The sequence below is a fragment of the Diadema antillarum genome, unplaced genomic scaffold (assembly GCF_040938485.1).
Source record: "Diadema antillarum isolate AM-2024a unplaced genomic scaffold, OU_Dant_1.0 seq00000980_RagTag, whole genome shotgun sequence".
NCBI classification, from domain to species: Eukaryota; Metazoa; Echinodermata; class Echinoidea; order Diadematoida; family Diadematidae; genus Diadema; species Diadema antillarum.
In genome coordinates this window covers 566,070-710,248 of record NW_027271820.1, presented here as the reverse complement: position 1 = coordinate 710,248, position 144,179 = coordinate 566,070, and the positions used below count along the sequence as shown (strand labels likewise).

Sequence of the window (144,179 nt, the reverse complement as noted above, 5' to 3'; positions counted from 1 at the left end):
ATTCTTCTTCTACACTATTCCTACGTTTTCGGTCATAAAATGAATGGGAAAGTGTGTTTTCAGTAGTTTTTCTACAAGCTTTTTTTTTCTTCGTAAACTAGTGAGATCAGGTATGTCTTAGAGGCCCCTTTTCATTTCTTGAAAATCCTTTGCACACTCTTCACTTTCAACTCTAATAACTTTTGACAGGATAATGCTACTGCTTTGAAAGTTGACACTAATTATGGACAGAATATTTTGATAAAGCGTATTTAATTTCAGCTATTTAATAATCTGATAATCTCTTCATTGTTGTTGCTTTGGTGGTTTACATCCTATTTTTGTCCCATTCATCACACAGCTAGCACGGCTTGGTAAAGATTAAGCGCTTGAATAGACCCTGTACTTAGAGCCTCTTTTCTCAGTTCACACTTTTCTAGTGTGTGTGCTTTCTTTCTGATATTTAGATAGGTTAGCAGAGTCCATTTGACTTGAGTTATACATCATTTTAAAGCTTAGAGTCTGCTCTTTCAGAATCTGCTCTTAACTGTAAAATCCATGTCTGGTGACTTTCTGTTGGTTTTGTGATGCAGGGTCACATATATGCCACAACAATCACATGATTCAGTTATGTGTCTGTACCACAATCACTTTACCAAGTAAATTGATTCCATCAGCTGGCATACAATAGAAGTCATACAACTAAATTCAATTCAGAATTCTAGTTCATCCCAGTCCCTCAGGGATTAAAAAACACAATGGTCATCAGTGGCCAGTGACTGACAATGGAACAATGACCAATGATGGTCAAAGGAGAATGTCCATGAAGAAAACTTGATGAACATTGGAGTAGACACAATTTGGATACTTATGCTTGTACATATATTGCACATAATTGTTTGGTTGATATTCATTTTACAGGATGAGTAATGAACTTACATTTTGTATTTTTAGTGCAGAGCATCAGAAAAGTATTCGTACTCTCTAAAAAAAATTGAGTGAAAATTTTCACTCTTGAAGGAGTGAATACAAAAAAGAGTGAATTTAGAGTGAAATTGGAGTGAATTTTGAGTGAAATGTTCATTTTCACTCTTTTTAGAGTGACGTCAGGGATCACTCCAAAATCTTCGAGTGATCCCTTTATAGGTCACTCCAAAATGAGTGAAAATGAACATTTTCACTCGAAATTCACTCCAATTTCACTCTAAATTCACTCTTTTTTGTATTCACTCCTTTAAGAGTGAATATTTTCACTCGATCTTTTTTAGAGAGTACGATGTAATTTGCTCAATACACACAGACAGTGATTAGACAAAACCACACTAAGTATCAGTAAGAATGATGACACTAGAGGCACAATCACTACCACCACAGTTTGCAGTGTCCAAAACTTTTCCTCTGTGAGACAGAAATTTGAACTTTACTCATCTGAAATGTATTGGCAATTCAAGTTAGATTTAGCAACATGGAGACTATTGATAATTATTTGACCAAAATAAACAATGGTATGTGTTCAAAACAGGGTTCAAATTTTTTAAAAAAAGAAGAAATATTCAGCATGATGGAACTGTACCAATGAATAGTAAAACAATTTATAGTAAAAAGATAATCACTAAAACACAGGAATGTGGTTTTTGTAATGTGATGCATTCAAGCCAGAAACACTGGGATCCACATTTCACATGACATGATAGAATAGATGCTTCATTCCACACTAACAATCATCTGCCACACTTTCTGGATACTGATGTTAGACCTACTGGCTCTCTGGGTCTTTTCCTATTTTTTTTTTAAAACCTTAATCATAACATTGATTTTCATTGTGTTCCTACCTCAATTTTATGTGTGGCTCTGCATGGCAAATGTTTTGTATGCTGGCACATTACACATTCAGAACAAAAAAAAAAGAAAAAAAAAAGGGAAAAAAAAAGATCTTGAACCCTCCAAATTTTGTGGTTACCAACCCACTGTGGACCTGCCAACTCTTCCTGATTGTGAGAAGTCTCCCTCAATCTTTTTTTTTTCATCCTGACAAAATTTGAAAAAAAAGTTCCCTGAGTTTGGCATGACAATGTATCATTGCCCTCTAAGATGCATTACATCACCCCCATATCCCCTTGGAACCACCATCAATTCAAAAGTGCATGTTGGCTGAACAGACATGCCTTTACCAGTGGTACATGTACTTCTGAAGACAGGGTATGGACAATATAATGTAATTGGTCATGTTTTTCTTGATACCCTTGGGTTATAACAAAGCTGGACTTGACATGCCTTTCCAACCACAATCCATGACTTAGCAAGATAGGGGAAGAGAGCAGGATAGTCACAAGTCACTAACGATATTTCCCATGGCCCAGACAGTGGGTAGACATGATTAATTTAGAGGAAAGAGAAATTCAGAGATAGACAGATACACAGAGAGACAGACAGACAGACAGAAAGAAAAGAAGAGTGGAGAGAAAAGTGAAGTGACTGACGTATCATGTAGGAGTCACAGAAGTCATAGGACGTTCTCTTCTACCAAGATATGCAGGCAATGTACACGTACCCTGTTAATACTCATCTTAAAATCCATATGAACTCAACTATCATTAGCTGTTTCTCTTGTTTCAACTGTGGTTATCACTTTCCTTGATATCGCAGTACAGCCTATTGATTTCTTGTTATAGTGAAATTTGAAAAAAAAAAAAGCAACAGAGGAATTACAAATACATGCTGTAAGAGATGTATGAGAAATGTTTGCTGTTGTGAAGGCAATGTGTTTGGAAAAAGTATGGAAGACCTGTAGACTTGATCTCACACATAAGTTATGTATGTTTTAGATAGTCTTAAAAACCAGGCCTGTCAGAGTAGTGGTATCCTGTATCCCTCTACAGTGTAATAGTTTGGCCATCCTGATTTCAGTACAAGGTGTTCCCTGGGACTGAGGATGAAACTACTGACAGGCATTTCATTCAGTCAGCATTAAAGATGCCAAGTCTTTCTCAATCGAATAATTGGTACCTCTTCATTTCTTGACAAGAAAAACCTCCCTTAATTGGGAATGATATTTGAGATGCATGGAAAATTATGTAAAGATATAAGATCTGCATGATTGCTCTGTGGAACCCTGCTGATTTTGATGTGTAAATGTTTGCCTTGCATTACCCTCAATCTGACAACAAATCATTAGAATTCTTGCTCTATTTTGATGTGTGTCATCTTCCTGATGACTTGGTGATCTTCAGCCAAGGTGGGTAGATGTGACACAGTGGCGGATCCAGAGGGGGCTGCACCAGATGCGTGCCCCCTCTTTATTTGTTGTTTAAACAAAAGAAATAAAAAGAAAAAAATGAGATGAAACCCGGAAGTAGCACCAGAAATATTGTTTGCGCCCCCCCCCCCTTTACGGAATTCCTGGATCTGCCCCTGTGACATAACCACCGGCCTCAGAATCTCATCCTAATGTCTTTCAGCTGTCACGGTGCCATCAGTCATGACTCGCTGGGTCTCGACTCCAGCTGAGATGCTTTCCGCCTCCATGACATTTCCTCCTGCAAGCGATATCAGTCAGCGTAACATTCTCGACGTCCTTGGGGGAGTTTACTGTATCCCCTTCACCACTTGTCAGTGGGAACAACAAAGACTTCTTGACTGTTATGTGATCCAGATCTATCTGATATGTTGCTTACACCATCTTAAGGAAGTTCCTTATTGAAGACAGTCACATTTTGTGTCATGACCAGCTGGTCTTACAGGCTCAGACCAGGGAGGTGGCTCCTTTACAAACTGAGGCCATGTGGAGTTATTTCCGTTGTCTGAGCTGATACCCAACCATGTTTTCATCACTCATTTAAAGCTTGGGGGAACTTGTATTTTGAGCTCACAGAAGACAGTATGTGAATCTTCAATGCTGACAGACTGAAGAAATTTTGTTTCTCTAAAATGCTCTGATGATTTAGAACATTGGCTCCTCTGATTGCTTTTAGCATCACCCTGTTTCCAGGGACGAGACTTTAAGGACTCTTAACTCCACTTAGCTTTCTTTCCAACCCCTTTTCCAACTTGGCCAAATATTTGGATCTCATCAACATATCATTATCATGATATTGCATGAAATTTAGACTCATGCTCAGTGACTGATCGGTTTGCAGGAATGTACAGAGTGACAGTGTTGGGGGCACCATATGAAAACTATCCTCTTTCATGCAATGAAGAGAGGACATTGGGCAAATTGCAGAGCGCTTTACAAGTTGCCATGCCTGGCTAAAACCTCTGTTATTGTAGAAATTAGACTTTGATACTCTGAGTAATAAATATTTGTTCATTTTAAGTCATACAGAGTGGCAAAAGTGCAGCAGTAAAATGTTTGATCAAACTTGTTGTCACAGCATTTCATACACACTGTGTAGTGTAAAATGTTACATGTTGGATTTGAAAGCGAAGATTGTAGATCTCATGAAATATGCATACCTTTTGATTTGAATAACGAACATGGAACAAAACAAATAATTTGTGTGTGTGTATTTGTGTCTGTCTGTCTGTCTGTGTGTGTGTGTGTGTGTGTGTGTACAAACAATGAGATCTGTTTTAAAATGACTTTTCCTTGGGCTGCTTGCATTACTTATTTACTACTATTGTAATACCATAGTACTAATGGTTAGGAGAGTAAACTGATCTGTGTTTGTCTCTTTTTTCCTGTTGGCAGTAAGGAAATCCTACCAAATCGTGGGATTGACAATAAATACAACATTCTTGAAGATGGCACACTGATGATCCAGAATGCGAGTGGAGATGATGAGGGCCAGTATGAATGCATGGCTAGGAATGCACTGGGTGAGGCCAAGACTAGTCCAGTCACCCTCCGGTACTTTGGAGCTCCAAGTAAGTACTTGTCAGAACATACACAACATCTTGGACTATGCAGTTTTCTGAACAATGACTGGGAGTGCAAACACTTTGAATCATTGGAAATATTTGTCATAGTTTTCATATTTACACACCAAGTTGTTGAGCTATTGTCAATCATTGTCTTTCATCACAAAGCAACCAAAGTTAGAACCTGTTATGCATGTGTAGCAGGCTTTGATGGAATAATCAGGAAAAATGTGATTATGAAACTAAGACTTTTTCCATATACCATATAAGATGAAAAAAAAAAGGACATATCTTCTTGGCAGCCTTTCCACGCAAACAAGCTACATTCTAAAGGATTTGATGCAGTGAAGTGCTACTCAGTGATATATTAAATTATCACAAATGAAATTGAAGACATCGTAATGAATTTAAGCAGTAATTCATTTTGGCCTATCTACATGTATTTTGTCTGTTACCATAGCAACACCGACTCTAGACCAATGTGTCAGGACTTATTACAGCAAACTTCCTTTCCTTGCTTTCTTGATAAATACATGATCTTTTGTAGTCAGTTTATACGAGAGTAGAAGACTGACATGGATGCCTACGACTGAAAACTATATTTTATCTGACACAAGACCAAAATTTGAGTGTTTTCAGATTCCAGACTCCAGCTGAAGGGCTATCAAGAGGGAGGGCAGTATTATGAGTGACAACATGGGGGAAAAATAGCCTATGGCACGGCAGGACTGAGTTTGCAGTCTTAATGAAAAGTGAGTCCCTGTGCAGGGGCGGCCGACTTGGAATGTCAGATAAATGTCTCTAAGTGAGACGTATCTTACAGAACACTCTAGTATTACAAACCTTGTTTGGGACCAGATTGTAGCAAGATGCTGAGGAAGGGGGAAAAAAATAAAAATTTGAGAGGGATTTAAATGGATGATAGGACAAGGGGTTTTGTCAAAACATCGCCAGAAATGTGAAACAGATGTTTACTGCATGGCAGTGTAGCAAACATACTTTTTTCATCCCCTATCGTCTCACACACCATAATCCAATCTTAATAGCAGCCCAGATTCACACAATATAACATGCAAAAATGGTAGAATAGTGCTGAACTCAACCAGGAGGTGACAGTGTTGATATCTTCAGAGAAAAAAAAATAAAACCTGTCAAGCTGCAGCACCTTGAATGTCACACTTTCTCACTGGACAGTCTTTAGTGACTGGCATGGCTTCCTTTGAAGTTTTCTCAATCTGATTTTGAGCAAGACTGGCAGACAAATTATACAATCGTCTGTAAAGTTGGGTCCAGTCACCACAACTCAGACATTCCAGTCATGTTGGCATTAGTCACCATGGTGACGTATTTGACCCTCAAACTGGGTTATACAGAGGATGTACAGTAATCTAATAGATGTGAGTGAGGAAATTAACATTAATACTGTTTAGATTGTATTATTGTGGGGGGAAAAAGTGGTGTATATTGAAGAAAGTTTCCCCTCATAAAACCACTCATCAATGATAAAGGAATTGGAAAGAATAGATTTCCGGTGATAGAAATGAGATTGGCTGGCATTTTTTTCCCACCCTCTAGGTGATCAACTCCCACAGAATTTAGTAGGCATGTGAATTGTTAGCATTTTTGTTGTTATTGTTTTGTTTTTTCTGTGTAACCTTATGTTATGTCCTTGTTAATGAAAAAAAAAATGATCCAATGTCATCTGTATTGTTAAATGTCAATGTTGTACGTGTACTTTATTGCTAGGGAAGTACAATTGTATTATCATCCTGCTGTGAATGGACGATGTCGATTTCAGTGGCTGTGGTCTGTAATTGTAGACTGGTTCATTCAGATTTATTTTGTCATCATAATGCCACTGATAATGAAAGACAGTCAGAAGTAACGACAAAGTCGGAAGCCAGTGTATGCTCAGGCATTAGGTTTAAGGCCAGTAAAACAGTTTTACTGCACGGTACTTATTGGAGACTGTGCCACCAGACTGAAAGCAATGTATGAAGAGTAAAGCTGCAAGTTAAAATGATTTAGTTACAATGTCATACTCTCTTAGTCTGCAGGTATGTGAATTTCCCGTTATACTTTGTCTTGGGTAGATGCTCGATCGTAAGCCCTGCTTCTTTTTCTTTCATTACTTTCATTATTTTCATTTGGTCCTCTAACTTCTGAGAGGTGTTTATTCCCCCCCCCCCCCCCCCTTCAGTCAAAGTGTGGTTGATGTTTGTAGAATTCCTGCACACATCATTTTAGACTTCAATGATGTATTTTTTTAGATTATTTTTTTTTTCACTTAACATGATACCAGAAGAATTCTGTATGCATTTGATGCTGAATTGTATTGAGATGATCACAGGATAAGGGATCAAGGTCAAAGGTCAAACACAAGACATCTCATTCAAGGCATGGCAAACCAATTTTCATGCAGTGGTCATTTGTATACAATGGCCATTTGTGGGCAGTGCAACATTTCATCTTAGAATTTGGCCATACAAACAATCAGTCATTGTTGCAATGGTGATGAATGAATATATAGCTAGATACATGTACGATATGACCATATGACTTTGTAGAAACAGGGGCCCAAATTATTCTCCAATATTGGCCAATCCTCAAGATCTTATTATTGCACTGCATGCATTCTGGAGAATGCCACAAAGTAAAATATTGGAGTGGCTTCCTTAACACAAAGAAGATATTATATCATCCATACCGTATGACTTTTTGATTCGCGCTGAGTCATGTCATTGAGTTAAGTTAATGAAAATTATTCTTATTTCAGTGTCAACAAAGTAATAATGTAAATTTGCTACAGGCAAGAAAAAGACGTATTTGGCAACTGAAGTGGTGCTACTCACGTAATAACTTATCTGCAGTTGGCATACACAAACAAAATACTATAAATGTGGAACTTCAGTTTATTCTGTAAATTTCCAAATGTTTGTGTTCTCTTTTGTTTCGTTCTGTTGTGTCTAAATATTTTCTTTGTTGTTTTGTTCTGTGTCCTCTTGTATATTGTTTCATATTATACAGTGTGTGTTCCAATACTGATTCTGTGAAATTGCATATGAATTTTATCGGACTGATCTTTGCTTTTCAATCCTCAGTATAGGCTGTTTTGAAGTTTTTATCTGTACATACAAACCAGTGTTTAAATGTGTTACATTTCATCAGAATGGAGCAAAATAGGTAAAACAAAGTAAAAAAAGGTAAAAGTTCTCAATAATCGTATTTGACGTTTTTGGTTAATATTTGACAGGAGCACCAGTCTTCACTTTCCTACCAGAGGACGTTGAGTACCGAGAGGGTCAGTCAGCGGTCATTCACTGTGCGGCCAATGGCTACCCACTTCCTGCTATATCATGGAGCAAACAAGGAGCCGATGTCCTCAATGATGCTAGATTTAGAATCCTCTCCACTGGATCTCTCCACATCTCACAAACTCGCTTCTCTGATGCCGGGGAGTATCGCTGTGATGCCACTAACAATATCGACTCACTATCAGCTACGGCTTCCCTCACTGTTTTAGGTATAACAACTACATATATACTTCATATTATACTATGTCTGATACCTCCTTCATGTAGCAAAGGACAGAGTACCTTGCTGCTGCTATGAAATCTTGGCCCAATATGGCTCAACCTATGATATCCCCTGATGCAGTCAAGCTTGTCCTCTTATATAGTCAAACCTATCTCATGATACAGTCAGACCTGCCCTTGTACAGTCAAACCTGTCCCCTGATGCAGTCAAACCTGTCCCCTTATATAGTCGGATCTGTCCCCTGATACAGTCAGAACTTTTCCATCAGCTACCTGTATGCATGATCACATGTGGCCTGTAAGAGAGGAGAACCCTCAGGAGTTATCTACAGAGAAAAAAAAAGTGATTATTAATGATTTCATAGTTTTCCAAAATGCATTCTTTGTTTTTTGCATGTATCTTTTCAATTCATGTGAGGATCAAAATTTTCTCCCACATCCTTCAAGACAGATGCTGTCATTGTCTTTATGGGAATTTAAAAATTAAGAAAAAAAAATCATATTTGGCTGAATTATTACTTAAAAACCACTGAGTTGATTACAGTACTATTTTGTTTCATTTACTGACATTCAAGTGGTTATGACGTTTTACTCTCAATAATCACAGCTTGTATGAGTGAGAGAATGTGATTGTTTAAGAGACTCTTATCCTTTGTGTCCCAATAGTTCCTCCAACTTTTGAGATATCACCACAGCCTCACTCAGCCATAGAGGGCAGTACAGTGGAGCTTCACTGTCGCTCACAAGGTTACCCCATCCCAGTCATTCAGTGGAGAAAGGAAGGTAAGCCTACTACCACATCCCACTATGTTACACTAGATCTTTAAATAGAATACCCACACATCATCACTAAAATCAGCTCGGATGGATTTAGTCAGCACTTATCGAACAGCTAATGTGCAGCTCAATATGGCCAGCTTATCATGTAGCATAAGTCCTTTGATGGCAAAATGATGTCTTACATGTGTACATGGTATAGGTCCGTACATGATCTGTGAGCGCTAACTCTGTACATGGCATATTTTCATGAGTGTACCAGTGGTATCTAATAAACCTGAAACTACTGCATTATCCATGAAGACGCAATCTAGGTTTGTTTTATTTGTATTATGTTTTTTGTTGTTGTTTTTTGCCCCAAGAAGTTCCTTATTTCATGTTCTTTAGAAGTGCACAGACTGTTTTCACTTTCAAATTACAAAGTGGTTTTGATTTTTGATTTTTTGATTTTTTGATTTTTTTTTTGATTTTTTTGATTTTTGATTTTTTGATTTTTTGATTTTTTTTTTGATTTTTTTGATTTTTTTTTGGTGGAGGTGTTTTAGTCAAAATGCCTTGCGAATGATGATTGATCCATAGTAGATACAACTGTAAACACAAGCTTGAAGTAAGCAAGGTGCAAAAATTTAAACTTAGACTGCATGTTTTCACAACATAGATAAATCAGTCACAGTGACATATGTTAATCAGAATGAGTGAGAATCGCCTTGGAAACTTGTTAGTCCCTTAAATGTTACTGAATGTTCTGTTTGGTAAACTGAAATAAAAAGGAATAAACTTTGTACACCAAAAGCTATTGTGGGGCTGTGAAAGAGAGGGGCAAAGAGAGTAGCAAAAACATTGACCAATAGAATGATATCTGGGTTTTTTTTTATATTCTGACAATTCCAACAATTTTTAGGTGATGATGTCATCACTGTATTGAAATTGCATACATGGCTGTAACGATATCACTCTACTGTAAAAGTGGAAATTTTCGCGGTGTTGAAATTTTCGCGCATTTCGCGCCACCTGAAACTAGCGCGAAAATAAAAGCACGCAAATATTTTTGCTTCCCATATGTTCCAGTAGTTGATGCCTTGATTCCGTGGAATTAAAAACATGTGAAACTCTTCTTACCCCGCCGAGCGCGAAAAATTAGTCGCGTGAAAATATCCACTTTTACAGTATCATAAAAGCTTTCAAGATTTTGAAATTCTGTTACTCTCTTTTCACTGTATCTGATTGTAGTAAAACTTCACTGTCCTGTTCATTTAAGTTTGCTCTGTTACAGAAAATCAACTTGAACATTGAGCAGATTTGCTCCTGCAATGCACATTACACAAATTTGCTGCATTAATTTCTGATAAAAAAAAAATATGGTCTTTGCTCAAATCCCTTGAAAGTCAGTATACAAGGATTGGTCATGGACAAAACTTGTTAATCAATTGTTTCCAGGTGGAAACTATTTTCATATTAAGGACACAAGTATTAATCCACTCTAGTTATAGCTTTGTCCTTAAGCACTTTTCATCTTTTTTTCTCTCTTATTCCAGGAAATGCTCTTCCCGATGACAGGAAGTTTCTAATCCTAGCCTCAGGGACTCTAAGGATAGTACGGGTTTCTCAGGAGGATGCTGGGAACTATGAGTGTATTGCTGTCAACAAAGCAGGCCAGCGACAAGCCACAGCTCAGATTGAGATCAGACCTAGAGGTGTGGAAGTCTCTCCGTACTTACTCCTATCTCATTGTCTCTCATCTATCTATCCATCTATCTATCTATCTATCTATCTATCTATCTATCTATCTATCTATCTATCTATCTATCTATCTGTCTATCTATCTATATCTACCGTAAAGTTCCGTGTATAAGACGCACCCGTATATAAGACGCACCCCTAATTTCGGACCTAAAATTAAAAAAAAAAAAACAACACACGAAAAATGTCCACGCAAATATTGCGTGTGTCATACATATTATTTCAGCTCAATATTTCCCTAGAATGCAGCATGTATTTGCTCTATTTTTCGTTTCCTTTTATATTTTCTTTTAACGGTATTCATCGGGTATCAACAAAATATGGAAGACGCAAAATGCGAGACTTGTCTCGGTACTCACTTGCTATTGTTTCGCCTTTCAATCGTGGTACATGTGTCATGCATATCGTACTCATGAGTATACAGTACGATCTTTGCTGTCATACATACATTGTAGCAGAGGGTGTCTCGCATATTGACGCATGTCAGACTGGAAGGTTCATCACGAAAAATAAGAAAAACATCAACAAGTGTAGCAGAGGGATCATACGGCAAGACGTACGGTGCGTACGGTAATTACACTCATGCACTGTTACCAGTAACATGTGTGTCTATTGTACCATGCTTGTATGCACAGTGCTAGCCTTTTGCAAAAGGCAGCTCGCTATAATTTCAGCACACGCACACAGAGAGCAATGGACTTGCACACACAGCGCGCAACGGGTTAGCGCGCTTCGATCCGATCGCTGTGTGCACGCGAGTCCATTGCAAAAGCCTCTCTGCAGCTGCTGCCTTTGCCAAATGCTTGCTACTAGCTAGCTACAGCACAGTGTAGCTATGCTATCCTAGCTGGTCTCGCACTCGTGAAATGAAGAGCAAACGAACGACATGGATATGCATGCATGCTTCACACATCGTTCATATTTACGGTGACATAGTGTCGATCCTACTCCGTATTTTGCAGCTTTTGTCTATGGTCATATTGATACTAGTACATTGATAAGTTTTACAGTATCGGTAATTTAGTAATGATACCTGTACATCGCGTATTCCAGCTACTAGGTTGGCTGTTGGTAGCTTGGTAGACTGACATCGGTAGCATACAGCAGTGCTGTTACAGCTGTTGTCTATGGCCAGATTGATACATCGTTACTGCACAAGGCCGATGTAAGTGTATCTCGTATTTGCAGCTTTTGTGGGTGTCCAGATTGAAAGATCGCTCTTTTATCCGTAAGTAAAAGTGATTGCTTACCTTCCAAACGTCGATGGGCATACATGGCCCCAAGTTGGCCTTATAAAATTGGGTGTACATGACGGATTTTTTTCCTCGATTCGACTGTACCCGTGTATACGACGCACCCCCGATTTTCAACGTTTTCCGACGAAAAAATAGTGCGTCTTATACACGGAACTTTACGGTATCTATCTACACTCTATCTATCTATCTACACTCTATCTATCTATAGTGTTATCTATCTATCTACCTATCTATCTATCTATCTATCTATCTATCTATATATCTACACTCTATCTTTCTATCTATCTATCTATCTATCTATCTACCTATCTATCTATCTATCTATCTATCTATCTATCTACCTCTCTATCTATCTATCTACCTCTCTATCTGTCTATCTATCTATCTACCTCTCTATCTATCTATCTATCTATCTATCTATCTATCTGTCTATCTATCTATCTATCTATCTATCTATCTATCTATCTATCTACTTAGTATCTCCATCATCTCCAACTGTCCTTTCACTCTCTGCTATTTACTTGTTGTTTGTTAACATGTCCCCCTTTCTAATTAAGTTGTTTGTAGTTTGAACTTCTGTTTTACTTGAAATATCTTCCCCAGCAAAGAGACACTGATAGCAGCAAATTAGAGGATCTCAAATTGAGCTGTAAGTCACATGATGAGCTCCTCAGGAAGGACATTTTTCCATCATCAAACAAGTCAAAGAGGGTTCAAAGGTCACTGCCCATGAGACTACAACTGGTTTGAAGTCTTTCCATCTAGGACTGACCCATGGTCACTTTGCCTTAGATGGAAATTAATGTGATCACTGATGGAAATAAACTTCATAAACAATTTAGTACATCAGAAATAGAATTGTATATTTTTCTGAAAATACAGTAATATTGCACTTTTTAATCTATGTTCGGCTGTTGCACTGAAGGACAAGTTATGACATCCACTTTAATGCACCGAGAAGTACTAACACTACTGTCTGCAATGCAAATATTGACCAGGTAGCTACAAGTTGGATTTTGAGGTCAACAAACTGAATATGTCTGCCGTATTGAAATGTCATTTGTAATGCAGTATTACTAAAAACATCAATCCAACTCTACATGGCTTGATGCTGTCAATTCCACTCATGTCTCCCTCTCCAACTTACGGATGTCTCTCCATTTTATCAGTTTTCAAACTCATTCAATTGTAGATGTAACTATAATATGCCAAGGCTGCTATTGTTGTCAGGATTGTGCATCACATTTTCAATCTAGACGTGTAACAATACATCGGTAATTTTCTGTTCTTGGTTTGGTAGAAACTTTGTGTTTGATTAAATCAGATTATTATTATCCAGTTCTGTACGGGAACCTGGTGGCCTGCGTGTTAAGTCCATGGGCATTACAGAATTCAGTATGGAACAGGTTATTACTATTATTTTTTTGTGTGTACATATATATGTGCATTGTCCTAGAAGTATCATCTATGATGTCATCTCTTTTTTTCTTGTAGTCCCTCCTGTCTTCACACAGTCTCCAAGTGACTTGACGGTGGTTTCCGGGGCGATGATCCGTCTACCATGCTCCGCCTCCGGTGATCCCACCCCAGTCATCACATGGACCAAGGATGGTATTCAGATCACAGAGAGTGCTAAGTTCTCCATCAGTGAAGCAGGACACCTTGCCATCCATGACGTGGGGTTAGATGACGAGGGACGATATGAATGTGCAGCAAGGAACACCATTGGCTATGCCTCCACAGCGATGGAACTCACTGTCAATGGTCAGTCATGTCCATTCCTCTCAGCTCACCCTTTGTTTGTCTTCTCATCCATTCCGCCTCTTTTACTTTTTTTTGAAATTTTATTTGAACCCTCATTTTTCTTTGTTGATTGGCACGCACGCTGGAACCATTTTTTTTTCGTTGGCACTGATGTGAGGAAAATTAATTGTCAATGGATAGGATTACTTAATCCCCTAATCCCAGTTGTGTCCCCATGGCCTCCCTGTTCCAGCTCCTCAGTGGGCTTTAATACTAATTTTACAACTAGGTCAAGTTTGAATGGGTTACTGAATGCAAACGAAAAAAAAAGCTTGGCAAGTTAAGCCAAATGTCTGAGTGCATAAAGAGTTAAGGTATTCCCTGTAGCAGTTAGATTTAAAAGTTGTGGTGCTCTTAAAAAGATTGATATACTGTAAAGCAAGATATTTTCATGCCATAAATTTGTCATGAATTGTCACTGGCATTCAAAGAACTTTCGTGTGCATTATAGTTCAGCGAATCGTGGCTCTTGCGAAATTCTTGAAATTAAACTGCATGCAAACATTCCTCATTTGTATGATACATTTTTGTCACATTTAGTATTGGATATCAAATAATATATAATATTTACTAATCTTACAGAGTAAATGAATTGTTCTATCACTGAGTGAAAATAATAATGACATTTAGTTTCTTGATAATATATTTCACAACATGGACTTGGAACTCTTTGACCATATCTGAGTGCAGTTTAGCAAAAATATTGTATGTTTGTCTGTAGGGAAAATTGTATAAAGTGCATGAGAAGTCTTCAATGGTGTTTCTACTTTTACCACAGTACCTGTGTCTATACGTGAGGGCGATAGCTATGTGAACACAGCTATTGAGGAGGCTATACGGAACATCGATGCTGCCATCAACGAGACTAACCGTGACCTCCAGGATCGCAAGAAACCACGAACTCCCCATGACCTTCTCACCCTCTTTCGTTTCCCGTCCATGGAGGCCATGAGCATCGCGAGGGCAGCAGAGGTTTTTGAGAGGACGTTGGAGCTGATTCATCTTCACATTGAGGCAGGAATGAGGGTGAACCTGACAGGAGTGGGTGGGTTTTTCCTTCAACATACACACCCACATGGTGCTGTAGTTGTTGTAATACATGCAATAAGAGAAACTCTGAATGATTGAAACTAACACAAATAAACATCAAACTAACATCACAAACTAGCATCAAATATTAAAATCTAAACTAAGATAACTGAATGTTATTCCTAGAATTAACTTGGTTTGTAACAAAAACCTTGTATTGGTAATTACTATGGTAGTGAGTAGTTTAAGCACAAAAGACTTTGAAATTGGTTTTTAAACTAGAAATTATTTTTGAAAAGTGGAGTTCGTGAAGAAGAACAAAAGTGTCTTGTCTGATGTTTTTTGTGAAGCCCTGTCATCACACATGTAATGTGTTATATCTTCATTATAAAGACAGTCATAAATTGAAGAGGGAGCTTTGTATTTTTCAGTGATTTCTATCAAATGCACACACATTTTAAATTTAAATCAAGATATTACTACAACAAGAGAATTATACAGGAGTGACGTTGTTACCTGTCTCAGTGGATCTGAGTTTGAATTACCACGAAGTAAAGGGTGAATTCTACTATGTATGAAACATATTTGAAAGCCTGTACATGGGTTTTGATATCTACAGATTCTGAAGAAAGGGTCCAGTATGTGAAATGTTCCTTTTTAGTGTGTTGAGGAAGATACAGACTATTTCATTTCTGGCATGGTATTGCATGCACTACACATTTTCATTCTGTGAAACCGTGCTTTTGGTAAATACATGTAGTTTTTGAATGTCTTTGATGATTTATTCAGAGAGTAAATGTATTGGTGATATACTGCTGTGTCACAGAAACCACCACTCTTTTTTAACTCTGAATCTCTTGTTTGTTCTCTCATACAGAATTCACCTACAATGATCTGGTCTCTCCCCGCTTCCTGAATATAATCTCCAATCTCTCTCAGTGTACAAGTCACACCAAGATCGTCAATTGCTCAGATATATGCTTCCATAAAAAGTATCGCTCCTTTGATGGGAGTTGTAACAACCTGCAGCATCCCGAGTGGGGAGCGTCACTCACCCCCTTCAAGCGACTGCTGAAACCAATCTATGAAAATGGTTTCAATACTCCTGTTGGATGGAATACAACACTTCTTTACCATGGCTTTACAAAGCCTAGTGCCAGACGAGTGTCGTCCCAAATAATCTCCACCACTGAAATAACGTCCCATCAAGACTACACCCACATGTTAATGCAATGGGGACAGTTTTTAGATCACGATATGGACTTCACCGTGATGAGTTTGAGTAGAGCTCGATTCAGCGATGGTGTAGAGTGTAAGGACACCTGTGAGAACCAGGTGCCATGTTTTCCCATTCAGGTCCCAGAAGGTGATAACAGGATCCACCGAACACAGTGTATTGAATTCACTCGATCCAGTGCAGTGTGTGGCAGTGGTAGTACATCGGTCTTCTTCAATCGAATTATGCCCAGAGAACAAATCAATCAGATTACGTCGTACATTGATGCCTCCAATGTTTATGGCAGTACTAAAGAGCAGGCAGACAATCTCAGAGACCTGACTAATAACTTTGGCAGACTCAAAGTAGGAATCCAAGTAGAGTCAGGTCGATTCTTGCTCCCTTACAACCGAGACACACCCATTGACTGTGACCGTGATGAGGATGAAAGTCCTATCCCATGTTTCCTTGTTGGAGATTTCCGTGGCAATGAACAACTTGGACTACTGTCTATGCACACAATATGGATGAGGGAACACAATCGCATAGTACAGAGGCTGCGTGAAATCAACCCCCACTGGGACGGGGAGAAACTCTTCCAAGAGACTCGTAAAATTGTTGGAGCGGCCATGCAACTTATCTCCTACAGAGACTGGCTGCCTAAAGTCCTTGGTCCATATGGTATGGAGAAACTAGGCAAGTATGAAGGCTACAACCCCAACACAGATTCATCCATCTTCAATGCCTTTGCTACAGCTGCCTTCCGATTTGGCCACTCCCTTATCCAACCTGAAATCAAGCGGCTCAACGCTTCTTTCCAACCAATCTCCCATGGCAACCTCCCACTCCACCGAGCCTTCTTTTCACCGTACCGCATCGTTGATCAAGGTGGTATTGATCCTGTTCTACGTGGTCTCTTTGGTACTGCAATGAAGCTGAACAGGCCTGAATCAATGCTCAACACTGAACTGACGGAACGTCTCTTTCAAATGGCTCATGAAATTGCCCTGGATTTGGCTGCTATCAACGTTCAGCGTGGCAGGGACCATGCTCTTCCTGGATACAATGACTGGCGTGTCCTCTGTAATATGACAGCAGCCGAGACGTTTGATGACGTCAGTACGGAGATCAGAAATCCTTTGGTCAGACAGAAGCTACAAGAAATCTACGGTCATCCTGGGAATGTTGATCTCTTCGTGGGAGGACTTTCTGAGGATAAAATAGAAGGCGGTCTTCTTGGACCAACGTTTACCTGTCTACTGGTGAAACAATTCCACAGACTCCGAGAAGGAGATCGGTGAGTATTCAAGTAATTTTTGCCATTTTGTGTTTACAGTTCATTTTTCATTCTATGGTACTTTGCTACATTTTCAGACACAAGTAAACTTTTATTGTAATACTGTTAACTTCAGTGACAATTGGATTCAGCTGATTTGATGGTGATATCACAAGAAATTTTCTTATACACCACCTGTAGATAGATTGATGCTATATCAGTATTTCTCTATGGAAACAATATACTCTGAAATAACCATTACAATGTTTACATACGATAATGATACTGTAAGTGTGCACTTTATTTCCCATGAAGCCTATAGCATTTTGATGTAGGATTTGTCGGATATGTGAACTTTATTTTGGTTTCATTTCAAGGCGCAGGTGTGCATAATAAATGTCACTGCAGTCATATTCATTTATGATGGGCACTCCATGTGATTCTTTTTTAATTGAGAAAAAAAAAGGCAGAGTAGTGATGTTGTTATTTGCAAAGAAAATATGAAGAATGATGACCTTATTAGTGACATATGATCTGCATGTTTCAAACATTTTATGCCCTGTGCGAGTACAGTGGAGACTCAGTATAGCTCATGATATTTCCTTTCTTGTTTCAAGGTTCTGGTTTGAGAATCCCGGAGTGTTCACCCCAGAGCAGCTGACTCAAATCAAACAGATCTCCCTGGCCAGAGTCTTGTGTGACAATGGGGATTCCATAGACCGGGTTAATGCTGATGTCTTTAAGATGGCAGACTTCCCCACTGGCTACAAGAAGTGTTCCAGCATTCCTTCCATGGATCTACGGGTTTGGGCAGATTGTCCAGAAGGTTTGTAACTGTGTAGGATTTTTTGGTCTTACAGCCACTTCACTAGAAAGGATAGATTTGAAGTGAGGTCTTACAATTATGTATCATTTACCCATGTGTGAAATCGGCAGTGTCGTTTGACAATGATTTAAAGAAATTGTCAAGAAAATTCCACAAAATTTCATTTAAAAAAAAATGAAAAGTGCACATTCATCGCATTTGTTACTGACACTTGTTCAGGGTAGTATTATCCCCCTAGCCTTTGAAAGAGGTAGGCTAAGTGTTTTTTTTTAAATCAGGCTGGAAAATTAGAATATGTTGAATTATCTATCTGTATTGTTTGTTTGTTTGTTTGTTTGTTATTTGTTATTTGATATCATGGTCCATATATGACATCATAGATTGTTGTAGTCTTCTTATCCAGCACTGGCTGTTCAAAAACTGTATAAAATTCATAACATTTGAAAGGACTGTCCCATTCACCGACATGTTTTACTAATATTTCTGTATTCACTCAGTCCACATACCAAATGTGTTCGGATTTGGTTCCGATTTTGTTGAAAAGTGCTGTATTGTCAAATCATTGTCCATTTACTTCCAGTATTGAAAGTTAATGTTTTAATATTTTATGTGTTCCTCCCAGAATCAACATCAGTACCTCAGACCTCTTCCCGATCACGGCGCTCTGTAGAATACACAGCCCCATCTAAGCCCACTAAAGGAGTGAAGATTTCATCACCAGAGAGTAAGAAACCTCCTGTCGTCAAACCCTCTCAGACCACATCAGAGCCTGGAGCCTCTGGTCAGGGGATTGAGGAGAGGTTTGCTGCTCTTGAAGCCGAGATGGCTGAGACTAGAAAGATGATGGGTGAGATGAAGGCAACCATCGGAGACTTGTCCAAACAGGTAAGGTCAAAGGTCAAAACAAGCAGAATGAAATACATGGAGTCCATTCAAGGAAGAGGAAGGAGAAATATCACCATTACCTTAGAAATTCTTACAAAACCTTTTCTGATTGTAATGCTATATGATTCCCTTTCTGGGGGCTTTTTCTATATCTAGGGAACAGGGATGAATGTATTTCTTGAAACATGGAGCCATATTAGCTTTATCAGTATATTACATTGTTTTGTTTTTGAAGATGTTAGATGTCTCTCTTAAATACAGAAGCTCAAGTTATGACTGCACCTTTATCTCTGATTAGTCATGTTAGGATAGTAATTCAATTGTGTGGTAAACACTGTTGCTTTCTTATATTGCAGCGGAGGTACAATGTAAATTCAGTATTAAATGTGAACATGTAAGAAAACAAAAAAACTGTTTGTTGCAAGCTTTCATCACCATTTCCTTTCCATTAATGTCCCACAGGTTCGTCGTTTGAAGAGAGATCTGCGTGACAAGCAGCGTGGGAATTGATGACGAATCCTCACAGATGACCAGATCCAGGGGACTGGGATGTCTCTCCTAAACAAAATATGAAAGAAAAAGAAAAACATGCAGCAGGAAAAATTCCTCAGCTTCATCGTTTGCAAAGTGGCATTTATCCCATGTACTTGCTTGTAAGCCTTAGGAATGTATGGCTAGTGTATGTGAATATGCAATATCACGTGATGATGTTCAGGCTTAGGTAAAATATTCTTTCAACCTTTCAGAATGAACTTGTCTGTGTCCTAAGATTTTGGTTTTAATGTCAGGTTTTTAAGATTCTACAAAGGACAACCCTTTGAACTGTGATATTGTCTGCTGGTCAACCAAAGATAAAATCTTTATCTTGTAAAGTACATTGAAAGTATTTTCTGTGGACTGGTGTCCATGTGCACTGACCTCCCCTTGAAAAATGGGAATGGAAAATGAACCGTATGAATTCAAATACCTAGATCCCATTACTGATACTATGATACTATACAGGCTCCTATGACGCACAAGCACAGAATGAAGAAAAACAATGATGTGGTAATGACAGGTGCAGCATATTAATATTTACACACAGACATGTAACAAGCAGTCAGGTTATCATATTTGTATGGAGGCCATAATGATATCATGTCCATCTGTGTTAAGTCTTCTTCCCAAAGATATGACAAATGGTTGTGTGCAACAAGTCTAGGACAAGACCAGGATTAATTATTTGTTAATATGTAAGTTATGGGTGTAACATGCATTTGTTTCTGCTGTGACTAAAATCTGATTTGATGCTGATTGTGTACTGATATTTTTTCTTTCATCAAACTAAAGAACTCTGTGTGATTTGTACAGTTAATAAGGCCTGCAGAAGATAGCCATGTCATTAGACAGCTTAATACATACTGGCTCATTCTGGCAATGTTTTATAGGCAAAGAGGCTAGTGTTTGTGACTATCTTGAAAGGAGTAGTATTTTGTAATATAGTGAAGATATTATTTTCTCGGAACAACGGAAGATCAATTGCAACTTCATTTCTTTTCATCGTTCACTTCCCAATGACAGAAAAAAAAATTGTGCAACAGCATTGGTGCATATCATTTAGTCCTGTGTATTTTTATTTAGTTAGTTTTTTGTAAGCAGAAGTAAATGAAAAGTACTATCAAATGCTGACAAATGAAACAAGATAATGGGTAGAAAAAAAAAACCTAGACAAATTGTAGCTTCTTAGCCATATGAATCATGTATTGCCAGAATAAGTGCAGTAAATGACAGTGTCTGTCACAGGGAAGCCATCATTTATTCTTGTCTTTGACAAGTGTTTATACAATCTTCTAATATCACAATAGTTATCTTATGAAAATAATAACTGTGGATTTATTGTTTTTGTCATCATTGCTACAGTTGCCTCATTCATTTGATGATAATCTTTATTTAATGTGTGAGACGTAGCCCTGAACGGTTTACCTCAGTCAAAGCTGAGACATCTACCTTTAGAGTCTATAGCACAGTGATTTGGCCTAAGACATCTACCGTTAGAGTCTATAGCACAGTGATTTGGCCTGTGCAGTGCTATGGTTGACATCAGGTTTAAATGTTAACTCTCTTGTTTTAATTCCACGATTGATGTCTTTAGAATGAGTTTCCACTTCAAAATTTGGAGCTGCTGAGGAGGAGTTGAATTATTTTCACATCACTTTTCTTTCATACTGTAGGGAGCCCTGTGATGTGTGAAAATGTCATGCATAGTATTTAGCATACTATGCATTCTGTGTGCTGAGAGCTGATAAAGTAATAGGATGTTAAGTTTGTGTACATTGTTTGGTGTCTGTAATTCTTGTCATACAGAGACTGTATTTTTCCATGGATTTGACAACCACTACAAGATATTTAACAGCAAGTGTAAAGTACCTTGCATAGAAACCTTTTCTTTGTTGGTTATAGGAAAAAAACAAACAGTGAAACCCAGCATACAGTGGGTGGGCTCTGTGTGAAATGATTATATTTAAGACTGGAGTGTGTGGCGTATGGGTAATACCCTACATGTGTAATGAAATCCATGTCACAGACTGGATATGTTGTAAAGTATGAATGAAACCATGGTGCTAAACTTGTATAGTCATATTTTTTACCAGTTTACGTGTATGTCTTTATCTCTGGATTTGTAGGAAAACTTATTTCGACAAACGAGGGAAATGCAATTTTAATGATGTATAGTACATCGTTTCTGTCTTAACACTAATATAAAATACACATACCTCAAGTGCCTAGATATGTGAAGCTCACTTTTTTATCTCATCCATTCTTTTTACTCTAATATCTTTTTAGCAATTTCACATTTCTATGCAGATGTATGAGCATCAAAAAAAGTGAAGCAAATTTTACTGAATGTATTTATATGGAAGAAAACACATTTTGAAATGTTCCACATATTTGATAGACAGAAACACGACAATGCAAATATGATGTGTTAGTACAGGTGGGATGTTTGTAGGACTATAGGGCTCGTGTTTGATGGAGACCAGAAAATATCGCTAGTGTAGAATCATTTGATCTTAGATATTTGTATGATATTTGTCTTTTATTGGTATGTACTTAGTCAAAAAAGACATAATCATAAAACCTATTTTCAGTGTTGTGCAACATTGAATGTGTTTGTAATGCTGTTGTCACACTATCTTGTGTAGCCTGGCCATAATTAATACACTAAGAGTAAGTCCAGTGGAACCTCGTTATTACAAGGTTGGATGTAGCGAAGTACCTGATATAAAGAGGTCATTTTTGCAGGTCTCATTCCTGTTATATCTTTTGTTTTTATCCCTGATGTAACATGTAGATTACAGTGGTCCCAAACAGCCTGCAATCTAGGGCTCCCCCTGTAGGCCTATCATAAAATATTCCTATGTGGCATTGTAACCTACCATCACCTGTAGGCTTTGTAGGAGTCACATAGCAGTGTCACACATGGATTAGCCACACAGAGTGTGCATAAGTCCTTTGTATGATGAACCTAATGGCTACAGGAGGCTATATGGACCTATTCACAAGTCACACTTACATTGTACCATACACATGCCATGTGAAATTGTATGCATTATACAGAGTTACATGGCCTGCGTACTGCCATTGAATGCAATGTCTGCCTGTTGAGGGCTTTCTCCTATTTTTTGTCTCTGGATACTTGTTAACCTGACACCAAATGTGTGAATACAGTCTCAGGATGCAATAAACGTGAGTTATGAAACAATTTTCCAAGAGCATACCGTGCATCAGAGGAACTCATATTGCCATATAGTACCATAATATAGTGGCTAATTTCACACAACCTCTGCAGGGAAACACACATTGCTGTTATTGAAGTAAGAAGCTCACTTCATCATCATAAGATATGAAAGTTATTACTCCACCTTGCAGCAGGTACCAAATACATAAAAACTTCATATACATTCCCAACATGATATACATATGTAGGATACCCCAGTCATGACCCTTTGTACACACTGAAAGGCCCTACGTTGCCTCTATGGCTAAGCCTAGCTAGACGTGTGACCACAGCATTACATACCCGAGATTGAAATCCTTTTACTGTCACACAACCAAGTATCTTTCACAGTAGGCTTTGTGGAGAGGTAATCTCACATTTACTGATGACTGAAACCATGAACACGCTGCACTATATACCTTATTCTTACATCATTGTGTGAGGGGTCAGTTGCACTGTAATATATGTCCTTGTTTCCTCCAAACGCTGCCGGACAGATATTTCCTTTGAATTTGTTTTCATGTTAAGTACTACTTAACTATTTATACAGTTCATATTATATCCTGCTATGATTTTAACTTGTTTGAAGTAATATTCTGTATGTATTTTATATTCTTCGTTTTTTCAATGTGTTGATTTGAACCAGCATTCAACATGCAGGTATATGTAGAGATGTAGGTGACAGAAATAGCTGTAGTGGGTATTGGCCTATTTGCAGACTAATCATTGACTAGCGACTAATGACTAATGACTAGCCTGACAGTAGAAGACTAATGTGTATGACACTTGCCTTTGGAAAACAATCAGGGAACAGTGAGGGGTGGGAATGGTGTCCTTAGTACTCCCTTGCCATAGCACATTACTTGTTAGTATGAATACTTCATGAGAAACACACGATTGTGTAGTAATAGGAGTACCGATAAGTAGAAATATGTGTTAGAAACAAACTGCGCCTCACAAGGAAACAAATTCTTGAGCTCAGGGACAGCCATGTTATGACTTTGTTCCACAGTCTGCCATCATTGTAGATTTTATAATGATTTCATTGATCTCTGTCACCAAATGACTGCTTGATGACGATGTCCTCCGAAGGTGATTCATGTGTTACATATCGCTACGGATCTAAGTCAAAATTATAATTCATATTTTTTAAAGCATTTCTTACATCCTGAGTCTTATCAATATGGATTTCCTTTCATATACCTTTTTGAAGGTGATAACTTAACACCTTTTTCTGCCACTTCATGTCTGTTAATCATACAAGGCTCTAGTAGCCATTGATTGAACGTACAAAATAAACACAATGATTGATTCAAGTTATGGTAATGTCTGCTAGGTAGTGATGATACATCTGAACAAAATGAAAATAGTGGATATGGATCGATTGTAGGCCACTTTCAGACTTTGATAACAATCAAGTTGCTAAGAAGGTTAGGACTTTGTGGTTCATAAGAAATCAGCCCTGAAGATTGTTTCAAAATGAGTTTTGTCAAGAGATGAAAGCAGATTTTTATTGAGTTATTCTTTTTTCTTGACCTGCATAGCTCCAATTCCCCAAGCTTTGCAAAAATTGAAGATATATCAACAATAATGGATAAAGAACAGCAACATCTTCCCCCCCCCCCCCCACACACACAGGCAACTAAATTTGCATTTGTCCATTCTATCGACAAGAAATCAAGTGATACAACTTGTATATTTAGTAACATTATGTCATCACTCCTCAAGCTTCTTGCAATGAAGAGATTTCAATCATTAAGTGACAAATTTTGCCCCATTGCAGAGGCCAAGCCATTTCTGTGAATGTTTCTTGTATGTTTTCTACACCTTGTAAAATACACCTCCTTTCTCAAATTTTACTTTCAAATGTTTCATCATGATCAAAGTGTATCAGATGTGGCGTGGTCCTCTTGTCTAATTTGCAGTCTATGTCAAACTGCATCAAAGTTCAGCAACAAGACATTTGTGCTTTAATACATCCTCTTTTTGTTTGAAGCACATAAGTCAGCAAAGATTGTTCCAGCAGCATTATCATGCAAGTGATTCGTGTGAGTGTGACATCAGGACTGTAGATATAAAGGTATGGTAAGGAAGAGAGGTTTGTGGTCAACTTTCAAACAATGCATAGTAGTAAGGTACATTGAAATTACTGGAATCATGTTAAAATGAACACATTTTTGTTTGTTTTAAATGCCTGCATTTTTTATTCTCTGTCAGTGAGGGCTGCCACTTTGACAAACTCAGGCAGTGTATTTTAAAACACACCATATTCCTGTCTTTCTTTACAATTATTTATCTGGTTAAGGATCATGGCGTGTTTGTACTTAAAGGTCTCGTAACCTAATTTACAGTCGGAGGTAATTAGCCATATTTTCGATAAATGGATCTGGTTAAAGATGTATATTAAGATGACTATGTTCATAAAAGAGATACACATGAATTGTATGCATCGAGAGCATGTCTGCTACAAGACTATTTGTATAATTAGTGTTTTGAATCATGAATTAATCATGCAAGAGGCATTTTGATTTAAAGCCTTTGGTCTCCCAGTCCATCCGTCCACCTGTCTGTTATTTCTCATCATCTTTCCATCTTTTAACTTTCATAGAGGTTACTGAAGTTTTGTAACTTTCATAGAGGTTACTGAAATTTCATAACTTTCATTGAGCTTTAGTACTCAAATGTCAAGAAATTTGGTAGAAAACAGGGCATTGATTGGGCATTTCAGTCATGAAAATGTATGGAGTAAAAGTCCAAAGTACCATGGCAAAATGCTGTATCCAAGTTACAACAATTGTGTAGTGTGAAAGGGCAATGCACTGCAAAGCATGCATAGTAATAGCCAATGATCAAAGGTTAAGGTCATATTTCAAAATGTCACTGCTTAGGCAATGTCTGAGAAAAATGTAATGCAAGGTCATCAAAAGGGTGTGGATTGAGTTTTTTAAATAATGAAGGGATTAGATTTTTGTCACATTATGAATGGTAGTGTGATAAGTTCAAAACAAACGTCAGCTTCACCATAAATGTAGAAGTAAGCCAGATGGCACTGTAATAGTCATATTTTGATTTTAAAAAAAGTCTTTTTATGTGTGAGATTGATTTGGTGTTTTTGTCCTTTTTATTTGATTTCTTTCAAATGTAGTTTTTATCTGGTCAACATCAAATTATTATATCCACAGGATTTTATTAAGGCTTTCATTCAAAATATTTATTGGAGCCAATGTGGTCACAATGCACAGTGTCTTTACACACAGTATATCATTAATTATCATTTAATGAATTGTGTCCTTCCACACTTATAAGTTTGTGAGAATAGTTAAAGTCAGGATATGCCCTTATATGTGTAATGCGTTCTCACTATGTTGTTTAGCTGAGGCTGAGTTTGGCCCTAATACCTTTTGAATGTGCAAAGTATTTGCTAATGTTGCTGTCATTTAAAAAAAAAAAAGCATTTACTTTTGGAGATCTCACTGTGGTACACATTTTTATTAACTGTTGATAACTTACATTCTATTCTTTTGTGTATTTGTAGAATTTTGTGAAACATGAAAAAAAAAGAGAAAATATGTTGTACTTATCCAAGTGTGTTTATTGTGTGTGAAGAGTGTGCATACATGGTGTTATTGAATAAGGGTGATGTTCGTTAATCTGAAGGATTTTTATTCCAAAACACACAAATTCTGCATACCTTAGTGTTAAATGAAAAGGATCATTATTCACAAGGTTTGTAAATCCTAAAATTAAATAAGGTTTGTTATTTCGAAGGTTTCCTTGATCATAAAATGAAATACGGTTTGATAATCTGAAAGTGAAAGGTAACAAACTGTCAGAATTATGAATTTTATTTCATTTTTTAGTTACTGAACCTTAGGAATAATGAACCTTGTATCGTTTTCAGATCAATGGATCTTTACAATAACAAAACTTATTATGTATTTGGAATCATGAACTTTCAAAATAATGAATCTTCGGAATGACAGACCTGATTTAATTTTTGGATGAATGAACCATCAGAATAATGAACTGTAAATGTGGATAATGAGGTGATCTATTGGAATGATCAGGTATTGATGTACTGTTATGAATCAGACTCTGTTTCTGTGCGACATTGCACCAGTGTTGTGTATGAGCTATACAGTCGGGTGCACATCAAGAGACTGACACCCACGAGTCATACAGCCCATGAAACCGACATATTTCACCCCGTGTTGTCTGTGGAACTTGTGGGCTGTTTTTACTTAGTGTTGGTCTCATGGGCTTTATTTGCCTATTGTTGAACTTGTGGGCTGTAGGACTGGTGGGCTGTAGGACTCATGGGTGTCGGTCATGTGGGATGACCCCATACAGACCACCTCGCCTAAGTTGAATCCACGACTTGCATGAATTTTTACTTGCACAATAGGATTGCCACATGTGTATATCAATTGGGGTATAATTTTTTCTTGACATAACCATTTTTTTTTTTAACTTGTGTGAGGTCAATGTATAGTAAAGGTGAGGTTGACTTTGTATGGTTTTGAAGCTGTGTCGAAGAGTGGCTAAATCGGGAACATGATTGTAATAATGTAGTTTTATGTTCAAGGTAGCCTTTAACTAACATGCTATGGAGAAGTTGTGGAAAGAAACATAAAAACTGAATACAAGTATGTTTCACCAAGTGCTGTTATGCATTCAGAAATAGAAGATGTGGAAGTAGCTTCATGAAGGAATGATAAAGCAATTCATCAGACTCTGTTTAAACATTCTCAAAATTTTTTGGAAGGTTCAGTTTCTTTTCTTTTTTCTGTTTTCAGTGAGATTTGATGATTGGTTGATTGATTAATTGATTGATTGATTGATTGATGGTTGGATGGATGAATCGATTGATTGATTAGTTGACTGATTCTATTTCCACAAGATGAGATAGGGGCATGATTGGCCCCTCCCCCTTCGGCCATGGAACGTCAGCTTGTCGCCAAATTCAGCATGCACCTAGTTTATGATGTACCCTACAAGAATGCATAGTTAATTTTACAAAAATTACCATAATTTTCTAATTAAGGCTAATTAATTATGCATATATGCTCAATTTTATATGTATTTTTTTATGCCTCCGCCACGAAGTGGTGCCGGAGGCATTATGTTTTCAGGTTGTCCGTCTGTCGTCCGTCCGTCCATCCTTCCGTCCGTAATCAATTTTGTGGACAGCTAGCGTAACTAAAAAACCGTTTGAGGTATCTTAATAAAACTTGGCATGTATATGTATGATTGGGCGAAGTTGTGTCTTTTAAGTGCACATGCTCAAGGTCAAAGGTCAAAAGGTCAAGGTCAAATGTTCAAAATTTCACTACTTCCCCCATATCCATGCAATCCCTGAAGGTATTTTCTTGAAACTTAGTGTATATATGAACTACCAAATAAAGATTCTGCAGAGAGAGTTTGGGGTCACGAGGTCAAAGGTCAAGGGTCAATGGTCAAGTCAAAAGGTTGAAATTTCATGTTTTTCTCCATACAACTGTGTATCTCACAAATGGTTCAAGGTATCTTCGTGGAACTTAGATGCATGTACCGACGGGCAGTGATTATCTAGGAAAGTTGGGGGTCATGGGTCAAAGGTCATGGGTCAAAGGTCAAGGTCAACTCCTCAAAATGCCACTACTTCCCTTATATTTAAATGCAATGCCCGAAGGATTTTTTTGAAACTTGATATATATGCATGTATTACCCAATATATATTCTGCGGGAAGTTTCTTGCCAAAAGGTCAAAGGTCAAAAGTCAAGTGAAAGTGCTAAATTGCACTTCTTCCTCCATATCTCGAAAGTAACTCAAGGTATCATGAAACTTACATATTTATGAATGTTCTACCTAACAATGATTCTCTTTGGAACTTTGAGGTCAAAGGTCAAAGGCCAGGTTTAGATAATAATAGTTTACCATTTGATACTGAAATTACACTTTTCTCCATACCTCGAAAATTACACGATGCATAAACTTATAAAAGGGTCAAAAGTCAAGTAAAAATTCCAATTCCCAAAATACCTGCACTCTGACACTTTAATCATTCATCCAATTGACCCTAGTTCTAGGAAAGTGAACATTCAGCACATTTGTGGCAAACCTGTCATTTTGACATTTTGCCAATTGTGTGAAACTGTCATCACATATTGTCAAGACATTGTACTATAGACCTATTTAGGAGAACCATGCATTATGGCGGAGGCATACCAGTCGCTGTAGCAACATTTCTAGTTTATTTTATGCCAATATGGTTGTCTATGATCCCTTAATTGTGAAATCTGTGAAAGAATGTGTATTTGTAAGAAAACTGCTTGTCTTACTTATACCAAAATTTAAGTAATTAATTAAACAATTATAACTGTTATACATATCATATCAAACTCGGATATCTCGGTATTATCATTTTTTTTTTTAGTTCTCATGTTTTCCATTCTTTCATGTTTTTTATATTCAAAACAATTAATTTCAACTTCAGATCAAATTTTAATAGCTATAAAACAGACTGTGCAAGAAAAAACAAAAGTAACACATTAGAATCTTGCAAAACCTCTTTCATTTTACACATAAAAAGATAAGTACATACAAATACGCCATTTTGACTGACATGCGACCGTAAAATGTCATGTAACACCATAACTGCTGCAGTTATATATGCAAATTAGGTATGATACGTAAGACTCTTAGTCTAAAGAAAAAAGTCATGAAGTAGTGGCGTGACATCTTATAAATTCTGGAAGTACAGTACTAGCAATCGCAAAATTTCCGGAGGGGGTGGGCATGATCCCCCCCCCCCCTCCCAACTCAGCTCCGCCCTCATGGCGGCGCTGTATAGTGTCGAGGGATCCATAGCCAGGAGAAAACACACTTGGTATAAAATGTACATGTACAAGTATACAAGCTTGAAATATACATACATTACAACAATATATATATATATTCGTTATTTTACACGAAATGTTTATGATAATCACTATATTTGATGAATTATACAATCTCAGCCCCAAACGAATATAAAGAAAGACCACCTAAAAGAAATAAACAAACAGCGAAAAGAGTAGAAAATAAAGTTATAGGCGAAATCTATGAAAACAACAACAACAACAACAACAAATCAATTACTGTTACAAGTACACTATCCTTTGTAACTAAAATATTTACAGAAGTTTTGGTTTGGGTGGAACACGGGTTTCGATATAGAACGAAGATTATGACGCACACATAAGAGCCATTGTAAATTTTACGTTGGTTTTACAGGTCAGTAAAGAATGATATACGATTGAACTCACAAGATATCGCAGTTACAAGCAGCAAGAATATTTTTTAATCCCTTTCATATTTGAGAAAGATATTTATTGACCTGCGTCTCATGTATACAAATGATAAGTAATTCGTGGGAGAAAATGTGGTGAAAACATAATCTTGTGAAAATAAGAGATAGCGGAGCACTGGACAGCAGCGGTTTTTTCTTTTTTACTTGTTTGTTTGTTTGGTTTTACTTTGTTTTGTATTATTTAGTTTTTTCCCCTTCTGCCTACAGTGGATATTTACTATGGAAAAGATATCTTGATATTGGTGTTATGTCATATCATCAGTTACACTCAAATTGCGTTAGTCCAAAAATTAAACGATGGTCATTATTCCGAAGGTGCGTAAATCCGAAAATGGAAAGGCTCGCTGTTTCGAAGATTCGTTTTAATGACCCATTGGTAACTGAACCGCTCGAAACTGCCCGTCTTGTATACTCCCTAAAACGCCCGAAATCGCCCGCGCGCCCCCTTTTTTTTAAGATAGTTTTATGCTTTACCATTATTTTCATATATAATATAACTATGCTTACGCTAATTAAAAGAGATCAAAAGTCAATAAAAGTTTGTCAGAATTTTTCTGTGACACACCACTCTCTTGGTAAAGTCTTAATTGGCTTTCAAATCAACATAACTTATAATAGACAAAAATAAACATGCGGTGAGCTTTTTTTGTTGCATAATTTAGAAAGTTGTCGAAATGAGAGTAATATTGCTGTACCTTCAGGGAACAATGGACCATAATGTACGGAATCTTCAGTTGCTTGAGGGTTAATCCAAAAACGAAGTAGGGCCTTCGGTTCTTAATTCAGAAGGTTTATTAGGATTTTTCTCGTCATTTTCAGATTAGCGAACCATCAACCTTCAGAATAGCGCCACGAATGTTCAGATTGACGAATCCTATTTCGTTTTCGGATGAACGAACTTCTAGGTATTGGAATTATTTGTTTCAGAATAACGAACATTCGGAATAACACAACTTATTTCATAATGTTATTATGGTTAACGATCCTTTGGAATAACGAGCATCACCCGAGATTTGTATGCGTGTATGATATGTTTGTATATTATACCGATGTTTATTCTCTCAGTGTCATGTAGGGACGTAAACAGAACTGCAACAGAACTTCAAATGCCAGTAAACAGAGTGAACGCGATACATTGTATCGCGTACATACCAGAGAGGTGGTCAAACACCGATTTTATCAAAAGTTTGTATGCCCCAAGGATTGAAAGAGAGAGAGAGAGAGGGAGGCTGGGGGAGGGAGAGTGAGAAGGAGGGAGAGGGAGTTGACTTAGAGTTCCTGTATACGTTCTTCCATGTTTTTGAAATAGTACGTATGATGTATGCATGGCACAGCTGGGAATAGCGCACAGCACAGATGGAATATCCTTTCCCCCGTTCCGGTTTGTCGGTTCTTTCTTTCTTGTTTAGGTCTTTACTTGTTTGTTTGTTTTCTGACATGGAAGCTTTTTGCTAACCACACACACAACTAAATCTCCTCCTTTTCTTGGCTAGAGTACTAAATATTGACACTTGCCAAATTGACAGCCATCAGGGTGGATGGGAGTCGGCATAAACTTTACTTTAATCAGACATTGAAGATAATTCATTCAGCTCATCTTAAAGTGTGTGTGTGTGTGTGTGTGTGTGTGTGTGTGTGTGTGTGTATTTGACTGGTGAAAGGGGGGGGGGGTGGTGCACTATTGACCTTGACCTCCTGTCCCGCGGCCCCCACCCCCATCCCACCCTGAAAACGTTCCGCGGCCCCGCCCCGGATTATCAGGATCAGCCTATTCTAAAGATGTTGCCAGAACTTACATAAGTTTTGAAAAATCGACTGAAAACAAGAAATGTTAATTGCCTGTCAACATTAGATATGATAATTATTGATATACCTATCAATATTACTCAGATTATCACGTCTAAAAGGATCTAAGGATGATTGAAAAAAAAGCAACAACACAAGAACAAACAAATTAATCAACGAAATCAAAACACTTAATTAAACTCAGTCGATAACTTGCTGGCGAGATTATCATGTAGCAACACTAATTAGGACTCACTGATCACACTTGTCAGAAATTATCCGCCCTTGCAATTGACAGTTAGTAGATATCAAAAAGACAATATAAAGAACAGAGACAAGGGTTATGCAATAATTAAAAGGTCGGTCTTCAAGATAACCAGCTGAGCTTGACGTCATAACGTGCTCAGCCAATGCGATACGTGGCTACACTCCATTCATGGGCTACTAGTACTGAGTATCCGGCCGGCGATCCTGCGAGCGGATGTCTATGTACTACGTGTCCTCATTTCAGAATAAGCCACCACTTTGCTGCATGTAGCATGCATGCAGTAGCTACAAGATATACTAACGCTAGACTGAAGTGGATGAGCCTGCTAGGAAGCTGCAAGCTAAATTAGTAATTCCGTTGAATCTTCGGAACGTTGTCATCTTATACAATAGACGTCAACTTGAGCACAAACCCTTTCAAGCTACTGTGCATAATTCATAGGAAAAGAAGACAGCTAGCTAGAGTCTTCTCCCTTCGCCAACAGGTGAAATTTAGTCTGACAAAAAGAGCAAAATTAGTGAACATGTCGTCTTCTGCTGCGAAGTGGGAAACAGTCTCCCACAAGAAGAAAGCCACGCAGGCCGATAAAAAGGCAGCCCAGAGAGCTTTGGCCCAAAATGCTCCGAAAGTCGACCAGATGTGTAAGTTTGTGCTGTATTTTACAAGTTAATGATATTTATGTGGCAAGGTATGAGTCTAAAGCCTACCAGCTGTTTCACTGTCTCTTCCTGTGTAGACGTAAAATATGTAGCCCCATGTATTTAAATCTGTGTGTGCTACCGGTGTCGGACATGCCATGTGTGATATACTTACCGGTAAGTTTAACTAGAATTAGAAATCTACATCACATTTCGTAATTACTGACCTTGCCTTGGTCTGACTTTGGCTCATGTTTGTAGACAACTGAATGAGCGTGCCTCGTATTTATGTGAATATCTATATATATATTTCAAATTAGTGCTGTGGACATGGCGTATACCGGTACTGTGTGAGTAATTTATGTTGACATTTCACATGATCATATCTACATGAATTAACCCCCGGGCGCTCCTTGTGTACCGGTACAGAACTTATCTGTGTTCGGGCTGGTCGCAGTTAATCATGAATGTTCAGTCAGTGTTTATCATTTACACTTGTTACTGTTTACCAAGCAAGGCCAGCTCACCGGTAACCAGAGTTTGAGTGAGGTGTTGTTTAGCACTTATTTTCAGTGCATTGAAATAGGATGTAATAAAAGAGACTGTACTGTTATGTTAGTGTAAAGCCACTATCCCACAGCTAATTTTAGATATTATTAGAGTCTATTATCATATTCTCAAAGTGTAAGTTGAAATAATGTCTTCTTGTTTCCCATTTAAAATTTAATGCTTTTTAAAATATTTAATTGACTATTTATTATAAAGCGCCTCTGCAGGAGAGTTCGACAATCTTCAGTGCAGCATTTTCTTCCAACTCGGCTTCAAAGGGGTCAAAAAGTGCCAATGGAGATGCTCATGGTGGGAAGAAGCCAGGCCAACAGAAGAAGAAGGGTAATGAAGGAAAGAAGAAAATGGAACAATCGGGCAGTCTTGATGAGGCTCTGAGTAATGTCGATGTAGGAGAGCTAAAAGCTCAGCTTGAGGGTGTCAAAACGAGGTGTCCTGACTCACCAGCAGTAAGTATACTCTTCATGTAGGGATGAAGTTTGAAATTGATAGTGGATGCAGTGTGTTCTGAAAGAAAACATTTATTAAGATATCTACCTTTCCTGTTTTATTGTGGCATGACAGGCATACGGTTAAAACAGGAAGGAGAAATTCACGTATGTGACTATTTAAAAATTTTGGCAGTTTTATAGTCACATATCTGCAAATGACTATATAGTTTTGCTCTAAATTGTACACACCAGATTCCACTACATTGCACCCATTTCCATCAATACTGAGGACTTTTTCCTAGCAAATTTCCATTGGTCCATGCAGTTTGGAATACTAGTCAACTTGAATATCAAATGACAATGCTGAAGTGATGCACAATCATTATTGTTATGCAAATATTCTAATAACCACCCAAAAAGTGTAGAAGCACTTTCTCCTCTTTTGTTTCTGATTTTACTTGACAAATATGTAACAACAACAACGATAAAATAACACAGTAAACACAAGTAGAAGTCATCTTATGTAAACCCCTAATTGTGCAATCATATTTCTTGTGAAATTATTTTATACTGACATTACAAAATAAGTTTAACTTTTGCTTAACTATCAATAGATGCAGCTTTAAAACAATGCATTGATCTCTGAATCTGAAATTATTTTTATATTTCATGCATGATTTATTTGCAAACCAAGGCAAAAATGTTACACCATTGAAAAATGTCCTCAACTTTATTTTATCCTCTCTTGTGTGCACACAAAAATAATGTATTAAGTCATTTCTTAAATTCTATTTTCTTAGCCAAAAAAAGAAAGAAAAAAGAAAGAGGCACAATAGATGAGGGGAAGTTGTGGATAAGCTGTGTACTGCATATAGTCTGTTTGCCAAGAAATTCTTGGCTATATCCTCAAATTCAACAACAATAGAGTTCAACAGTTTAAGGAGATGTTTGCATTAACGTGTGGTTCCTGGGTTTTAACATTCTATGTCTGTTTGGAATATTGGCTGTACTTGAAGTTTCATGTGATTTATTTGTTGTGTAACAGTTTGCCCATCGCATGTAAAGGACAAATTTCATATTTCTACTCTAGCTCTGGCTGGGTGATTTGGCACTGTTCTTGAACCGGAAGCTACTGACCAAAGAGACTGATCCTACCTTTCCTGATAAACCTTCAGGTAATCAGTCAGATCAGATGTTGACTATTTTGAAGAAGAAGAAGAAAGCAGAAGTAAAGGAAAATAGAGGTTTATAGTGCTGAATTGATGATGTTTAAAAGGGTAGCACCTCTTTTCTAAACGTGATGGGGCTAAAATAGAAACACTAACAGGAATATTGACTCTGCATACGTCTGTAATCATGGACAATTTGACTGTTTTATGTTGAAATTGTCGTTCATTAAGCATGCTTTTTGATGCCAAGATGCTATAAGACATGCTCTTTTTTTCCCTATAGGCATGCATGTGTCAAAGCCTTGTACTGTGTACGCTGAATATCTCACGAGGTTTTTATTTTTGCGAATTTCACGAGTCAGATGCTTTTCGCGAAATTAAAGACATGCGAAAACAATGACTCTGATCCCGATTTGAATGTGACACACATGTATACATTTCTCAGTTCAGTACTGCACTCCACGATTGCAAATTGAACCACTTGCGAAACATCAGGAAGTCCCGATTCACAAAAATTTAGACTCGCTAAATATATGGTGTATACAGTACTTTGCGTGGCCCAAATCAGTTATCCTGTGAAATTGTTTGTTTGTGTGTGTGTGTGTGTGTTGTCTTTCCATGTTACCCGCATAAGTATATATTCTGTCTCTCTCACATTTTCACCAGATTATCCACTGTGTAAACTGAGTGGTGCAGTCCAGTCAGTGTTGCAGAATCTCATTGGTTCTTACCAAGAGAGAATGCTGAAAATGTTTCACCAACATTGCATTAGGGAGATTGAGAATGACTTACCCAAAGGTGAGGAGAAAGCTGGAAATGGACAAGTCGTGTCTGTTGATTTGTGAATGCTTTTCTATGCCTGGAGATTAAATTGTAAAGTTTAGAAATACTTCTGTGCTGTCATCTCTCATGGCAAGTCTTGTAGGATGGTTTATAACTTTTAGGTTGTCTGTTTGTTTGTCTTTAGACATGACATTCAGTGTTTTCAAAGTATTTGGAATTTACAGGAAGTATCTTGATAACGGGTGTATGTGTAGGTAACCACAAACAGATGGACCTCGGGCATTTTTGTCATGAAACCAATGGTCAGGAGATCAATAAGGTGACTAGTTTCATGGTTCATGAGAAATTAATTAAAACTGAACAGAAAACAAAAATCAGCTGGGCTGTACATGCCATTAATCATATTTGTGCAGTCATATACCACCAGAGGAAAATGTCAAATGATTTACTCTACAATTATTTTCTTCGTGATTATCATCTCTCCATGTTGTCTAGGTCAGTCAGTGAATGGCTACAGAGTTTTTCTCCAGCTTCTTGCCAAGGACTACCCACAGTTTGTGACAAGTCACCTCCAAGATGTAAGTCACACCTTTTGTTGTATCAGACTCATACAATGAGCTAGTGGATGAGCATCTGTCATAGACACATAAAATGCTTTGTCAATTTTCTCTAATACGTCCACAGTTGACATTGCTGCTACTTTAGCTTTCTCTTTCTTGTGTGTATTTGTTTATTTGTTTTTCAATGTTGAAAGGAGATAGATTTGACCATGCCTCACAGCCTGAGAAGAGAAACATTCATACACATTACACAGGGCTGAATTAATTGGGTAGTAGAAAGAGAAAGTCAGGGCAAACATTGTATGTGGTAACATCCTGTTATCAAATGATTATAAATTCTCTTTATCAAAGATTTGTGCATTTAATGGTTTCTTCCACATAGGAGACCATTATTATGGAGAATATGGGAAAGTTTTGTGTCTTCAAAGCTTTTTTTTTTTTCTTTTTCCTTTTTTTACATACGGCATGGTTTCGTGTGTGGCCTGTTTTCTCATCATATTTTTTTCCCCCTTCCATTTTCAAACCCAGTATTTAGAGATCTTCAAGCGAAGGCAAAGTGACAAGGCCACCAGTCTGACCATTCTATGGAGCTGTGTTCAAGCTGGTCACAGTGATCCTGTCATTGGCCTACATGGTAAATCACTCTGAGAAATTACTTTGAGGTTTTCCTTTGTCATAACAATTAATTTAGACTATAATGTATTAGTTGGCTTTTAAATGTCTTATTGAATCTTATTGTCTGAGAAATGTTCTGCAGCCCTTTCTTACACCACCCTCTTGTTTTTCTCATGCCCATGACAATTTGTTCTTTAGTATATGGACTGAACTCAACCCAAGATTGTACCTCTTTTGAATACTGACATCATGCCATAATATTGGTTTGAGTGTGCAGGTCATAATTAGACCTATATATACAATATCCAAAGCATGATGGTCAGATCTAATGGTCAATGTTTTGTTTCTATTCCAGTGTGGAGTAAAGTACTGCTACCCCTCCTTGGTCAGAAGATGGTGTCTTACTACGCTGTTGCTGTGCTGAACCGCTTTTTAAGGTGATGCATGACACTTTCTGTGGTTATATGTCTTTAACAAGAAAGGTTCGATGAAACTCACAGTAAAACTTACCTTGCCAAGTGTCTGGACATTGCTTAGCAAGTTGGTTTAGGATTTGGGGCCTTTACTTGTAGACTTGTTGGACACATGGACTCTTGTTACATTCCTAGTAGCAGTAGTGGTCTCAAAAAGCACTGAAGAGTGTATGACATTTGGGTTGAATCTTCTGGTTACTACAGTGCACTCCCATTATAACGAACACAGTTATAACGAAATTCGGGTTACAATGAAATACAAATTTAGGCTGCAACATTATCTGCTCTATGTTTTTTTATTGTTTATTTGTTCGGTTATAATGAAATTTTGATATAACAAAAGAAAATTGCCGGTCCCGAGGATTTCATTATAACGGGAGTCCACTGTACTAGTATTTTCATCTTGTCTTCAGAAGAAGCAGTATTGATTTATCAGTAGTTTGTATCATATGTTAAGATTTACCTGATATTTACATTTCAAGCCTCAACTTTTTGTGCATATTTTAAACTAATTTTTCTTATCTTTGCTTCTTGATATGTTTTGTTGGCAGTTCAAACCTAGATGAGCAGCGTGCCAGCCAGGTACTTGGACCAAATGAGTTCTTCCCAATCTTGGACTATGTCTTCACCCCAAACAACTCGCTTCCATCTAAGTATGTGATTCTTCTTCCACTTCTTCCGTTTTCTTTGATTGATATTTCAGCTGCAGGGCTCCTTGTGTGGTATTCCCTCTCTCTCTGTCTCATAAAAAGCTTTAGTTTGAATGATTGTAATCCTGCTAGGAATTTTTAAACTAAAATGAAAGATCAAGAATTGTGAGAAAACTTGATCAGAGATGTGAGTGTTGTGTATCCATAGCCAATGGAACTTTGCAAGTTGCAAACATACGGTTGTAGTTTAAGATTTTGCTCTCTTTCATGGTTCACTTCTGTGCCCTTTTAATGTAACCAGGGCAGTTTTTTAATGAATATGATATCAAGATTTGATCAAATTCAAGGGTCAAACATGTTAGCATAGGCTGAATATTTTCTCTTAAAATAGTTAACTGATATCACTAAAGTTATTACATGAGTAAGAAAGTGTTATTTGATAATGGAAATCAAGTAATGATAATTTGGGTAAGCCAAAAGGTCACAGTGGTGTACACTGGGAAGAATACGTCGCTGGGGTGACAAGATCTTGTATCTCAACTTTTGGTGAAAATGACTTTCTTTAATTAATGGACAGATAATCGATGTTCTGTCTAAATCCTAGCTGTCTTACCTCCAGAAATGAAGCCACCATGGCATGTCAAATGAGGAGCTCTCCCATTTGATATAGTGCTTTGGCTGCCATATTTTTTTGCTCTCCTGAACATTTGACATTTTGTAGATACAAGGTCTTGTCACTCCACCGACAATGTGCATCTATGCGCACAGACACAGTGAGAATATGAAGTTGACTGTGTTTTCAATTTTTTGTGCTCTAGAAGTCATTGGACAGACAATTCAACTGTGTAGGTGGGTAAACATTTTAACTTGATTCTTTTGAAGATGATTGCCATATACATTATTGTTCATGTTCATTCTATGTTCTATCCCAACAGCTTGCAGAAACAGCTAATGGCTCACTACCCAAGGCTCAAGGTAAATATGTCTCTACATAAAATTACACTATATAAACCATAAATATCTGCCATGTCTTTGATGTGTGCTTGTGTACACATGTTATAATAGCTTTAGAGTGTTCATAATTAAATTAAGTGTTTCTTCTGTGTTTCGAGTGGATTGATATTCAAAGCAATGTCTGCCGAGGAAATGAAATAAAATTACAATGTGTACTGTAGTTTATCATTAAAACTCTAATCTAGATGTACAGTGCCGTCACATCCTGTCAAACAAAGTTCCAAGATGTACACATCTTGCCCATACTTGTTTAATACTTTGGATCTTTCCTTCTTCTTTTGCCAGAGATTGTTTCAAAATCATAGGTAAAGAAAAACAGATAACAAAAGTGATGTCACTTCCCTGATTTATATGATTTTTCATGTCGACCATTTGGAATGTGTAGACTTATTCTGTAATTTTTTTTTTCTTTTTTTTTTGTGCAGGGTATTGCCTTCCAGGAGCACCGGGAGTCTAACCTAAGGAACTTCTTCCCATCCTTGTTGGCTAGGACCACTGAGAACTGCCCAGAGCCTCTCAAGACTGAGGTTTGCCTTTCTCTATACACCACTCCCAAACATTTCTTTTAGGATAGACCCATTTAGTCTTCAGGGAATATGTCAAAAGACCAGAGAACCAATCATAAAACCTTGTCTTGAAGGGAAAATAAAAGAATCTTTTTTCATCATCTTGTTGACATGCATGTCTGTCTCATGACAAGATCTTAGTCATTATTCTCCAGGAAACTAAGTTATATGATAGAAGTCTACAAGAGTACTCTCAGCTGCCCTGTTCAGGTGAGGGACATATTTTATGAAGATGTTTGTGATTATAACAAGCTGCTACAATTGCAGTGAGGTTGCCAAAGAGTGACCAGGTGGTTGCATTAGTCTTGTCGGCTAGACAAGTTGTACCAGTAGTAAAACAATGATTACACAAATTTGTATTTATCATTACAATAGCGTCATATACAATTGTATGTGTGATTCAATGTAAGGTGTTGTATAGTGAAAGAAATGTAAAAGGATGTGCTTTATTCTTGATTCTGCTAGCTGCTGGAGTGCCTGGTGTTCTGTCTGTGCAGAGATCCACATTGCTTCAGTGAATGGCGTCAAATGTATGATACTCACATGAAGCAATCCAGTGTCTTAATGAAACATATTGTCTCAATCTGGAATACTGCAAAGGTAACTTATGAACAAGATTAGTGTAGCATTAAAAAGGTGCTTAAAAAAACATCCCTTCTGTTTAATAGGGAATTGTAGAATGGTACATGTATTTTTTGATAATCCTGTTTCATTTTAGTCTACAGTGTATTTGTGTTATTTGCCAAGATCTCTTTTTATGTATGTATGTATATTAATTTCTTTTTCTCTTACTATTATTATTGTGAATTTCATCCCATCTTGGTACTCAAGGCTTTTCACAACAACATACCCTGATGACTGGAATCACTGTGTCTTCAGTGCATTTTTCTTCACTCCACTTTACCAGGAGTCACTAAAATAAGTCCGAGTGCATGAGTTTTCTCAGTGTCATGTCAATGTTTTATTAGCTTTGACCCAAATGACCAGAAATGATCTTTATTGTTAACTTTGTGTGGTTGGTTTCTACCTGACAAATTTGCTCCCAATACATACAAGGTTGTAAGTTTACAAAGTAAGAAATAGGGAGAGGGCAGAGAATATTACTTGAGATTAGACAACACCCCTTCATAGAAGAAAACTTTGCCATGTTGAATGTTTTGTAATGTAAAAATTATGATCTTTGTATTCTTAAAAAGTATGTCAATATAATAAAGTGACTTGCTTAGTATCGAAGACAAAGTAAACAGTAAAAGAAATCTTCCACCTTCTCAGCTGCCTAAGATGCTCCTACAGGAGACCGTGAGGGCCTTCAGTGTGACCAATGATGAGCTGCGGTCATCTCATCAGGGTCATAAGGACTATGAGGACTGCCAAGCTGTTTCCAAGGTAACCCATGCTTCCTTTGTCGACATAAAGGAGATGTAGGACATTGCTCTGAGAGATGGAAATCAACAGTTATATTGCTGTGTGTCCCATAGACATTACCTGTCTTCTGCGAGGTGGATGTTCCTTTTGTTCCAGTAGTAAATGACAGGTTCAACTCCAACTGGTTCTTTTTTCCGGCATGTTTGTTAAAATGTTCAATAGCAGTTGCGATCTTATAAATACATTTGTACAGAGGATGACAATTGATAAAAAATCTGTCAGAGCACTTGTTAGTTGTCATTGCCTAACTGTCTTACACTCAGAAATTTGAACAGGAGGTAGATGTCAAGCTTTGAATTTGTAGAAAAGTATAAAATTTCTTCTATTTAAAAAAAAAGCAAATCTTGTAGTTTTTCCTTTCTGTAATGTCTTCAACTTTAATAATCAGGAAACTTGGTGATGGTCACATATAAAGGATTCGTCTCTGTACATTCTCAAGTAGATATTAAAGTCCATTAACTTCATCCCACTTAAAAAAAAATAAAGCAGAAACTTACTCATTGGTATTTATTAATTATTCTGAAATTCTTTGTAAAGTTTACAGAAAAAAAAACCACACAAAACATCACTGGTAGACACAGCCAGTTTTCACAGCAAAAGAGCACCTGCAAAATCCTAAAAAATAGACATATTTTAACCAGTGAGAATGTACCGAGGCTAATGAACATAGGGGGAGTGAAATTTACCCCCTATGTTCTCTCTCTCCTTGCCTTCTTAAGGATATGAATTCCCTTCCAACAATAGATTATTTGAAAATGGAGAATTAAAAAAAAAAGAAGAAATATATAAGTTGTAATAGATGCATTCTATTCAAAGTTGCTTTCATATGTCGCATTTCCTTCAAGAAATTCTACAAGATTTGATCCGTGAAGAGAAAGTCAAGTCTGAATGGCTGAATGGCCAAGTAATGACATTGAAAAAAAAACCCAACTTTCTGTTGTAATAAGCTCAAGTTCCTACAAAAATGTTATTTTTTTAATATTATTGTCATTTTTTTGAATTTATGATTATGTATCATGATACCAAATAAAGATTATTTGGTTTGTTTGTTTGTCTTTTCTTTCTAGGAATTGCTTGAAAAGATGAGTATTTTCACGTTTCCATGGAAGAGCTTTTTGTCTGTTTTGCTCCTGGCCATCATCACAGCCCTGGCCCTGGACGTACTGAGCAGTGGAGGATTCCAAGGTAACATACTCCGATTCCAGATTTATCATGTCAAAAACTTATCAGCAGTGAGCTGTGATGCTAGTAGAGCTATGACAAAGATAGAAAGAACAAGAGGAATAGGATCAAAATAGATCGCCTGTTTGTATGTCATTTTATTTCATTGGTCAAAAGTCCTCATGGTTGATACAAATTGTACTAACAATTTGTTATCTATTGTATTTCATCTTTGGAAATTGATGAAATGTGATGGATTGTGGATGTTAATTCATCTTCTGACACGTTTGGGACAAAAAAAGAAAAGAAAAAAAGAAAGAAAGGTGAATATATTTGTAATTTCATATATTCTTCCCTTGAGTACTGGCTGTACCATTAGTTATCAGGGGATAAAGACACAAGCAGTAAAAGACAAGGAAATAGACTATGACACATTCTTGTCTCTCACTGTGAAAGTAATCGTTCTTTTGAGCTTAAATTTGATTAGATTTTACTGTCATGGTATCAGTTATGAGATAAACTGTGGTATAAGAAGGTAGTAGAAAGGGCAGTGGGCATGACACAAATGAAATGCATGTAATGAGGGTACTCGGTCATGAGGGTTCATGGGTGAGGGAGCTGTTCCCTTGAATTTATATATTTTGTGCTCAAGTTAATGAGAGTCCTAGACCCCGTTTACAGTGCGAGGCTCGGCCGCGGCTCGGCTGCGGCTCGGTCCAGCCCCGCTTCAGTGTAAACACGCAAAAGGCCAAATGCGAGGCCAAAATTGGCCTCGCATTTGGCCTCGCTCTGCAGGTGGTCTCGGCTGCGGCCGAGCGGTGGCCGAGCCCGGCCTTTTCTCAGTGTAAACGTGAACTGGGCCAAATGCGCGGCCAATTTTGGTCTGGCTTCCAAACCCTCTGCCTGTACTATTCACTGTTCAGGATATTAACCCCCTCAACGTCGAAAACTAGTATAGTTTAAGGTGGTTTTGTCCTGCAAAGGATTTTTTCCTTCGGCAAAGGCCTTTGCCTGAACGGCGACTTAGTCGCCACGGAATTCATTTGGCAAAGGGTCTGAAAACCAGACAATACCAAATTGCATTTGTTTACAAGCAGAGTGCCACTATGACAACATATTGAAAGGTTTGAATCAAAAGCGCGGCTGAGCCCGGCAGTGTAAACGGACAAAATTGCAGGGCCCGGCCTCGCAATTGAGGCTGGGCTCGGCCGCGGCTCAGCCCAGCCTCGCACTGTAAACGGGTCCTATTTCCCACACCCAGGTAATAAATGTTGTATACATTTGTATGCACCTCCCTCTTCCAGCCAGTTGCCATACCCTGTACAGTTATTTACTCTGTAACCTGTACCCTGTAGAGTTCCAAGTGATTTACAACCATTACCAAGGTGTGGAATATATGAGACTCCCTGTCCCTCATGCATAAATTAACTTTATTTGATGTTTTTTGGTAGGTTCACGATCAGAGGAATTCCTGAAGAAGTCTGGTCTCTACGTAGTCTGCAAACATGCATTCACCAAAGTGTCTCTTTTCAGTGCTAGTGCATTTAGGTAAGTTTCAGTTTGGTTTTACCATTTCTACTATGTTACATATTTTGTATGAAGATGATAGCCGTATATTCTGATGTGGGTAAGATTCACCTACTGTAGCTTTCACTGGAAGTGTACCTTGTTGATCTGTCCATGTCTTTAGTGGTGCTTTTAGCTTACTAGAATCAGGTTTTCAAATTACACGAATTGTGTTTCCATACAGTTCAAGAGCTGAATCACATGTGCAACATTTTATTTTTTTCACATTTTCTTCTTCAGCTTGGTATGAGAAAGGGAGATTAAATTTACACTTGACAAGGATCATCCTGAACTTACAGTTAAAAGGAAGGGGATATAAGTTGTCTTAAATGTACACTGATCTCCCACCCTGCACCACAAAGGGAGAAAAAGAAAAGGAAAAGTGGTAATCTAGCTAACATCCAAATATCCATGTTGATAGAAGGATAGATAGATAGGGTGGTACATTTTGTAGTATTATACTTTCTTCTGAGGCAAAGAGCTAAAATGATGTCTGGAAGTCACAGTGTTGCCCCACCCCTATAGAACCCAATGTTTTGATGTACAATGTAAAGTCTTCATTTAACCCATTGAGGATGGGCTGATTTTGCTACAACACACATTTCCCATAGACACCTGCCCGAGTATACTTGGGACTTGTCTTCAGTGGGTTAATCAGGATTCCATGAGATGGAATTAATGATTATAGTCAAATGTAGCACCAATCAGCTCAAGAGTAATACATGTACCAGGTTCTCGAATACAGCTCAAGTTGTTCCTATAGTTATCAGAGCCTGCAGTCAGCTTGGGCTCAGACCCTAATGTTAAAAATTGGCTGTTTACAAGTTATTCTTATCTACATAGGCCCACAAACATACAAGCCAGGTTTGTTTTATAAGTCTTTTGGTTCAATAATTATGTTGGCCTTTGGATCTTTACACGAGGCTAAAAGTTTGTGGGCAAGGGTACTAATTTCAAAAGCTTAGATTGTATGTTGAAAAGCTTGTCATGCTGTGATTAAGACAAGGACAAAGTATCTATTATCAAAGTGTAAAGTTAATGTCATGTAGCATCTGTCCAGAGACTATATGCTATGATCCTTTTTGTGAGGGAAATAGAGACAGACTTTATCTTTCCCAGAAAACCTCATACAAAGTTCCTCACTCTGAAGCCTAAGTCTATGTACCTCCCTAGTCTTGGTCAAGGCAACATCAGTATACCGGTACACAACTCCTTCACTTTCCCAAAACCAGATCATAACCCATTTTGCCGTTGTCAGTGTTTACCATAAACCACTCCATCACCCTCAAGTTGATGACTGTGATACTCCCAGACAATGAGTTTTGACCAATCAGAACAACAGCAGAGAATGTGGAAGTTTTAACAAATTTGACAATATATATGGAATTCTTGCTTTTCCATGTGTCTGTCTGGATATTGGTGAAAGAAAAGCCATTCACTTTGTGTGTTTATACTTTGCTTTCCAGATGGCTCCAGGAGAAAACACCAATCTACTATGGTAAAATATGTGAGCTTTGTGGACCCTACCTTGTGCTGGCCCTAGACAAACTTGGAGACCTATGGACATGGCTTGTGGTTGTGACAACTCCTCTCCAAGATTTTATTTCTAAAAATGCTCCTATTTTCCTGGAATGGGTAAGTTCAAGATGTTGACAAAGTGATACTTGAAAGGCAGTTAAATAGTTTGTTATCATTAGTAGTAATTACATTGTATTATTACCATCTTCTTTGCCATCATTAAAATTGTTTCTATGGTTACCCAGCCAGGCAAGCAGTGACTAGATGAGTACCATTTAGATTTTGTTTTATCTTGCACCACTGTCCGCAGCCACCCACGATTTCTACACACATACAAATGTACTTCAGGAATGACTGAGTTTCTGATGTAGTAGGCATTCCAGGTTATCAGAAAAAAAGAAGAAGAAAGATATACCTTGTATAGCTAACTTTCAAGACCAGTATTAGTTGAAAAACTTGCAATTGTCATGATGGGAATAACACCAAGAAAATGATATTTGTTGCAATATGATGAGGCAAATTCAGTTGGTTGTAACCTGTGTGGGGCATTGTGGTATAACAGGTAAATAGTCTTGACTTTCACACAAAGGTCTCGAGGTTGAGTCCTGTCTAGTGCTAGCTGGTACATCCTTGGAAGAGGTACTTTTGCCCATGATGTCCCTCTTGACCAAAATGTAAAGATGGGTACGTGGTAATGCTGCATCAATAATAATTGCAGTTCCCTCTGAAAGAATAGTGTTAACACTGAAGAGAATACTCTGGGTAGAAATAAGACCTTATGTTATCATATGTATAAAGTTGAAATACAATGTCGGTTGCTAGTGACCAGCCTTTGTAAAATAATGTCTTTTTCACAATTTGACTTGTTCTACACGTAGTTGTTGAAACAGATCGTGATAGTACTGCAGTTTGCTGAGGTGTGGTTGTCTCACTTGTGGGCTGTGGTAGCAGAGACTTCAGTCGCTGTTTGGACTCAGATAGCCCCTCTTGTGCAACACGTTGGGGAGATTACACTGCAGTATACATCCAGGCTGTGGGTTGCCTTATCTCCTGCTCTTTCAGATGGCTGGAACTGGTTACAAGAGCAGTTCAGGTAATTTTCTCTATGGAAACACTGTCACCAAAAATATACTGTAGTAATGGAAGAGCTCTCACTAGATTACCTTGAATGTATTCAACCTTTTCACACACATTGCTCGCAGTTTATTGTAGTAAAATTCAAAGTGTGCTCTTTCCAACAAGCTACGTGTACACATAACCAGTCATCAAAACAATACTTCCTTGTGCATGACTCTAATTCTTGCATTTGTATTAAATCCTTTAATGAAACATTGATACCCTGTGCAAAGGGATAAGTGGCTTCCAAGCCTTTATCAACTTTTAACAGTCCTCTTGCAAACTAATGTTTCTTGAGAAAGAAGTAATTTACGTTAAACTTGACCTTTTTTGTGTGTACCCATGTTTTTCTAATATATCTGTATCAAAAGACCCATTCTTGTGAATGGTTTGACCATGTAGTGTACTAACATCTTCATGAGGTATAATGTGTAATTTTTATGTGTTGTGTCATGATTTCTATTCCACAGCAAAACATAGGACTAAAAGGATCAGAGGACATCTGGACATCAAAGCATTATCAGTCCTCTTGATGAAGAGTTCCTATTCAACTTCTGAAAATCTACAATGCTTGGTGCAAGCTAACAGTATTTCTCCATTTGAGGTTCATTTTCTGTGAATAGACCAAGATGTGTAAACATTACTGCAATTCAATGTTGTTTCAATCCAAAGTGAGTGACCAAAAGTTAACTCAGTATAATGCAAGTAAAGAATTCATTGATTTTTGCCCATTTCTTTGCTGGAATTGCATGCCTATACATTTCATGAATAAGAATTAAAGTATTAATGATATGGTTGAAAGTGTGTACCGTGTATTTGCAAGAATTTATTGCAGAATGCAATGAGATCTATTTTCAAAGCCTTATTAAGTAAGAAGTGTGGATTATTTCCTTGACACTGTTCAAGCACCAATTCTGATTTTGTAATAACATCCTTACTAGTGTCACAAATTTGATTGTGCTTATTCGGAACATATTTTCATGTTTGCTATTGATAATCTAGTAGACCAAAACAACAGGATATCTATCATTAAGTAAAGCTGAAATTATAAACCTTTACTGGTATTCACACATTGTTTGAAAGGCACCAAGAAACTGTGACTCCCCCATAAAGGAAAAATATGTTCAGTTTTCAAGAGTGCTTTCATATGATAGTAATCCAACAAAACAGTGATAATTTCCTTAAATGGGACACACACAAAAAAGGAAAGATGTGAAACTGTGATTTACTTGCAGGAACAATGACATTTGTGACAATCAAAGGAAATTGTTTTTGCTTCTGGAGAGTAAAGTTTAAACCATCTTGTCAATAACATTAGCAATCATAATGCCCTCCTTTTAAAATGCCTCATTACAACTCCAGAATACTTGGATGTCAAGGATGTTTTTTCTTTAATATATATGTTTAAAAAAAGAAGAGATTATATTGAAGATTTCTATGTAATCAAGTGAAAGACTTGTAAAATGACAGCACCACCTTATCTCTAAGTTGCATATGGATTGTGACAAGTATCACCAGTCTAAGAAACTTGTGAAGCTTCAAAATTTGTATGTTCAAATCTTTGTGGCGGATTGACTTTGAAAAGCATTTTTTTTTTCTATTTATCAGATGTTTTCCAGTCAAACTTAGTTTGTCTTGAGATCCAGACACCAAATATGAGCTGTGCATATGCAGTTGCAGAAGTTCAATTTAAATATGAATTTTCTTTATTTTCTTAAAGATTATGTTCTTCAGTTCCTTGTGACTCACCATTGTATGCATTGCATAAATTAATGTCCAGCTATATATTTTTCTTCAGGAGCACTTTAACTTCACATAAAAGTTACAGTTTTGAAGTTCTTTTTTTTTTTCTTGTGAAGTACCTACAAATGGAGGATTTCATGTGAAATGGGAATTTTCTTTTTCTTTTTAGGTAAGCTGACACATGAGTAAAGAGTACATTACGATGTATACGCTTGCCATCTTGTTTACCATCAGTCAAAAGCCACGAGTTCAGTTCATGGTCATTATGTTCAAAATTTGTAAAAGATATGTATCACTCTATATGAAAGTGTTGCACTCAGATTTCTGTTAACTGTCACCCATGGCTTGCAAATTGACATGCCAACCATGTGAATCAATATATTTTACACATTTTGATGGATCAGCAAAAGAATCTTCTTGCACAGGCAATGCAAAAAGAGAGAAATCAGGGTACAAAGAAATGACTTGTTTTGAGTTGTTACATCCATGAGGTGCTGCTGCTGTTCAGACAAAATAAAATGGAGGAAGTTGGAAACATCAATATGAGCAAGGTGCGTTCCACTTCCTACTGCATCTTGCCTCACTCCAAAGCCTTGTACACATATTGCTTTCTATTTGTTGGTGTTGTGATTATTACTCATTAGCTACACAATCCTATACTGTGGTATGTAACTGTACATTGCAGCACTATGACAGAAGTAACACAAAATAGGAAAGTATCACCTAAAATCCCTATTACTGTGGTATTCATGTAAATGTACAATGGTTGATATGCTACTGCCATGAAAGTACCAGAGACACCATACCAGGTCCTGTAGTGGAACACAGATGAATGCCATAGATGATGACTGGCGGGGGAGGGAACATACCGAATGTTCCACCTGAAGGGTTTGAAATGCTATTGAGGGAGGTTATAAGTCCTGAGACGAAGTCGAGGGACTTATAGCCTCCCGAAATAGCATTTCAAACCCTGAGGGTGGAACGTTTGGGTTCCCGACAACAAAAGTCATCATCTGTTATATTATATGGGTTAGTCAAATACGTCAACGTCTGCAACCACCTGCACAACGCACTCGATCACTCGCGCAGAGCTAAATTCACTGTGCGCGCACGGTCCTGGGCCTTCTGTCATTTGTTACGTGGAAATGTTTTCCCATGGGAGAACATTACAAAAATGTTCTGCCCATGGGCGAACATAACGAATGTGCCTCCATCATGTGACTGTGTTTAGCCAATCACTAACCGGTATTTGACTAACCCATTTAATACTATTTTTTGTTTACATGTATTTTGTGTGGATGTTTGTTATTGGTAAAGATAGACATGAATTGACAAGATGCTGACAAATTTGGTACAGCATTGCACATCTTTTGAGCAGTTTCTGAGTGTAGTGTGCGTTTCCAGTTAAGGCATGCAGGGTGTGTGATAATTACTGATATGAGGTCCATCTTGGTGTTGCTGTGTAACTGATGGTTACGATTTGTATTGATATTGGTGGCCTGTTCATTTTCTCTAGATGGGGAGTATGTACCAGTCTAGGACTATAAGAAAACATGTTTCAAAGTTCGATTATGACTATGCACTCAAAATATGCTAAAAAAACTGGTCACAAAATGCAGTTAAATTTTTTTCCACGCAAAGATATTGACTTTGCTTCTTTGAAAGTGAAAAGTAAATGAAAAATAAATGTACATGTAACCTGGTACATGTACATTCAGTCACTGTGGTTCTATATTGAGAAACTATCTGCATTATGTGGATTAGGTTGTACATGCCTATCATAGTCATGTCGCATTCAAAAATGTTACACTCACAAACTGCATATCGTTGCTGGGGTGACAAGACCTTGTATCTGCAATTTTTGTGACAATGACTTTTTTGGATTAATAGTCAAATGATGGGTTTAGTGATGTCCTGTCCAAATCCCAACTGTCTTACTTCGAAAATGAAGCCACCACGGCATGTCAAAGGAAAGGCTATTCCATTCGCCACAGTGCTTTGGCCACCATGTATTTTGGCTCTCCTGAACATTTGACATTTTGTAGATACGAGGTCTTGTTGCCCCAGCGACAATATATCACATGACATACACTGTATTTCAGAGAGAAGGCAGATTCAAAGTTGTTATTAGAAATTACAATGATCTAAGGTAGAGATCAATATGTGAAGGCCTGTAATGCAGTATACAGTATATCTCAGGAATTCACCAAGTGCCAAGAATGAGAGTGATAGTGTGTGGTATGCTGATGTAGAAAATGCATTCCTAAACCCTGTATCATACACAACAGAACAAGGACTCGTGCACACAAGACTGATATGGTTGTGATGCCTAATTGTTATTAAAAGTCTGTAATTAAGAACATCAAAAGGAGACACATTGGAGGAACTCTGTATCTTGCACTTTATTTTTTTTTTCTTTTATTGGTAGAATTTTAACTATAAAATACATCATAAGTATATCCACATACGAAAATGAAATCAAAATATTTGTGGGTTGAGAGAATACAGCAATATTAACAGAAACACATCAAGAAACTTTTCTTGTTGTTTTTCAATGAATTGAAAGACAACTCATTGAAAAATGAATTTTTAAAGTTTCATTGATGCCATCTGGATGAGAAGACTACAGTTTGTACAAGATTTTGTGACATCTTGCATGGACGATGATGTAAAGAAATATTTTTAAAAGAATTAATTTGATCTACTATATGAATTTCATTCCCATAAAAGAATTTTTGTTTTTAAAATAAGGATTTATACAAGCCTTGGAGGGTGAGCGTCCAGAAGATCTGTTTACAAAATGACATCAGAAGGAATGAATACATCTCCAGTTTAGTCTTCTTTCCAGAAGTCATCTGTCGTAGTCATACAGATCACACAAATTGATTCACTTTTATTGGCAGTCACTGTGCTCAAAGTATCATATCTCTTACAATTATGTATTGCAATAACATTGAAAGATAATAATTCACCTCTTCGAAGCAGCACCTCTTTGATCTCGAGCTCAATATACATGTATTAAATAGGGTTTCAATAAACATGTAATAGGGTTTCAATAAACCCCGATTGTTAACAAAACCAGCAAGATTGGAAAAGGATTCCTGGGTACTGTGAAAATGGACTACATGCATCTAACGGTAAAGGCAAATTATCTATTGATCTTTCAGCTTGAAATAAAATGTTCCTAATGTTTACACATTACAACATGCTCCTTTTCAATGGGGGAAAGGTGCATTAGTATGGTACACAGATATAGACATTAAAGGGGATGGGGATTCATCTAAGAGTACTTGTGTGAAAATTATTTGCTTCAGAACGCTCTCATATTCAAGTAATGTGCAGTTTAATGTCCCGTCACTGTACAGGCATGCTAACCTAAACATTATACTGCACATTACTTGAATATGAGACCATTCTGAAGCAAACAATTTTCACACAACAATAGATATATATATAATGTACTCTTAAATGAATCCCACAAGGATTGGAACAATCATCCCCCAGCATTCCCACTGATTCCCACTGATCAGTTACTAGCCAGATGTGTTTACAACAAATTTTTCCATAATGTTTTAAAACCATCTGATCAGATTACAACTACATGTAGTTGCTCTATTACAATACAATATTTTTTCATAAATAAATCTCTTACTCTCACCATCTTGCATACTCACGCTGAGAAATGGTTCTTTCAAACACTGACACTGACCACATGAATCAATAGCATATCCTGATTTTATATTCTTGTGCTAATCATACAATTTTATATACATGAAGAGTTTCATCACAAAGCGCAACAAGCGCCAAATCCCTGAGTTACCAGTACTCTAACTACACCAAAGCTCTTGAGTAACAACAAAAAAAAATTTCAGTGCAAAGTCAATGGAATTGTGCTACGTATGTTCAATGAGATTTGCTATACATGCTTCGTCAATACAAAAAGTGCATATCGTATCTTTAAAAGCTAACAAACTGTAGGATATCAGTGGTTTTATCAACCAAACTGCAACTGCCTGGCCTAGCATGGCTGCCTACAACAGGCCCAGTGCAGTGGCAGGTTAGGGTTACTTCAAGGATACCCAATTTGTATAATTGGGCCCAGAGCGAGCACACACATTTTAAACACTGAAAGACAAACTGAGTGATAGCACCACCATCACACACTACGACCCAAAAGCCCCTATCAGAGGTTTGACAGATGCTAGTCCAGTTGGACTAGGAGCTATTCTTGCACAGAACAACATGAAGTTGTCGCCTACGCTTGTCGAGTGCTCAGTGATGTTGAATTGTACTATAGTCAGACTGAACGTGAAGCCCTTGCGGTTGTCTAGGCGTGCAAACATTTGAACATTTATCTGCGTGGCGCACCATCATTCGACATCATCACAGACCACAAGCCCCTGGTCACCATTTGGGCGAAGCCATGACCTCCATTGTGCTGTTCGCGCTGAATTGTTTTTGCAATTTCAGCTTCTCATACGTAGGCTAGTATCAGCGCATCAAATGTAGCGGTGATTGTGTGTTAAATGTGTGTGCGGGCGCAATATATGGTAGTGTGATTTTCGGCCTTCCATAATGGGCTAGAAAGATGGCGCACGAACCGACGGTTTGCTGGTTCGTGAGTCTAGCAAAAATGCAGAAAATGTGTAAGATTATCACACGATAATCACAGAATCCCGGATGGAAGTCTTGCATCTGATGGTTCCGCCTTGGGACAGGATCGCAATCGGAATGCGTCCAGAGGGGTTAAGCTTCTAGGCTTGGAAGATCACAAGTCTTTTTACCGTTTCACATACATGTGCACACGCACTTGGGCTTGCGCATAGACAGCAAGGAGGAGAATTGATTAAAGACAAGAGCGCAACGTTCGACTCGTCTGTCGGCGATTCTATTCTTGTTGTGCATGTGTATACGGTTAGCTGACTGGATAGGATCTAGTGCTACCGGTACCTAGAAATCCGAGGCCAGCATAGTAAAAAGACTTATTCTTCGGGCCGAGTAAAAAGACTTATTCTTCGGGCCGAGTAAAAGGACTTAATCGTCAGGCAGAGTGAAGAGAGTTCACATCGCTTACCGTACACAAGGATTCATCATGTCGACGAAAACAGAACCTCGACAACAAGGAGGGGAGTCACCGCAAATGCCGTCGCTGTCCACGCAGGGTGACAGACGTGAGACGGGGAGCATGTCTTCGAGACCGTCTAATGCAAGTAGACATTCGTCAGTGGCCTCTGAGGCTTTATTAGCTCGTGCGAAGGCAGAGGCAAGTAGAGTAAGATTAGAATTTGCTCGAAAGGAAGCAAATCTTGCAAAGCAAAGGGCTGCTCAGGAAGCAGAATGTGTAATGTTAGAGGCAGAAAGAGATGCTGCTGTAGCAGCAGCGCAAGTTTCTGTACTCGAAGCAGGCTTAAATGAAAGCGAAGAGTCTGTAAAAGGTGTTGAATTGAATATTATGCAAAAAGATGTCAATGAACGTGTGGAGGATTATTTGTCCTCACTTGATGTAGATGGTAAGATTCCAGTTGATGGAAATCACATCAACCAGGGGAGTTTAATTCCCTCCCCTAAGTTTGTAAAAGAAAATCAGGAAGGTCAAGTACAAACAAAACGTGGTGTACCTCCTGAAGATGATGTGTATTCATCCCAGTATGTTGGGATGTCAAAGTGTGACAATGAAACAAAGAGTGTTAATCGTAGGGAAGGCACTGCTTTCCCATCTAACTTAGACACTGTAAACGTAGTTTCTGACATACTGTAAACGTGGAAATTTTCGCGGTACATTAATTTTCGCGGATTTCGCGCTACGTTCGGCTAGCGCGAATTCAAAAACGCGCGAATATATCTTCGCAATTTTCCATGCACATTTTGAACGGCCTGAATTGTGTGTGCTTCGTCGATGATACTGCTACGTAGTACAGACATGTTTACACATATAGCAGTATCATCGCACGCACCGCACGCACAGAGCCCAGGCCGATTGGTGTGTTACATCCCCGCGACTACAGTACTAGTACAGTGTACTACAGTACATGTATCAAGTAAAATCAAAGAGGTTAGTTGAGCGCTTGTACTCGACTCGCACTCGCACCGCTTGCTACGTCGCTTATCGTACGCTGGCATCGCTGGATGAAAACGGCGACTGTGTATTAACCCGCTGCGGAGCGCGAATTTAAGAACCCGCGAATATGTTTTCGAGCCGCTCGGCGCGAAAAATTAATCGCGCGAAAATATTGACGTTTACAGTAAGTAATGTATTGCTTAAGAAGGAATTGGTGTCAAGTGGCTTGGTTAAATTCAATGACCGTGCATTCAGTTACAGATCCTGGAAAGCTACGCTCGGATGCGTTATCACAGAGCTCCAGCTAACACCCTCCCAAGAGATGGGTTTGATCATGAAGTGGTTGGGTAAGGAATCTTCCCAACTGGTCTCTGCCATTCATGACATTCATGTTGACCGACCGAATGTCGGGATGAGTAGAATGTGGGAACTCCTTGACAGGAAGTATGGCTCCCTAGAAGTAGTAGAACACGATCTTCAACAGAGGATTGAAGATTTCCCTAGACTTACACATAGGGAGAACGAAAAACTAGAGCAGTTTGGTCATTTGCTCCTGGAGATCGAGTATGCTAAAGAGAATGGGGATTTCCCAGGATTGCTGCATCTGGATTCTGCCAGAGGCTTGCAGCCATTGGTACAGAAGTTGCCGTACAGTCTCCAGGAGAAGTGGGTAATGGAGGGATCCCGGTACAAGGAAAGGCACTGGGTGACTTTCCCTCCTTTCAAGGTGTTCAGTGAGTTTGTTCGCTGTCACGCGAAGATTCGCAATGATCCCAGCTTCATGTTGCCTCGTGACATGAAGCATCAGGAGGTTGCGAAGAAAACGGTCAGTGTCAGGGCTACTGACGTGAAGGAGGTTCGTCCTTTGGCTTCAAAGGAGTTTTGTCCTATCCACAAGAAGCCACATTCGATTGTTGAGTGCAAGGTATTCCTTGCAAAAACGGTACCTGAGAAGAACAATCTTCTCAAACAGTACCAGCTGTGTTTCAGGTGCTGTCTCCCGGGACACGCAGCCCGGGAGTGCAAGGCAAGGGTGAAATGTGAATCATGTGGTAGTCAACGCCACTTAACGATTCTTCACTGGGAAAATAGTAACGAATCTGCGAAGAATACGCAGAAACCTGAAGACTCTCCTAAAGAAAACCCTCGAACCAACATCACAAGTGCATGCTCCAAGATGAAGGGTTCAAAATGCATAGGTTAATCCTGTGCAAAAATTGTTCCAGTACTTGTGAGATCAAGGAGGGATAAGAGCATTGTGGTCAAGACATATGCAGTCATAGATGACCAAAGTAATAAGACCATAGCCACATCTACACTCCTAGATAAGTTCAATGTTGCCTATGATGAGATTAGCTACACTCTACGCACATGCAGTGGAGAAGTGTCTGCTCACGGTAGATGTGCTGACGATTTTGTGGTGGAGGACATCCACGGCACTGTCTGTTTGGAGTTGCCAACAGTCACAGAGTGTTCATATATTCCAGATTTCAAGGATGAGATTCCTACTCCGGAAATAGTTCATGCATACGATCATTTGAGGAGTGTTGAGATCCCACCAGTTGATCGGAATTGCACAGCAAAGTGTTGATAGGCAGGGATGTAGTTGAGGCGCACCATGTCCTAGACCAAAGGATTGGACCAACTGACTCACCATTTGCACAGAAGTTATGCCTTGGCTGGGTTATCATTGGTGATGAGTGCCTTCGAGGGGTCCACCAAAGTGCTGGACAGACAGTGAGGATTTCTACCTTGCGCACTCAGATTCTTTCTACGGGCCGGCCCACATGTCTTGAACCCTGTCCGAACGAGTTCAGGTTGAAACACCTCTTTGACAACGAAGATGACAGTATCAGTCTGTCAATCGAAGAACAACGGTTCGTCCATTTGATGGTAGAGAAGGGAGGTCTGAAAAATGGCAAGTGGACAGCTCCACTACCCTTCAGAGCGAAGGGACCGCCTTCCCAACAATCGTTCACAAGCTTTGAAAACTGCTCAAATCCTCCAGACACATATGCAAAGGGATCCAATCAAGAGAGAACACATGTTGACATTCATGGAAGGGATGATTTCCCAAGGTCGTGCAGAGGTGGCACCACCTCTTAATGTACATGAAGAGTGCTGTTACCTACCACTAGTTGGGGTTTATCATCCCAAAAAGAAAGGCAAAATCAGAGGAGTCCTCGATTCCTCAATGGAGTCCATGGGATACTCTTTGAATAAGGTTCATCATGAGATGAAAGGCTCATCGTGGCTTACCGGTCCTCAGAAGATAGCTACACGGGAAGTAGTGAATCCAGTGTCAGAATTTCCACTTGTAGATCCTGACCTACATGAAGAGATAAAGCAAGAAGCGAACATCCAGGTCACCAAAACCAGTGTGGAACTGCAAGGACTTGTTCCAAGGTTTGAAATGTTGTCAACCTGGAAAAGCCTAGTCAGAGCGTTTCGTCTGCTCATACACATTGCTCACTCATTCAGCTCCAGGAGTGGCAATGGTTGCCATGACTGGCACACATGTAGCAACACAGATGTTGAATCTGTACGTCATGCAGAGATGATGATCGTGAAGGAAGTACAGAAGCAGATCTTTCATGAGGAATATGAATGTCTCAGAGATGGAGTACCTCTACCTTCTAACTCCTCAATACGGGACTTAGCACCCATCCTAAACCAAGATGGTTTGATTTGCGTTGGTGGGAGGTTGAGGAAGTCCTCACTTCCTGTGGTAGTGAAGCACCCGGTATTGATCCGTGGCAAAAGTCACATTGCCAAGCTCCTTGTGATGCACTATCACAATAACGGGCACCCTGGCAGACAGTTGACAGAAGGTTCTCTGCGTGATGCTGGGTTTTGGATTATCGGGGGCAAGAGAGTCATATCTGCCGTTATCCACCGTTATGTGATCTGCCGTAAACTCAGAGGGAAGACTGTGCCCCAATGCATGGCTGACCTCCCTCAAGAGCGTCTGAAGATCGGACCTCCTTTTTCCCAGGTCGGTGTGGATTGCTTCGGACCATGGGAAGTGGTCACCAGGAAGACCAGAGGAGGTGCTGCGAAAAGCAAGGGATGGGGAATGATATTCTCCTGCTTGACCTCCAGAGCTCTTCATATCGAAGTTCTTGAGGAACTGAGCACTTCGTCATGTATCATCTCATCTCATATCCTCTCATCTTCGGTGCTCTTGACTCAGAAACATGGGAGCATTGAAGAGGTGCTTGTCGAGGATTGCAAGCGTAACATGTACACTGCTCAGTGGAAACGTGTCCAAATCCTGGCCGACAGGTTTTGGAAACAGTGGAGACTCCGCTACTTGTAAAGCCTTCAGCAGAGGTGCAAATGGATGAGTACGGAGAGGAATGTCATGAAGGGTGACATAGTCCTGTTGAGAGACAGGGAGGTCAAAAGAAACCAGTGGCCTCTTGGAATCGTTGAGAGTGTTGGTTCTGGAGATGATGGTTTAGTCCGTCAAGTTCAAGTCCGTCTGCCTGCAACTGGAGGAACCTATTGTAGGCCAATCCAGGAGTTAATTTTGTTGGTTGAGGCGGAGTAAACGCCTGTTCATGGTCAGTTTGAAGGCCACTTGTTGACAATTGTTCAGTTTTAGAGTTTACATTTCGCATGTAATGTGTACCATAAGTTATGTGTATTTGTATTCAATCAATAGTGGATGTGTTGTGGACATCCTAGGTAACATTGTAAGTTCTGAAAATTGTAACGTCCATCGCACGTTGGGGGGGAGTGTGCTGTTTGCGCTGAATTGTTTTTGCAATTTCGGCTTCTCATACATAGGCTAGTATCAGCGCATCAAATGTAGCGGTGATTGTGTGTTAAATGTGTGCGCGCGCGCAATATATGGTAGTGTGATTTTCGGCCTTCCATAATGGGCTAGAAAGATGGCGCACGAAACGACGGTTTGCTGGTTCGTGAGTCGCAAAAAATGCAGAAAATGTGTAAGATTATCACACAATAATCACAGAATCCCGGATGGAAGTCTTGCATCTGATGGTTCCGCCTTGGGACAGGATCGCAATCGGAATGCGTCCAGAGGGGTTAAGCTTCTAGGCTTGGAAGATCACAAGTCTTTTTACCTTTTCACATACATGCGCACACGCACTTGGGCTTGCGCATAGACAGCAAGGAGGAGAATTGATTAAAGACAAGAGTGCAACGTTTGACTCGTCTGTCTGCGATTCTATTCTTGTTGTGCATGTGTATACGGTTAGCTGACTGGATAGGATCTAGTGCTACCGGTACCTAGAAATCCGAGGCCAGCATATCAATTGTGCATTGAAAGATGGGGTTTAGGCTTGCAAACCTACAAGTTCGTGATCAAGTATCGCCCAGGCCGCGAGAACCCCGCTGACTACATCTCTCGACATCCGGTCACACATCTCCGAAAGTTGCTATCACAGGATGTCTCTGAGCAGTAGGCCTTTGTCCACTCATAGCTACAACCTCCACACCAAAAGCGATGTCGCTAACTGAGATGTTGCACAAGCAAGAATCTAGCAAAGATCACACACTCATGAAAGCGATAGATCTCGTACAGATGGCCAGATGGCACAAAATCGCAACATCAACAATACAATCCCAATGTCGATACTCGCGAGCTTCAGGAGTACAAAAACAAGAAAGATAAACTGACTTTCCACACAGCTGGTGTATTGCTGCGCGGTACCCTGATCGTCATACCAGCAAATTTACATGATCGCATGGTAGCACTCGCATATGAAGGGCACCAAGGCATGTCCCATACCAAAGCCCTACTGCGGTCCAAAGTATGGTTTCCAGCCTTGGGAGAAAATTGGCATAGACTTGCTGAGTCTGGAAGGAAGAGACTACATGGTGACGGTATGTTACCACTCTAACTTCTGGGAGGGATACAAACCTCACAAAACTACTACGACAGTGGTCATGAACAAGCTCAGGAGCCATTTTGTGAGATAATTATGGTCTTCAAGAATGCCATAGTGAGTAACAATGGTCCACCATTTGCGTCCAGGGAATTTGATGCACTTGTGAAGGAACTGGAAATCAAGCGCTACACGATATTGCCCTATATCAGCAAGGTGAATGGGAAAGCAGAGGCAGCCATGAAAGCAGCTAAGAAAGTTGCTGAAGAGATATCATTCATCAGGGGGAAATGAAAGCCTCACTCTCCTGGATTTGAGAAATACATCAAGTCAAGGTGTGGACTCTAGCCCAGCTCAATGATTTCCTGGATGAAAATGTTACATCAAAACATAAAAACAGAAACAACTTTGTGTTCTGTGTAAAGTTTAAACAAATTAACAAGATAGCATCGCATTTTATATTGCTTTTCAGCGTATGTATGGTGAGTATTCAATAAACAAAATACTACATGCATAGTTTGGGTGTTTTCGACATATCAAAAATATGCTGTATTTGTTCATTTATGATAAAATTTCAATATAATGAATGAAAACTGCCTTTCCTGAGGATTTCTATGTAACAGGAGTCCACTGTCTCATAATAGCTACTTTACTAATAATTTCACCCGAGTCTATGATGTAAAATTCACGATACAAAGTTGTACTCAATGTAAGAGACGGCATCACTGCACAAACTTGGAATGCATAGAAATGACTGGTATTAAAGAAATGCAGGTTTGTCATTATAAGCTACACTCACTAGCAGAGGATAATATGAAATCTTTGAACATCTTATTTGATTGTGAAAAACATTGCCAACTATCATGCTTTGGCCTTTAGCCAGCACATATATGAAAGGCAGTTGATATCAATACTGGCAGAGGAAGATAAAGGTGATATAATCTCAACGATGTGGCATGCGTGACGATGTGGTTGTTGACTACCTTGACTCGCTTGCCTGGAGCAAGGTCCCCAATCTGCTGCACAGCCCTAGCACTGAGGTAGCCTTGTTGGATTCGTGAGCAGCTGATGCATTGTGGGTAGAATTTGTACTCTGGTTGCTTTGGACGTAAGATCTTGACCATAGCTTGTAATTTCCCTCTTCTTTTTGATAACTAAAAATTGGATGAGAAATCAACAATCAGTCTTGTCATGGATTTCATTATTAGACTACCACTAAATGCAGAACCTATCATACAAACAACAATGGTGTACGAATAAGTATATATAAAGCCTGCATTCTCCAGGGTATTTTGTGGAAAGTAGGTGCTAGGATGGGGCATGAAGAATAATGGTTAGCTTGATGGACATTCAGTTGGCCTTGAATGGACTGCTGTAATTATAAAGGGAATAGGGTTATTGGATCAATACAGGGTTACACCAACTTTGAGATGAATGCACTTTGTTAGGAGCTTAAACAGCCAGATCTTATACAAGTTACATGTAGTTTGATTCTGCAAGCCCATGAACACTTTACAAAATTACTCAGTTGGAGATTACAACATGGACAAGAGAATCTAGAAGCAACATTAAGCAGGAGTAGGAGTGTGGGGACCATTAGAAAAAACAAAACAGCAGTGCTCCAAATCTCATTGGCATCACCCCTGTGTATTAAAAATTGAAATGCAACCACATTCACAGAAGTAGACTCAGAGACGCAAGGCCTAAATTAGCATCTAGGACCTCCCTCTTTATGTTTCATTTATTCATTTATCATTTTGGTCGGGGGGGGGGGGGGGGGCAGCAATGGGTGAGAACTGAAAGAGAAGACCTCCAATTTTGTATTGATGCACCAATTGGGGAGTACGGTACTGAAACTTTGTAAACACACTCCAAAAGAGTGGGTGGGGGATTTGATAGCAATTTTTGAAATATCAGACTGTGCTCCCTACAAGATGGGACTTGTATCTTCAATACAAATAAAAGTGATGATACATTTTTATCTCTTTCTGAACTGATACCAAACTGAGCTTGCGGCAGTGTCTATGTACCTTCCTTGCAATATCAATACATTGTATATGGCAAGAACATACAGGAATGTTGTGCTAGCTTGTGTCAATACACTGTATGTCACCATTGTGCATTATTGCAATATAGACCACTTCCAATCATATCCCAAGGTTTCTTTTCAGGTCACATTGCACACCTAATTAGTAGGGCTAATATACCCCTCTCTCTCCTTTTTAGATCCTGTCAGCCAATTATTACCAAACATGGCATGTCGGTGCCCCATCATGTCTTTTACAAGAATGCATGGTCAAAATTGTCAAATTGTCAAATGGTCAAACTATTGTTATTCTCATTTCATCTAATCAATTACGCAACTGATGCAAATTGTTCTCAAAATTTTAAATTTTCACATTTTTGTACCACATCAGGGCAGAAATCACCTTTCTTTTCCTACCCTGTAAATATAAGAAAAGTGATACAGTATTCAGTGTATGTTTTGACAGTATACACGGTAGTTGAAAAGAAGGAAATGCTTATGCAAATTAGAGACAGTTGAAAATTCTTTCATCAGCAATGGCAAAGTTTAAGTTTTCATTTTCATCTTCTTACATGTTTACACACAAAAATCATTGGAAGCCACCATTTTTTTCACTTGATAATCTATATGCAACCACATCAGCGAATTTGGCAAATAAGGTCTTAAAATGTGTGCAACATTTGAAAAAAAGTTTTTAACATTTCATCCATAAGATATTTTGTTTAAAACAAAAACTATCACAAAAAATATCAAGGGGTGTTTCTAGGACAACATTTGAGGGGTAACTAAATACTAACTGCTAAAGGAGGTTGGTGGTCTGCAATGAACATCTTGGTGGTCCATCGTTTCCCACAGGTGTGGCATCCATACTGGCTACCGATGGCTGCTAGTTGAGCCTTCTTCCCAAAGCTGGCATAGTGCTTACTGGCTGGAATACCTTGACGTGCAAAAGCTCCTGCAATAATAAACAAAATTCAACAAAACATTCAAAAACTTTCGAACAACACAAAATATTCAAAATATGGACATTTTTCCCTACAACAAAATTACATCTCCCTAAGACAATTCAATAACTGGTTTCACTGCATATCCAAGCACTACCATACTACATACTACAGGTGTAACAGTGTACTGGTACTCATGTTATAACGAACATGGTTATAACGAAATTCCAGTTACCGGTACAATGAAATAAGAATTAAAGCCGCAACATTATTGGCTCTTTGTTTTTTATTGCTTTATTCTGTTTAATTTTTTTTTTGATGTAACAAAAGAAAAAATGCAAGTCCTGAGGACTTTCTTATAATGGGAGTCTGCTGTATATTGACTTGGATCCAGCTTTTCTGAAACAGTACTTACCATTACCAGTAATCACTTTTGTTCCGTGTTTGAAAACCAATTTGGGGCTTGCATGCCCTGGAAACCACTTGAACAACAGTGTAAACCCTATACATGTAAGTGTCAGTGTATCTAGTGATGATCTGATCCACTGTGCACTGTTACCAAGCTGAGAAATGGCAAATACTTTAAAGATGCGTAGACCCGGTTCTGCAAACTCGTGGAAATGGGTCTAAGAGTAAGTGCTAAAGAGGAGTCAATAGCATACGTGTAGTGTCTGTAGGAAACTTGCACCATCCTTTCACGTATGCATTTGACTAAACCAGTGGGTCTACGTGCCTTTAAATCTATTGACAAATGAATAACATCCAGATATTGCTTTTGATCAATTGTTTATAAATCTTCTTACAAAGATTGATTCAACTTAATATTTCCCTGCTATATGAAGATGTGATTTGTACCTGGTTGTAAAACTGTACTGGGAAGAACCTGGTAGAAATGACCTTTAAAAAGTTTAAACAGTGCTGCAGAACCCAGACCATAGCAGGCAATATCAGCTAAACTCACATCAAGTGTGATTTCATCTCTGTAGTCTGTAGAAAGGAAAAACAATAAATTTTATGATGGAGACGACTTGAAGATTTTATTTGAAGAAAATATTCTTGATACAGGAATGAATATATGAAACAGAACGATAAAATAAATCAAGCAAAATAAAGTTGTCCAGTATGCAAAAAAACAAAAAAAAACAAAAAAAACCCAAAAACTACATATAAATGGCCTCAAAAACAGACATGGACAAAATATAATGCCTCTAGCAATATCAGTACTGGGTGATAAAAATGAACAGGGGTCAGGATTTGGGCATAAGCCCATTTTTATGACCGTCTTGTCATTAAATTGTGATAGAATGACCTCATGTGTTCAGCCCACATTGGCAATGGATACTTTTGTACTCAGACAATGATTATGACATTAATAATCATGTTGATAACAAAATTTAAAAAATTTGATGAAAGTGCATTTACAAGTCATGTTTTACAGTAAGCTAGTGAATGAAAGTATCCAGATGGTGGGTCAACATACAATCTCAAAAAGAGATTGACGCAAACTCATTTTACCATGATGGAATTTGGAATAGCTGCCAAGGACGGTAACGGAAGCCAAGATGCCTGAAACAGCCACTGAACAGAGTCCAAGACCAGGAGCACAGACATGGGAGGCAGTTAGAGAGAGGGGCTTGAATACACCAACCTACAAGTATAAAAGACAAGAGTGATACTGTCAAAATGAATCTGACATTGGTGCGAGTGTAGATTTCAATGAAGTATTAATAGTCTGTTGCAGTGCTGTATACATAACTTTGAGGTAAAAAAAGAGCACTGGGTAAGTATGGCTCCCAACTGTAGGACACCCACATACCAGATATCACATAAAGTATGTTAGTGAATAAGTTTAGCTGTCAGATTTTTTTTTTTCTTTCTTTAAATCCTTTATGGATAACCACTAGAGAGCTGCTAACTCGGGGGAACCAACAGATGTATTTTCAACTTATCTGTGAAGGTTCAGAGAAATATTATTACACTTATATTAATTTGCAATTGTTAAGCAGGCACATTTTATATTGATGCAAAAGTGACTACCACAACACCATGCTGAAAAGATAAATGCACTAGAAAGCTGAGAATCTTCCTTGGAGTTGAAACTTATGAAACATTATTGGTCAGTTTGACTACTATACTACATTTTACTATAGTTTATTACCTGAAGAATGCCAAGGCAAAGAGGAAAGACCATACATCCCATGCCCCAGCTCAGCACTGTGCCATATATCTCTCCTCTGCTACCCTGGTAAATATTTGAACACCAATCTTGTAAGATGGCCCTGATACAGTGTCCCACTTGATCATCGTGAGACCGATGTCGGAGGCAGGATTCTCCAGCTTCTGCATGATGCCTGGTCCACGTCATTGTGCTAAAAACCAGAAAAATAAAGTTATCACATGAAGACAAATCACTCAAGTTCCAAATCCCTTCTATGATACAGTACACCACGGTGATTGAGCTCCTTACTAGAAGTCCTTATCTTCTGTCATACTACTCTCATACCATTTAAATGCTCTTTTCACAGTAAGTAAGATTCCGCAGTACATTTTACTACAAATCTCAGTTATTTCAGCTCCAAATCTATGATTAAACTAGAGATCTCACTAGTTGGGGCCTACAAAAAAAAACTTCTGGGTTCATCAGTCAAGAGGGGAAAATCATTGGTCAAGAGATGGTTTTTCTCATTTCATTAGGCTGTATCATCATGCAGAGTGTAAGTATCTACCACTACCAAATGTAATCAAGTACAGAAGGTTTCAGTTATCTTTGACTAGAAGAGCAGCGTCCTGAAAAGTAGCAACTGCAGCGGTAGTCAGAAAGTGTCAGTTCAGGGGGTGCGTGGAATGGACTTACCATCAGAACATCATCAGATAATGAAGAGAAACAGGCTGAAGCCATCAGACAACAAGGTTTTGCACAAAACTAAAGTTCATAGTATTAAAGGCATTTAATAGTATGCATCATAATCTTCATCAAGTTCATTACCACATTGAGTTGGGAGCATTCAGTAAACAATGACATAGTCCTACTACTACTCATATTTAACTGGTTCTCACACAATCTAGAATAGTGACTGATACATTGTACATGCTTAATACAGCGGTACAGTAACAAGTGCTTGAAGTGGTCTACTGTCTTTGAATTCTGAGAAAACCTGTATTATTAATGTTGACTAAGGAGCACAGAATCTACATATCATTAATATGTAATGCAGCTTGGTGGGCATACTACTGTACGAGCTGAAATTTTCGAGGTGGTTTTATTTTCGCGAATTTCGCGAATCGCCTTTGAACCACGAAAATAACAACAAGCGAAAATAACAATGCGCAAATGTCTAAGTTCAGTTAGACCCTCGCAACCGCGAAATTAACAACACGCGAAAATGTCCTCCAAGTAGCAATTCGCGAAAATTTCAGCTCGTACAGTATCTAATAATGTTTAATGTGATTACACGGCTAGATTCCACACAGGATTCCTGTTGGCGTCGGCTGAGAAGAGCCAAGGAGCTTGCTAGTAATTTCAGTATGTACCTCAAAGTCCTTGTAATCGCTAGGTTTGGTCAAGGATGTTGTTGTAACTTGTGCCTCCTTGGAACTTGCTTGCATGGTTTGGTTGGGTGGGGTCTGTCTCATCGCATCAGTCAATTGAATTGGTGAAGTCATTCACTCATTGATTGGTTGTGTACAAAAAAAAAGTGTCTTTGACATTACATTTTACTGACATTGATTTGATTGTATGGCTCATGTAAGAAATTTTGGATTTTATCGCACTCATACTAAGTCATAGTCTATGATGTTGCCGTAAATACATGTCATTATTTGGAATGTGAAATTTGACTGGTGGAGCACACATGACATGATATGGCTGCATCAAAGAGCTAGAGCTTTTAGTTAGAATCTACTAGTTTTAGTGGGCTGCGCACACTCACAGGAGTCACAGTAGCTATTTAAACACAGTCAGTAACTTGTTAAAGGACAAGTTCACCTTCATAGACATGTGGGTTGAGTGAATGCAGCAATATTAGTAGAACACATCAGTGAGAGTTTGGGCAAAATCGGACAATCCGTTAAAAAGTTATGAATTTTTGAAGTTTCTGCTCAGTCACGGCTGGATGAAAAGACTACTATAGCTTGTGATGTCACATGAGTACAAGTACAACGATATAAAGAAAGAATAAAGAAAATTCAACATATTTCCATTAATTCTCGCATAACAAAAGAACACTCGACTTCTCTCTTTCAGAAGGCAGAGGGAATAATATTACCCTTACTTACTTACTTGGGTATACTTGGGTGTAGAGACTGGAAGCAAAGCTTATTTGTCCCTCGTTACAGTTCTGTCCCGTCTCAGGTAGGGCTCATATTAACATACGTTAGTAGCAAGTCGAAGAAATGTGCACTTTATTTAAAAAGTAAAGTTTTGTGAAATTCTCTTTTTATTTTCCTTATATAGTTGTACGCATGTGACATCATACACTGTAGTAGTCTTCTCTTCCAGCAGTGACTGCGCAGATACTTAAAATATTCGTAACTTTTGAACGGATTGTCCAATTTTTCCTCAAACTTTCACTGATGTGTTCTACTAATATTGCTGCATTCTCTCAATCCTTATGTATATGAAGGTGGACTTGTCCTTTAATGTTAGTGTTCTCTCATACCACCCTGGCCCTGCACTGCATTGAATATACCACACACTACACTACGTCTATTCAAACCATGGACCTTAGGTCCATGATTCAAACCAAGGAGGCGAGCTGCGACCACAGAACTCTTGTAAGAGTTCTGTGGCTGCCACCAGCCCGAACAACGCCGAACGCGAAGCCTGTGATGTGTACAAGGAGCGCCCCGGGGTTTGTACACTACGTCTAAAACAAAGAGTTTTAACTCGGCCAGTAACTGTTACAAACTACAGTGTGGTGGCAGGGCGTAATCTTCGATATCAAAATCAAGCGGAACTTGAAAGAAGAAGACGAGGAAGTAAGGCAATAAGTACCTCCTTGGCAATACTTACCCCCTACCATCTACATCTACTGCTGGTGCAATGTTCGGAGATGATGGCGGATCAATGAGCTACATTCATAGATAATATCGGGAACATCTTTTGAAGTTGCCAGCTTCCGTGGCGTCGTCTGCACTCCACTACTGTATAGGTCGAACAGGTAGGCGTTTGTAAATATGTACCAATAGCGGCAATGTCCTCGACTTACGTACTTCTCTCGCTCGTGCACGCACAAAGGGCAACCGGCCGCGCCGGTCTCTAGCGCTGCGCTGCGTTGACGTGGCCGGTACGGCTGCTCGGTCGGCCGCGATAGTCGACGAGATATTTTGTAAACAAATTTCAAATCTGGAGCACACGCGCATGCGCGGCATATACTAGTAGTTGCTTGTTGGGATGGGGGTGATGATGAGTGATGAGATAATCCTATCTCTACGGATATAATCCCCCTGTATGTGTAATCCCTGAAGCACAACCGTAAAGTGTAATTGTATGCCATTGATTTGATTGTATTTCATGACTTCAAAAACAAACAAACAAACAAACAAACAAAAACATGTGTGTGAGTAAAAATATGTAATCATAGTAGGGCCTATATTAGCTATAAATAGGCCTGTAGGTTTACATATTATGTAAGCCTATTACTTACTTTATTTTTACTTTTCCGGAACGATGGTTTAGGTCAGGGTCTGTAAATCGATCAGGATTGTATCCTCACCTGTTCTTGTTGATCCTTTCAATATACAGTTGATTGTGCTAATTCTCGGGGTCTATAACCATTCACTTATTGTCATGTAAACATGGACGAATTATTTAATCATCACATCTAATTGTTATTCAACATCGTTTATAAGTGTTACTTATGGAATTTGTATGATTGATAGATGATTGGTTCATTTAGGACCTAAATAGGGCCTACTGAATTGCATTGGATTAAATTGATTGAATCAAATCGAATTAGATTGAATTAAATCAAATCAAATCAAATTGAATTGAATTAAGTTAAATTTATTAATCTAATTTAATTCAATTTAGTGTGATTTAACTTGATTTAGATTAAATCAATTAATTAATTTGATTTAATTTAATCTAATTGAAATGAATTGAATTTACTCAAGAAAACATCAATGTTCTTGGAGTTGAAGTATTGAGGTTGAGCTGTGTACATGTACCTCGTGGATAATCCTAGAGCTACTTAGGCCCTACCGTTTTTTTAAATTTTAAATCATTAGACCCTATATACTCAGTAATGATAGGGCCTAGGCTGCACCTTCTCCTTTCCGTAAGAACGCCAGGATTGCAATTATTGTTGGAATAGCAACTTTTTTTTGTAGCAAACAGCAAATCAGGCAGTAACTGCTCCTAGAAGGCTGAACTTGCCCAAGGTTATCTGCATGTACGAGAGCTATAGTTGCTAATACCAGGAGGTAGGCGTACTACCTCCTCCCTCAGGTCCTTTTCTCAAGCCGGGATCGGAGGGGGGCGAGGTGACAGGTGCATCGGGGTGAGCAAACGCTCCCTATTACTCCCCATGGCTGGTGTCACGTTTTGAAAAGTGGGGGCCCACTTCTCCCGAGTTTCATGAGCTAACAAAAAAAAAAAAAAAAAAAAAAAAGGTCCCCCCGCCGGCCATGCATCCTATGTATTCTTATGCATTGTGCAAACAAGTGGGGCCCCGAGCCCTCCCCCTGTGGTCCACCCGTTCAGTCCTACACAGTGAAGACACCCTCAAGGCCGATCAAAAGGTGAGACATTCACATTGTCCCTAGATATTAATTTTCATAATTCTGTAATAGTAGACATTTATAGAGCGCCTTTTCCACTGGATACAAAGCGCTATGACATGTCATCCCTGATCGCCATAGGAGATAAAATATATACAAAATACCAGGCAGCGACAGTTCAAGTCCAGTGCACATATAGGGACATTAAAATAAATAAGTCTTCAAGTTTTGTTTGAAATGAGCAAGTGTTGGTGATGATTTGAGAAGAGGAGGGAACTTATTCCACAGCCTAGGAGCAGACGAAGAGAAAGCTGCATCGCCAGCTAGTTTTTTGTTTTGTTTTGTTTTTTACTTGAGAATTGTGTAAATACTCCACCAGAAGTGGGGGCTAATTAACCTTGACACCCCTATCAAAAAAAAAAAAAAAAAAATCGGGCCACAGTGATCAAGGTCCAATTTCTTGACCTACACCTCGCCCCTCCCCCTTGCATAAAACAACAATGTGGGCCTACTTCTAAAACCAAATGAAGAAGTTCGCATATTGCACTGATCTCTGTACGAACGGTATACAATGGAATGCACTTAGTAGTTGAGTTACTGTACGTAGGCCCCCTCCCCCTCCCTCCCCCCCCCCCCCCCCCCTCCCCCACCCCTCAAAATGTGATGCGGGGATTTCCCTTCCCCTCGTCCACGAAATGGTTGATAATCGATAGCTTCGTTTCTGGATAATCGATTACTAGTATATACGCGTTGTACGCACATGTGTTACACGAGCGCAGATGTATCAGTATACTGTAGTAATGCATTGTAGCTAGCCTGCAGTACATTACGCAAGACCTCATGTTATTGCAGTGCAGTGGCATCAGTGCAGTGGGGAAGTGATAACGTAGGATTCTACACCCTATGTTTGTGTCTTGATTTCATCCGGTTGAGACTGTCAGATTTGGTAAGAAGCTCAGGTTATGAATTTTCGATAACTGTACGGAATTTCACGAAAATTGATGAATAGATTGGCCATGTAGTACCGTGTGGCTCCACGGCCTCGCACCCCTTTCTCCTCTCGCTATTAAAAAACTAAAAGGGGTTTATCAGTATCATGGCCACAGTGCATTTAAACGTGTTCTTGCCCACAGAACAAAATTTTATCTGTGTCTTTCTTGGATGAAGATCTAGGCCTACATGTTCCCATGAGTGTGCATGACATGTATGATCATTTCGTTTGAATATCCGCAGCAACTGTTTCAGCAAAAGAGTCATCCAATCATACCATGGAACAGTCTGCCCTCATCACTTGTTTATACATCCACTAGTATAGATTCTTTCAAACATGGTTTGGACACGTTCTGGTCAGACAAACGTTTTGAAATTGTCTGACATCCACGCCCACGCTCGATATAGACTGTCTGTTACACGTGCTACCAAGCGCTGACGACCGGGAGACCCGACAGGATTTACCTACATTCCCGTACAGATGATGATGATGATGTCTGATGATGATGATGATATGAGTCCAGATTTACCTTTAGTCTTTACCGGTGCAATGTAATTTCCAAGAACACCTGAAGACACTGGAGTGCCTGCTCATATCAGTGAGGTGGAATTGTTCCCACCTCCCTGCTCCAGAGACTCCAACCCCAAGCACCTTCTCATCTGGAGATTCTCCCGCCTAAAACCCCTAGCAAACGGGAGACTCCAACTTGATGTGCACGAAGCGCGAAGTTCCTTGCGGGTGGGGTCCAGGACCGGGTCTAGGGTTCTGGAATAGATGCTCTCTCATGCTATCTAAGGCTTATCTTTCAACATACAATGGCAATAAGCAAGAAATCATTTCAAGCGGGAGACACAGAGCCAGGGCAGGAGAACTTCAATTTCAAGCGGGAGAACGGGAGATTTTGCAATAATGGGCTTTCGGCGGGAGATCTCCTGTCGAAAGCGGGAGAGTTGGAGTCTCTGCTGCTCATACATGTATGTATGTCGTCATGGTCGTAAAGGTCTAACTGTTAGATCTAACTATTCTAGTCATACTACGTATATACTAATACTAGATTAGTAAAACTATACTATAGCTCTAGCCGCTAGTCGACACGCGACAGTCGCGACAGAAGAAGAAGAACTATTCCTTCTACCCATGATTAGCCTAGATTTGGAATTCATGGATCTAGTAGACCCTCTACCTACTAAATACTGCAATAACAGCTCCATCACTACTACAGTTGACCAACAAAAGATCGGTCTGTATCTAGTCGGGGATATGTTCTGGGAGACTGCTATGGATGGGAGCTGTAAAAGTTTTTTAAAAAATGATAAAAACTCCTTTGGACAGACAGATTTTTCTGTCTACTCCAACAGTCCCCATAATTTCCAGTAAATTGCCCTGCTTGCCATCAATAGGCTGCAACCTCTTACAGCGTACAAAAGGCTTATACATAGTTATAGAAGCCTAACCCTGGGGCGCTCCTTGTACAGTAGTACACAGTTTTGAGCTTCGCATTTGGGCTGGCTGCAGTTAATAGAAGCCAAACCCCGGGGCACTCCTAGTACACAGTTATACTACGCATTGGGACTGGTCGCAGTTACTAGAAGCCTAGATCTACAGTGTATATTGGGAAATTGGGCGATATTCAGCATGCATACGTATACATATGTGTGGAAATCAATGGAAAAACAAGATCATTGATGGAAATTAGCTGCTTGGTCTGCGCTCTCAGAGTGCTTCTCTTGTTCAAAATATTTTCACTTCATCATTGTGTCACTGCCACCTCTGCACACGCCATCACATTATAGCTTTCCTTGAGCAGCTGCAAGGGATTCATTGATTCAACTTTTCAAGGTTCAGTATTTAAATGCTCTTCTTTATTTCATTTTTTTTACTCCAGATAAAGACCTGAATAAGAATTTTGAAGAAAGAACCACAGGATCTACAAATGCAATGATGTCAGCTTTGTGTCGTCTGCCAGTCGTCGTTATTTTGGGTGCTACAGGGACTGGCAAGTCAAAGCTTGCTTTGGAGTTGGCAAGCAAATTCAATGGAGAAATCATTAGTGCTGATTCAATGCAGGTTAGCACTCTATCGTAACATTAGCCGTGAGGGTTCTGCTTTTCAACGCCAGGTATTTGGGGGCACAATCTGTAGGTTGGTAGTGCCCTTGAGGAGGGAAGTTAAGGCTCTGGCCATGGACATAAATAGTTATCAAATCATACAGTTATGGTGAGATGCCAACACAAATATTAAAAGGCACTCCCAATATAATACTCTTTGATGTAATGTGGCAGTTCAGTATGTGCAGTTCAGGAAGGTACATGTGTATGATATCTTGACAGATGATTCAACATGTATGCAATCCTATCTGGGTGAGGTGGGTTCCTCTTCATATACCAGGTAATTCAACCCCATATGTGCAGATGTCACATAGGGTGTTTAACTCTTTGTATTGAGGATTTCTTCCACTTAAAGGACAAGTTCACCTTCATAGACATGTGGGTTGAGTGAATGCAGCAATATTAGTAGAACACATCAATGAGAGTTTGAGGAAAATCGGACAATCCGTTCAAAAGTTATGAATTTTTGAAGTTTCTGCTCAGTCACGGCTGGATGAGAAGACTACTATAGCTTGTGATGTCATATGAGTACAACTATATAAAGAAAGTATAAAGAAAATTCAAGATATTCTCACTTTTCTCACATAATAAAAGAACACTCGACTTCTCTCTTTCAATTGTCAGGGGAAATAATATTACCCCTAACATACGTCAGTAACATGTCGAAGAAATGTGCACTTTATTCAAAAAGTCAAGTTTTGTGAAATTCTCTTTTTAATTTCCTTATATTGTTGTACGCATGTGACATCATACACTGTAGTAGTCTTCTCCTCCAGCAGTGATTGCACAGATACTTTAAAAATTCATAACTTTTGAACGGATTGTCGGATTTTCCCCAAACTTTCACTGATGTGTTCTACTAATATTGTTGCCTTCACTCAATCCACACATATATGATGGTGAACTTGTCCTTTAAATCAGCACTGTTTCCATTTGACAATTTGTAGGTCCTATTTCATCATGAGTGTATGTATGTGTGTCAAATTTTATAACATATTACATTTCGATAAATTTATGGTAAGGGAAAAAAGCTACAATTTGTAGTTGAGAAAGAAGATAAGAAATGAGCAAAATGGAAAGAAGAAAACTAATATGACTATGAGACTTAACAAAGAAAGACAATACCATCTTTTGCTTAAATCGTTATTTTTATCCATATTCAGAATCAAAATTTTATTTGAATTCAAGTTTGTTTCTTGTTTCTGTTTCCCTTTTTTCATATAAAGACCAATTAAAGACGTCAGCAAAATATTGCTTTTCATTTCATGAATCATGTAGAAACCCAAAGGACAAGACTTCAGTAAGACAATTAATTTTCTAGAAACATTTGTTGTCATTGCAGGTTTTGTATCATCACATAGGCAAGTTGACAACGCCTTAAAAATCAAATGGCCATTGATGAATTTGTCAGAAAGCTGGGATTCAGTTCTAATCACTTCAATTTATGTGACTTTTTCACACACACAGTGTAAGAGATTTGATGGACTATCTGTTCAAACTGGGCATGAACATTATTTTGTTGTCTTATTACTAAACATGGCATTGTGGCCTTAATTTTAGGGTGTACCTATGTCTGCAATTATGTCTTTCCATGACCATGATGCTGACTAAACTGCCTCAAATCTCTTGAGCTACACCAGGACACGTCAAAAAATATGCTATGCAGTTGACACCTTGTTTTCTGCAGGATTTTTTTTTTTTATTCATTGCATTGTTTTATGATAAGTGTACATAGCAAATTATGAAACCAAATCTAGTTGGTTTCAATTCACTGTAATCTTTTTCAAGCAATAGCAGGTTATTTTAAGAGTCAGAGCAGTTGTGATGTATTCTATTTTGCTACAATATCTGGCTTGTTTTTGAAATGGCATTTCTCTCAAATATGCTGACATGAGATGTACAATGTATGTATTTTGTTTCCCTCAAATAGGTGTACAAAGGACTTGACATCATTACAAATAAAGTCAAGAAAGATGAACTAGAGCAGTGCCCTCACCATCTGCTTGGAATGATTCACCCTCTGCAGCGATTTACTGTTGTAGATTTCAGGAACCAAGCTCTACCAATCATTGATGGATTACTGAGCAGGGAGCATCTGCCTATTATTGTTGGTGGAACAAATTACTACATAGAGGCTCTTTTGTGGAAAGTGCTGCTTGCTGATGAGGTAATGTATTTCCCTTCTCCCCTCCCTTAACAAGAGAGAACTTGAGCAGCCCATTGCAGTCCTTTGCTTCATTTTTTATTCCTTATTCCCTTATCTGCTGATGATGCTGATTATGAAGAAGTGATTGACCATGATATTTCTGCAATGTAAGTTTCACTGCAAAACAGGCAAAAACAACAAGATGGTATATGTCTCATCTAGTTGAATATACCTTGTGAGTGTAGGCAACTTCTATTGATTAAAATCTACATTATATCAAAGGATGTCTGACTTTTGTTTTACAGTGAAACATATACTAAAGAATACTCTATGCTGAAGGGAATTCTTACATTGTATCTTGTGAAATATAAAAAAAAAAAAATGTCCTGCATACATGTAAGTTGCCAGGCAATTAAAAGTATAAAACACATGATGTTGGAGAGTAGCCTGTTCATGTTTATATTTTCAGTGAAGATACATTTCTTCTCATGTGTTTGTGTGTGTTTTTCTTCATTATCAGGGCAATAGATCTGACCAGCTTCTCTATGAATCCAAGGGTGAAGTGGTGAATTTGAGACTCAAGCGTAGGAAACGATGTCATGACGGAGTTCATCACACTTCCAATGATGCTGGCAAGGGGCCACCTAAGGCAACATGTGTTCACGAGTGTGATCCTTCAAAAAGTCTACAACCAAAACAATGCTCTGATGATCAAAGTGACCAGTCAGATGCCTCAACCATGGAAAGACATCATAAGACACTAGAACTACCCAGTCAGTCACCACTGTATGAACATTGTCACACAGGTCATATAGCAGCCAGCCAACCAACAGGTCATACAGATCATCCAGAATTTAGTAAACCAACAGCAAACCTGAATCCGCTGGAGAGTTCTCAAAACTCCCACGTTGTATCAGGACAGTGCTCAGTGAAAGCTGGTGATGCTGGAAGTCTTGGGGAGGGAGATGAAGCTGAAAGTGAAATGACTGGTGCTGAGTTTTCTGATGGTTTAGAGAACATTTCCAGCATGGAGGTTGTAGAGGTCATGGTGAATCACATGAAAAACAGAGAGCTTCATGATCTCCTTAGCTCTGTGGATCCTCAAATGGCCTCTAAATTACATCAGAATGATAGAAGAAAAATATTAAGGTTTGTGAAATTATATCAGTGTAATATTTGATATGAAGATGATTGGTACAATTAATTCATTACTTGAAGCTTTTATATATCCTTGACTTAAACTGAGCAAGTAAAAGATTGGTTTGATTTGACATATATGATGCTGACACTCCAATGAAAACATACAACACATTCTACTTCCATTAACCCGTTGAGGACAAGTCACAAGTATATTCGGGCAAGCGTCTATGGAAAGTTTATCTTGTAGCAAAATCAAACCGTTCTCAACAGGTTAAGATGCAGGAGTACGTTATTGTGGCAAATATGGCCTTGCAGACACAGGATTCTATTTAAAACTTTCTGAGTATGGTGATGTGTTTTGGTGGGCATGCAGTCATATTTTCAACATAAATCAAAATAGGGAGAATTACATATCTGGCTTTGAATGGTCTTGTGTCAACAGTATGTTTGTTTGTTGGAAGCAGTCTTGTTGATCAGGGAGGAGTAGATGAATCCCAACTTCTCTCCTCGTTAGTGTTGAATTATTCATAACTGTATCCTTATATATTTCCTTGCTTTTCTTTGACAGGAGTTTACAAGTTTATGAGCAGCATGGTATTCCTCACAGTGAGATGATTGACAGACAGAAGTCTGTAGAGGGCAGCAGTCACCTTGGTGGGCCTGTGAGATATCCAGACACCTGTGTGCTTTGGGTCCAGTGTGAACAAGGAGGTATAGGATCCCAAGTGAATTATTGTGCTCATATTGTGTGCAGTATTATGGTTTTGGTACCTCAAACCTGGGAAGAGGAATAGAAATGTATAAACACTTAACTACAGGAGCATAATAGCAATGATAAGTCAGAGGTCAAAGTACTTTATTGTATGGGGGGGGGGGGGGGTGGGGGAGTAATTTTCCGCCAATATTAGGTACCATCCTTCTCTCCACAAGCATTACATGGAAGTTGTCCTGTATGTAGACATGTACTCAATAAGTACATAATAAATTTACACTATCCTTACAGGTGAAGAATGCTAACTGTCCATATCACCCTGGAAGAGTAAAGTACAATGTAAGGGAGAAGAGTTCAAATAGTCTTTGAGCTCTTGTATTTTTTCTGAAAAAAGAGGGTGGTACTTGTAAACAGATTGTGCAGAAATACTTCTATATCACAGGTCCTGGCACATAAATTTGTATATTATTGGTATGGGAGTAAGTGTGTATTTTTGCCTGCTGTTGGCAACCCAGTAGTAGTCTTTTCAAAATCTTTGACAAATGTAGCAGACATGCTGAATACCTTCGAGGAATTCAGGAATTACTGAAGACAAATTGCTGTGAGTGAATTAATCAAGTACAAGTAACAGTAGCTAGTTGAAGGTTACCTGAACTATGTCTTTATATGTCCCTACAGTCTTGGACACAAGATTGGACAAACGTGTTGATGAGATGCTGTCCAGTGGCTTGGTGAAAGAGTTAGAAGATTTCCACATAGACTACAATGAAAGGAGACTTTCTGGACAATTTCCTCCGTAAGTTTTATTAGTTCACAACTTTTATATTGATTAAAGATAGAATTAAGCACTTTACTACCACATTGCTGTTTTATCAACAAATTTTCTTCAGGATAGTTGGTTCCAAGTTTAAATTTGAGCTTTGACTTAAAGGGATTGTATACTTTTGGTTGAAACCTAACTTCAGGTTTCTATCATTTTTCAGTGAGATTATGAGAAACCTCTTAGAAAATATGAAAGAGCATGTTATTTTAAGAGGAATTCAATGTTTGATTTGATTTGATCTGATTTGATTCGATTTATTCATTCTCCGTATGGCAACATTTACATTTTTTTTTTCAACATAATCAAACATAATGATATACAAATATGAAACTCATTATAGCTAGTTTCAACAATTTCAACAATTTTGATTTCAAATGCATTTAAGACAACATTACAATACATGTGTTACGAATTACCATACAGAACGGTCGCCAATAATAAGCTATAAGCTTGACCCTTTGGCAACCGATAATACAGTACGTTAATGCAATAAAAGAAGGGGGTCCAACATGATGCTCGCGGGTTAGGGGGATAATAGGAGAGACAGAAAGAGCAGGAAAAAGAGGGTGATAGAAACCTTCCGATACCAGGCTTGCCAGATCAAACTCACAGTAAATACGAACAGGTGTACATATGATTATAGATTACAGTGATGTATTCACATTTCACGCACACATAGACATGATACAGTGTTGTTATTGTCAAATAAAATTTACTTTGAATTAAGAATACAAGAGCAATAAAAACAACTACGAAGTATACACAGTTCAGCGTCCTACCAGGGCGTATAGAAGAGGGTAACTTGCCCGACATAACAAGAATAATAGATATCAGAGACAAAGACGTATATAATATGGGAGGAGCGCGGTTTATTTGATGAAAAACGGTTTTGATATGGCTGAGATATCCAAAAAGAGCGATCCTAATAATAAAAGGTGGGACCTACCTTCTATTTCGATTGCTTTGGTTTACTTTGTTTTTTGAATGTTTCAGCCATTCCAAAACCAATTTCCATCAAATAAACTTTGAAGTCTTCTTAGAATGGTATGTTTTATACTATTTCATAAGTGGTTTATTGCTATCTCAAAAAAGTTGAAAGCCCAATCTTCATCTCCACCAATACTGTACCACCCCCGTACCAGCAGGGAGGTGGGAAGAGACCCTCTCTTCCCACCACCCTGGTACCAGCTCCATCCTATGGTTTGTCATTTTGTCTCTATTCTGTCTCTCATGGCAGCAAACTGATTTTCCAAAAGTCTGTTTCTTCTCCCTTCTTATACCCAACAATGTGGTTACTAGTCATTCTGTCGAAAGGACACATGTGTTTGTTCCTGTTAGAAAAGTGTTAAATTGCTATTGTGCCATTGCTAAACTTTTCCCCAAAATGAAATTTATAATGCAGTATTTTTATTTTGATATAAAATTACAATCAGTGTTATTATAATTGACCAATTGTATATACCACAAATGACTCTCCCTTGTAACAAAGTCTTAGATTTGGATTGTTTCCGAAGGACACTTTATGCCTTTCATGTGACATGTCTGTTGCAAGCTGACTTATCGTCACTTTCATACATAGGTTTTGATACCTGGTTTTCATGATATTTTAGGGAAGAGCTGTACACCCAAGGTATTTTCCAGTCCATCGGCTTTAAGGAGTTCCATCAATATCTGGTTCTTGAGGAAGAGAAGAAGAAAAGTGAGGAAGGAGAACATCTCTTGCAGGACGGTGTGGAAAAGTTGAAGACTGCCACTAGACAGTATGCCAGGAGGCAAATCAAGTGGGTCCGGAATCGCTTCTTGAAGAGTAAGGATGCTGTATTCCTTCTTTTTTACTTGATCTAAAAAAGAAAAAAAAAATGCATCCTTTGTCTTTCATTTCTTCCTTTTACTTTTCAGAATTGCAATAATCCAAATGGGGATTGCAGTGGTGGAGATTACTATTGGTAATAAAATTGATGTATATATATATATATTTTTTTTTTCTTCACAGTTTTGGATACAAGTTCAGGGTTATTCAAATTCACGAAATTCTTCCGTCGACGGAAGAATTTCATGAATTTTAATAATTACGCAGTACCCGCTGCATGCCATAAGAATTAGAACCAACACTTGCTGTCGGGCAAAAGCTCAGTGGTCTAGTGGAGAAGACGCCTGTCCGGTGATCAGGAGGTCGTAGGTTCGAATCCTGCTCGAGTATGTACACCCATGATTTTTTATCATGGCTACTACTAAAACATTGATCAATTCAGTGCTTATTTACGTCGATGTAGGGCAATTTGTCAATCAGTTGCAAAGTTCAGGGTTTATAGAGGGGACTCTTGGGTTAAACACAAAGATACTGTTTTCTGTGTTTATTGTTCTCTCTTTGTGTACATGTGTTGTTGTTGTTAGTCTTTTTTGTAGGGGGGTTAAGAAGAGCCTTAGTATGTGCAACATTTTACTGAACTCTAAATGAAAGTGCCATTCTATTGAACAGTGGCAGTTTGCAGTTTGTAATGTGGATAATGGTTCAAGTAATATAAGTCATGCTTTGCTTAATGGTGTAACCAATTCATGCATAATTAGTCTTTGTAATTTTTTCTTGAAAATGCTAATTTAGATCTACAAGTTCACATTTTCTTTTTTTTTTGTAAGGACAAAACAGATACTAATTACTATGCAGAAGAAACATTGTAGATGAAAAACGGATGTTATTCACAAAAACGAGAGAAATATAACAGGAGAAACTGGTTGTTGATTGGCAGACCAGACAAAAGTAGCAAAAAGAATGGAAAAAATTAAAAGATAAGAGAACATATTACAAAGGTAAAGATGAGATTTTAAATCAATGACTGTCACTTTTTGATCACAGGGGGTACCTCCTCATTGCCTGTGTATGGACTTGATTCAACGAATGTTGCAGAGTGGGAGGACAGAGTTCTCAAACCTGCTGTAGAAATACTCCAGTCTGTAATGGAGGTATGAAATTAACAAATCTGGCTATTTTCACCATTGTTCATTGTCATAATTGTCGTATATTGTCATGTTTAATGCATTGTAATTTCACATTTTCGCATGGAATCTTTAAGAGATGACTTTGATACATTTTGTTGGAATTCTATCTTGTGTTGTAATGCATATTTGGGAATGGGATCAGGGAGAGGGAATGGAACACGTTACATACGCACGCATGGAGTCGACTGGGCGGTTCAGTGTTGGCGCTGGCTAAGATTTTGACCTATTTCTGGGTCTAACATGTCTACCTTGCTCCTCCCCGTCAACTACTACTATGAGCAAACGTAATACAAGCCTACAACCATCGAGAGAACCATACTGTTTGAGAAACAGGTCCAGAACTCAGCTTTTAAGTTCCAACACTTCAACAGCCGGCAGGGCACATCTACAACAGGCTACTGCAGCAGACGCACCTCCCGAAACCTCCGCGCTCAGCCAACGGACTGAACCGGTTAAAGAAAACTCTGTAGCGGATACGCAGCAACCCACGCACCATTCGTCGTGCAGTACCATGGCGCCTGGGACTGAAGGTACGTTAAGCCATTCCGAATTCACAAGGGTCACTGAAAAAATTATGGATAAACTGGAAACGCTTTCAGTGAGCGTTAATGCAATTCGTACTGAAGTATCTGACATACGAAATACCTTGACTGAGTTGCAAACTGCTGTTTCAGACTCGAGTGCAAGACTTACTACCATTGAGAATGACACTTTACCCCAGATGAAAAGAGATAGAGTGAAGATGGAAGCTGAGTTGAAAGAACAGATACTTTTAATGGAATTGCATGACAGGAAACTTAATTTGTTGATTTATGGAGTAGAAAATCGGCAAAACGAAAAGGCTGTTGAAGTTGTGAGAGATGTAATTAAACAGCTTGGTTTTTCTGAGCAACAAGTGCAAGGAATGTTTGTGGTGAATGCGCACCGCCTCCCTAGACGTCCGGTGGCTGGTAGTGACGAACAGAGCAGGCGTGGCCCTGACCCGATTATTGTAAGGTTTGGCGCCATGTTTGATCGAGATGCGGTTTGGAATGCGTACCAGAGAATGCATATGCGTCCCGCCACTACGAGAGGTCAAGCCCCTGCTCGACCTAACTTCCGGCTCGCAACAGACTTACCAGCGTCACTCAAAAAGAAACGCTTTCAGTTGGAGCAAAAGGCCTATCACATGAGGAAGAATGAAAATAAATCAACCAGAATAAAAGTGGTCGGGGTGAAAGTTCTGTTGGAATGCAGAGAAAAGGGTTCGCTATCGGCATGGAGGGTAGTTGGAGATTGAGTTTCAGATTGATCAGGACCAGTTTGATTTCTGCCAAATGAAACGCGGCCATCGTTTTGCTCTCCCTTCCCTTTGTACAGCGATACACAGTAAAATGATTAAGTCAAGTTTGAATTCATAATTTTCTTCGAGTCCTATCTGTGTTGGAAAACGGAAATCGGAATTTGTCTTCAATGTCTGCGTTATTGTTGTAGCTAATGATTGTAACTTTCGTCGGCACGAATGCTAGTAGTAAACAAATTGGGCATTGTATTCTTCAGGTGAGCTGATAAGAGCAACACGACTTCATTATAAATGGCATCTTGTGCGCAGGGTGCTTACAGGCGGCGTTCCGGGAATGTGAAACACCCAAACTATAACAACAGAAGGATCAGACATTCTAAAGTTGCAAAGCAATGCAGCTGAGACATGGAGTGCATAAATTGGTTCCTATGGTTACGAGTCAACGGAACTGAATATGTATTAGTGTGTATTCATTGTAATAAGGAGAAGAGTTAAAGAGGAAAGCGATTCTTACCTCTGCTGAATACTTGGATTTTAGTATGTATGAAGCCCTTCGTTTTATTCTGTTCGAGGTTATTAGAGATTTGCCAAAACAAGCATCAACCTTACAGGTATTTCATGCACTGGTTTGTATTCATGGTTGCAAACAAGCATCGACCTCACATTTAATGTACTGGTTGTGTGCTTATGGTTGTGTATCAGCTAGTAATAAAGGACGAGACATTTTTTTTTTTCAATCAACGCTGTAAAACAATCTGATTTTTGGGGGTAATATTTGTCGTTGTTTATTTGGTTTGACCTCCACAAATATACAAAGTTTTTGTGTAATGGACATTTGTAGTGGGTTAAACTGATACACTGTATTTTGTAACACTGTGTTTTGTTAAGGTCATTTGTAGGGGGTAAATTTGGTAAAGAAATGGTGGCAACACGAATGCATATCTGTGTATATGCGGCATTATGTGCCAAGTAACGGGAATGTATATATAGTTAACAACAGAACATTGAGTTGAGAGTCGCAAAGTGATGCGGTCATGCTCTGGAATGTATAAATTGGTTTTTATGTCTCTGAGGCAACTGGATGGAACATGAATTAGGGTGTGTTTTTTTTTCTTCTCAGAAAAGGATCCGAGATTATGAGGAAGGTGACTCTCACCCGAAATGCTGGAATTTATAATATAGGACATTGTTTGTTTAAATTCTACTGCAGTTCATTAGGAACTTGACAAAACAAGAGTCAACGTTACAGTGTATTACGTTCTGGTTGTGTGTTCATGGTCGCATATCTGCTGGTTACAACACAACTTAGTTGCGTAATAATGTGGATTTTGTATTTTCGTTGTATGGCTGGCCTCCACAAATATGTTCACACTCTTTTATTGGGTAATATAGAGGCCGCAGTGTACTTTTTTTGTTGAAAAGGATCAGAACCTATTGTGAACTTCCTGTGTAAATTATTTTTAGCTTTGATTAAGTAATAGACTTTCTCAAGTGTGTATTTCTTTTTTGGGAAAACTACCTGATGTGCTAAAGCCCAATTATAGTGTTGTGTTGCTTTCGGTCTTTTTTGGAAGATTATTGTAAGAGTAATCTTTGGTTTATCATGGATAATATGCATGGTGCAGTTTTGATATGGAAGTATATTAAGTTCATTAGAATTATAATTGATGGGTGAAATATATATTATGGTGAATGGTTAAACAAAATGAATACAGGGGGCATGTTACTTGAATACAAAACGTGTCTGAACAGTTGCACATCAATATAATGAAAGGATGACACGTTTTTATGTCATACGATATGACTTTGGATGCAATGTTGTTTGTTGTTTGTTGTTTGTTTTTGTTTTTGTTTTTTTAACCGGAGTACATCCGTTTTGAAAAAGAATCCGAGTATATTATGATAACAAAAATGAATTTTGGCGTAATGCAGGATTTGTATTGCGCAACTTGCTATGGTTTAATAGATGAAAACTCATGTTTTGTGATCATGGAATTCAAATTTTCATTTTGATATAGTATGTATTCCCTGTGTGTTTGATGTGATCAGATAGACAACTTTACAGAGTGTTATGAATGTGACATTACATGGAAAATTACTGTCACGTTTGTAAAGTTTCGTTCTCGTGTGAACACACTTGAAGATCAATCAATTTGTGTAATGAAAATAATATATATGAAATTTATTGACATTAGAATGAAAATGTATGGTTTTCGATTGTGTCATTGACCGTGTTTCTGACAGCAAGTGCCGTTAGGTCTGAAGTAAGAATATCCATGATTTTGATTATTTTGCAAAACATTGCAGTGTAATCAGGATTAACAATGTTATTGGTTATAAGTTTTTTTCCCTTTTTCAAAAAAGAATGTAAGGAAACGCCAACAAGATATTGCTTTGCCTAACAGTGTTGTTCGGCAATATGATGTATAGTGTGACAAAATGATATATTGTTTACGGCTGTGTTTTTGACCGTGTTTCTGACGACAATTGCCGTCAGGTCTGAATTGAGAATACCTATAATTTGATTATTTTGCAAATCATTACAGTGTAATCAGGATGAATATTGTTACTGGTTGCAAGTTATTTCCCCTTTATTTTTTTTTTCCAAAAAAAAAATATATATATATGGAAATGTTATCAGGATGAATATTCTCACTGGTTACAAGTTATTTCCCCTTTATTTTTTTTTCCAAAAAAAAATATATATATGGAAATGTCAACAAAGTATTGCTTTGTCTAGCAATAGGATATGTCGTTTATCAATGTGATGTTATTGTCTAACAATATGATATTGTTTGCGGTTGTGTTTTCGACTGTTTTTCTGACAGCAACTGCCGTCGGGTCTGATGAGGATATCCATATAATTTTGATTATTTTGCAAAACATAACAGTGCAATCAGGATAGATAATTCTACTGGTCATAAGTTTTCTCCTCTATTTTCAAAAAAATATATATACATATATAAGGTAATGCCAACAAAATATTGTTTTGTTTAACAATATATGTTGTGGTATGCTTTAATTGAAAATCCTGTAAAATTAGAGATGAATTGGATTTACGAATTTAGATTTATGTAACTGTTCGGATTTCTTTCTTTTTATTTATTTTTTGTTGGTGTTGGGGAATTACGCAAACTTGATGTTATGATGTAATGAATGATATACATGAATATTGCAGTGATATCTTGTACACGACAATAGTGAATTTCATTTTTTCAGCGCCGAAATGCTATGCAGTTGCGAGTGTCCCCCCCCCACCATATTTACACAATGGAACAAAAGATTTCCAGGGGTTCCAACTGATTGTGTCTGTAGTGTGTATTAACTTCATTTGTCTGTATCATATTTTCAATACATGTGTATTCCTTGTTGGGTTGTACTTCGACCAGTTGAGGAATATATTGCATTTTATAAACGACCCCCCCCCCCCCATCCATTTTGTTTTTGAGATGATTATTACTACAAGTCTGATCCCCCTCTTAATTGTGACAATTTTTGGAAAAGTTACAAGTTTTTATCCGTACGTTAGATCTTTATCGCTTGTCTGCATATTCATATGCGCACAACTCCTGCGTACTCATCATTCTGCCAAACTGGTGTAATGTGAAGTACAGTACTTGCTTGTACAGCAATTGTTCACTTGTACGGTCCCAGTATCGTCTGCACTGAACCGAACCCTTTGCTTATCTGCCTACACTCGCAGCCACGCCCACATCAAACACACACACGTTAAGACACACACACACACACACACGCACACACACACCCAAATCTCACACTCTCAAGCACAATCATACTCTCGCATGTTAAAACACTGCTTACACACGCCATGCATACACACACTACCACTGTTATAATGATGCCATTGGCGGCATTGGTGTGAAAATAATTATGTTTCGTATTCAGACCTGCGGTGTGCTGACAAGTGCCCGAGAAGGTACATTATTGGCCTGGGGTTTTTGGAGCTATTCTGTACTTATCGTATATTATTGATGATCCGGAAATTGATCGAATGTAATAGCCAAGCCACGTTTGTCCTTGTCTAATGTCGGCTCAAATTTTTGTGTATGTATGTTTTTGCTGTCGTCTCGGAAGCCCACAGAGAGACTGGATTTATTCTTATTATGTTGTGTGTGTTCTATGTCTTTTTCTGTCCATGCTTCTCAGTGTTCTTACTTACCTTGTTCAGCCCTTTCTCGTTTCACGTTCTACGTCTCTTCAGCGATCTTCTGCTTATCATAATTTTGACGTCACCCATGTTCGTAGATTACTCCAGCGTCTTGCCACATCCCGGCGACTGGGTATTTTCTTGTATCGTCCACTTATTCACGACATCCTAGTTTTGTTAATAACGCAGACTTTTAAAAATTCGTCTCGTATTTTTAATTATGGCTAATTTTCTGAATGCTCCATTTCATTCCGTATCGAACGATGATTTTTTTGAATTGTTTAGGAACACAAGCTTAGATTCTGACCCAGTTAGTGGGTTAACCAGTACACGAACCACCCCTTACAATGATTTTGTTACCGATAGCCTGAATACAGCTGCAAATGAATTGCCTCATGATCTTAGTAATGATTTCACTCAAAATATGTTGTGCAATTATATTACAGTGAATCAATGCAAAGATATGATTCATAATTTTTCTGAGGACACGTTTTCTTTGTTACATTTAAATATAAGGAGTTTGAATAAACATTTTGATGATTTAAAATTTCTATTAGAATCTGATGCAAGCCAGTCGCTATCCGTTATCGGATTAAGTGAGACATGGTTAGCTTCCAATACAGAAAATTATTTCGCAATTGAGGGTTATAATTTGTTTGTTAACAATAGGCTTGATAAGAATGGAGGGGGCGTTGCATTGTACATATCACGTTCCTTTGATACTATTGTTCATGAAGATATTTCTAGAATGGACAATGTTGTTGAATCTTTGTTTATAGAAATTCTTATCCCAGGATGTAGAAATCTTATGGTAGGCATTATATACAGACCTCCTAATTCAAACGCCAATGATTTTTTAACTTATTTTTCAGATCTTGATAATTCACACGTTTTCCGAAATAAGGATTGCTTTTTACTCGGTGATTTCAATATAGATTTGCTGAAGTCTGAGCATGATAATATCTCTAGTGATTTTCTTCACACACTTCTGTCCTCGTCCTTTCTTCCTCTTATTTCTAAACCCACACGTGTTACAGATCGCTCTGCCACCCTCATTGACAACTTGTTTTGTAATATTCTACCCCTCCCTGACTCTTTTATAATCCTTTCAGATATGACTGATCATTTTCCAATAATGACTTGTTTTACTCTTAAAACACCAGCTAATATTAAACCTATTTCACCTCTTTTGTTTAGACGTAGAGTTTCACCTGAAAAGTTAGCTAGTTTTGATGTGGCCCTGGAGAATGCTGACTGGTCAGGAGTATTTGGCAGCGATGATGTTAATATATCCTTTTGTAATTTTATGGAAACTTTTAATCATCATTTAGATGATGTAATCCCAAAACAAAGAAATAGAACAGAGTATAAAAAGACACCTAGATTACCTTGGATTTCCAGATCAATTCTTCGTTCAATTAATAGGAAAAATCGTTTGTATTACAAGTACAAATTGGAAAAAACTGAGCGATCGAAGAATAGATATACATCATATAAAAATACTTTGACAATGATTTTACGTTCTGAAAAGAAAAGATATTACTTTAAGCAATTATCGAAATATAAGTTTGATATGAAAAATACTTGGAAAGTCCTAAAACAGGCCATGAATGTTCCGAGTAAACACTCTGACATTGATAAAATTAAATTGAATGATGAATCGATTAATGATCCTCTTCATATTGCAAATATTTTTAATTCTTATTTTTCAAAAATAGGCGAAAATTATGCTCAAAACATTCCTGCAACAGATTCTCATTTTACTGAATTTTTAGGTCAGCGTAATTCTGATTCCATATTTTTTATACCAACTAACAGATTTGAAATTATTGATATAATTTCTTCTTTTGAAAATAAACGAAGTTCTGGTTATGATGAGATAGATAATTTCATACTTAAGGGTGTTATTTCCTCGATTGCTGATCCACTTGCTCATATATTTAATCTGTCAATTTTTAATGGTGTATTCCCTGATAAAATGAAATTAGCTAAAGTAATCCCAATATTTAAGGCAGGCGATAAGTTCGAAGTCAGCAATTATCGCCCAATTTCATTATTATCGTCATTGTCTAAGGTTTTAGAAAAACTTATTTACAAGAGAATGATCAATTTTTTGAAGGTACACGACGTTTTTACGAATTTTCAGTTTGGTTTTCGTGAGAAACATAGTACTACGCATGCTCTTTTGCATTTTGTTGATAGAGTTGTTCACGCAATCGATAACCATTCTCATCTAGTTAGTATTTTCTTGGACTTCTCCAAGGCCTTCGACACTATCAATCACGATATTTTACTTTATAAGTTATCGCATTATGGAATACGTGGGAAGGCCTTGGAGTGGTTCAAGAGTTATTTAGTTGATAGAAAACAATTCGTTACAATTAAAAACAATGATTCCGTTGTCAGAGAAGTTAAATGTGGTGTCCCACAGGGAAGTCTCTTAGGGCCGTTATTGTTTATTATTTATATCAATGATTTTTGTCGCGTATCCGACGACCTCTCTTTTATTCATTTTGCAGATGACACTAATGTATTTTTTGCCCATAATGATATTGATTTTCTCGTTCATAAAATTAACATTGAATTAAAAAAAGTGACAAATTGGGTCAGGGCCAATAGGCTATCACTCAATGCTCAAAAAACAAAATATATGCTTTTTAGTAATATTGTTGATAGTTTAAGTACAAATATAGTATTAGATGACTCTCATCTACAAAGAGTCTCACATATCAAATTTTTGGGTGTCATTGTGGATGAAAAACTTTCCTGGAAATCACATGTTGATAATGTCTGCAATATAATTTCACGTAATATAGGCATTGTAAATAGATTGAAATTTCATATTCCACAAAAATCATTACTTATGCTATATTCGTCGTTAATATTGCCTCATCTTAATTATGGAATATTAGTTTGGGGCAACACGCATCAGAATTTATTAGAGAGAGTGTTCCTCTTACAAAAGAAAGCTCTACGTGTTATCTGTTATTCCCCTGTACGTTCTCATACAAATATGTTGTTTGCCTCCAACAAGCTCTTAAAAATTGCAGATTTGTTTTTGTTTAATTTAGGGCAATTTATGTACAAGTATTGTAATAACTTGCTTCCGTCTATTTTTGACTCTATGTTCCTAAAAAATCAATCATTTCATGAATATCCTACTAGGCGTTCCAATGAATTTCACTTACCTCTTTTAAGAACGATTTTTGCTAAAAACACACTTATTTATGTAGGCCCAAATTATTGGAATTCTTTGAATCAAGACATAAAAAACGCTCCATCCATATGTTCTTTCAAGAGGAGACTGAAGTCTTTTTTATTGCAATCGTACGACTCTACAATACCGAATTAACCATTTGGCCTTTTTTCTCAGTTACACTTACCTGCTCACTTTGTCCCCTCTTCAAAGAATTAATGGTATCTTTTTCCTGGATGCTCGCAATGTTGTCACCTATGCCATTTTGCCCATAGCGTCTTGAAGTTGACTTTCCGTATGTGACTCCTGTTCATACGTCCCTCTATTTTCTATTTTCTTGTCTTATTTCAGGCGTCAAAATATTACTTTTCCCCTACAACTATCCTCTTATTCTCTTGGCATGCTTCTGCCGAAGATCGCTGTTTCTGTTGTTCTGTTTCTGTTTCTGTTGTGCATTTTTGTCTGCTATTTTGTCTTCAGTTTGTCAGTCTTGTCCATTCCGTTTGTCTTGTACAACCTTTTTTTTTCAGTAGTTGTCTCGTTGTCTAGTCCTGTTTCATGTTTGTTCGCGTCTATGAAAGTGTATATATGGTAATCTAATTTTTAGTGGGCTTCCAGACATCTTCCACTTTATTATCTTTTGTATCCAGACTTCTTCCACTTTGTTATCTTTTGTATCTACGATGATTCGATTCCATCAATGTTCTTCTCCAGAGGGGCCCACACACTACAAGCTCTGTCTTTTTAGTGGGTCCCTCCATTTTTCGCACGGTATACATGTACTTCATTTCGATCACTTCTGTTTCTTTTTTACTATACAATGTATGATTACTAAAGGTCCTCAATTATTGTACAGTCTTTTCATTTCACTATGTTCTATTTACCTTGTTCTCTGTTATCAAAAGAAGTGAAACATATGTTATGTCGGAAAATGAAATAAACTTTGAATTTGAATTTGAATATGACTTGCCTGTCAACATAGCACTGTGACTTTCTCATTTATTATGAGTAGGCCTGCAGTCTTCATGTGCAAGCTACAGTACTTTTGGGGTAACATCCATCCTTACCTTACTGACTGTTGAAATGAAGACTTGCCTCTCTTAAAACCTGTCACATGACACTGATCAACTTGTGTTAGACTAAGTTCAGATTGTAGAATTAGATACACATGGATGGATAAATTTACCAAAATCAAATAAATTTGATGGACATGCTATACTTTAGTCCACTGTTTTTAAGAGGTGCACTCTCATCTAGCTTTTTTGCATAGTCATGGTAACAGAGTTTACATCCAGGTATGTTGGTTACGTGGAATTCTAAATATTTAGATATTCAAATACTAGTATATCACCAGCATTTGCAGTTGAAGTCAAAGAACTGATATGAGAATTTGGAAGTAATTTGATAGTGTTGTTTTTACTAAAATATCAGTAATTGCATTGTCAGAATTTGGTTTTGATGTATTGTCCAAACTCTGCATTCTTACATGTTGCATGATGTTTCTTGTGCTTGATGTTGAGAGTAGAACAGATCTGTGCATACATGTATATATTCCTTTTTAATTTTTTATTTCCATCAAACAATACTAAAAATTATTCCTCACATAGTGTATCCTACGTTGGTGACATGAAAGTGATTTTACAGTGAGATTTGTTATTGACTGAAATGACAAAGTCAATCTTGATTGAATCAAATATAAAACTTTCCAGGGCAAGGAACCAGAGTTAGCTGCCCTGCCATGTGAGGAGCCAGAAGTAGTCACTACTACTCAAACCTTTGTCTGTGATGTGTGTGATGGAAGACACTTTGTAGGTGTGCAACAATGGGAAGGTGAGTGAGTTCTCTGCAGCAACATGCTACTACAGGTGGTATTCTTCAAAGACCTTGGAAACAAATAAACCAGTTGCCTTTTCTGAATGATATCTTGACCCTAATTATCAAATTCGAGGAAGTGATGAACAATTTAAAAAGGCTGTACAGTTCTGGTTGAGGTGAGGATTTAGCTTTTAACGTTTTGCGAGATATTCAGAAATCACTCTATAAGATGTCAAAGAGCATGCACTTCTAAGGGGTATCGAAAGTTTATTTGATGAAAATTGGTTTTGAATTGGCTGAGATATCCAAAAACAACGTGAAACAAAGAGATCCTAATAAAAGGCGTGGCCTGTCTCCTTCTATTATTATCACTTTTTTGGGATATCTCAGCCATTTCAACACCAATTTTCATGAAATAAATGTTGAATCCCTCTTAAAATTACATGCTCTTTCTTATATCATAAGAGGTTTTTTCTTTATCCCACTAAGGAGTGTTATAAACCCGAATCTTCACCTCAACCAGTACTGTACAGTCCCTTTAATCTCCTTTGGTATGATCCTCATACTTATACATCAGTCATGTAAAAACTGTTTTGTTCCCTTTGTAAGCATTGCTTTGTAATTGTTGGCCAAGAGCTGTTACACTTGTTCTACTCTTCTGATGCTTTTATCTGTTCATACTCACTTTGTGTTTGTGCATTCTAGCACATTCCTTGAATCCATGTCAATATCAAATATTTTGATTATGCAGTGCACCATAGATGCTTGGATAATACAAAAGTGTGTTCTGTGTATTGTTTTGCTGTCATGTTGTTGTTGTTTTGAATGCTTCTTAATCATGATTGGCAGATCTTACCAAAAAAGGGGATATTCAATTCTATGGAAGATTTAAGTTTCATACTACTTTGTAGATGTATTGTGGGAATGCATAGAGGCCTGAGGCCCTGAAAGAAAAAAAATCAACTTATTCATCTTTTTTTTCTTCTTTCTTTTAAGTTGGAATCAATTCTTTGGAATAGGGAATTAGGGCAATTCATTAAGTAGCTTTGCTGGCAGCAGATGATTTTTGATATGGCCTAGAAGAGGTGGGTCTTTTAATGAAAAAGCCTAACATGGAGGTTGCATCAATTTCGACTTTATATTGACTTAAATGAGTATCAGGCCCCCTCCCCCACTAGAATTGCACCTTCTAGTGTCCAGTTAGGTAATAGAACATATATCACTTTGTAGTAACACTGTCCTTAGTGTATGTATGCTAGAGAATTTATAAGCCTTTGACATTCATGCAAATCAACTGGCATGAGTGAAACTTACCTGATTTTGCTTTTAAGTGATTCACAAATGATCTTCAGGCAAGTGTATTGTTTATAATACCAAGGTATATTATAAATCTGCATTTACAGTGCTTTACATGTGATGTTCCTTTTATGAAATATGTTGATGCATGATGTCTGTACATGTATATTTGTGGTTGACAGGTCATCTTAAATCAAGGAGGCACCAAAAACGAGCAAGGAAGAAAAAGCTGAGAGATCTGATGGACAGGGAACAGTCAAACAGACCAACATCAGTGACAAACACAGAAGCAATGCCATCACAGTCTCATGTCTGATACACAAATTACAATAGAAAATTATATTCATGAAGATTCTATGCAGCTTTGGCAATACAGGGTGGACTGACGGAAGCACCATGTACATGTATGTTGATGTTTCACTTATACACTGTACTTGTTTTCAAGGTATATGGCTATGTAAGGGGAGTTAATCTTACCCAAGTCATGTGCACGAAGACAGAGAAAACTGCTTTGATGCAAAATATTATGACTCCATTGTAAGTTAAATAACAGACCTTGATGGAAATCTCTCTCTCTGGGGCTGAGAATACAATTATGCTGTAATGGCACATAGTCCTACTAGGAACCTATGTACAGTACAGAGCCACAATGGGACAGTAGTGTGCTAGTCTCCACCATTTTCTTTTCCAAACCCAGCTGGACATCTCATATTGAAGCAGTTATTGGTGAAGGAATCAAGTTGTTCTTGAAAGTGACTGGAGTGGACCATAGACCCAGAGGAGAAAGATAATCTTTCATGTCACCTCCAAAAATGAACAATCAGATTTTCACCAAATGCACAAGGAATTGCCCTGTAGATGGGCAAGGGAATTTCTTCATATTGAGGCCTTGGAGCAGGACTCGTGGGCATAAAATTGTGAAGAAGTAAAAGTGAGATAATTTGCTTTAATATATATTGATATACTGGAATGCATGAAGACTCAACATCATGTTTCAATTCTCTTTGTACATTGCATACGGGTAGACTAGAGGCATATGTGTGACTGCCTCAAATATGTATACACAATAAATTACATGGCAAATTTCATATCAGAACAACAGTGTTTTCTACTGCTTCTTTACCCATCAATGTTTTATGACATACACTGCTGGCAGGTGTACATGTATTATACAGGCAACTCCCATTCTAACGAAGTCCTTGGGACTAGCAGTTTTCTTTTGTTAAATTGAAATTTTGTTGTAGCCAAACAGTAAGTATATGAAGATACATGCATGTACATCGTGTATTTAGATTATAGTTTGAGACCTGAATTTTTCCTTTGTTTGCCTCAAGAATTTTGTCATAACCAGGTTCATTATTAATGTGAGTACATCATGATTCATGGGGGCTCAGTGTGCCTTGAAAACATGGACCTAAATTAAAAACTGTGCCTGGCTGGAAGAGGAGTGATATGAGTTAGATGTCTGGAGAGAAGCAGTGGATATGGATAATGAAAAATGAGATAATTGGGGGAAAGAAAACTGGCAGTGATAGGTTGGGTTGTGAGTATAGGACCTGGTCCTCATTTCATAAAAGATGCTAGGATAGCAACTCTTGCTTGAATGGCAACTTCCTATAGCAACAGCCAATCAGTAAGCTGGATTCTAGTCGTTACCATGACAATTGTCTTCCTAGCAAGAGTTGCTATCGTATGAACTCTTTATGAAATTGAGCCCGGATGAGATGCTCCTTTCTTCTTGCCAATGAATCCATTGAATGTGACTGGCCAGCAGAAAGGTATGACGTGTGGTTACTTTATGACCTTTCCTACTATGGAGGACTCAAAGTTACTCTATGCTGGTTGTATGAGACATGTGCATTGCCAAGAGGTATTTACATCTCCTAGATCACACTACACTTTGTCATGTGTTCCACACCAGTGTGACCATATTTTTTTCTTCAACACATCCAACTTTGACCCACTGACTGGATTGTGCACGTTTTTTTGTGAGAAAATACAGAAAAGATGTGTTGACTTTCTTTGTACATGTACCCTATTGACATAAATTCAAGTGCACCATGGGCTGATGTAATAACTGAACTATATTTTGTGAAACAAAAAAAAAATTCCTCTCTGACTCTTGAATATACATCGTATATACATATATATATATATATATATATATATACATATATATATATATATAATTACACATTTTTTTCACCATTTGTGTGTGTGTGTGTGTGTGTGTGTGTGTGTGTGTGTGTGTGCTCTTGTAATTGTAGGTGAAAACCATGGACATAGCAATATACCTTCAACTCCAGGCATGCGTAATTCACAAACTTGGTTAGGATAGATGTAAACAATTCATGAGTGAGAATTATTACAGAAGAACAAGACTTGTGAGCCAAAGGGAAATAGAGACAGATTACTGTACAAACAAAAACATGGATACGGACTCCACGCTAATGTTTACACCAAGATTTGCATTGTACATTTCATCAATTCGTAATTTATTAATATTTTGCTGCATCAGAGTATGAAATAAAGTCACATCACAGTAAAATTCTCAAGAATGCATCTGTCATGTTTTAAAGAAATAGGTTTGCAAAGATATTTTATCAATTTCACTTGGGTCTTCACATAGTTACAGTAGAATCTTCAAAAGTATTGCATGACTGCTACAAACAATTTTTTCTGCTTTCATTCATTGTCACACATATGTAACAGTACCACGGCTCATTTTTTCTCTCTCTCTATACAGTGTATCCTTAAACTTGAAATTTTGGTGGCACTTTAAGAGAAAGGTAGTGGCCTGAAATAAAGAGAAATATAAAAATCAATGGTAAATTTCAGCTGCCTGGTTGGGCCACCATGTCTTAACAGGAGACTTAACAGAACTCTATGGAAGTGTGCTTGGCTAATCTCAGCAAAGGAGGCCACATCATTTGCTTTCTATGCCTTTGACTGTAATTTATAGACAAAAATCATTGTGTTACCGGAAATGTTTTATCACGGCACAATTGATGTGATTAGTTGACAAGTTCACATCAATTTATACACATACATTGCATTTAAAGAAGATGAGCACATCAATTTCAACCTTTTGGGTTCCATCCAAACTTATTTCCCTCAGAGTGTCCTATCAGGCTATCACTGCTTTGTCCTGAATAAGCTATATCATACATAGATACAAGTGTATCTCTATTACAATTGAGTATAATACTGCTTGTGTATATGGAAATGAATATCTTTGAAATTGACATAGTATTGGCTTCACCCCTGGGTTCCCATAGGAGTAATCTGAGTGAAGCACTTTGTATCATTACTCCTAAGAATGATTCCAGTCAACTACTGGCACAGCTGTCAGAGCTACCAAGTCTCACGCATTTTGCGTGAGCCTCGAGCATCTAGGGGCCATCTCACGATCTCACGCATGGCACCCATTTTTCTCACGCATCGGCTAAGTCTGCAACTTGGGCCTATAATAATGAGCATAGCTCAAAAGATTAAAGTGATAGTTGCAAATGAAGGTATATTTTCCTTTTGTCTTTCAAAATAAGTAAAAAATAGTCACTTAAGTATGCAACTGATCGCACCATTAAGAGCTAAAAATTGAAAAAGCTCCCTACCGTGGAAGGTTCAAGGGGGGAAAACACCTCCCACACCCTTGCTCGCGCGCACATTAGCATGCCGAGATGCTGAGTCATGAAAATCTCACTCATAAAATTTTTTTGAACTTGGCATCCCTGAGCTGTAGTGGAAATATGATTTCACATTTTAAAGAGTAGCTGCCTACTTTCATTTTCTAGTCCAAATAAACACATTTGTGGTTCACTTGCATCAATTGCATTTAACCAAAATTTACTCAACAGAGATTGGCGGATGGCCACAGACAGAACGAGGGGAAGGTGTGGAGGCAGTAACAGATCATTTATCAAGAACCAAACATTTTCAGTATTGGAAGTCAACATGTAAAATTTTGGTTCAGGACCCAAGAGATATGGATTAAATCACAAGAGCTGAAATGCACTACTGCATGTCATGACATTTTTATCCCAGTGGCCTGGTAAGAGTTTTGACAAGCCAAACATAAAGAGATCTTTTACCTCCACCAAGGAGGTTAAGTTTTTGCCAGAGTTTGTGTTTCTGTTTGCTTGCTTGCAAAATAACTCAAAAAGTTATACAATGTAAATGGATGTGGATGAAAGTTTCAGGAAAGTTGATAATGATACAAGAAACAGATGAAAGTATGTTTTGATGATCAAGGAATCTAATAATGCAGGTGATATGAATTTAGGACTATAACATAGGCTGACAATCACAGTATGGGTGGATATGAGCTGCTTGATGGAAGTCTGTGCTTTCTAAGTGCTTTTAATTTTAGCAATACTCAACACCCTCATCACTAACTGACTGTTACCAACCATCTGTACCTGTACTTACAAAAACAGATACCCAGTTTTAAGTAAAAGAGAGCAATGCGTCACTGCAACAAGACATTGAAGGAGGTCGTCATATTTGAACTCTGTTTTATTCTCTTCCTCCACTCTCTTTCATGCATTATACATACTGCTATAAAGAGCTACTGTGCCTCAGTGGATAAAACCATGGACTCTCAGTCTTAAAGTATCTAGATCAAATTCACTGGCAGCAGTGGTAGTTCCCAAGCACATTACCCTCATTACTTAATCCAAAAGAAGGGACATATCTGTCAGTCACATAGATTAATTCAATATACCAGTGAGCATGTAACAGTTTTGGTAATAGTCCTGTAAAATAAATCCAAACTCAATGCTACATACAATGTAGGACAAAAGAAAAAAGAGAAGGTACGCTGTAATACCGACTACTGGTAGGTGTGTGCTTACACACAATATGATGAGTTAACCAAGAAAAATATTTGCTACTAGGAGAATGGACAAAATGAAATGTATGTATACACATAATACAACTGAATATTGAAATAATATGACAAACGTTGTAGTGTACACTAACAAATATATTTGAGCAAACTTTTCAGCGAGAAAAAAAAAATGAAGACATGAACCCCCCCCAAAAAAAACAAAAACAAAAACAAAACAAAACAAAAGTAGAAGGAATAAGGAATAAGTGACAAGAGGGTAGAACTTGCTTTTGATAGTAAATGGAGCTATAGGCTGGCATGAATGTAAAAAATTCTCCACAAATTTGACAAAAAATACATATATTTGTTACACATGTATACATGTACACGTACAATGTACAAGTACCTGATGTGTTCTCATAAAGTGAAAAAAATGGAAATGGGATTTGGGTGATATTTCTGCAAAAGCTTTATAGCAAGCCCCAGTTTTACACAACCCCATTGTACATGTACCATTATCTTGACTAAAGGATAAAACTAAACGACATGATACTCATTGACATTCTATTAACAACAAGCAACAATTGAAATTATTGTTTCAGGAAAGAAAAAGCCAAACTGAGTTATACCTTGTACAAATAATAATCATGGAAGATCCATGGTGAAACACCAATTCTTCTCCTGATACATACACTGAATGTGCATTCACATTTCATTGCACTAGTTCTACCTTACGCTTACAAAATTTGTGGCAATGGGGACATACAGTCTAAATGTAAAACTTTACTGGGACTCTATGATCCGTAAAGATATCAATAATAGGTAAGTATAATCCTTCCAGATTAACAGATGTTTTCTCATATTTAACTGAGGCAATACTGGTAACTTTATGTGAGCCTACACCTGGATATCAATCCAGGAGAAGGAAGCAGTGACTTGTGTAAATGGAGTGACCATTATGATATCTTTGATGAGGCAACATCGTTGCTGCACCTGCAGTGCATTCAATCTCTGTGTAAGTGGCATATAGGATCTACCACACATCATGTTTACACTAACATGGGCATCATTCATCTTGCACATTTGCAAGGGCACTAGAATTTATTTTTGTACCATCACACAATAAACCTTTCTCCTTGTTCTTCATGTTTGAGCAGTAGTCATCATCAAAGCCAACAAAGTCTCCCTGCTTCTCATCTCTGGTCAATGAGTTTGAGTCTTTCACACTGTCATCATTGAACACAAAGTCTGCTTCCAGTTCAGTGGATGCTGGTAGCTGAGTGCTGACTGCATTCCCTGCACCAGCAGGATCAGCTGATGACAGGAAGTCTTCCTGAAAGCCACCAGACAGAGCTGGGGAAAGTCCCATGGCTGATGACTCGCCATCTGGTCTCTGCACCGCTCCCCTGGGTTCCCTGGTGTTAGGTCGGTGGGTTGGTACTGCAGACTTACCAGACTGAGTTAGTTTAAGTGCGTTGACCTGCTGCTGCTCACTCTCAGTGTGTCTCTGGCCCTTCCTCTTTCCAAGGATCTTGATGTAGTTGGCTGGAACCAGGCCGATTTTCTCTCCTTTTAAGCTGGCAAGTAACCAACCACGTACTCTTGGTTGCAGTTCTACAATACACGTGTGGTAGAGATTACAAAAAACAACTTGATTTGATAGAGGTACAGTTGTATGCACTAAATTTTGACAGTGACAAACAATTTATAAGGTAAGCACTAACATACTGTATCGAAGGCAATAATACCCTTCTCATCTGAAGCCGATATCAAAAAAAAAAACAAACAAACAAACAGCAACAAAATATACTAGAAATGTCGCTATGGCCACTGATATGCCTCCGCCATAAAGCATGATTCTCCTAATAGGTATATAATACATGTGGACAATGTGTGATTACATTTCCACTAAATTGGCAAATTATCAAAATGACACGTTTGTCACAAATGTGTTGAATGTTCACCACCTTGACCTACGTTTAATTGGATGAATGAGAGCACGTATTTGGGGATTTTAGGACTTTTACTTGACTTTGACCCCTTCATAAGTTTATGCATTGAGTAATTTTCAAGGTACAGAGAAAAAGTGCAATTTCTGTATTGAATAGTAAATGGTTACCATTTTCATCTGGTCTTTGACCCTTGACCTTTGACCCTAAAATTCATAAGAGAATCATTGTCAGTCAGGCAGAACATGCATAAATATGTACTAAGTTTAAAGATAGATTAACTTGAGCCACTTCCGAGATATGGAGGAAGAAGTAAAGTTCAGCACTTTCACTTGATCTTTGACCTTTGACCTTTTTGGCAAAAAACAACCACACTTCCCAGAGAATCTCTATTGGGTTGAACATGCATGCACCAACTTTAAAAAGAAAATAATCCTGGCACAGGCATTACATAAATATGAGGGATATTGTACAATTTTAAAGTGTTACCCTTGACCTTTAACCCTGACCTTTGACCCCATGAACCGAAAATTCCCTTCATAATCTCTGCCAGTCAGTACATGCATATGTACTATGTTCCATGAAGATACCTTGAACCATTTCCAAGATATGGAGATAAAAGCAAAATTTTAACTTTTTACTTGACCTTTTAACCTTTGACCTCATGACCCTAAACTTTCACCAGAGAATCTTAATTGGGTAATACATGCATACACTAGGTTTCAAGAAAATATCTTGAGGCATGGCATAGATATGGGGAAATAGTGAAATTTTGAGCATTTGACCTTGAGCATGTGCACCCAAAAGTTGATCTATAGGCACAACTTCACTCCCTATACACATACATGCCAAGTATCAAGAGGATACCTCAAAAGGTTTTTTAGCTACACTGTCCACAAAATTCATTATGGACGGACGGAATAACGGACAATCCGAAAACATAATGCCTCCGGCACCACTTCGTGGCGGAGGCATAAAAAAAATATACACATATACATGATATACCAAAGGGTATTCCATTTGATGAAATAATAGTATTTTAAATGGTCCTCCACACAGCACATGTGTATCCCCGTTTGGTCCGACATACACTGATAAACATATTCAAAGCACGGAATTCTCAAGTTACTGGTAACACCTTGCCACACTGCTTAACATCTTCAGCCATGATTATTAAATATCCCTGGATCCTAGACAGTGACAAAGTTTTTTTTGAAATGCATCGCTTTCCTACAATTGCTTACATTCAAACTGCCTTTCAGTTAATACAATAGTCCTTAGAAATTGACTCTAATATTTGCTCCTGATATTTTACTAGCTTCCTTCAATGCTTAAATTTCTGTCTGAATTGTATAATTTCATAATATGGTCTTGTCTGCAAACCTTCACCCCACCAAAATTAAAAGAGCATCTCAACATGGTGACTTATTCAGCCACCAAATCTGATTGAATGTTGCTACAACAACATTGTACCTTCATATCGGTATTTGCTCAAGATTCACCATGTAGCCCCAGTTGGCAAGTACAATCATACTACAGCGGGTAAACTGATTCACAATTACCTTTTGGAGCGAGGTTTAAAATGTCTCCAGAATGAAAAGAGAGTTCTTTTTCACTGTCACGGTCAAAGTCGTACTCTGCCCTGGCAACCACATGATCTTCATCACCACTTGCCCACGCAGGAACTGTCAATAAACAAAGGAAGCAACAACGAAAAAAACAAAAAAAATCAATTTCAAGAAATCAAGATGCAGAGGTGGGTCAGGGAGGGAAAAGTTTCCTGCTTAAAAAAAGAAGAAGAAGAAGAAAAGAAAAAACTGTTCAAAAGAAGAACTTGCATGGAAACATTACACTGTATTGAAACTTTGAGTGTACAGTGGAATCCTGCAGCCCCTTAATAATGTCAAAACTAATGTCATGTGTACTTGCAACTGATTGACAAACTGCCTTTCATTGACAGAAATAAATATTGATTATTCAGTGTTTGACTAATTAATGTGAAATAATGTCCAGTACCTTTTGAATTATGTATTGTAGTGCACCATGCAGAATGACATTACCCAATAAACAGCTCCTTGGAAACTCTCTGGTCTGTTTGTTCTGCAAACAAAAGGTTGCAGTCTTGCAGATAGAGTCAGTGAGCTCCAGTTAAGTTTTCAGTTACTGTGATAAAAAGGGTCAAAGTTTAATTCCAAAGTCCTACTAGATTCATTAGCATGCACACACTGTAAGTATACTAGTGCTACAATGTATGTACACCTCGTACAATACATGAAAATGTTTCTTTGGATGATTATACCAATCTCGTTCCTGTATTTCCACTGGACATTGGCATGGTATACACTATAACTGGCAAGAAATATGAATTGAACCAAACCCTAACACTACACATTATGTGCAAATGCATGTAACTGCCTGTCTGTTGGTTTTACTGTTGATTTAAATACCAAGTAATTACACACAATGCATTTTTCATTCAGAGTCGCCATTACCCCATTAACATGTCAATCATCAGGAAAAATCCTGTAAAGTCTTCTCAAGACAAGAAAATGACATCACATTTACAACATGGAAGAGAGTTTCAGTTTAAAAAAGACAACATTTCTGGCATTATAATATACATCTTAAATACAAAATAAAAGTGTCCGAAAGTAACCATTCAACAGTCTCGTTTTCAGCTTTCACACTTAAGGCATATTCTGGATAATATTTTGATTTGATATCTACAAGTTGTAAGTCATCTATAGAACTACAAGTAAATTTCAGTGTTAATTTAATAAGACTGATATTGTACTATTAAATTTCCTTTAAAATGAATTTTGTGAGGACAAGAAGGGTTTTGAGGATAGGGTAGTATATTCTACTTGAATAACTGATGAAAGTCCTATTCTCTAAAGCTAAAGAATGTCCCATTATCTCAGTAAGTTAACATGTGCACACCATAAACCTCTCATCATAACAAAACAACATTAGGGATTTGATCTTGGCTGATTGTGTTGTGCACACAGCTGACTCCATTGAAAAGGCAATCCTCAAGTAAACCAGAGATACTTGTTTGCTTGTAGATGTCTTTTTGCTGGCATCCAATAACTATCATCTTTCCTATCTCTTCAAAACATATCTGGTGCAGGAAAACAGCTTCACACAAGCTGTTCAAAACTTAGTGGAGACTGAGGGTAAATTTGTGCTTGTCTGCACGACTGAAAATACCTGAAACTGGCACAACCATCCCTTTGATGAAATGTCACCTTCTTTTAAAACACTATTTTTACCATTAAAATTGTAGACGGTGTTTCTTATAATACTATCAATTTAGGATAACTACAGGTTTTATACCCTCTGCTTCGTCTTCACTAGATGACAGCAACTTCCAGATGATGTACGGACCACCCACAACAACAGCAAAGAACATGAATATTGGCCAAGATGGTGCTTTATGTTGCTTTCCTTTGGGCAGTAGTGCTAGGGTTCCCTCTGCTGCTTGGCTCTCAGCTTCCTTCCAAACTTCTTCTGCAAATTCAGGTGTTCTCAGTCTCAACAGTACCAGCAGTCGACGATACACATATTTGAGTAATCTAAACAGAGCCAGAGCTGAGAATATCTTGGCTAGATGGATCTTCAGGCGAGAAAAATGTTCTGCAACACCGAGGACAGCCCGAAAGCTGTTGTACACTGTGTGGAAAGTGGATTCTAGCATCATGCTAACGGAGGCAAAGGCCTGCACAATGCTTTCTATGGACTGAAAGGCTGGTCTGCTACTTTCTTCTGCTTGCTGGACAAAACGACTATATGTATCATTTGTGTCTCCTAGCCCCATGGGACGGCCATATCCTCCATACATGCTTCCACCATAACCTGAGTACATCCCTCCGAGGCCTCCATACATCCCACCATACGTGCCATAACCCGTTCCTCCATACGAGCCAAGTCCCATGCCACCATACCCATAGCGATTAAGTGGGCTACTTGACATAAGGCTGCCCTGCTGGCCGGTTCTGCTGGGTAGTGGAGGTGGGGCCCTCCTGACTGCACCAGTAGGTCTACTCATCCCCCTGCTGCTGGCATTAGACCAAGCTGTTGTGGATTGCTGATTGACATGCTGACCACTAAATGGGAAGAAAAAGATGGAGAAAAGAAAAAACAAACCACAGAATCAATGTAAAATCAGAATATGGTAAGTCGGAGCTTAGAGGGTTAACAATCTTAACTTTATAGAGAGACCATATCCCTTTACAAAATATTGGCAATATAAAAGCAAGAAATTAGCTGAAATTATACACAAACAAGGTACCTGTACAATGTACAAAGTATGACGAAAATGAATATTGTGAATAGACATGTGGATTTCTAAATTCTAGACTGATTACTAAATTGTGCTGCACAGACGTACAGTTGACACAGTTGCAGACATGGGAATTATGTGTACATCATACACTTTGATGTTATTGTTACTATGAACTGGTATGACTAACTAATGCCAGAATATCTTTTAAGTGAAACTATTCAGAATCACATCATAGTCAAAATGCTTCTTTCTTTTTGTTACACCAAGTTACTTTTACTGGGCACATTTATGATTCTCTTAACTTGTCAGAGGAGTCATTTGAGTGTGTGCGTGTGTGTGGGGGTGGGGGCGGTTTAGAAACTAGATTGGGGAAGTCTATTCAAATACATTCTGAATATACGTACATGTACAGGTATGGTATTATCGGACAGCAAGGTACAATCTGTACATGTAATTCTGGACATTCACACCTCAGCAAACTAATGACATTTTAGATACAGTATGCAGGACTTTGTATACTAGCCTCACAAAGCGCTGTATTGATTAAAATTGCAAAAGAATGTAACACAAAATGTAAAAACACTAAGAAATTCACATTTTGCCTCAGACTTTGAAAAAAAAAAAAGTTGATTTATCACAAATTTTATTGTGCGAATTGTTCAAAATGTTCATGTTAGACCTTTTACCGTACGATATGAAATTTGAGCCTCATTTGTTGATTTTCTGTTTGTTGTCTGCGCGGTGTGAATGTGCGGACTGTAGTGTAGGGCCTATGATGAATTATGGGTATGAATTGTGAGTCTGGTGCAAGGACAAGATGTGAAAGATGTCGATTATTCCATTCCAAAAATCGTGTCAGAATTATAATGCGATCTTATACCACGCTAAAAGATAATTTCTTGTAGAGAGGGGTACACTTGTGAAGTCTATTTTCCAAAAATTGGAGAGAATAATTTTCATAATTTTTCAGGACTTTGAGAATAACTGGTGTTATTTTTGGCCAAAATTTAATCCTCTCGAGTATGGACTGCAGAGCCACAAAAAACAACAACAAACAAACAAACAACCCCCCCCCCCCAAACCAAAAACTGTGCGATCCATTCTCAACTTATGGATTCAGCCCCACTCATGGCATTCAATACATTGGTCCATAAGCATAGGGGTGGGCCCCATGGGACTTTCTTGCACATTTAACGGTTACTAATACTTGTGGATGCGGCCCAACTAAAACGTGTTTGACCCCCAAAGGCCCTAGCTTACTATCAATGCATGATCAATACATGCTCTACTCAGCATTGGAAATCCCTGGCATATAGCACATACTAAGATCTAGACGTCTACATGTAGCAAGTGTTTGTGGGACCGCGTACAATTGTACAAATTCCGTCTATTCTTTGTTTCTATTTTCTCTCTTTTTATTTTAACATTACTATCTTTTTCCTTATTTTCTATTCCTTCTATCCTTCTTTTTGTCTTTCCTTCTAAGTTCTTGCCAACCAGATACCATCACATGCGCAGCATGGAGGTACAAATGCTGTACCTGTAGTGTACCTCCATGACCATGTGTGCGGCATGGCTATTTTGTCCAGCGACAGGAGGAGCCAAGTTGACCTTTTCTGTCAATTTTCTTTTCTTTCTCCCTTTTAAAGCTTTATTTTGAAATCAAGTGTAACTAACTTACCTCGTAAGACTAGCGGCATAGCCCTACAGCTAGTAGAGCTAGAGGATCGACTATCATCGAGGACTTCCTAATTAATGCCCCCCCCCCCACTGCACTGGCACTGACTCTTCCTGTCTAGTCTTAGCCCATCGCATATGGCTGCCATGGGCATTACTACCCATTTAGTCTTAATCTTACCTGTACTTCAAGCATGCTACCTTTAAAATAGCAACTGATAATTTACATATGAATGTACTTCACTAGTTTAGTTCTGTTATTTACTTCACTAGTTTAGTACCTTGGTACTGTCCTACTGAGTGATGTATTAATACTAATATAGTATTAGTTCAGTAGTACACTAGCGCCCGCTCACAGATGACCGTACAATACAATACCTTTTACGAGTACAGTATAGTGAGGTGCCCGCACCTCGTCAGGGGCCCGAATAGACCGTCACCCCACTTAAAATTGTTTTAAGCGCACTAAACAAAAATTTATGACCGAGACTGTGTTCAGTACACTTGAAACTTGGCAGGGCTACCACAACCAAGCAAATTGTGGTGAAAACCGAACAGTTTTTCGCGAAAATCTGAAATTTTAATCGGAATACGTGTAAGTATCACCACTGTCCCCGCACGCATCATTTATGTGTATGTCTATAGCCCTTTTTACACTTGTGTTTCTTAACCCCGTACGGTACCGTACATTTGTACTTTCTCTGACCCAGGACTATCGTTAGTCCCGTACCAATTTTTTTCAGCTTTTTACACTCGCCAATAAGTCCCGTACGTACTACACGATGTAAGCTCTTGTCCTGGGCAAAGGAGAAAACTGACCTTTTTACACTCGTATTTAGTCGCGTACTTTCCAAACCACTAATATTCATGATTACGCTGTGCACTGTACACGTACACACACGCACCAGAAGCACTTGATTACCTCATTTCTGATTGGTCAGTGGGGGTTGGACTTCGTCTCCGTCGCTTAGCCCCGGATGATTTTTTCGTTCTGTTTACACTTCCTTGCTTGGCATAGCAAATTGCGGGGTTAGCACCGCATTTGCGGTGCTAGAGTGATATAACCCTGCTATTTTGCACGGCCAGATAGTACGAGACTATCGGTGCGGGGTGGGGCTAGCCCACTTTGGCAAAAACAAGTGTAAACAGAAAGTGGGCTAAGGAAAGTCCGTTACCAACAGTGGGGATAAGGCCCCCCCTTAGCCCCACCGTTGGTACGGGACTAAGCAAAAATTTGCAAGTGTAAAAAGCACAGCCGGGAGCATCAGGTCACCCGCACACGTCTTTTACGTGCTAAGTCCATGGGAGCGCTGGTGACACAACTATTCCGCATCGTTCGCGTTTGACGAGATAGCTGCAAATTTTCGATATCGATCAGTGAACTTGTGATTCCATTGGAATTTTCAGCATTTTTCCTGTATGTAAGTTGGATTTCAAAGTTGAATTTCAGTGGCGATATGTGATTCAAATATGCGCAAACATTAACTATGACGAGTTGTGGGTCACCCAAGTATACATATTGGAGAATTTGCTGTCGTATTGATTGTATTGTGTCACATAATCATAGTGGTTAGTGGGGATCCGTCTTGCAGTCTACTGTAAGTCAAAGAGAATCAACGTATAAACGTCTCATGCACACTTCATACTTACAAAGCATCCTGATCAAACGGTAATCCCGTGTTATTTCGAAGATGTCCTTGCCGTTCCCATGGTTTTGGTGGGGCTGCCATTTTGATCTAATTCACACTTAGTCACTTTTTTTGGCCATGCCATGAAGATTATCACGGGTGAACACAACAAGTACAGCTGTACACTACACTTACACACACACACACACACACACAGCGAAAGCCAAGCCAGTTAATGTTCATTGTACAGTGCTGTACTACGACTCCGGCCGTAAGCGTACGGATACAACTCGTACGGAGGGTATACTACAGTAGTACGCCATCGAACCATCGCTTCCTTTGTCAGTTTTATTTGATTTTTGTCATAATTTGTTTCAAATTACTAGCAAATTTCATTCAAAAAAATAATTGAAGACATTGATCATATTTTTACCAGTAATGGTTACATGAAGAATGCTCCAAAATCGTTATCATATTTTGAACTTAGAATATTGGTGCATACACATTAGCAGTAGACGGCGAGTTGTAATGTTCTTAAAATTTTCTGTAGATTTTGATTTTTTGTGCTATTTCCCCTATTTTTGGGGTGCTGAACACGAATCCACTTGTTGCCATTTTTCTAACAGACGTCTTCAGCTGTTGCCATGGTAACGCATTATTTTCCTTAAACGAACATATATTCTTCATTAAACATCATAAAAACATGTTGTAAACATACAAAATATGTCATTATAAATAAAAAAGATAAAATTTGTATAATGTCATGGTTTGCCTCATAGCAATGACAGTTACCATGGCAACAGCTATTTCCTAAGAAAAATGATATTTTCATGATAAAGCCAGAAAACATGACAAGATTGAGTGAAATATTTATCACAAATTGCTATCTTGATTATCAGCTTATTTTTCCACTATGTTCATTTCACCTCACTTTCGTTGCTATATAGCAACAACATGACAAAAAAGCTGCCTTTTAAAGAAAACTAAGCATTGCGATTGAAAGAAAAGCAAGAATAAAATTCGTCAGTAGATGATAAATTTCTGTTTAGTGAGATTTTTTTGTGTGTGTGTGTGCTGTTTCCTTCATTTTGGGTCTGCCGAACACGAATCCACTTGTTGCCATATTTGTAAATGACATCCTTGCAATGGCAACAAATTATTTTCTTTGAAAGAATATGTATTCTTCATTAAACATCATAAAAACATGCGATAAACACCAAAATAAGTCAATATAAACATATCGCTTCAATCAAATTCAAAATCGCAATTTCCGACTGTCACGGCTACCTCATAGCAATGACGGTTGCCATGGTAACAGCTCTTTTTAAAGAAAATTATTTTTTCACCAAAAAGCATGAAAACATGAAAAGATTGAGTAGCATGCTCATTACAAAGTACTATGATAATTATCAGTTTTTGTTTTCACTATGTTCATGCCACATTGTTATCGTTGCTATGGCAACAACATGATTTTTTTTCACCAGAAAGGAGAAGTATCTCATTAAAAGGAAAGAAATAAATAAACGATCAATTTTTGTCAAGTTTAATTTTTTTCGGCTCTTTTCTATTTTGGGAATGCTTAAAAGGAATCCATCTGTTGTCGCTTTTCTAAACGATGTCTTCATCAGCCATTGCCATGGCAACAAATTATTTTCTTTAAAAGAACATGTGTTCTTCATTTAACATCATAAAAACATGTTGCTAAGGCCAAAATATGTCAATATATACATTTCTCTTCAATTAATTAAAAACAATTCCCCTTTTTTATTCAATTTCATTGTTACCTCCCTCATAGCAATGACAGTTGCCGTGGTAACATTTCTGAAGAAGAAAATACCGATATTTTAATGGACAAAAATGAAAATATGACGAGATTGAGTAGCATATTCATTACAAATTATTATCAGTTTTTGTTTCCACAACGTTCATTCCACATCATTTCTGTAGCTATAGCAATAACATGAGAAAATTGTTTTTTCAAGGATAAAAGTTCTATAGCAATCTGTTTGAAATTGCTATAGGGGAGGTAAAAGGTTTACAAATGTCTTGGAGACATTAATGCTGAAACAGAGTAAATCATGGCGAGAAAATCTGAACTTTTGTGGAGGTTTTTACACATTTGTATTGCTTGTAATTTGTGTTTTATATTCCCTATAGGTATTTCTATGGTAAAAAACAAAAAAAAAATTCCTTAACATGATGTTGCGAATAGGAACAGAAATGATGTTCCATGAACAGAATTATGTATGGCTAATAGTCTTGTTCATTTGTAATACTAGTACTTCAAAACTTATGCCATAATTTCAAGATTTTTTTTCTTGAAGATTTTGTTTTTCTAAAAAATTTATGCATTTCCATGGCAACCATGTTAAATATTAACCATTATTACAGATAAGGTTTCGAAGGTGTAATATGATCAGAAATTCAGGAGGCTGTCTAAATGTTTGTGTTTTTACTTATTTTTTTAGTATATTTTTTCCTTCCTTATCTAATGATTAACATTATTTTTTTTTCTTTAAAAGGGAGTTTTTCTCATGTTATTGCTATAGCAACAAAGACGATGTGGGATGAATATAGTGAAAAAAGAACTGACAGCAATTTGTAATAGTTATACATGTATGCTATTCAATCTTGGCATTTTTCATTTTTTCATGAAAATATTATTTTCTGTGATAAATTGTTGTTACCATGGCAACTGTCATTGCAATGAGGTAACCATGAACTTGGAAATTTTTGATTTTTTAATAAATCAAAAAGACATGCTTCTCTTGACACATTTTGTTGTTAACAGCATGTTTTCATGATGTTTAAAGAAGAACATGTGCTCTTTTAAAGAAAATAATTTGTTGCCATGGCAACGACTGAAGACGTCATCTAGAAAAATGACCATCGGTGCATTCCTGTTCAGCATCCCCAAAATAGAGGAAAAAGCTCGAAAGATTTTAACTTTACAGAAATTGATCATTTGTTTATATTCTTTCTTTATGAAACAGTTGTTCTTTCTATAAAAGAAAATTGTTCTTATGTTGATGCCATAGCAACGACAATAATGTGGGATGAGCATAGTGAAAAAAAAGCTGGTAATCATAATAGGACCCTTATCTGGTAATCAATAACTACTCAATCTTTTCATGTTTTCATGTTTTTCTAATTAAAAAAATCATTGTTTTCTTTTTAAAATATCTGTACCATGGCAACCGTCATCGCGATGAGGGCAGCTATGGCATTTGGAAATTGTGATTTTCAATTTAATCAAAGAAATATGTTTATATTGACAATTGTTGGAAATTACAGTATGTTCTTCAGATATGTGTTATCTACCAATTTATTTCATTCTTGCTTTCCTTTTAATTGAAATACCTATTTTTTCTTTAAAAGGCACCTTTTGTCATGTTGTTGCTATATAGCAACGAAAAGGAAATGAAATGGACATAGTGGGGAAAAAAGCTGATTATCATGATAGTAGTTAGTGATCAATTTTCCAATCGATCTTGTCATATTTTCTCGCTTTTTCATGAAAATATCAGTTTTCTTTAAAAATAGTTGTTACCATGGCAACCATTGTTGCTATAAGGTTACCATGGCGTTATAAGAATTGTGATTTTTGATTGATTAAAGAGATATTTGTATTGACTTGTTATGGTGTTTACAGCATGTTTTTATGATGTTTAATAAAGAATTACATGTTCTTTTAAAGAAAATAATTCGTTGCCATGGCAATGGCTGAAGACGTTGGTTAGAAAAATGGCAACAGGTGGATTCGTGTTCAGCACCCCCAGTTTAAGAACACCCCAATATTGAGACAACTCGCCGTCTACTACATAGAGCATACCATACTTGTAAGATTAAAAAAAGTAACAAGCTCTTTGACACAGTCGCGGTTGTCTCAAAACTGGCATGCAAGTTCAAAAAATGTGTATGAGTGAGATTTTCATGACTCAGCATCTCGGCGCACGCGCATGTGCTTGAGCGAGGGAGGGTGTGGGAGGGGGGGGGGGGTGTCCGCCCTCCCACGGTAGGGACCTTTTTCAATTTTTAGATCTTACGGTTCCAGCTGGTGCATACTTAAGTGACTTTTTTAACTTATTTTGAAAGACAAAAGGGAAATATGTGAGAAAAATGGGTGTCATGCGTGAGATCGTGAGACAGGCCCTAAATGCTTGAGTCTCACTCACAATGCGTGAGACTTGGTGGCTCTGAACTGGCATGCGTTGTAATTGTCTCATACATGTGTACTATGTAATGACTAATGTGACCGTGAAGGTACAAAATGTGTACAGATATAGCTCCATGGTGATATAGGACTTGGTACGGTGAAACCTGCCTTAGCAGTCACATTGTATGTCTATAGCGGCTACTGAAAAATCCCCCCCCCCCCCCCCCGAGAAGAGCCCTATCTATAACGGCCACTCTTTTCGTTTCCCTTGGGTGTGGCCGCTATAGACAGATTTGACTACATGTACTTGTACGGTCAAACCTGTCTATAACGGCCACCAAGGGCAAGAGAGATGAAAAAGTGGCCTTTGTATACAGGTGGCTACTACAGACAAGGTCATGGCTTTTCTCTTGGGGGAATTGTGTTTAGTGGTCGCAATATATAGACGGTGGTCGCTATAGACAGGTTTGACTGTGGGCCCTACATCTCTCCAACCTGGAACGTACTCCCGCGAAACGATGGATCGTCTCAAGGCATGTAGGCCTATTGATGTCGCTCTCTTGCTAATTAAAGGGGATGGCTAGTAGGGCCTAGTAGTTATCTAACTGATCACTGGGAATCAGTGGGAATGTTGGGGGATGATTGTTCCAATCCTTGTGGGATTCATTTAAGAGTACATTCTATTGTGTGAAAATTATTTGCTTCAGAATGGTCTCATGTTCAAGTAATGTGCGTTTAATGTTTCCAGGTTAGCATGCCTGTACAGTGACGGGGCGATCGTTAACGGGCCGTTAATGATCACCCCGTCACTGTAGGATACAGGCATGCTAACCTGGAAACATGGCACGTGTATGAACTCAGGGAATTGTTATAATAGGCATATACATATAATTTAAACTATATGATATTATTCATACACCCTAAGTTAATATACATCTATCCGCATCTCTTTTTCTATCTAGAAAAATAGACAGTGACTTCCTTCTATTGTACTGACCATAAAATGATATCCTTTCATACAGACTGAATATTTAGGAGTATAATAGGATTTTAAAAAGAAATCATTAATTTCACAATTCATTGGAAGGCATATTTTTTACTCTTTTTATACAAAATATAAGCCCTATCATAGTAGGAAAGTGCACGTCTGTTTGCAACACATAGAAAAACATACACGTGTTTATATCTGCATTGGCATACTGCATTCCAGCCGTCAATCACAGTGTTTCAGTCCAGCATCGACACAAAACGCTCATCTTATTCCATCGCATATCCGTTTGATCGCTCTTTCAAACTTTACTCATTCACAGAATACACACCAATATTGCAAAGCTCTTCTCAGACATCTTACCAAAAATAATTGAATACAATAACTTTATAGTGAATAGGCCTATATATTTCCATTGAAGCAGTCTGTTAGTGTTACTTCCTCTCGCCATGCAGGGAGGTGAGCATCTCACCTCCCTGCTCTCGCAAACTAAATTACATCTTGCCTCGGATTGGTCGCAGATCAACTTGTTTTCTTCCTTCGTGTCAGCTCGGACTCGGAATAGTCAGACTCTGATGCTCACAGGCTACACTTAGCACAACTGCAGTATAAACCCGTGTTATCGATGACGTCAGGGAGGTACTCACCTCCCTGACGAGACCAAGGAGTGTCAAAGGGCTCACCTCCCTGACGAGGCCAAGGAGTGTCAAAGGGCTCACCTCCCTGACGAGGCCAAGGCACAGAACTCTCGGCGGGCCAAGGAGTAGCCTATCAAAGGGACTATACAGTACTGGTTTAGCTGAGGACCAGTGAGGATTCAGGTTTTAACTGTGTGTGTGTGTGTGTGTGTCTGTGTCTGTGTGTGTTTGAGATGATGAGAAACTTATTATAACATATGAAAGAGCATGTAAATTCAAGAAGGAGTTTAACGTTTATTTGATGAAAATTGGCCTTAAAATTTCTGAGATATCCAAAACAGAGCAATCCTATATGTGGGTCCCACCTTTTATCATAGGATCGCTTTGTTTTGCTTTGTTTTTTGGATGTCTCAGCCACTCCAAAACAGATTTGCATCCAATAAACTTTGAATTCCTCCAGGAATGACGCGAGCGCGTATAATCATGTTTTGCTTGATCGATTTCGTAAGTGGTTTCTTAATTGGTATTTTGCAAAAAGTTAAAATCCCAATCCTTATCTCCACCAATACTATACCACTCCTTTATAGGCGAGCTCGATGGCGGCATCGCCTAAATGGTCCTACCTCCTTTGGACTATTGATATGAGTCTAGCCCACCTACAATAAAACTGATAATTGGCACGATCTTCATGAGCGCCATTTTAATTAATGAAATCCTCAAGACGCACTTGGAGATGAAAACATGAAGATAAGATAACACCACTCATACCTATTACCCCCCAAAATAACAATTATAAAACAAAACAAAAGTCAGTTTAACTGGAAGTATAGCGGGGACTGGGGAGGGGAGTGGGAAGGAAGGGCTGGGCGTACACGAGCAAGAATATTTTTCACAGTGCTCCTAAGATATGTTCTTTCTTTATTTTGCATTGTTATCGCTTATTTACACTGTCATGTGATAGATCCATGTGCATTCATGTGATGCAATTTAACTTGCTTCCAAAAATGGAAACTCTTTATACAGTAACCTTGCACTATGCACCTTATAAAGGGCCTATTATGCTAACCAGGGAGGTGTCTGCCTCGGTAGGACAGGGAGGTGAGACGAAATCGAAAGAAAAGCTGTACTTTGCCCTCTGCGGATGTTTTACGCTTCATTACAGCTCCTGTACCTGAAGACCTTCAGTGCGGGCGTGCAATTTCCTGTGGAAGACCATCCTGTGTATTTACATGTCTTATGTAAGAATATTTGGACTTTTGTGTGCATCCGTGACAGATCAACATGGCGACTGGTACGCTTTACAAGCAAGTCATAGGAGCTGCCTTATCCCTGCATCTCCTTGCATGGTGTCTGTTTTACCTGGCGTTTTCGTTCTCCAGCATCGCATGGAAATGCATCGGCCTTGGTAAATATAAATACCTCACACATAAGATATGCATAATGTAATGTTATTTTCGGATATACGCATCTGTAACGTTGTTCTACCAGGGTGATTCACTTCCCTGGTGGGTTCTATACCCATTTGTTCCTTTGATGACTGCGAGGTTGATGCTGCCTGTATTTTTCCCTCTTTGCATGTAATGTGTCTTGTGCACCTTTTTCCTACACTGTCAATATAGGATTATGTGACTACAAATCCATCGGTGCTTCTAAAAGAGAGATAGCAAAAGTACGAACTGACTATATATTATTATAATCTAACACAATCCCCGTTCTTTACAGGACAAGTAATTTATATATGCGAATTGAGTGAATGCATGAATATTTATAGTATAAAGAACACATCAATGACAGATTAGGGAAAATGGGACAATCCGTTTAAAAGTTACGATTTTTTTTTTATGTTTCTGCGCAGTCACTGCTGCATGAGAAGACTACAGTGTAGATGTCACAGGCGTAGAATGATATAACACAAAATGAAATGAAGAGAATTTCACCATTTTTTTTTTCAAAGTGCACATTTCCTCAACTTGTCACTGATTTGTGTTATTGTTCCCCCTGCCTTCTGAGTTCTGAAAGAGGCATACAAGTCAAGCGTTCTTGTATCATGGGAGAAAAGTGAAAATATGTTTCATATTCATAACTTAATTCATAACTTTTGAAGGGATTGTTCCATTTCCTCAAACTCTCACTGATGTGTTCTACTGTATTGCTGCGTTCACTCAATCCGCATGTCTACGGAGTGGGACTTATTTGTGAAGAATGAGAATTTTTTTTTATTTATATTTTACCGTATAAACATTGCACACACACAAAAAAATGTGGGTTACTGCAATAGTCGGGCTTTCGTTCTCAACGTCGTGGGTCGTGCGTGTAATCTTTTCTATTTTCTTTTTTTTTTTTAGTTTTCTTGAAAACCCCATGACCTGATAATGGATTTTTTTTTTTTCAAACTTAGCAGGTAAAATCCCTAGGGTGCTCCCTCCCTCACATTTGCTGTTCATATAGTAATAATAAGAACGTATGGAATGTAAGACTAATTAAACCCCTGGGTCTCTTGTTAATATTTTCGATTTCCTTCCGTTCTCGTGATTTATATCTATATAAACTTTCACACAGTTATGCTTCTTTCTTTACGTGCACACAGGACCCCTTGGGAGAAAAATTGGCAAACTCAAACTACCCTAATTTGAATTCAGTGTACATCGAATGAATGAATGAATAGACAAAGTCAAAAGGCCCGAGGCCTATACACTCCTTGGGAAAGCTCGAAACATAACGCCTATGCATGATAAGTAGGAGCATGCAAGGGATCTTATATCTCACAAATCATGTATATCTAAGCGAGAAATTAACATAAGCGTGAACACGAAATCGAAGTGGGAAGGTGGGTATACTGTTCCCACCCCTACTTAAAAAAAAAAGAAGGAAAAAAAATACGGTTTCTGAGTGAAGCATTCCATATTGGGTTTTTTTTTTTAATGGGGGGGGGGGGGGGTAGTATACCTCCCCCCCCCCCCCATTGCCGTAAAATGTGTGTGTGTGTGTGTTTTTTTTTTTCATTTATATTTTCCCTACGGGACACGATACAAACCTGGCAAATGTTTCAATGAAGGGGCACATTTTTGATTTTATTTATTTAAGAGGGCACTTGGCCCCTCACTGTAGTGTGCCAAAATTTTCAGTACAAAAAAGGTGCCTCTTTTCTCAGTTAAGATTGTGCCCGCCCTTTTTACACCCCCTCATGTTCTCCTGATCCGAAGGCTCAAGACCAGTTTAGTGAGCTATTAATCGCTCTTTTTCCAGCGTTTGTCGTCCGGCTTCCGTCGTCCGTCGTCCGTCATCCGTCGCGTGTCGTGCGTCGTGCGTCGTGCGTCGTGCGTCGTGCGTCGTGCGTAAACTTTATTTTTTAACATTTCCATCTTCTTATTGAAAACCCCATGACCGACTTTCATCAATCTTGGCAGGTAGCATTTCTTGGGGGTAGGATCTCAATTTGTTCATATGGGCACCATGCCCCTCCCCCTCCAATTATGGAATCTTAAAAGATCTTCTTCTCTAGAAGAAGGGCGCCATCCTCCCCCTGGGGGGCCCCGGCGGGACCCAAGCACCCCAAAATTAAAGAATATTTAAAAACTTTCTTCTCTGGAACCAGAAGGGATTTTGGAGCTGAGCTAATACTATGAGTTAGTAGACCTACATGAATGACTGTATCCCTATAGTTTCAAGTTTGTCATGGCAGACCCAGGGTCCCCCTCTTAGCGCCGGGGGGGGGGGGGGGATGGGTCCAAATGGACCCTTTAATTGTATATTTCCATCTTCTTAACAACCCCTTGATGGATTAGTGACTGCGTGGAAGGTGATCTTGCGATACTTGGGTGAGCGCGAGACCCCAGGGTCTCTTGTTTGTTTGTTTGTTTGTTTGTTTTTTTTTTGGTTAATGCGGCACATAATAGTGAAATGACGCAATGTGTGTGTGTGTTTGTGTTTGTGTGTGTGTGTGTGTGTGTGTGTGGTTTTTTTTTTCTTTTATTCCTTCGTTTGAGAAATTTTCAGCATGTACAGTATTTCTATTCTTATTTTGCCTATGATGGACTGTGTCAAATGTTAGATAGACGCAAAGTTGGTAAATCCTCCTCCGTAAAGCACATATATTCCAAAACATATCGAGCACTTTACCCCTCATTCGTGTCCTATAAAACGGACAGTGAAGAAGAGGCCTTTTCCTATACTCATTTCCTGTCCGAAGATGTCCAAAAAATCAAATACAAATGTGTCAAAATGCCCCTCGGTGTGTTGGAATGTGTCTTTCTTGACTGAGCGGTGCAATGCCTTTTATTATCTATTTTATTACTCGGATCCCTTACGATATTCTTGTTAGAAGAGCAAATAATGATGTAACTTCGATACCGTGTATTTCTTACGCGGGCATGGTCATAACAATAAAACTCGTCAACTCGTTAGTCACAGCAATAAGCTGTATATCATTCATTATTATGTATCTTTATCTATTACTTTACTAGGTATTCTTGGAGGACTGAGCCTATTTTTGTCTCTCATCTACGTCTGGGCTCTGAGTCAGCATCCTTCACAACGCCAAACGTTCTCCGCTCTAAGTTTCCACATTCTTATAGATCTCGTTGTGAAGGTGTCATGCCATTTCACTTTTAATAAACTAAACAAGTCCTGGAAGTCGCCACGAGAGTATCAGGAGCGTCTTCTGCAAGAAATCATTAAACTCAACGGAAACACAGAATATGGCAAACGGTTCCGCCTTCAAGAGATGGCATCCCTGGCGGATTTCCAGAAGCATCATCCTCTGACAAGATACGAGCATTACCGTGGGTACGTAGATCGCATGATGGAAGGTGAAGAGCGCGTTATAACAGGAAAGACACCAACCTCGTACTTGCGCACCACGGGAACAACGGGAAAACCCAAGTATATTCCTCACACCTCGAAATCTGAGTTCCTGGGGAAAGCGGGAATAGCTATGTTCATTACATTACGTCGTAATCACCCTGGCATCGGTTCTCTAAAGAAAACAATGTACATTTACGTGGCACCCAAAGTATCTCAAGCTAAAAGTGGTGCGCTGATTGAAACCATCGGGAGGTTGCCAACGGAGAACGGCTTGTTCTTTTCATCCTATACATCTCCGATTGAAGCATTCAAAATCCACACGGGGTACGAAGCCAACTACATCCACCTGCTCTTCGGTATGCGTGATCGTGATATTCGGATGATCATGTCGGGTTTCGTCTCGGTCCTCCTCAGCGCTCTCAAACAGCTCAAGTTGTGCTGGAGGGAAATCGTCCAGGACATGGAGAATGGAACAATCAATTCCAAGCTTCATCTTCCGACAGAGATTCGTTCGGGCTTATCCGAAGCATTCGGTGATGGAGATCCGAAGCGAGCCCGGGAGCTACGTCGGGAATTTGAGAAAGGGTTCACTGGTATCGTGAACCGAATTTGGCCGAGTTTACAGGTTGTGTTTGCAATCGACTCTACAGGGGTGTGGCCGAAGATTGACGGTTCATTCAGTCAAGGTACGTATAATAGATAAGTGCTAACATGAACAACTCAGAGTGTTCAATGTTATTCCTTGCATGGAAAGAAAACGAAGCTAAAAAAACATTAAATCAGCACATTTCCGAAAACAAATTTCAATATGTCTATAGCAAGTTTATGAAATGCCACGGTGGAAGTGATTAGTGTTTGGGGCATGAAACTCTGCACTATAAAATAATGATATAAATATTTTTTTTTACTGTCTTTTCTGTGTGTTATTTCGTATAGCATTATTTAGATCTTAGTTGTTTACTTCGATGGCTGAAAACATCAATGAGGATTAATGAACTACTATTTAGAGTTTCTTTTTTTTCAAATGGCAGTCGGAGTTTAGTATGTCACACAATATTGACAGTGAATAAAATCTGATGCTGTCTTAAGAGTAATTAAGCTAGAGCTGTGTCCAGGTTGATATCAAAGATAATAATTATGTTTTATTCGCGCTGCAAATACACACGACCGGATCCAATTACCTATATAATTATGCAATTATGTTATCTTAGCTCTTTGCGCTAAAATGATATTATGGCAAGATTCTTTAATCAGAAGATGTTTGTTTTTGCCCAAGCTTCCCCGAAAGACAGAATTTCAAGAATAGGAACAGAACGAGTGATTTAAAGAGGATGGCTAGTAACCGATCAGTGGGAATCAGTTGGAATGCTGAGGGATGATTGTTCCAATCCTTGTGGGATTCATTTAAGAGTACATTATATATCTACTGTTGTGTGAAAAATATTTGCTTCAGAACGGTCTCATATTCAAGTAATGTGCAGATTAATGCCCCGTCACTGACCAGGGACGCTTACCTGGAAACATTAAACTGCACATTACTTCAATATGAGACCATCCTGAAGCAAATAATTTTCACCCAAGAATAGATATATAATGTACTCTTAAATGAATCCCACAAGGATTGGAACAATCATCATCCAGCATTCCCACTGGTTCCCACTGATCAGTTACTAGCCATCCCCTTTAAGTATAGCGTCGTCATGTATAACCAGTTCATTATGTTCTTGTTTCACAGGAGTTCCGCTGTTTACAAGCGGGTTTGGTTGTACGGAAGGATTCCTGGGGGCAAACCTTGGACCAAAGCTCAGCGATGTGGATGGTATCATACCTCTTCCATCCGTCGTGGTTTCAGAGTTTATCAGATATGAAGACGTGTGAGTGGATATCATAAAATAGCTCTGTTTATACTGTTTCTCTTCTACCTTTTCGATATGATAACGACAATTTTAGCTGGTCAATAATGATCATCATTACAAAAAGCGCGCGTATAGTCAACAAGATCATTGCAGACAATTTAAGACTTAAAATGTTATCTCATTACAAATCAAGGAATAGATTTAAACATGTCCCCTCTTCCTCTTCCCGGCCGGTATTAAGGACTCTAGGCATCTTAAAGGTCCTGTTTACCTTTTAATAATCACCGTTAAAGTGATTTAAAAATGTTCAAGATATCACTTTTGTTGCATTTTGTGTAGGTCAGTTGTATCACAAAACATCCTACCATACAACATTTTTTGCAATATAGCCTAAAATACCGTAACTGTATAGGAGACGGTTTAGTCTGGAAACATTTTGTTCACATTTTGTATATTTAGCAATGCTTAACATCGATTATATTGGTTCAAATTTTTACATTAGTTGTTTCTATCCCTATAACTCACATTTTAGAACTATTTTGAAGCACTAATGCAGGGTTTTGTTGGGTTTTTTTTTGTTTTATCTGCAAATGATAAATTATGCCATTAATCATCTTGTGACTAAGAGCAGTAGGGCGCCAAGGGGGGGGGGGGGGGGGGAGGGGCAACCTCTTCCTTACCACAGAGCTAGGCCAGCACATTTAAACCAGTCCGGTTCCCATGACCATGGTGACAGGGAAGAATGGGTGTATAGGAAGAATTGGCCTATCATAGATCAGTGCAATTAGAAGACGAGCTTTTATGGTTTCGAAAGATATCAATCGGGAGCGTATAAACATATATATAGGCCTACATGATACTGCTCTTTGATTATGAGGGACTGATATTACCCTACTAAATTTCATGAAGATAACTTTAACTGCATGTTTAATTTAATCTCCGGAATAACTAACCTTAATTCACATCGGACTAACGAACATTTAGACCAACGAACCTTCGTGATAACTTACTGTAGCCCACTAAAATTACCTGCATTGATTGTATGTTTAATCACATTATATCAGAGACAAGGAGCAGCCCAGGACCTACTTGATGGACGAGCTTACACAGGACGAATGCTACGAGGTGGTACTGACCAACGGGTACTCAGGTCTCTACCGCTACCGCCTCGGGGATGTGTTCAGAGTAGCGGGTTTCTATCATAACTCCCCGATCCTGAAATTCATGTTCCGGTAAGTAGTTGACATACGGACTGTAGGACCATCCCAAGGTCTATACTTTTAATTGCAAAAAAGTATATGATATTACTAGTAACTATGGAACACTCTTCAAGTCAAAAATAGATCACGAACCATTTCCTTTTAAAATTATGAAACGGAACTTAATCTCTTCATGACTTTAGATTATAAATCATAAAGTATTCTATTAAAATATTACAGACTGCATTTTGTTACATAGTGACATTACGATGTACCACTGGTCTTGTTTGCTTGAAATCCAAATGATTGTTTGTTAACAATAGATTCATGCCAGTTGTTCACTTGCTGTCTTATCACATACTTATCACATATTTATGATGGTCTCTTTAAATTGCATATACAAGCCAACAAGTCAATATAGGGGCCTACGCCTGCCACAATCACACATACACACACACACACACACACATTATGCATGATCACACACAAATTAAAGTTAATTTACTGCCTTCAATACACGCAAGCACATGGTGATGTGCCTACAAAAAGGTGTATTATACACATTCCCCAACAATTGAGAGACGCGTTCCTTGTTTCTGTCAAAATCCACTCACTTCACTTCCGCTGTGTTCTGTTATTATATCACTATGATTCATATAGTTTGAATGATAGTTTAACTCATATGGGTTTAACTATCTTAAATTGCTTTCTTCGTGTCTTTTTTTTTTCTTATCAGGGAGTGGAGGAGGGTTATATTTGTCCTTATGTACTCAAAGCCAATACTTTCTTCCAGAATTTACCAGCCAAAACTCATATTACTCATCCAAAACAAGCAAGCAAGCAAGCAAGCAAGCAAACAAACAAACAAACCCACAAACTATTTTTCTCCTCTATGAAGTATCGGACAAATCCTCAATCTCAAGTACGAGAAGATGGACCAGAAGGTACTCGATGCTTCCATACGAGCCGCGGTAGCCCGGTGGTCTTGGTGCGACAGTCTGACGGATTACGCAGTCGCCGAGAGCACTCTACTTACTGATGACTCCTCTGGTGAGAGAGCATCCCATCTTTTCATCTTTTTCCGTCATGTTTCGACGCCTCTTATATTCCCCTTTCACCACTCATTTGCAATGCTTTGATTTTTTTTTCTGATTTTTTAAAAAAGAAATGGTTTTGATTCTGTTACATGTGAAATGAGCGTCGAATATATATTTTCGATATCTTTTTAGATTTGGTAAACATTCCTGCATGCAAAGATTTTCAGTGGTTTATTGTCGTTCCAAGGCATTGTATGCACGATTTCAAACGTCTCTCAATAATTTCTTTGCAGCGAAAGGACTGAGCTTATCGATTCGGTGTGCATTCAAAGTTTTTTTATTGCACTTATTTATCTAATATGCATATACGTGTAGCAACGAGGAATAAGAACATACACTTGAACCGTGTATAACAGATCTCATTTTATGCCTCGTCACATTCCGTGCTTTTGCATGGTCACTGCAATGCGATATTATTATTCTTTTTCCCCACATTTTCTGATCCAGGTGAAGAAAATCCTTATTATCTCATCTTTTTGGAACTAGAGACTACATCGCAATCACCCTCTATGACACAAAGTGAGAAGGACAAGGTATGTCATCCCAATCTGTACAAATCTCGCACATGATTATGCCTGTAACTAATTTGCCCGAAAAACGTCTCTTGAAAATTAACAGCAAAAAAAACAGCAAAAAACAAAAACAAAAAACAAACAAACAATGTAAAATTCACGAAAGATGCGGTGTGCATCCTTACATAATCTCTTGACTCACTATATATCCTCAAAGAGTCGACAGCCTAATTATAATGGAGTTCCTTGGAGGCACACGATTTTCCCTCTTTTAGAGGTACAGTAATGACGCACAACCCAACATTACTCAGCGAGACTTACATGGGACTCAGACCCGAGCCATCTTGATTGAAGGCAGAACGCCACCGATTGCTGCGTCTCTATCAATCACAGATTATTCGTTCTGATGGAGCTGATGTTTCGTTGTTACAAAATTTCGGTAAATTACTGTAATGTAGTTCGTACGGCGATATTTTGTACAAGCTGAAAATTAATTCAATATACTTGAAGGGTCACAGTGACGCCTATTCTTCCCAAACGATATCCGTGGATGTCAATCTCGTTATCTCGTCGCCAAGTGGGATGTTCAGAAGTTCAAATCGATCTACAACATCATCTCATTTATTGTCAGTATTATATGGGTTGTGAATGACTGAACTTGCTCTATAATGCAAATTTGCAGCACTGTTTCAATAGCAACAATTGGCATCATAGTGGCATTTTACATTTATTTTTTTTCTCGTTTGCTTAACAATAAATCAACCTTGCACTAAATTCTGGCAACAAGAGGTTGATATCCGTTTGTTTCCTGATATTGCTAATACGTCCGTCGTGCCCATTTTGTTGACAGGTTGACGAAGAACTCCGCAACCGAAACTGCGACTACGATCGCCTTCGTGGGGAGGGTAGCATATCTCACCCCCGCATCCACCTTGTTCGGCCAGGAGGGTTTGATGCGCTCCGAGACTACGTTCTCCAGAACACTGGGGCCACGGCTAACCAATACAAGACGCCACGCAAGCTGCGCACCATGGCTATGGTAGATGTTCTGAAGGATCATGATGAAAAAAATTAACCAGCGGAGCTCATGAAAATTCATTTTGCTATACACCCAAGCGATTCTTCACTCCTCGATATGCAGTTTAGTGAATCGTCTGCCGACCGTAGTTACAGGAGGAAGCAAACTGTCGTTAAAAATGTATATTTCTATACTATAGCGCTAATCTCATCCGTTCGATACCTCCCTTCCTCATTTCATTTCAACCTGGTCCACTCAACTGTCATTTGCTTCTGTATAAGCACACATCAACAGAACACTGACTATTATCAATACCATTAGCTGCCATTGTTGTATTGCACCACTTTCCATTTATAATCAAACTCGGCATGCTTACGAATTGACTCAATGGCACAGAAAGGGTTAACTAAAGATGCATTTGTCTTTCACATTGCCATTGTTTCTGCCTGGTCTCTATTTTTGTTAATCGTGTTTTTATAAAAATGTAACGTATTATCATTCCTTTATTATTACTATGATTTTATTATGATGTGATACGATAATTGTGACATGATACGATATTGGGATGTGATATGTTGATTATGACCACATGCAACATCTTGATGACGAGATCAGTCAAACATTGCTTTAGACGGATCTGTAGAAGTACAGGGAAACCTTGACAAACGCAGTGTTGCTCTATATATCTTGTGGGAAGAGAGGGTTCGAGAAGTTATGTAAACAGGTAAATATAGTTTATAAGAAAGAATGTTGAGTGTATATCGTGTTCCTGCCTTTGGGCTCGGGCGCACACTGCCATGTTCTACTATCTTACATATAGCTACAACTGGGATTTATATTCAGATAGTTTTGCAATCCTATCCAAACGACGTTCACACAATCTTCATATTTCTACTTTCATGACACGCGTTTCCATCCTTCGACATGAATAACTCGAATGTCCATTAATTACTAACTGCAATGTTCATGTCTTCAGCAGAGTATTTCGCAGTCAGTTGCGTAGACAATATTGTATCATATAACTCATGCTCCCCATCGGAATGAAATGACAAAATAAAAAATGACTAGTCGGTATAATCATGGACCTACTACACATATGGACCATGAACGGAGGTCTTTCTTTGATCCAATGTTCACCACCGCCACCTGATTATGTGCATCTTAATGAGTACATTCAGACGTTTGGACAATGACGATTGTGTAATCGTGCATCATCACTGACAAAAGAACCCGGTTTCCCTCATTTCGGTCCTATTTGGCTGAGGTGCCTTTTCAGACTCAACTGCCTTTGAATAAACACCAATGATGGGGAGCAGCAAACCTGAAACAAGGACAAATTTTGCGTCACAAAATGTGTAATTACTGAAGCGGCCACTTGCGGCCATGCATGTCACATCCCTGAATGGCAAGACAAGCATGTCGTCTACTGTCACTGCCCATGTTTACTCTGAAACACTGTGCGACAAATGGGGAAAAATAGATTACAAATCACAGTCAACCTGCTTCATTACTTGCTTTTTCTTGTAAAGTACTTGCATTTCGCAAATAAAATTGCTTTAGCGATGATTTCGCAATATGCACTACAACTGCACATGCATTTTTCTTGATTTAAGAGAGTTATTACATTGTATCTTCTGCGCACGTAGTTTCTAGATTTCTCAAAGCGCCGTCTTGTTTTTATCCAGGCTGGCTGTCGGTGGACAACACCGGATCAAAGCAGGAAAGCATGTTCAAAATATTTTTGTGACGCTTTTGACAGAAAGAGGTGCACGAATTAATCAACGAGCGATGAATGTCGATGTGTAGTAGGTCCATGATATAATGATTACATGAAATAACTAAAACTTGCTCATTATGACTGTTGTATAAAAGATGCCCTATTAAGATGAGTTTGATTTGATTTGATTTATTTACACAATGCATATGCATTACGTACAAGATAGTTTACACAATATATAAATAGTTTGCACATGGTGTATGTCATACCTTTTTGTTTTGTCATAAGATATTGAAACCTTGACTAGGAAGTCCGGTAGATATAACTTCCACATTATCATTTGCATAAACATTAGACTTCTGTACATTATTATGTAGATTTCATCGTTCATACTTAGAGATATGATTGGAGGAGAAAAAAAGGAAGAAAAATCGAGAGGAAGATAAAGAGGGATACTCTACATAGATTATGGAAAAACTCGTTACTAACAGTTTGATCATCGGTATAATATGTTGCTTTATTTTTCACTAAGGTCAGAGTTCAAAAGTTAAGAATTGCTTTTCAGTCGAATTTTTGTATTTGTGAGTAGTGTTTTCATATCACGTGTTCACTTGTTCATGTTGATGAATGGGTTAGTTTTAACTAAATCTATATCTTTGTCAACAGATATCCAATTCCACCGCTTATGATGAATTTGTGTTTATTCCACGTATTATATACAAATTCAATTTTATATTAATCTTCTACACTTTGTAGTTGACTTTTCCTCGAGATCAACCACTTAAAAAAAAAGAAGAAGTCCAAAGTGCAAGACAAGTATGTTTTGACCGGTTCGTAAAGTCACAGCCAGAATTTCGGTTACATACTGCTATATGCACGTACACTCAATCTGTATACACGATGTCAGTATTTATGGGCCTCATGTAGGATCCTGTAAGAGGATCAGTATCGCTTTTCGTCAATCTGCCGTAATTACTAGTATGTGAAAGTGTCGATGTTATTTGTTGTAATAAACTCTATGCAAATTACAGTACTCAAGGACAAAATGGAAATGGATCATTTGTGATTGTGTGATAGACAACATCTTGATATGTATGGATGTTGCTCCGGAGGGGCTAAGGTCACATGAGGAATGCCACAAATGCCATATAGTGTGTTTAGGTCCCAGGCTCGATGACATTATCATGTACCGAGCTTTAATTCTGCGACGCGAACGCTACTATTGAGGACGACGCTGTTAGGCTAGAAATGTTGTTCTGCACATGCGCGAGGCAGGCGTTTTATTGTTCAACCCTGGAGAGGCTGCGTCGTCTTAGCGATCGCGTCGCAGATCTAAAGCTCGCTGCTATTTTTAATGCTGTCAAGTCTTAAGTTTATTCTTCGCCGACGATACACTTTTGCATCGTGTGGTCGCAAGTGGGATGCTCAGATTCTGCAAAATAATGCAATTGACAAAAAAAAAAAAGGAGAAAAATGATTGCAGAAGAACTTCACACACTCTATAACAGGTTCTCAAAAGTGTAATTTTAAAGGAAAGTTGATGTGAAGTTTTATTATTATTTCATAATTCATTGAAGATTAACCTATAGTCCCTAGAAACGAAAGTTTACACTGTCCACGGTGGCACCAGAAATATAACTGCTCCTTCCCCCAATTTTAAAAACGTGGCGCCGGCCGGCCGTGGAAAGGACATTATTATGTTTTCCCCAAGAATATATATATATATATTATATACATATATATATATATATATATGTATATATATATTATATATATTTGTCTTTTCAATCTGACCCTACGTCAGGATGGATATAGTTATGGTTGTATGTTATTACAGTCTATTGCCTTCAGGATTTTATCACATACTTTTATCTTGAAAGTTTTTACATTTAGGGTTTCAATTTACAAGAGGTTTGTCTCGATTATTACATTTAGGGTTGGTATTACATGCAAGGTCTATACAGGTACAATGAACTACTTTCAGCGTTGTTGTTTAATTAATACACTTAGGGATGGCACACGGGACTCGAGAGTTAAGTATATTAATCTTTGAATGTCCAGTATGTATCATACTCAGTACATTGTACTTGACGTAACTCTGGTATGTTAGATTACAAACTGTACTAGTATTTCCCCGTCAAAATAAGCTCTGTGGTGTTCCAGCGGTGAGGGCAGCAGTTCGAGACTTCCTGCGAGTACAGGGCTGATACGCATTCGTGCCTCTGTGCTGTGAACTATGAGTTCTTCTCGTTTATTTTTAGTGCAAGGATTATTTTGGTGGTGTGTGTAGCCATTGGCTTTGCTGTAGTTGCCGCTTGTTGGTGGTGCGTAGTGATGCTGTATTGTTGACTAAGTGTTAACTTCACTGCAATTTAGAAGGAAGGGCAATAAATCCGGTAAGAATTCATCGTGTGTTGTTCACATTTTGCGTTCGAGCTAGCTGTGCAGTTTACCATGTCGAAGACTAGTGTAGTGTTATTCACAGGTTAGCCTGTGTGTGAGAACGATCACGGATCAGTTCTAGTTGACCATTCATCTGTTCATTGCCAGCCATTGGCATTGCCATTGCATTGGTGGCATCTCGGTGGGGTGGCACATCGGCTATGGTGGTCTGTTGTGGTGATTGGTTTCAACGAAAACGAACGTGCTTTACCTACATCTTAGAATAGAACTAATCGTTAGTACATGTATGTATATTTTAGCGTTAACTGTTTATAGTGTTAGGCCTTTGACTCTGAGTCATTCATTCATGTAGTGTAGTGGCCAGTCCTACAACTCCTGACAAGGGTCCTGTCCTGAGTCCTAACTTGTTAGAGTAGAAAGTTCAACTTCTACTAACGTTAACAATTTGTTAGATGTGTAATAGGTGGTAATCATGTAGAAGTGCACACCTACCGTTCGCTTCGCCGTTTGTCAATCAAATTTTGTGCAGCTATTGGAGATGCTAAATTGAACCATATCAGAGAGCTTTCATGGAATTAGAAAGCCGAAAAGGTAAGAAAAATGAGAAATCGGAGTTGAAAAGTACGTTGGTCGCGAACATAGTCTCCGACGTATAGTAGTGCACCGATTTCTCAGAGAACGATGTCAACTATTATAATCGATTCTGGTAGTCTCTAATTAGCCGCTTACTACAATATCGAACTTGACTCGTGCGATACGTGTAGCTCCTACTTTCTTTTTCATATTTTTTTCTTATTGTTAGCTCACCTGAGTTGAAGGCTCAAGTGAGCTATTGTGATAGTTCTTTGTTTTCATTGCCACTATCATGATTATCACTTACTATTCAAATTATTGATACAGATTATTCATACCAGGATTTAGACATCGATCCTTTCTTTAAAAATTGAGGCAAGTATTGATTTTATCATGACAAAGTTGATAATAATAATTTGAGTAGTGTTGAAAGGTATAGAATGAGGTTGAAGGAAAAGTGGAAGAAAAAGGTTAGGCTATTTAGGAGGGAGAGAGAAAGAGAGAGAAAAGAAGATGAGCAGGAAGTTAAATTCAAAGGGGATTTGTTTCTAGTAATCTACGTAATTTATAGGCCTAATTTAATAAATTTAAGAGAATAGTATTACAAAAAGTGTATGTTTACATTGTGGACTTCTCATAAAGTGCTCATTTTACCTAAAAAGAAACAGAATATTGAAATTAAAATGGTAATATGTTTTTAATTGATAAGTTCATCTTAGGGATAGTAGAAAGTAATTGTTTTCATGATAGTATTTATTTTTCCATTTCATTTTTTTTTTTTTTAAATTATGTACACAAAAACTGCAACCCCAGTATTTGCTTTTGTTTTGTAGTAAAAATCCATTTTATTGTGCAATATTCATGATGGATAATTCCCATTTTTTCATATATCTTTTACTATTTTGTACACATATTACCTGTCCATCATTTAGTCAGCAAAAAAATGTTGACAGATATACATTCACATGCAGGAGAAAATTAACTAAAACGATAAAAAACAGACGCATCAAGATCACTTTCTTTCTTCCACATTCTACTGTCGAGCCGACGTAATTATTGTGGTTAAACACCAAACAAGCGGCTGTATCACAGACTACAACGATCGATTATCATCGTTATATCGCTCTTCCACATAATCGATCATCCATCATGCTACACTGACACAGCCGTCGATCGGCGTACTTTTGAGTCAAAATTAGCTACTTTTCTTCTGTAATTGACTATGAAATTTCATGAAACCGTCAGATAAGGTCCATCTTGACATTTCTGATAGCCACAAGAAGTTTTCATTGACAAATTAAGGAAGGAAATGGTAGGTGTGCATGGTGTGCATTTGTACATGATTACCTAATAGGTCTAGTCGTATATCATGTTTACTCGGAGGCCCTAGTTTAGTGAAGCTAGTTAGAAAGTTTACATGTAAACTTACCTAGTCAAGAATGATGTGTGACAGTAATACAGTGCACTCCCGTTATAACGAAATGCTCGGGACCGGCAGTTTTCTTTCGTTATAACGAAATTTCGTTATAACCGAACAAATACAATATATAACGAAAACAAGGAAACCATGTACAGTATATATATATCATATTCTGTTTGCTGAATACTCACTATACTCTAGGAAGCTATGTGAAATGTGATGGGATAACTGTATTACAATAATAAACGCAAGTTCCCCTCAGAAACTGCGCGTGACACAAGGAGCGAACACACAGTGGTGTGAAGTGTTCACCCATGCAGAGACGCTATGCTTGTTCCGCTACGTATTTTCGAAAGCATTTCGCATTTCGTTATAACGGAGCACATTTCTTTTGTTTTTCTTTGTCTGTGGCGCTCGGAAAAGACTTCGTTATAACGGAAATTTCGCTATAACCGTGTTCGTTATAAGCGAATTTTGTACCATAGACTTTAATGGTGATAATTTAGGGACCAGAAGATTTACTTCGTTATAACAAAATTTCGTTATAACCGTGTTCGTTGTAACGGGAGTGCACTGTACTGCATTTACTTAGTAAGTTTATACCGAGAACTAACCGCAGCAGCGACCCCAACACATACTGTTATTGGTTACAGCGCCCCGCGCCACGCGACGGGGTTAACTGAGAACCAAAGACTAAGAGGTTCTATAGAACCTCTTTGCTGAGAACTAACCCCGGGGCGCTCCTTGTTTGTACACGGTAGGCTATTTATACTGTGGGAGCGTGGTGTTGGGTCTAGTCGCAGTTAACTGAGAACGTGCTGAATAAATTGGCACCCGCACCAAGGACATGCAAGGTTCGACCTCCCATGTAAGGTTGGACTGCACGCAAAAATACAGGATCTAGGCCTAACTAAGGTTAGATAGGTTAAAATACTTTCCACGTGTACTGATGTAGCAGACGGTCAAACTTTCGACAGTGTTGTGGTTGAATCATGGGTGGTTTGTGTTTGTTTGGTTGGGCCCAGTGTTGAATGATCTGCTGAAATCCTGAATGGAGCTGCCCTCTTTGAGGAGCCTACTACTCTACTGATCTTGCAATAAGTTGCATTATATATCTCTATTTTGTTTTGTTTGTGTTTTTTTCCATTTTTGTACCTAACACCAGTCCATTGCAAATTATGTTTCGATTTTTAAATATTGTCTTTTAAAACTTATCGTACATTGTATTTGTATGTTTTATTTGACATCAGTTCTTTTTTGTCCAATTCCAGTGGGATCCCTGGCCTGTGACATTGCATGCTGTTAGTGTTTGCAGAACACAAGGTGCTTATGAATTTGTTTTACAAATTTTAAGCCCAACTCGATACAGTTGTGTGGGAGATACAGCTGTAACACCAACACCTGCACTAGCACCCAACTATCAAATATATATTCACTGCTTAGTGCTATCCAAGTGTTCACATTATGGTCACGCATGAAAAATCATGGCTCAGACTCGAGGACCTTGTCCTATAATGTACAACGTGTACTTAGTAAAACGTGTGCACCCCAAGCCATATTATTATTTGTGTTACAGTTGTTTTGATGATAATTTTTACCAGTAATCGTTGTTATGTTGTGATTTATAAAATGCAATCACATAAAGTTAAACTGTTTTCTCTAAGGTAAAGTCAAGCAATGCATGTTAATTTTCAGATCATCTGTGATATGAGCATTGTACTTGTTATTGTGATTTCAATTGCCGTCTCCCAAGAACCATTGGTGGGAAGCTTACTGAAGAAGGCTGCTGGATCAGGGTCAACAGCCAAAGGTAGACATGCTTGTAGCCATCTAGCTGCTATTTTATTTCGGAAGTCTTATTTTAAACTAAGAAATCAGAAATCTTCAAGTTTGTGCACATCATTGCTCATGATGATTTTGTGCATTTGTCTTTACAGGAAAGATGCAGATTACTTGTGACGCCATGGAATAGAGATCAGGACTGCATTGAAATCATGTCTGCAGAGCCACCTCTACTGGAACCACTGGAATTAGGATAGAAGTCATGTTGCAATTCTGGTGTTGACAATGATCATGGAGGTTTGACCCTGCAGAATGGAAAAACCCATTCAGAAAGGAAGTGAATGATGCAGAGTGCATTGAAAGTGTGTATTTTATACATTCCATGGTCATTTGAAATATTCGCGATAATCAAGATCCTGCTGACCAATGTGAGTTTTTTTAGTATGACCTTTTTTTTTTGCGTCAATAGTTTCTAGAGTCGTCAAATCCATGTGCACCTGGAAAAGAACTACTCTGGGACATTGAGGTACATTGTAGACACAAACATTTCAGATTATTTGAATCATCTGAGGGAATAAGCTGCTCTACCCAATTGACACTAACTGTTTACATCGACATTGCCTTGCCTGACATGGCAGGGATAGAAGCATTCTGCATGTCAAACCCATTGCAACCTGATAGCTTTCCAGACAATGTAGAGTCATCAACAGAACAGATGATGCCACTAGATGAATCAGTGCCACAGTCTGGTGCTAGTGGTGGGAATGGTGGTGATGGTGGTGTTGCTCAGCACAATACTTGTTGTAAGAGAGCATCGTCCTGCAGCACCATCAGTGGCAACCTTGCCTTGGATCCAGTGATCACCTGTAAGCTATGTCTCTGTGAGTGCAAGCTACAAGAGATGCACAAAATGCATAAGTGTGCATGTGTCTACTGCAAGAAGGTAAGATGAGAGTAACCCTCAAGCTTCCCTGTGTCTAGTCATGAATCACTGTGTACATAATACACTCACTAGCAACACTCTGTGAGGCCTTCTGAAGATTCGTGCATATGAAACCTCATGGGCAACTCCATTGTCACGATTCTAGTTAAAGTAAATTTGTTCTTGAGATTGTTGTCAGTGGAACTGTGCATACATGCTTGTTGTCATTTTATAGTCAATTATATACTGTGCAATCTGCATTACTCAGCTCAAACTGTGTTGTCATACACCTAATAAAGGATGGAGACATTATTGCCTTGTGATAGGGGTTTTGATATCAGTTCCAATCAGAATGTGATCTTGAAAAATGAGGAAAGTTTGTTTTACGAAAAGGAATGGAAAAGAGAGAGATAAAGACACAGACCTGTGTACATACACTATGTAGCTGCCAGAATATACAATGTACAAGGTGTGAGAGTCTACCAGTTAGGATAATGATTTTGGGTAAGGTCAGTAGTACTAGAACAAAATTTGGCCAGTAATATTGATCAGTGATATTGCTGGATAACTTATTTTTATTTTGGAATATGCCAGAAAAATACTTCCTTGCCTATGCGCTTGTAAAATTGGGACATATTATTGTTACGACCAAAATCACTCCGAGAATGATCGCACAAAAGAAACCATCAACTGATGTTCAGGCGGTTTATTAACAGTGATATTGTAGGTACAGACTGGTAATCGGTTTCACATCAGTACAATAATGATCAATAGAAACAAATATAAGTCAGTAATGGAATCACTTACGTACGCATTACACGCAATATCCCTGGAAATGTCCAAATACGATGCTCGATGCACAAACGAATGATCCGCGATGCACCGATGAATGATTCCTCTGACGTAACTCCAGAGGCACAGGTTACGATAGTCCACAGTATAGATCTGGGGTAAAATCCACGATATACGTCCACGGCGAAACGTGCAGAGTCCAAACGTTATGACGACCACGTCCAGTTGATGCGTTGAATAATGATTCACTTTATATTGTCCAGCTAGGAATCCAACCCGTCACAGCTTTGCCGTAGCAATGTCCGTTGACATTAAAATATGGAGTCCAATGAAGGCACATTAATTCTCTGCAGGCAAAATGTCTCCCAGGCCAAGTATCTCCACAAACATAACAGGTCAGCAGGTAACACAGGACTGACTATAACAAGTCGCTTCAGAGCCAGAAGTGACGTAACTCTCAGAGCAGAGGTGTTGGGTACTCTGCCTACTGCAGAATTTCTCTAGCTTATATACTATCTATTCACCCCTTCTAGCACATTCTATAACTCTCTCCAACCTACTAGTCAGTCTAAGTTCCAGGAAACCTGGATGACTCACTGCCTAACTATGTACAAAACATCATTACCAAGAATAACTACCAATCACATTGGGCTACAGGGACAGTGCCTCACTCAGCCAAATATGTAAGCACTTCCCAGAAAATTCTGGAAAGGGTGAAATCATTGTAGATTGAGGGAGTTATAATGTATTTCCTCTTACATGCATGTACTGTGTAGTTACATTGTATACCACCTAGAAAATTCTCCACTGATCTGGTCAGCCTGTATGTACTATATCTATACCACATAGAATGTTCTCCATTAATCTGGTCAACCTGTGTACATACACATTAAAACAACCATGCATACAGTACATCATACATGTACATAATTACTAGTGTGTACATTTGTGACACCATCCCCCATGGGAAAAAGAAAGCCTTGCCGTAGCAAGGGTTTCTTTTACCTTCACAATTTCTCATTATTATTTACAATGAATGTGAGGTAAAGTCCAAGTCAAGCAACAATAATCACATACTATCACATGCCTTTTGAATAGCTGCATTAATTCCATGTTCTCTTTTCATGGATACCAATTACAATGATATTGCTTGGATTGTTGAAGCTTATACAATCATATTAATGAATATGCTAAACACATATACTGGAAATGATATGCGGTAAAAACTTTTCACCTTTAAGTTCTACTGTGCTATCCACTATCTATGTCACACCAACTGACTTTCTGTCATAGCACTCTTTCAACATATTGACATGACACATCCTTTGATCTTTGCATCTGTCTGGCATACTGATCACATAGTTCACATCATTGAATTTCTTTTTGACATAGTACGGGCCACTGAACTTGGCTTTCAGTGGTTCACCTTGTATGGGCAGCAGTACAAGAACTTTGTCACCTGGATTGAAAATTCGGGCTTTGGCATTTTTGTCTGCCTTTCTCTTCATAGAGTCTTGTGACACTTTCAAGTGTTCCTTAGCTACCTCACAAGCCTTTGAAAGCCTTTCACGAAACTTTGACACGTAGTCAAGTAGGTGGACCTCATCATCCTCCGTCATGAATTTCTCTTTGATGAGCTTCAGTGGGCCCCCGACTTCATGACCGTACACCAACTCAAATGGGCTGAAACCCGTCGACTCGTTTGGGGAGTCCCTCGTTGCAAACAGCAGGAAAGGGATGCCCTTATCCCAATCCTCGGGATACTCCTCACAAAATGCCCTAATCATTGTCTTTAGGGTCTGGTGGTAGCGCTCCAACGCACCTTGGGATTGGGGATGATAAGCTGACGACTTCAGCTGCTTCACACCCAAACGATACATCACCTCTTGAAATATGCCTGACATGAAATTTGACCCTTGGTCAGACTGCACTTCCTTGGGCAACCCATACCTAGTGAAAAACTGCACTAGAGTATCTACCACAGTCTTAGCAGTGATATTTCGCAATGGAATAGCCTCTGGAAACCGTGTAGACATATCCATGATTGTCAAGAGGTACTTATGACCCGACCTAGTCCTAGGCAAAGGTCCAACACAGTCGACTAGAACCCGACTGAATGGTTCTTCAAACGCAGGTATCGGAATCAATGGCGCCGGCTTCACCGAATGCTGTGGTTTACCAGCCACTTGACATGTGTGACAAGTCTTGCAAAACTCAGCCACATCCACATTCAACCCTGGCCAATAGAAATGCCTCATGATCCGATCCTTTGTCTTTCTGACGCCTAAATGGCCGCCAACTGGTAACTCGTGAGCAATCCTCAAGATCTCATTGCGGTAACTAGGAGGGACAACAACTTGACGGACCACCGTCCAATCCTCATCAGCTGGCCTATGGGGAGGTCTCCACTTCCTCATCAAAATGCCATCTTTGACATAATAGCACTCAGGGACCTTTTCAGCCTCAGCCTCAGAACACGCCGTCTGAGACAAGCCTTTCAACTCAGAGTCTGCCTGCTGTGCTTCAACCAAGGAAGACTTGCTAAACAGCCCATCACTGTTAGCCTCGGAGCCTAATACAGCAACCCCATCATTTAAATCCTTGAAAAAGGTTTCTGCCAACCAAACACCGGAATTCTCCTCCACATCAACAGAATCCGCATCATCTTGAACAGCTCTACGAGCCTGAGACCTAGTCACAACACAATCTGGGAAAATCCCAGGAAATTCCTCCTGCAACTGCTCAGTTTCAGCAACCACCACTGGTTTCTCCGAAACAACTGGAGACGCAACCACCTTGTCCCCAGCCAAGTCATTCCCCAACAAGAAGTCAATGCCTGCCATGGGCAACTCAGGAACAACTCCAACAGTGACAGGACCAGAAACTAGGTCACACTTCAAATCCACTCTATACAGTGGCACTGACATATAACTGCCATCAACAGTCTGAATCAAGACTTTTGCATTCACTGCACTATCTGGTGGAAAAGTCATACCACCATCCACCATCAACGACTGAGAGGCCCCCGTATCCCGCAGGATGACCACTGGCTTACCTGCCTCACCAGAGGTACATGGGGTCACCTCACCATCAAACAAAAAGCTACGATAGCTCTCATCCACCTGCTTCAGCCTATCTTTGAATTTGGGAGATTGACTTTCAACGGCCTGTGTTTCACTGAACGGGACACTGTTTTCGGATAGGACACTTTTTGACATGACAAATCCCATGTCCTTCTTTGTTTTGTTTTGCAACTTCCAACACTGTGACTTTACATGCCCTGTCTTGTTACAGTGAAAACATTTGATGACATTTGCACTTGTACTGGACCCTTTGTCAGATTGAGGCTTTGGTGCCGATGAAGTTTCAGAACTCGTGCCTTTTTCAGGACCAGCATTCTTTGGATTGCTCGACTGATTTTTGTCTCTCTTATTTCCAGAGAAATTCCTGAAAGGTGGTCTGTTGTCATTTCTGTGGGTCAGCTCATACTCATCAGCCATCAAGGCTGCTTTATGCAAACTTGCCACTTTGTGATCATCCAAATGTGACCTCACACTGAAAGCAACACTCTTTTTGAATTCTTCCAAGAGAACAACCTCACGTAGGTTATCAAAATCCTGATCCACTTTCAGGGACCTGTACCACCTATCAAACATCATTTCTTTTTCACGAGCAAACTCAACATGTGTCTGGCCTGGTTTGCGGTACGAATTTCTGAACTTATGTCTGTACGCCTCTGGCACCAACTCATAAGCATTCAACACTGCTTTCTTGACTGTAGCATAGTCACGTGATTGCTCTTCAGAGAGAGATGAGTACACATCGGCTGCTTTGCCAACAAACACACTTTGAAGGAGCAAGGGCCAAAATTCCTGTGGCCAGTTCAAACTGTTAGCCACCTTCTCAAATGACACAAAATATGCATCAACTCTGTTTTCTTCAAACTTTGGCACCAATCGAATGTTCTTGGCCAAATCAAAATCAGAGGGAGCCCTTTCACGATTTCCAACAGTTTGTGCATGAGTCAATTCCATCTCACGCAATTTCAGTTGTTGCTCCACTTCAAGTTTCTTCATTTCCATTCTTTCCTTCACTTCCAGTTCTAATCTCATCTTCTCTTTCTCCATTTCCATTTGCAATTTAGCAAGCTCAAGCCGTGTTTGATCTGAAATTTGAGCTTGATCTGGAGTGACAATTTCTTCTTTGAGCTCCATGTGACCAGCTACTAAGTCAAGAATCTCTGCCTTTCTTGCACCTTGTGGAACATCTACATTTACATGCTGTGCAATAGCAGTCAAATCACATTTGCGTAACCTTTGCAAATCTTTGAGGGACAAATCTGTCCTCTGAACAAATGCCTGAACATCCATTGTACTGATTGACATTGTCACAATGTATTACACACAATACATGTATACAATTGAACAATCAACTCAACTGGTATTTTGTCTGTACCAATATTCTGGATTCCGGAACGTTCCAAATTCTAACTTTTGGCTTTAAATTCACTTCTCGGACACAAGCCCCCAATTTTGTTACGACCAAAATCACTCCGAGAATGATCGCACAAAAGAAACCATCAACTGATGTTCAGGCGGTTTATTAACAGTGATATTGTAGGTACAGACTGGTAATCGGTTTCACATCAGTACAATAATGATCAATAGAAACAAATATAAGTCAGTAATGGAATCACTTACGTACGCATTACACGCAATATCCCTGGAAATGTCCAAATACGATGCTCGATGCACAAACGAATGATCCGCGATGCACCGATGAATGATTCCTCTGACGTAACTCCAGAGGCACAGGTTACGATAGTCCACAGTATAGATCTGGGGTAAAATCCACGATATACGTCCACGGCGAAACGTGCAGAGTCCAAACGTTATGACGACCACGTCCAGTTGATGCGTTGAATAATGATTCACTTTATATTGTCCAGCTAGGAATCCAACCCGTCACAGCTTTGCCGTAGCAATGTCCGTTGACATTAAAATATGGAGTCCAATGAAGGCACATTAATTCTCTGCAGGCAAAATGTCTCCCAGGCCAAGTATCTCCACAAACATAACAGGTCAGCAGGTAACACAGGACTGACTATAACAAGTCGCTTCAGAGCCAGAAGTGACGTAACTCTCAGAGCAGAGGTGTTGGGTACTCTGCCTACTGCAGAATTTCTCTAGCTTATATACTATCTATTCACCCCTTCTAGCACATTCTATAACTCTCTCCAACCTACTAGTCAGTCTAAGTTCCAGGAAACCTGGATGACTCACTGCCTAACTATGTACAAAACATCATTACCAAGAATAACTACCAATCACATTGGGCTACAGGGACAGTGCCTCACTCAGCCAAATATGTAAGCACTTCCCAGAAAATTCTGGAAAGGGTGAAATCATTGTAGATTGAGGGAGTTATAATGTATTTCCTCTTACATGCATGTACTGTGTAGTTACATTGTATACCACCTAGAAAATTCTCCACTGATCTGGTCAGCCTGTATGTACTATATCTATACCACATAGAATGTTCTCCATTAATCTGGTCAACCTGTGTACATACACATTAAAACAACCATGCATACAGTACATCATACATGTACATAATTACTAGTGTGTACATTTGTGACATTATATTTTTAAGATGTCAAAGATTTACATGTTGACATGATTTCATTTTAAAGTATATTATTATATACACACATATATACATATGTAGATTCAGCATAGGCATTGGATATTCATTTGGAAGTTTGGAAGTTTGTTATTATTTTGCTTCTCTCCAGCTCCCCCCCCCCCTCCCTATCTGAACAAGTTCATATTGCTTGATCAACCATGTAAATAGTATACATCTTGTTTTATACCAAAACTTGGGGTTTTAAATCAACATATAGAAAATGCGATGACATGATGATGTCATGAACCAGTCATGGAAATTTTGTCGGGTGGGCGGAGTGACAAGAAGTGTCTTACACAGAATGTAACAGCCACATGACTGCTACAGCTCTTTTAGATGACTTATGGAATAATTTGCACTACAGTTGACAGTTATCTGAGTGTATTTTTGTTGATTATCTTTGACAGTGTCTGAGGCAGTACCTCATTGTTCTGACTGAGGAGGGCGCCATTTCCACCGTGACTTGCCCTGATGCTGCATGCAAAGAGCATGGCAAAATTGATGAGCAGGAGGTACTGTAAGGCAGTGATCCAGAAATGGAATCACTGAAGATCAAGTGATTATTCTCCAGGAGACTAGAGCTTAAATGTTTTCCAAAGACACTTTTGCTTGAAGAAGTTGAGTCAGCTGGGTATCAGATGCCAATATGAACAGCAGTCTTGTCTTGTTAAGTTTTGGTTTCCTGTTAGCAAAGCTCAGAAATATTTTCTAATCACTGGTCCTTTTGTAAAGGGCATTAAGAAATATCGTCTGTTGAGAATGAGAAGGGCGTTAAGTTGTCTTGAACACTATGGGTTTAGTGGCAACTTAACGCAATTATCATTCCCAACTGACGATATGTGGACAAGAAGTTGTTTTAGTTACACACAACAAAGCATCTGAAAGATACATATCTCAGGGTCTTATTTTCTTTACTACAGTCTGTAGTTTGTGATCACATTGATAAGTTTATGAAAACATTTCTGTAGAAGTTAGGTCAATCAAGGAGATGCTAGAAGATATGTCCAACAAAGAAAATGGAGTCAAAAACAGAAGAAAAGAAAGAAATCAGTCACACCCTTTAATATTGATGGCAAATTCAACCTAACATATCTACAATGTATTGCAGTGCTGCAAATGTTGGCAACTTCTTTATGTCCTCAGAAAACTGATTCTGCCCATAGTAGTACTAATTGGTATGGCCAATAGTGTGACATGTCATGTTCTTACATGTAGATGTTTTTGCCCCTGTGTAAACTTCAGGTGTAAAATTTATATTTTAAACATAAGCCACATTCGTTACCAATTCATAAATTGCCCTTGCTTTTGAATTTCTCATGCAGGTACGACTTCTTGTGGATGACGTCATTTTTGAGAGATTCAAGATGGTCAAATTCATGAAAGGTGAGTTTCCGTAAGGGGAGAATATTCCTGTAAGATAGCACACACCTCAACCTTACATGAAGACATGTAGGCCCAAATTCACAGTGGTGAATATATCAGGGCCCCATTTCATAAACTTGTTATCAGTTGTTATAGTTGTTAGAAGCTACTGAAATTCTTGAATCTGATTGGCTAAGAGCAAATTTGTCATAGAAATGTGACAGTTGTCACTGATAACAGGTTTTATGAAATGGGGCCCTGATCAATGGTTTAAATTTTGTCCGTGGTCTAAAATAAACCTGGATGTAATGTACATACTCAGGCACCATGTGCTTTTATTATTGGACTTCTGCCAGCATGATGAACCAAGTGTATTAACGGTCTCAAATTTGCACAAACCATTGTCTTAATTCAAATCACCTTTGTGAAATCTGACCTTGTATGTGCAGATGCCTGGTTACCTGTGTATTTGTACTCTGAAACCAGGCTACTTTGTTCCATGAAACCTTGATTTCTTTCACCATCCTTTTGTTCTTTGCATGGCAAAAAAAAAAAAAAAAAAAAAAGAGCTCAAAATGAATAAATCTTTACATATTGTAGTAGAGCAGAAGATATTAGCACCTTCGCCTTTAATTTTGATGGTACACAAGTTAAACTTTTTTAAAATGCAGTATTCAGTGTGCAGGCATGTTCTTTTGATCTCCTTGTGTTGTATTTACACCTTGGCTTTGTTTGAGTCGAAGGTCATATGAATTAGTGACGTGTGTCTCAGAGAATTAGAATTAGCTCAAACTGAAATATGATTTGATATTATGCTATTACTGGCTGTAATATGATTGATGTGTTCTTTCCGATTTTCACCAGGTAACATATGACTTGATTTTCTGTTTATCACGTATAGAGGTAGAACTTGACCCAAACCGAGCTTGGTGTCCCAAAATGGGCTGTGATGCTGTGTGTAAAGAGAAGAAAGGTGAAGACAACAGGGAGAAACCAGCCACAGCCAAGGGAAAGAAGCACGCCCCACCCCAGGGAAAGAGATTTCTGTGTCCTAAAGTAAGGCATGAGATAGCATGTGTTGTATTGATGATAACATGACATGCAGTTGATATCAGTGCCATGTATTTCACTTCCATTGTGGACTGAGTGTTAAAGATACACCTGTACACTGTATGATAGAATAGGGCAAGTCTTGTCTAGGGGAAACCTGTTTTCTGGTGAAGCAAAGAGATTGATAGAATGTAGTATTTTGTGACAAAGTTGTGATATTTGGTATACATACAAACACAAGTTTCTTACTTTTTTTTAATAGTGTTTTTGGAGGCAGGGATGATGGAGAAAGGTGACATTTTCTGGATCCAATAGTCAGCAAACAGTATCAACCAGGCACATTGTGCCATACAAGAAAAAGAAGGTGTAGAAATGTCGTGTTCACACAAAGTGTTTGCAGCTGTTTGCATGTTGATGTAAATATGCGTACCATTTATTTGGATCTAATTCTGTGGAAAATGTTTCCAATTTTATCTCCCTTGTACATTTTAGTGTGGACTTAATTTCTGCTCCATTTGTAAGGCTGCATGGCATGGCCATAAACCTTGCAGTAAAATATCCCGTGGTTCAAGTGCTGGTTCTGGCAGGTCGAAAGGACCTTCACACTTTCTAGACATGCTTGGGTAAGTTTACACTTACAATGTAGATGGTTTACATTATAGATGAAGATTGTGATTTATGTGAAAATATGGTGCAAACGTAGCAGTGGATTTGGGGATGAAGTTTGTGATATGGTGTTAAGAGTTTGTCTGTGTTTTTTTGTTCTGCAATCATACGAGGTCCATTCATCATTTTAAATGTACCTAGAGTAGACGTTTCTGACCTGTTGTCAGTTAGAATAGAAATTGATTTCTTTTCCACTAAACACCAGTAGCTGAAATACAGCATGATGGATATTTAAGAAGACATTCATGAAGTTTCATATACCTGCTGTACTAAGAACAACCTGACAGTTTCCTGTACCTGCTTTACTAGGAACAGTTTAATAAAGCTGCATTATGAGTACATATTGTGCAGTTTGTCATGTGACCCTCTAATTAGTGCCAGGCAAAGGCTGAAGGGATGACTAACTACTGATGTCATGGCCTAAATTTATATATGCTGGCAACTGAATAACATTTATTTATTGCTCACATTTCTGAAGGCTTGATACCACAGTTTAAAGGATGATGGTTGTCTGAAAAAGGAGAGATGTAGTATTTCTATGAGGGGTGTTCCTAGAAAATATCTGTAAACATTGTTGAAAAGTCACCCATAAAGTTAGTCTTTGGAAAAAAGATATTTTCTGTAGGCTTAAAGGAGTACAAAGAATTCCCTTTTATATTTCTGTGAAGTTTAAGAAAGTGATTAGTCTGTCTTTTAAACAGTAGCAGGAATTAGCATCTTAACCTACACTGGAGAGCTGTACAATGATCCCCCTCCTCCTTGTACCACCCCCTCATTGTACTTGTGATGTTCCCTGTTTGTACGACTGTCCCATTGTACAGTGATGTTTCATCCCTTGTTTGTACCACATCCTCATTTGTGATGATTTTTCTCTCCCTTTTACCTCTGCGTCATTGTAAAATGATGTTCCTTCTCTCGTACCAGTGCCTCATTGTGCAAAGATCTTTCCCTCCCTTTTGTACCACAGCCTTGTTTGTTCTCATTTTCTCTCCCTTGTACAACTGTCTCATTTTACAGTGATGTTCCCTCCCTTGTACCACTGCCTCATTGGTTTTTATTTTCTCTCCCTTGTACTGCTGCCTCATTGTAGAATTCAAAAGGATGACTCAGATGAGGCCAAGATCAAGCGCTGTCCATTTTGTCACATCCCCATTGAGAGGGACGCTGGCTGTGCTCAGATGATGTGTAAGAACTGCCAGCATGTCTTCTGCTGGTACTGTCTCGCCAATCTCGATGTGAGTAATCCCTCTCCCACTCTCCTCTCTTTGTAGATTGAAGGGTATGCCACCTGTATCCATCAAGTTTGAAGAGGTATCAGTTTTCCATCATGTTTAAAGTGTGTTTCAGTGGATGTTGAAAAAAAGAAAAGTGTTATGAAAGTGTGCAAGCCTTTTATGACCAGATGGTCACATAGAAATATCACCCTGCCAGAAATGGACTTGTTTTAGAACAAAGTGAGTGTTACAGTGTATGTATATTGCCTAAGCTGAGCAAAAACCAAGTGTATAGAGAATTTAATAGAGTCAAACCTGTCTAAAGCTACCACCCAAGGGAGAAAGAAAAAGTGGCCATTATAGACAGGTTATCCAACTTTGTGTACATAGCCTACATGTACATGTACATTGCACATGCATGTGTGTACGTATGCACACATGTGTTTCATGCATTGAACAATGCCGGTGATCATGAAATTGTTGCACAGTAGCATGTGTACAATTCTGAAGAAAGCTTAACACTAGTACATTGTTATGACTGAATGAGTGATGACTGTAGCAGTGGCGGTCACTGAACGTTGCCCAGGAATAACTGGCACGGCTACAAAGCAGCAAAACACGCTGAATTATCTGCTCGGCTACGGCTCCATCGGGTCTTTGGCTGCTATAGATAGGTTAAACTCTACCACGGGAAACCAAATTTGTGACTGTTGGCCATGTTAGACAGGTGACCGCTGTGCACAGGGTCTTTAACAGGGCTTTTCTCTCGGGGGGGATTTTTTCAGTGGCCGCTATAGACAGGTGGCCGCTAAGGCAGTTTTGACTGTATGTTATTTTATTGCCCCTTTTCCCTTTTCTTACTACCTATATACTTTGATATAAGTTTTTTGGTTTTTTTTTTAACTTAGGCCTGCAATATGCCACATGTGTTTATGCGCACATGGCATGCAGGAGTGCCTTGTCATGTAGCACCCATGTTTGTTTTTACAGTTGTGCTGTGCTGTCTGCTTCTTAGAACTGAATCATATTTAAAGGAAAAGAGGAGCAATAAATGGCTTGTTAGAGCCATGCATTGCAAATCAGAGGTTAGCACAGGCATGATAGAATCAGCTGTCAACATGATGGCATGATTCATTTCTCATTTCTTTGTGTAATCTTGACAGAATGACTTTCTTCTGAGGCACTATGACAAGGGACCATGCAAGAACAAACTTGGGCACTCCAGAACAACTGTTATCTTTCATAGGGCTCAGGTAGGAGGCCTTACATTGACTTTATAATATACTGTTATCTTTCATAGGGCTCAGGTAGGAGGCCTTACATTGATTTATAATATACTGTTATCTTTAATAGGGCTCAGGTAAGAGGCCTTACATTGATTTATAATATACTGTTATCTTTCATAGGGCTCAGGTAGGAGGCCTTACATTGACTTTATAATATACTGTTATCTTTCATAGGGCTCAGGTAAGAAGCCTTACATTGACTTTATAATATACTGTTATCTTTCACAGGGCTCAGGTAAGAAGCCTTACATTGACTTTATAATATACTGTTATCTTTCACAGGGCTCAGGTAGGAGGCCTTACATTGACTTATGCTGTGTTGAAATTTACATCATTATCAAGCCTCTTACAGTGATTGTGTGTGTGTGTGTTTGTTAAAATATCAGTGAATTTATTTTTTTCCCCAATTGAAGAATTCAAGTCTTCAACACAGCAACTCTCAAAATTGTCATTGAAAATGGTTTTATGTAATTATGCTATGCTTAAACTTACTCCACCTTTTTAATTACACACTATGCTTCATTCTTCACACACACATTTGCTCACGTGCAGAAACAAATATTAAACAATAAGGAAAGTACCGAGTACACTGTGTGCTATGTGCTGTGACTATCCTTCCTTGTAAGAGTGAGCTGTTATGTGCATTACAAATTTATGTGCAGTTCAATAATACTTAGACTGCAGTGCAGAAGCAAAAGAATGACAAAATCTTACTGTGACCACTGAATCAGTACTCTCTCCATTTTCTATAGAGGATTTCAGCCAAGCAATGTTTTCAGTCTTATACAGGGACCAATTAGAGAAAGTGTTGTGTTGTACAGAAGGTTTTGTTTGTACGGAAATGATTCATGGTGTCAATACATCTCACACATCTAAATGTTACTTTGATGATAGCTTGTGAATGCTGGTATTCACTCAAGCTGCCAAAAAACATGAAAAATTAACAGTTATTTGAGACCAAAGCCATTTATGCACAATACAGCAGACTTAAACTGTTTGTGCAAAAGAGGCTCAGTCCATTTTGGATGTAACTTACCTGGTAGCTGAACACTCACATGCCTGAATATAACTTTGAA

General features: G+C 38.4%; 7 protein-coding genes across 7 annotated transcripts in view; 5 read left to right on the top strand and 2 right to left on the bottom strand.

Annotated features, from left to right (window-relative positions):
- Window positions 1-19,855, top strand: part of LOC139742101 (peroxidasin homolog) — a 105,166-nt gene extending 85,311 nt beyond the window's left edge. Inside the window, exons 7-16 of the mRNA XM_071652663.1 lie at window positions 4,670-4,845; window positions 8,093-8,362; window positions 9,042-9,158; window positions 10,688-10,846; window positions 13,643-13,912; window positions 14,730-14,996; window positions 15,858-17,493; window positions 18,090-18,298; window positions 18,921-19,183; window positions 19,646-19,855. Coding sequence (XP_071508764.1) covers window positions 4,670-4,845; window positions 8,093-8,362; window positions 9,042-9,158; window positions 10,688-10,846; window positions 13,643-13,912; window positions 14,730-14,996; window positions 15,858-17,493; window positions 18,090-18,298; window positions 18,921-19,183; window positions 19,646-19,693 — 3,415 coding nt within the window. The 3' untranslated portion in view covers window positions 19,694-19,855. The remainder of the gene's footprint in view (window positions 1-4,669; window positions 4,846-8,092; window positions 8,363-9,041; window positions 9,159-10,687; window positions 10,847-13,642; window positions 13,913-14,729; window positions 14,997-15,857; window positions 17,494-18,089; window positions 18,299-18,920; window positions 19,184-19,645) is intronic.
- Window positions 19,856-32,660: 12,805 nt separating this feature from the next.
- LOC139742110 (transmembrane protein 214-A-like) lies at window positions 32,661-47,056 on the top strand. Its single transcript, XM_071652681.1, has 17 exons — window positions 32,661-32,965; window positions 33,728-33,978; window positions 35,051-35,135; window positions 35,796-35,927; window positions 36,408-36,490; window positions 37,001-37,106; window positions 37,443-37,524; window positions 38,112-38,213; window positions 39,146-39,185; window positions 39,650-39,751; window positions 40,256-40,390; window positions 41,063-41,176; window positions 42,283-42,400; window positions 43,828-43,924; window positions 45,409-45,577; window positions 46,339-46,553; window positions 47,047-47,056. The coding sequence occupies exons 1-17, from the start codon at window positions 32,848-32,850 to the stop codon at window positions 47,054-47,056; spliced, it is 1,959 nt and encodes a 652-aa protein (XP_071508782.1). The 5' UTR covers window positions 32,661-32,847.
- Window positions 47,057-60,108: 13,052 nt separating this feature from the next.
- LOC139742120 (uncharacterized) lies at window positions 60,109-67,333 on the bottom strand. The gene is made up of 6 exons (XM_071652690.1): window positions 67,215-67,333; window positions 64,362-64,572; window positions 63,710-63,851; window positions 63,059-63,181; window positions 62,057-62,214; window positions 60,109-60,387 (listed from the first exon to the last, which is right to left on the bottom strand). Exons 2-6 carry the CDS (start codon window positions 64,566-64,568, stop codon window positions 60,109-60,111), a joined length of 909 nt encoding a protein of 302 aa, XP_071508791.1. The 5' UTR covers window positions 64,569-64,572; window positions 67,215-67,333.
- A 4,490-nt stretch (window positions 67,334-71,823) lies between these two features.
- Window positions 71,824-94,749, top strand: LOC139742109 (tRNA dimethylallyltransferase-like). The gene is made up of 10 exons (XM_071652679.1): window positions 71,824-71,981; window positions 73,953-74,189; window positions 74,689-75,317; window positions 75,877-76,019; window positions 76,699-76,816; window positions 78,454-78,650; window positions 79,698-79,804; window positions 90,196-90,316; window positions 91,780-91,871; window positions 94,663-94,749. The coding sequence occupies exons 1-10, from the start codon at window positions 71,853-71,855 to the stop codon at window positions 94,747-94,749; spliced, it is 1,860 nt and encodes a 619-aa protein (XP_071508780.1). The 5' UTR covers window positions 71,824-71,852.
- Window positions 94,750-96,657: 1,908 nt separating this feature from the next.
- LOC139742119 (uncharacterized) lies at window positions 96,658-106,124 on the bottom strand. The gene is made up of 4 exons (XM_071652689.1): window positions 105,987-106,124; window positions 101,711-102,480; window positions 99,937-100,059; window positions 96,658-98,039 (listed from the first exon to the last, which is right to left on the bottom strand). The coding sequence occupies exons 1-4, from the start codon at window positions 106,064-106,066 to the stop codon at window positions 97,492-97,494; spliced, it is 1,521 nt and encodes a 506-aa protein (XP_071508790.1). The 5' UTR covers window positions 106,067-106,124; the 3' UTR covers window positions 96,658-97,491.
- A 13,453-nt stretch (window positions 106,125-119,577) lies between these two features.
- Window positions 119,578-122,373, top strand: LOC139742118 (GH3 domain-containing protein-like). The gene is made up of 4 exons (XM_071652688.1): window positions 119,578-119,637; window positions 120,503-120,654; window positions 121,149-121,234; window positions 122,064-122,373. Exons 1-4 carry the CDS (start codon window positions 119,630-119,632, stop codon window positions 122,286-122,288), a joined length of 471 nt encoding a protein of 156 aa, XP_071508789.1. The 5' UTR covers window positions 119,578-119,629; the 3' UTR covers window positions 122,289-122,373.
- A 7,962-nt stretch (window positions 122,374-130,335) lies between these two features.
- Window positions 130,336-144,179, top strand: part of LOC139742116 (probable E3 ubiquitin-protein ligase RNF144A-A) — a 14,531-nt gene continuing 687 nt past the window's right edge. Inside the window, exons 1-7 of the mRNA XM_071652687.1 lie at window positions 130,336-131,069; window positions 137,933-138,037; window positions 138,848-138,908; window positions 139,789-139,943; window positions 140,430-140,560; window positions 141,694-141,838; window positions 142,981-143,070. Coding sequence (XP_071508788.1) covers window positions 130,758-131,069; window positions 137,933-138,037; window positions 138,848-138,908; window positions 139,789-139,943; window positions 140,430-140,560; window positions 141,694-141,838; window positions 142,981-143,070 — 999 coding nt within the window. The 5' untranslated portion in view covers window positions 130,336-130,757. The remainder of the gene's footprint in view (window positions 131,070-137,932; window positions 138,038-138,847; window positions 138,909-139,788; window positions 139,944-140,429; window positions 140,561-141,693; window positions 141,839-142,980; window positions 143,071-144,179) is intronic.

Bases quoted from the DNA above. Each gene is read 5' to 3' on its own strand.
- LOC139742120 (XM_071652690.1), bottom strand. From the start codon at position 64,568: ATGACGTGGACCAGGCATCATGCAGAAGCTGGAGAATCCTGCCTCCGA. The intron at 63,852-64,361 runs GTAATAAACTAT...TTATACTTGTAG, and splicing joins TTTGCCTTGGCATTCTTCAG to GTTGGTGTATTCAAGCCCCT. The intron at 62,215-63,058 runs GTACAAATCACA...TTATTATTGCAG, and splicing joins CAGTACAGTTTTACAACCAG to GAGCTTTTGCACGTCAAGGT.
- LOC139742118 (XM_071652688.1), top strand. The intron at 120,655-121,148 runs GTGAGAGAGCAT...TTTCTGATCCAG, and splicing joins ACTTACTGATGACTCCTCTG to GTGAAGAAAATCCTTATTAT. The intron at 121,235-122,063 runs GTATGTCATCCC...TTTTGTTGACAG, and splicing joins CACAAAGTGAGAAGGACAAG to GTTGACGAAGAACTCCGCAA.
- LOC139742119 (XM_071652689.1), bottom strand. From the start codon at position 106,066: ATGGCAGCCCCACCAAAACCATGGGAACGGCAAGGACATCTTCGAAAT. The intron at 100,060-101,710 runs GTATAAAACCTG...GTTTATTGACAG, and splicing joins TAGTGAAGACGAAGCAGAGG to TTCCTGCGTGGGCAAGTGGT. The intron at 98,040-99,936 runs GTAATTGTGAAT...CGTGTATTGTAG, and splicing joins TTTAAACCTCGCTCCAAAAG to AACTGCAACCAAGAGTACGT.
- LOC139742109 (XM_071652679.1), top strand. From the start codon at position 71,853: ATGATGTCAGCTTTGTGTCGTCTGCCAGTCGTCGTTATTTTGGGTGCT. The intron at 78,651-79,697 runs GTAAGGATGCTG...TTTTGATCACAG, and splicing joins CCGGAATCGCTTCTTGAAGA to GGGGTACCTCCTCATTGCCT. The intron at 91,872-94,662 runs GTGACAAACACA...CATTTAAAGAAG, and splicing joins AGTCAAACAGACCAACATCA to ATGAGCACATCAATTTCAAC.
- LOC139742110 (XM_071652681.1), top strand. From the start codon at position 32,848: ATGTCGTCTTCTGCTGCGAAGTGGGAAACAGTCTCCCACAAGAAGAAA. The intron at 41,177-42,282 runs GTAACCCATGCT...TTTTCTTTCTAG, and splicing joins ACTGCCAAGCTGTTTCCAAG to GAATTGCTTGAAAAGATGAG. The intron at 45,578-46,338 runs GTAAGTTCAAGA...TTCTACACGTAG, and splicing joins CTCCTATTTTCCTGGAATGG to TTGTTGAAACAGATCGTGAT.